Raw genomic sequence first — 110,995 nt, forward strand, 5'->3', positions numbered from 1 at the left:
GTGCACGTGAGTGCCTGTGTTTGAGCATGTGTGAGTGTCCGTGAGTGTGAGAGAGCATGTGTGCCCTCCCAGCAGTCCTGCAGGGAGGCTCTGTCCGGAACCCAGTGAGGGGACAGGGAAACAGGAAGGGCTGTGACCGGGCAGCAGGCTGCAGCCCCAGACCTCTGGAGCAGGGCTGGGACTTGCGTGTGACGCCCAGCTCTGCCACCCACTGGGAAAGGCACCCCAGTGCATGGTGGGTCCGAGTGGTCCAGGCCAGTCCAGTGCGCCACCACCCCCCGCATCCACCCCGGGTCAGGTCAGATGTGTGCGCACCAGGGCCGGCCCAGGGGAGGTCTGTTGGTTTGTGATGCAGAAGCTTCTGGAAGGGCCTGGCAGCCTCCCCTGGACTGTGGCCCCGCTGGAGCAGGGCCAGCCTGAGCTGGGAGGACAGAGCAGGGCAGCCTGCGAGACTGCGGGGTTCCCCTGTTGGCCCGCGGCTCTCGGGACTCCTGTTCCTGCAATAGGGGCCAAATAAGATAGGGAGTGTGGTCCCCTGAGTCAGCCTTGCCTGGGCCCTCTTCAAAGTCGGGGCACACCCAAACCTGGTGCCTCAGACTGGGGAGGGTTGGCTTGGGACACTCGGGTTGGAATCGCTGGGCGTTTGTTGCGGAGTTATGGGGAGGGTGCTGAAGTTGCGGGAGATACCAGTAGGGCACAGTGACAGAGACAGTGCTTGCCTCCCACGGAGGGCAGATGGGCCTCGAACAGCTGGGAGTGGCCAGGCCAGGATCCAGGGCAACGCTTAGCAACCTGTGCTGGTCCCTGGGGTGTTGGGTGCAAAAGAGGCCCGGGCCCTGGGGCTGAGCCCCACATGCCACCCCCTCCCACTGCCTGGCTGCCGGCCCTCACTGCCCCGTGCCAAGGGGGAAGTAACCCTCGATCGTGCTGAGTCACTGAGATGGGCTGGGGGTCTGGGTGGCCCTGACCTGGCTGGCGCGCGAGGGGCCTGGTGCTGAGAGGAGCACGCGGGACGGGAAGGGGCAGGTGGGCCATCCTTAGACCCGATTTTTGGACAAGGAGAGGTGGGATAGAGGCTCAGGGTCGGCAGAGCACAGGCCCCAGCACGAGAACCCAGGTGGTTTTTAGAAGCCATACTTGCCACTTCCGAGGGAGACCTTATTCCTGCCCTCACGGACGTGCACATCCCCAACAGGGTGGCGGGAAACGGCACAGTTGTGGGGGTCAGAGGGCCTCCGTGTCGCTGGGCTCATGTCAAGGAGTGGGTGGGGCTGGATCCTTCTGCAGCCTGGGGGAGTGGGGGGGGTACGCTTCTTGGCCTCTCCCAGAGGCCACCACAGCCCCTGCTCCCAGCCCATCCCCCATCCTGGCAGCGGGACAGCATCTTGGAGTCTCCTGCCCGGAGAGGCCAGCACCCACCTCTATCCCCATGACGAAGACCCTGACACACACACGCGGTGCCCACCAGGACGTCTCCTCTCAAGGCCTTGAGCTTGGCCACGAGTCCCTTCAGCCACATCAGATCACATTCTCAGTTCAGGGCTGGGAGCCCAGGCATCTTTAGGGTCCTTCACCCAGCCCACCCCTCACGAGACTACGTGTCAGAGGAAAACTGATCAGAGGAGGGGCACCCTGGGCCAAGATGGGCACACTTGGGGCAGGGGTGTCTCGCCTTTGGGCGAAGTACGGAGCAGGTGTTCCTGGACATGAGGCTGTCAGGATGTCCCTCGGCCCCTTGGGGAGGATCAGGGCTCCTCACGTGCCCCTGCACTGTGTGTGACCTCAGCAGCTGCTGTCTGCTCTCTGCCCTGCTCCCCTTAGTCTCCCTTACCTTGGGTCCCAGCCTCTCTGCCCGCTGGCCACTCTGTGCTGGGCTCCCTCTGCTGGCCGACTCAGCTCCCGTGACCCTGCACCTCCCTCCTGGTCTCTCTTCCCCTGTGTCTCCAGCCTGTCTCACACACTGGCTGTATTGGTCGCTTGCCCCCTGCATTTCTCTGTCTCAGAGCCCAGGGGTACAGTATCCACCTGCCCATTCTCCTTGCAGCTGCCAGTGTCCTTGTGTCTTCTGTGGGCAGATCCATGGGACACAGCACAGAGTCTGCCAGGGACTTCTGGGAAAACATCTTTCCTGATCGGAAACGAGACCTGGCATGGGAGTCCTTGCTGCCTGCCTGCCTTGACAATGGATGCCGTGGGCCCAGCTTCCAACACACACACAAACACGTGAGTCCTGTGTGGCACATATGTATCCCAGCTGTGGCACATATAAACATACATAGCCACATACATGCATGTGTGTAGGCGTCACTGGTCACACGGGTTCTCGAGAGCTGATTGTCCACATCTCTTCCCAACTTCGGGTTTGCCGACATCATGTCACGCCAGCCGTGGTGGGAAGGTGGACACTGTGACCGGTGCCACAAGTCCAAGCCCGTTGTCCAATATGCAGCAACACAGCGCACACAGGTGCTTGTTGGACTGCAGACATTGACTGGAAGGATACAAGAGAGCAGGGACAGGCTGCCACCACGAACAGAGAATGTGAGGAGGTGAGGAGGGATTTCACCACACATCCTTTGGGCCTGATTGATTTTTTCTTTATGATTGATTTAAAGTCAATGTTAGAGAGAGACACACACACAGATCTTCCAAACACTGATTCACTCCTTACATGGCTGCAACAGCCAGGGCTGGGCCAGGCCAAGCCAGGAGCTAGGAGCTTCATCCACGTCTCTAACATGGATAGCAGAGGCCCGAGCACTTGGGCCGCCTTCCACTGCTTTCCCAGGCGCATTAGCAGGGAGATGGATCAGAAACAGACTTGAACCAGTGCCCATATGATGTGCCGGCATCGTAGGTGGTGGCTTCACCCGCTGTGCCTGTTTGGTTCTGACCATTTGTGGTGATAGTAGCTGGTAGGGCTGACGTTGGGCCTGTGGTGCAAACACCTGCCTCTCCTGTCACTATCAGCGTGCCTGGGCTCAGCAGCCAGCTCTAGACTGCTGACCAACGTTCACTGATGCATGCATACCTTGGGAGGTGATGGCCCAAGGAATTGAACCCCTGCCACCCACTTGGGAGACCTGCATTAAGTTCTGGTTCCCTGCTTTGGCCCAAGCCAGGGACCATGATAGGCATCTGGAGGGGTGTGAACCAGCAGGTGCAAGCTCTATTTCTCTCTGTCAAATTCCAACATTAAAAACTAAAACAAAACCCCCCACCAGAGGAAGGTACCATTGTTTTCTTCACTTTGCAGGTGAGGACAAGGAGCTATTCTCTTAAGAGAGAAAGAGGAAGCAACATTTTGTCTGTAATTACAAAACACCGTAAGCCATCTCTTCAGGGTGCTGTTTTAACCGGAAGGAAGGAAGAAGAAACTCGGTGAAGGCAGAGGTAACAGATGTTTGCTGAAGGTTTTTCATTCTATGCTGCAAAGTTCCATGTGGTGCCATTTAAGCCTCATCATAGGAAATAGGAGCCATTAGGCCCATCCTCCAGGCGGCAAACTGAGGCTAGAGGAACAGACTCGTGTGTTCCATGGTCTGTGAGCCCCCAGGCTGAGCACGCTGTCCAGTCTGTGGCCCGAGTCCTCGGCTGCTGGTGCCCAGCTCCCCGCTCTGCACAGAACAGAAGGGGATGCCGGAGCAGGAGCTCAGCAGGTTTCCATAAGGAGAGGGAGAGAAAAGGTGTGCAGGGAGAGGTGACTGGGGAGGAAGTACAAGCAGGGCACTTCCCCCGCAGGCAGGGACTCCACAGCCTCTGGCGGCTTCTTGGGGCAGTAGTGACCAGCCATGTTGATAGAGAAACTTTAAACCAGTTGTGTCCATAATGGGCACTAGTGCAGGAATAGACCAATAGATAAACAGTTGGGAAAAAAAATTGATATAGATTTTAAAAAAAACTGTAGGTGTGAGGGTCTCCTGACACCCTGCTGGTAACTGACCACGGTGGCTCCCGTGGGTGCGTGCTCCCCAGTGAGTTAATGTTGCCACAGAACTCGGGCTTTTTCTCTCCTCCAGCTCCAGCTGCAGAGGGGGTGTTAGCTCACAGGGTGGCCCGAGGTGTCCCCTTGTCAGGGTCCCATCCCTTTCCGCCTGTCTCCTAGCAACCCCATGAGAACTTGAGATGCTGCCAGGCCCAGTTCCCTCCCTTCACACGCGAGGAATTCAAGGGTTTCAGCAGAGCAGGGATGGATCTCGGGCCACAGCCAGCCCTGGAAGCCACTTAAGTGTGCATGGCCACACCGGGCTGGCTTCCTGGTGCCCGCCAAGGAGCCCCAAGTCTCCCGTGCCTCTGGGCAGATGGGGTGCAGATCTGGTATGCAGAGGAGGGGAACAGGAGGTGCAGGCCAGGCTCCCGGTGGGCGATGGCTGCCGAGAGAGAGGTTTCAGCCTCAGCCTGGCAGTGTCCCTTTCACCACAGACAGCTTGAGGGAGCACTGTGCTGGGGACTACAAAGCGCACTTGGCCCCAGTCCACCAAGCCAAGTGACTGACTGCTTCTCCTAAGAAGTCTTTGACAAACTTGCCAGACTTACCCCTGCCCCTACCCAGTTTGTTTTCTGGGTACTTGAGTCTGATCCCTGATGTTTGTAAGGCCGTCCATCACATAGGCTGAAGGTAAATGATCTCATCCATTTTAGGGACTTCTCATCTTGAACCATCAACAGCAGAATCCCAACCAGAGACCTCCTTGAACCTGCTGCAGAACGAGGACAGGCACACGGCCCACACAGCTGAGGAAGTCGGGCGAGATGGACTGTGACAGGTGAGCCACACGTGTGACTCTGCATGTAATAGCCACGTTTTTATCTAGGTAGTCTTTATGTGGAAGGCAGAGAAGAAGACAGAGAGAGAGAGAGAGAGAGAGAGATCCCATCTGTACGTTCATACCCACAGAGGCCTGCACAGCCAGGGCTGGGCCAGGCCAAAGCCAGGAGCCTGGAACTCAGTCCAGGAGTCCCGTGCAGGTGGCTGCATTAGCAGGAAGCTGGACTCCAGCCCTAAACCCTAGCACTCCCATGTGGGAAGCGTCCTAACCACTGTGCCAAGTACTCACCCCTGTAGGCAGCCTTTGGACAAGTCAAGGCTAATCTAGGCCTCTGGTTTTCCTGGGAAAAGAAAGTCACATACTCCCATTCTGAAGAAGGATGTCAATCAAGAACAAGTCCTGTACAGGTGGCTGCATTAGCAGGAAGCTGGACTCCAGCCCAGAACCCTAGCACTCCCGTGTGAGAAGTGTCTTAATCGCTGTGCCAAGTACTCACCCCTGTAGGCAGCCGTTGGACAAGTCTAGGCTAATCTAGGCCTGTGGTTTTCCTGGGAAAAGAAAGTCACATACTCCCATTCTGAAGAAGGATGTCAATCAAGAACAAGTCCTGTACAGGTGGCTGCATTAGCAGGAAGCTGGACTCCAGCCCAGAACCCTAGCACTCCCGTGTGAGAAGTGTCTTAATCGCTGTGCCAAGTACTCACCCCTGTAGGCAGCCGTTGGACAAGTCTAGGCTAATCTAGGCCTGTGGTTTTCCTGGGAAAAAAAAGTCACATACTCCCATTCTGAAGAAGGATATCAATCAAGAACGCTCTGTTAAAATTATCTGTGCTACCGGAGGCCCCATAAGTTGCTTATGTACATTGTTATCTTTTGTGCTTCTTTGTTCTGCAGCTGGTTATGTGTAAATACACCTGGGACTTTAGAATAAATGAGCATATATCAGCCTTGTTGTCTTGGCTCCATTCTCTGCACCTTTGTCCCTCTTTTCATTCCCACTCCCTCCTTCAAGTTCCGTTCCACTGTGCGGCTGGCCCGCACACCCCTAGCTCTGTCTTAAAGTAAAAAGAGGGGTTGGCATTGTGGTGGTACAGGCAAGGCTGCTGCCTGCACAGCTGGCATCCCATTTGGGGCTGGTTTGAGTCCTGGCTGCTCCACTTCCAGTCCAGCTCCCTGCTAATGCACCTGGGAAATTAGAGGGCGATGGCCCAAGTGCTTAGGCCCCTGCCACCGACGTGCGAGACCAGGAACAAGCTTCTGGCTCCTGGCTTCAGTCTAGCCCAGCTGTGGCTATTACAGCCATTTGGGGAGTGAACCAGTAGATGGAAAATCTCTCTCTCTAACTGCCTTTCAAACAAACAAAAAAAGCAAAAAGAAACAGGTGCCATTGATTCTCCTTTCAGCTACTTTTTTTGTTGTGATAAAATACATACAACATCAAGTTTACCATTTTAGCCATTTTAAAGGGAATGACCCAGTCAAGTCACATTTAGCCCATTCATGATCTGGTGCAACCACCACCTGTCTGGTTCCAGGACATCCCATCACACCCAAAGGGAGCCCGAGACCTACTGAGCATCACCCCAGCCCCTGACAGCCACTACTCTGCCTTCTGCCCCTGTGGATTTTTTCATTCTAGACAATCCACATGAAGGGAGCTGTAGAACACCTGGCCCCTGGGCCTGGCTCTGGCCTCCGCCTGTCCTGCCCCCATGGCCGGTCTGTGCTGTGGCACGCGTCAGGTGTCAGTGCTGTCTGTGGCCAGCGATGTTCCATGGCCTGGATGTGCCTGTCCTGTGGATCTGACCACCACCGGGGGGCACTTGCCTCTTTCTTTTCCCACCTTGTAGCCATTATGGATAGCACTGCTGTGAACATCCAGTATTTGCTTGAACACCAGTTTTCAATTCTTTTGCGTAGACGCCTAGGAATGTAATTGCTGAGTGATAAAGTAATTCTGTTTTAACTGCCAAACTGTTTTCCACCACGGCCACACCCTACCGTTAATGTTAATAGCATATGGTCCAGCCACACTCTCAGTGTCCACGGGAGATGGTTCCAGGACCCCTCACGGATACCAAAATCCTTGAATGCTCAAGTCCCTTACATAAGATGGCACAGTATTTGCCCAGACCTACAAACATCCTACTCTATACTTTATTTTTAAATGTACTTACTTAGGGGCCAGCAGTGTGGCATAGTGGGTTAAGCCACTACCTGCAATGACAGTATCCTTTGGGCACCAGTTTGAGTGCCGGCTGCTCCGCTTCTGATCCAGCTCCCAGTTAATGCACCTGGAAAAGCAGCAAAAGATGGCCCAAGTGCCTGGGCCCCTGAACCCATGGGGAGACCCAGATGGAGTTCCTGGTTCCTGGCTGCGGCCTGGCCCAGCCCTGGCCATTGCAGCCATTTCGGGAGTGAACCAGCAGATGGAAGATCTGTTCTTCCTCTTTCTCTGTCACTCTGCCTTTCAAATAAATAAAGTAAATGTTTTTAAAAAATCAAATAAATTCATTTTTGTTTTATCATGAGCAAGCCAGACAGGGCAAATAAGATTACAGATCAGGTCTTTTGATGGGTTTTGTTCCTGCTTTGTTATTGATTGTCAAGTTGATAGTCAGGATTTTTTTTTCTTTCTTCCCCAAAATTGTGCTTAAAAACCCGAGAATCACCTGCCCCTTCCGGTTTTGCCTCTGTTGGAGCTCCCCTCCTGGCCACTGCACCAGGAGGTCTCTGACTTAAATAAATCTTGCTTGGCCGGTGCCGCGGCTCACTAGGCTAATCCTCCGCCTTGCGGCACCAGCACGCCAGGTTCTAGTCCCGGTCAGGGCACCGAATTCTGTCCCGGTTGCCCCTCTTCCAGGCCAGCTCTCTCCTGTGCCTGGGAGTGCAGTGGAGGATGGCCCAAGTGCTTGCCCATGGGAGACCAGGATAAGTACCTGGCTCCTGCCAGGATATCAGCGTGGTGCGCCGGCCGCAGCGCGCCGGCCGCGGCGGCCATTGGAGGGTGAACCAACGGCAAAGGAAGACCTTTTTCTCTCTCTCTCTCTCTCACTGTCCACTCTGCCTGTCCAAAAAAATAAATAAATAAATAAATAAATAAATAAATAAATCTTGCTTTTAGATAAAATAAACAAATAGAATGAATTGATGCCTAATAATTGTACACACTTACGGGGCTCCGTGTGATCATTTAATGCGCGTGTAGGAATGCATGTAATGTAATGTGTAGGAAGGATGATGACTGGATCGAGGCACTCACGTCTCCAGCTCCTTAGACATTTCTTCTTTGTGCTGAGAACCTTCAAATTCCTGATGTAGGATCGTTACAAATGTGTGATAAACCAGGTGCCGTGCTACAGAACGCTGGAACCTGCCTCGCATCCCACTGCAGCTTGATGTCTGTTAGCCGACCTCTCCATCCCCACAGCTCCTTCGCCTTCCTAATCTCTGGAGACCGACTGTACTCTCTACTTCTACCACATTCAGCTTTTTAGCTTCCACTGGGAGTGAGAACGTGTGGTGTTTGTCTTTCTGAGCCTGGCACGTTCGCTCACTCACCCTCTCTCACTCTCTCTCGCTCTCGCTCTCCTTCTCTTTCTTAAGATTTATTTATTTATTTGAAAGGCAGAGGGACAGAGAGAGAGAGGGAGGGTGGGAGAGAGCTCTTCCATCCATTGGTTCATTCCCCAAATGGGCCAGGCTGCAGCCAGGAGCCGGGAACTCTGTCTGAGTCTCCCATGTAAAGGGCAGGGGCCCCAGCACTTGGGCCGTCTGCTGCTGCTCTCCCGGGCACATTAGCAGGGAGCTGGATCGGAAGCAGAGCAGCCAAGGCTTGAACTGGTGCTGCCGCATAGGCTCTAGTATCACGGGCAGCTGCTTGAGACCCTGCGCCACAGCGCGGTCTCTGGTTTATTCCACTTAGTTCCCCCGCCCCCCACCATTCCCGGTTCCATCCACGTTGCTGCAGACGACAGATTTCGTTCTTTTTGCAGTCGAATAGTGCTCCATTGTGTTCCTAGGCCACGTCTCCCTTGCCCGTTCACCCGCCGATGGACACACAGGTCGAGGCTGTGTTTTTGCCATTGTGAGCGGTGCTGCAATAAACAGGGCAGCGCAGTGAAGGCTTTGATGTGCTGGTTTCTTTCCCTGGGCTACATGCACAGTGGTGGACCAGCTACCAAACTGTTCTCACTCTTCCCGTCCTGCTGTGAATCGTCCGTCATTTGTGGGTTTTGTTTCTGTTTGTCCTGGGAAGCGCTGAGGTTTCCGTAATTCCTGGGATCCAGAAAGAAGAGAAGGCGGCCGTGGAGAAACGCAGCCAACAGGTGCTGGCGGCTCTGAAAAAGCTGAACATCGAGGCCGATGAGGTAGGGAGGAGTCAGGGCCTGGGAGTTCTGGGGGCTCTGGGGTTGTCCCTGGGTGCCTGGGGTCCCAGCCCGACTCAGCCGGGGTGAGCAGAGGTAAGAGGAGGAAACAACAGCAACACAGAACAACGCCCTGTGCCAGAAGGAGCCCAGACTCCCTCTCATCCCCAACTCTTCCCAAGGATCGAACCCCTAACCAATCCTCCCCACAACGCCCAGGCCCCGGTCATTGCCGTGCTGTGCTCCGGTGGGGGGCTGCGGGCCCACATCGCCTGCCTGGGGGTCCTGAGTGAGCTCCAAGAACTCGGCCTGTTGGACGCTGTCACATACCTGGCAGGGGTCTCGGGGTCCACCTGGTAAGTGTCCCCTTTGGGGATGGGAGGCAGCAGGCTGACTTCTGAAACAATGCAAGAGCGTCGTCTTCCTGACGCCAAGTGCCTGCTCGTTTTTGTTTTAAAAAAAGATTTTATTTATGTTAAGAGGCTGTGTGTGTGTGTGTGTGTGAGAGAGAGAGAGAGATCTTCCTTCCACTGATCCACTCCCCAAGTGGCCACAGCAGCCAGGGCTGGGCCAGGCTGAGGCCAGGAGCCTGGAACTGGCGGTGGGTGGAACACAGCCCCTTTTAGCTTCTCTGCCTCTGTGATGCAGTATTGAGTTCAGTCTGTGTAAGACTTTCCACTCAAGAGGCCCAGACAGCAGGAATGAAGCACTCACACCTGTGCACCTGCTCCAAGCCCAGGGTAGACATTACTAATTGATTGTGGCACATTTTCTGTGCAAGAGCCAAGAACAAACCAGGGAGCAGGGGCCAGAGTGAGATGGGGCAGGCTGAGGCAGGAATGTTGGACCTAGCTGGATAGATTGAATTTCTTTCTAAGCTCAAGCTTTGACGCACAGCTGAGTTTTGAGCTGGGCACGGAGGATGAGGTTACTGGTTAATGGAGACAGTTGCATGAAGAGCAGAGAAGCAGAGCGTGGGAGTGAGGCAGGTCCTGCAGGGTCTCACCCAGGACCCCAGGATGCCCTGAAAGCCTGTCTTACGTGCTGAGCGGTATGGCACAGTGTTTAAGAGAACTGCCTCGCTGCAGAACCCCGGGGTGCTGCCGGCACAGGAATCTCATGGTTTGTTACTTAGCGGCGTTCCTTGGAGGTACATGACACTGTGGTCTGCACCTCAGCCCTCCTATTCTCGGCTGAAGTCCTTGCAGGCTGTGCGTTCTCTTTCCACGGTGTTTGTTTTTAGTAAATTACTCTCCACTTCCTGAAGGACAGCGGCACCAAGGGGGCTCTGCATCCCCGCCCAGCCCTCTCCTCCCACTTGCCTCTCCTGGAGCCTGGAAGCCCTTTCCTCACACGGCCTCTTAGCAATGCATCTTCGTCCTCAGAGTCCCTGTGAGGAGGCCTGGCCCGGGGCCCTGTAGCCACAGCACTGAGGTCTGTGCCCAGCACCCCCACCGCTCTTTCCTTCCCTCCCCGCAGCTGAAGAAGGACTACCTGGACGGCGTGGGCGACACCCTGGACCTCATGGTGATTGGCGCCTACCTGGGCCGGGGGAAGCGTGCCGGCCGCTACGGGGGCTTTCTGCTGGCCTGCTATGATGAAGACACCGAGGGACTGCAGGCCATCTGCAAGGTCTGGGCGCCGGGCCGACCCTAGGGGGCTTCCTGTGGGCGCCTCAGGAGGGCCCAGGTCCACAGACAGACAGCCCTCCCAGTGAGGAAGGATCCGACTGCAGCAGGGCTACTGTGGACGTCGGGAACCGCGTCCGGCTGCCTGGTGCTCGCTTAGCCTAGAGAGGACTGTCCCTTCTCTGTGACAGGAAGTCTGGCGGCAGCGGCCCCTGCAGGGCCTCTTCTCTCCCCACAGTTGTCTTTCTGATGGGCTCTGGTCTCGTCGTCGCAGTGTAGCTGCAAGTGTGCCGGCCATCAGGGCCTTGCATGCTGCAGACACCAGAAGAGAGGACCCAGGCAGCAGCACTGCGGGGCAGGGGTGGAGCTGCCATTTGGGAGGCCTGGGCTTGAGCCTCGGCACTACTTCTGCCACAGCTCCCTGCTAGTGGGCACCCTGGCAAGCAGCAGGTGATGGCCCAAGTTTGGGGTCCCTGTCACCGACATGGGAGACCTCGAGAAAGCTCCTGACTTCAACCTGACCCAGCCCCAGCGATGGCAGGCATTTAGGGGTGAACTAGTGGGTGGGAGAATGAGTCTCTCTCTCTCTCTCTCTCTCTCTCTCTCTCTCTCTCTCTCTTTCACACACACACACACACACACACACTGCACTTCAGATGAGTAAATAATAAAGAACAATGCACAGGGCCAAGGCCTGTGCCTCCTGGAATTTCCCTCCATGGCTGGTCCCTGTCTGCAGGGGCCACTGAGAAAGTCAGGCCTTTATGGCTGTGCAGTGTGACCGGGTCTCCCTCACCCAGCAGACTGAGTGAGAAACAGCACCAGTAACTCCACAGAGGCAGTTTGCTTTCTTTCTTTTTATTTATTTTTGTAAAGATTTATTTATTTGAAAGGCAGAGTTACAGAGAGGCAGAGGCAAAGAGAGAGGTCTTCCATCCGCTGGTTCACTCCCCAGATGGCCACAATGGCCAGAGCTGCGCCTATCTGAAGCCAGGAGCCAAGAGTTTCCTTTGGGTCTCCCACATGGGTGCAGGGGCCCAAGGACCTGGGCCGTCTTCTGCTTCTTTCCCAGGCCACAGCAGAGAGCTGGATCGGAAATGGAGCAGCCTGGACTTGAACAATGCCCATATTGGATGCGGGCACTGCAGGCGGCGGCTGTACCCACTGCGCCACAGCGCCGGCCCCTGGCAGTTTTCTTGATGCATCTTTGAAGTTGTGACCTTTGTCTCTGAGTCATTCTCTTTTTTTGTTTTTTCCTCCTTAAATAGTTTATTTAAAAAACACATTTTAAAAATCTATTTATGTTGCAAGACAGTGACATCTCCCATCCCCTGGTTCACGCCCCGCAAAGGTCAGCAACAGCCAGGACTGGGCCAGGCCAAAGCTGGGAGCCCGGGACTCCAGCTGGGTCTCCCACGTGGGTGGCAGGGACCCAAGCAAATGAGCCGCCCCTGCTGCCTCCCAGGGCACACACTAGCAGGAGACTGGACTCGGAGTGGAGTCGGGACTGAAGCCCAGGCTCCCCAGCGTGCCCTCCCCAGTACTTTATTCTGTGAAGCTTGGGGTGTGACGTGGAGCCTACGACAGCGCTCTGAGGTGCAGCCGCGCCGAGTTCCTGAACCAGTTCTCTGCACTTGATTTCAGCCACTTGTCCTTAAGAACGACGTCCTCACTGCACTGGGTTAGCCTGTGTGGTCTGTGACACAGGTGCCTTTGCAGTCCAGCAGTGTCAGTCTGTCGCCACCCAGCAGTGCTGGGATAGAGCTCCATTTGTCCGACGGGCAGAGATGCCGTTTGCTGGCCCACTCCCCAAACACTTGGCGACGGCCAGGACTGGACCGGGCAGGGCCAGGAGCCAGGAGCCAGGAGCTCGGAGCTCGGTCATGGCCTCCCATGGCAGGGATCCAGTTGCCTCAGCCATCACCTGCCTCACAGGGTGTGTGTTGGTAGGAAGCTGGATCCATAGCAGAATGAGGATTTGAACCCAGGCCCTGCGGTGTGGGTGCACGTGTCCCCCGCAGGGCCTTGACTGCTGCACCAAAAGGCCTCCGCTAGTAGTATCATCGGCACAAAAGGCGAAAAGGTGGCTGAGGTTCTCAGTACCAGAGACCCAGTACCAGTACCACTGTGCACAGTGGGTGAGCAGCGCCTCGCTGTGATGCCTCACGCCTGCTGCTCGGGCGGGGCGGGAAACCTCGGGGTTAGGATTGGAGATGATGGTGAGCTCAGGGGGTGACCTCCCAGACAGGACCAGAGCCAGAGGATGGGGTCCCCACACCGCACCCCCATTCTGTGGGTGTCCTCTGACCCGCGTCTTCCCTGCAGCTGGGGACCGGCTTCAGCGACGAGGAGCTGGAGGAGCAGCACCAGAGCCTCCAGGTGAGCTGCGTGGCCTCTCAGCCTCCGCCGTCGGAGGGTTCAGGGTGCGGGCAGGAGGGCGGCGGGGTCAGGCCCCAGCTCTGCCGGCTGCTGGTCACAGGACCGTCTCCGGCCCGGAGCCTCGGTCACACCGGGGCTGCAGGGCATCTCCCTGCTCAGGGCCTTGTCACACTGGAGCCACAGGGCCGTCACCCCACCCAGAGCCTCGGTCACACTGGGGCTTGCCGAGCGCCATTCAGGTGTTCCCGGGTTGTGCCCGTGGAACACTTAGAGAGCCCCGGGTGAGAGGGGCGCTGGGGAATGCGAGCCCTGGGTGTGGTGTCTGGATCGCGGTTCTGCCTCCGTCCGTGCTATCCTCCCTTTCTGTTCCCTCCTCTCTCTGGGCCTTGGCTCCCTCCCTACCCCTCCAGCTCTGGGTCCCTCTTCTTCTGGGTCTCCGTTCCCATCCCTTTGCCTCTGTAGTGTCCCGTCTCCGCTGCATTCCATTTCTTTCCTTTTCCTGCTTCCCTTACTACCCCTCTCAGCCTGCCTGCTCCCTGCCCCCTCTCTCTGCCTGCCCCCTCCCTGCCCCTCTCTCAGCCTGCCTCCTCCCTGCCCCCTCTCTCAGCCTGCTTCCTCCCTGCCCCCCTCTCTGCCTGCCCCCTCCCTGCCCCCTCTCTCAGCCTGCCTCTTCCCTGCCACCTCTCTCTGCCTGCCCCTCCCTGCCCCTCTCTCAGCCTGCCTCCTCCCTGCCCCCTCTCAGCCTGCCCACTCCCCGCTCCCTCTCTCTGCCTGCCCCCTCCCTGCCCCTCTCTCAGCCTGCCTCCTCCCTGCACCCTCTCAGCCTGCCTCCTCCCCACCCCCTCTCTCTGCCTGCCCTCTCTCTCAGCCTGCCTCCTCCCTGCACCCTCTCTCTGCCTGCCCACTCTCTCAGCCTGCCTCCTCCCCGCACCCTCTCTCTACCTGCCTCCTCCCTGCCCCCTCTTTCTGCTGTCTCCTCTGTCCCCATCCCTCATTTTTCCACCTTGTTCCCCACCCTTGGCCTTGGCGAGGATCTGAGACCCTCTCTTCCTCTTTCCCACTGCAGGCCCTGGTGCTGCCCGCGCCCCGCCCCTATGTGCAGGCCGGTGGTGCCGTGGCCCCTGACCACTGGCTGGACCCCACCACCGTGTGGGAGGTGAAGTGTGCGGATCTCTCCCTCTCTCCCATCTACCCTGCTGCCCGTGGCCTGGTGAGTGCTGGGCTGGGTGTGGCCTGTAATGGATCCCAGTAAGGCAAGCAGGGAGCAGAAGTTTCCTGGCGGCTCTGCCCTCGGGGCCAGTGCTGGGGACGCACCTGCCGTCTTCAGCAGGGCGGGTGTCCGGGGAGGAGCAGGCGCTGTCCTGGAGATTCCTCTGATCCTTCAGAGCCCAGCTGGCACCTCTTTTCCTGGTTGGAAGTGGGGGAACGTGTACTTCTGATCTGACTTGTCTCATTTCCGACTCGCACGGCACGTTAGAGCCAGGGCGCCTGGGCAGTGCTCACGGGCAGCCATGCCCGTCTCCTGTCTGCCCGGGACGGGGACAGAGGTGTGTCGCTCCCCCATTCGCGGAGGAACGACACAGGACCCTGCGCTGTTCTTTTATCTGCTTGGCCCTTCCCGGGTTTGCTGCTGGTTCTTCCCGGGTTGGCTACCGTCCCTTCCACCTCCGTGGAGGGGCGGCTCCCCCTGCCACTTTCCCCACTTCCGCGGGGGAGCGGCACACCGCCGGCCGGCTCTCTCGGGGGCTGCTCAGATGTTATCCGCTGGTTCCTGGTGCATGTTTTCTCTCTCCTCCTTTATAGTCCTCTTCCACCAATCCCAACTCTGCTACCCACATGCCGAGCACGCTGCTCTCCTCCAATCAGGAGCAAGATCAGCTCCTGCAGCTCATCAGTCAAATTGGCGAGAGGCAGCTGTGTAGAAGTTGTTTACTCCTCTCCCAGCGCCATATTGTGGGAGAGCAGATGCATAGAATAAGTCTTAATTCCAGTAAGGTAGTTAGTCCGAGTTGCTCCCCACAGGGGTGGGGACGTGAGCGTCTCCACCATAAACGTGCAGGTGCCTGTGAGGCTGGAAGGTGGGATTTGAACCCATGATCTGGCTCTGGATCCAGGCCTGTGCCTGTCGTAGCGGCTGCTGTGGCGGCCAGTATTGCTCAAGCGCTTACACAGCAGGCACCAGGCGTCCACACGTTTCTCAGCTTCCTGAGCCCTTACCACAGCCTGGTGCTCAGCCCCTCTGTGTGGATCGGGCGCCGAGGCCAGAGGGAAGGGGGAGGGAGACGACCGGAGGTGGCTGTGGCCGCACGGAGGTCGCAGCATCACCCCTGCTGCAGGTGGACAAGGAGAAGGGGATCTCCCTTCGCTTCCCTCGCTTTGTTCGCGTCCGGAAAGACAAGATGCCGGAAGAGGCCACCACCGGTGCTGAGGTGAGGCTCTCGGGAAGGGGGTGTCGGGCCGGGCCTGCTTCCGGGAGAGGGCCCGCCTGACCACCGCCTCCCTCGCAGGTGGCCGATCTGTACTGGAGGCAGAGTCAGATTCAGAACCAACAGTACGAGGACTCGGACACCGACTTGGAAGATTTCTTCTGAGCCCCGCCCGGCTGGAGGACCGCAGGGCAGCGCCCGAGCTTGAGTTCCGTGTCTGGGACTCATTCACTGACTTCCCTCAATAAACAGTCGTCAGACACCCACGCTCTGGGGCACGGCCCTCAGCATTGATTTAATACGTGCTTCGAGCGCCTGAACCAGTGCCGTGCCATGGATCCCTGTGCGCGACTGCAGGCCACCTGCCCAGAGCCCAGTGCCACTGGGGACTCTGATGTCTCACTCACTCGTAATTTAGACACTCTTGTGGCTGACAGTCTGAAGTGCGCATTTGTGAGAGAGCACGTGTGAGCACGTGTGTGTCAGCACATGAGTGTGCATAAGTGTGTGCGTGCACATGAGTGCCTGTGTTTGAGCATGTGTGAGTGTCCGTGAGTGTGAGAGAGCGTGTGTGCCCTCCCAGCAGTCCTGCAGGGAGGCTCTGTCCGGAACCCAGTGAGGGGACAGGGAAACAGGAAGGGCTGTGACCGGGCAGCAGGCTGCAGCCCCAGACCTCTGGAGCAGGGCTCCCAGCTCTGCCACCCACTGGGGAAGGCACCCCAGTGCATGGTGGGTCCGGGTGGTCAAGGCCAGTCCAGTGCCCCCACCACACCCGCATCCACCCCGGGTCAGGTCAGATGTGTGCGCACCAGGGCCGGCCCAGGGGAGGTCTGTTGGTTTGTGATGCAGAAGCTTCCGGAAGGGCCTGGCAGCCTCCCCTGGACTGTGGCCCCGCTGGAGCAGGGCCAGCCTGAGCTGGGAGGACAGAGCAGGGCAGCCTGCGAGACTGCGGGGTTCCCCTGTTGGCCCGCGGCTCTCGGGACTCCTGTTCCTGCAATAGGGGCCAAATAAGATAGGGAGTGTGGTCCCCTGAGTCAGCCTTGCCTGGGCCCTCTTCAAAGTCGGGGCACACCCAAACCTGGTGCCTCAGACTGGGGAGGGTTGGCTTGGGACACTCGGGTTGGAATCGCTGGGCGTTTGTTGCGGAGTTATGGGGAGGGTGCTGAAGTTGCGGGAGATACCAGTAGGGCACAGTGACAGACAGTGCTTGCCTCCCACGGAGGGCAGATGGGCTCGAACAGCTGGGAATGGCCAGGCCAGGATCCAGGGCAACGCTTAGCAACCTGTGCTGGTCCCTGGAGTGTTGGGTGCAAAAGAGGCCTGGGCCCTGGGACTGAGCCCCACATGCCACCCCCTCCCACTGCCTGGCTGCCGGCCCTCACTGCCCCGTGCCAAGGGGGAAGTAACCCTCGATCGTGCTGAGTCACTGAGATGGGCTGGGAGTCTGGGTGGCCCTGACCTGGCTGGCGCGCGAGGGGCCTGGTGCTGAGAGGAGCACGCGGGACGGGAAGGGGCAGGTGGGCCATCCTTAGACCCGATTTTTGGACAAGGAGAGGTGGGATAGAGGCTCAGGGTCGGCAGAGCACAGGCCCCAGCACGAGAACCCAGGTGGTTTTTAGAAGCCATACTTGCCACTTCCGAGGGGGACCTCCTTATTCCTGCCCTCACGGACGTGCACATCCCCAACAGGGTGGCGGGAAGCGGCACAGTTGTGGGGGTCAGAGGGCCTCCGTGTCGCTGGGCTCATGTCAAGGAGTGGGTGGGGCTGGATCCTTCTGCAGCCTGGGGGAGTGGGGGGGTGCGCTTCTTGGCCTCTCCCAGAGGCCACCACAGCGCCTGCTCCCGGCCCTTCCCCCATCCTGGCAGCGGGACAGCATCTTGGAGTCTCCTGCCCCGAGAGGCCGGCACCCACCTCTATCCCCGTGACGAAGACCCTGACACACACATGTGGCGCGCACCAGGACGTCTCAAGGCATTGAGCCTGGTCACGAGTCCCTTCAGCCACATCAGATCACATTCTCAGTTCAGGGCTGGGAGCCCAGGCATCTTTAGGGCCTTTCACCCAGCCCACCCCTCACGGGACTACGTGTCAGAGGAAAACTGATCAGACGAGGGGCACTCTGGGCCGAGATGGGCGCACTCGGGGCAGGGGTGTCTCGCCTTTGGGCGAAGTACGGAGCAGGTGTTCCTGGACATGAGGCTGTCAGGATGTCCCTCGGCCCCTTGGGGAGGAGCGGGGCTCCCCACGTGCCCCCTGCACTGTGTGTGACCTCAGCAGCTGCTGTCTGCTCTCTGCCCTGCTCCCCTTAGTCTCCCTTACCGTGGGTCCCAGCCTCTCTGCCCGCTGGCCACTCTGTGCTGGGCTCCCTCTGCTGGCCAACTCAGCTCCCGTGACCCTGCACCTCCCTCCTGGTCTCTCTTCCCCTGTGTCTCCAGCCTGTCTCACACACTGGCTGTATTGGTCGCTTGCCCCCTGCATTTCTCTGTCTCAGAGCCCAGGGGTACAGTATCCACCTGCCCATTCTCCTTGCAGCTGCCAGTGTCCTTGTGTCTCCTGTGGGCAGATCCATGGGACACAGCACAGAGTCTTCCAGGGACTTCTGGGAAAACATCTTTCCTGATCGGAAACGAGACCTGGCATGGGAGTCCTTGCTGCCTGCCTGCCTTGACAATGGATGCCGTGGGCCCAGCTTCCAACACACACACAAACACGTGAGTCCTGTGTGGCACATATGTATCCCAGCTGTGGCACATATAAACATACATAGCCACATACATGCATGTGTGTAGGCGTCACTGGTCACACGGGCTCTCGAGAGCTGATTGTCCACATCTCTTCCCAACTCCGGGTTTGCCGACATCATGTCACGCCAGCCGTGGTGGGAAGGTGGACACTGTGACCGGTGCCACAAGTCCAAGCCCGTTGTTCAATATGCAGCAACACAGCTCACACAGGTACTTGTTGGACTGCAGACATTGACTGGAAGGATACGAGAGAGCAGGGACAGGCTGCCACCACGAACAGAGAATGTGAGGAGGTGAGGAGGGATTTCACCACACATCCTTTGGGCCTGATTGATTTTTTCTTTATGATTGATTTGAAAGTCAATGTTAGAGAGACACACACACACAGATCTTCCAAACACTGATTCACTCCTTACATGGCTGCAACAGCCATGGTTGGGCCAGGCCAAGCCAAAGCCAGGAGCTAGGAGCTTCATCCACCTCTCTAACATGGATAGCAGAGGCCCGAGCACTTGGGCCGTCTTCCACTGCTTTCCCAGGCGCATTAGCAGGGAGTTGGATCAGAAACGGACTTGAACCAGTGCCCATATGATGTGCCGGCATCGTAGGTGGTGGCTTCACCCGCTGTGCCTGTTTGGTTCTGACCATTTGTGGTGATAGTAGCTGGTAGGGCTGACGTTGGGCCTGTGGTGCAAACACCTGCCTCTCCTGTCACTATCAGCGTGCCTGGGCTCAGCAGCCAGCTCTAGACTGCTGATGCATGCATACCTTGGGAGGTGATGGCCCAAGGAATTGAACCCCTGCCACCCACATGGGAGACCTGCATTAAGTTCTGGTTCCCTGCTTTGGCCCAAGCCAGGGACCATGATAGGCATCTGGAGGGGTGTGAACCAGCAGGTGCAAGCTCTATTTCTCTCTGTCAAATTCCAACATTAAAAACTAAAACAAAACCCCCCACCAGAGGAAGGTACCATTGTTTTCCTCACTTTGCAGGTGAGGACAAGGAGCTATTCTCTTAAGAGAGAAAGAGGAAGCAACATTTTGTCTGTAATTACAAAACACCGTAAGCCATCTCTTCAGGGTGCTGTTTTAACCGGAAGGAAGGAAGAAGAAACTCGGTGAAGGCAGAGGTAACAGATGTTTGCTGAAGGTTTTTCGTTCTATGCTGGAAAGTTCCATGTGGTGCCATTTAAGCCTCATCATAGGAAATAGGAGCCATTAGGCCCATCCTCCAGGCGGCAGACTGAGGCTCAGAGGAACAGACTCGTGTGTTCCACGGTCTGTGAGCCCCCAGGCTGAGCACGCTGTCCAGTCAGTGGCCCAAGTCCTCGGCCGCTGGTGCCCAGCTCCCCACTCTGCACAGAACAGACGGGGATGCCGGAGCAGGAGCTCAGCAGGTTTCCATAAGGAGAGGGAGAGAAAAGGTGTGCAGGGAGAGAACAGTGGGAGGGAGAGGTGACCGGGGAGGAAGTGCAAGCTCAGCTAGTCCTGTGCTGCCCACACACCAGGCTGCTGGGTTAAACATTGCTGGCAGCAAAAGGGAAAGGATGTCCGTGGAGAAGAGAATCGGGGGTGGCCGGGAGACAGGGAGCTTGCCCTCTGAGGTAGTTTGAAGTGCCCAACAGCAGTCACGTTGAAAACAGGGCAGCAGCTCCGTGTTGCCCTGGGTCGGCTTCGAAGCAGACGTTGGGACTTTCTCACCCCATAAGCAGGGCCCGGTCACCCTTGGTGCAATTAGCAGTCACACCCAGTCACACCCGGATGGCCCAAGCAAGAGGCCGAGATAAAAACTCAGAGGACCCCTCTCCTTCCGCTTGCTTCAAATGCACCATTCAGGCATTTGCTCGTTATCTCCTGTTGACCCACACCCTGGTGCCCAATATATACGGCTGGCCTCTGCCCTATCCCCCACCTCTCTGTGCTGGCACCCAGGACTGCTGTGGACCCCCCGGGACCTGTAAGTACTGGAGCTCTCACTTGAGTCTGGTGTGTGGCCTTGAAGCTGCACCTGCAGTGGGACCCCCAACTGGAGGCTTCCCTAAGGGGGCTCTGCAGGCAGGGACTCCACAGCCTCTGGCGGCTTCTTGGGGCAGTAGTGACCAGCCACCTTGATAGAGAAACTTTAAACCAGTTGTGTCCATAATGGGCACTAGTGCAGGAATAGACCAATAGATAAACAGTTGGGAAAAAAAATTGATATAGGTTTTAAAAAAACTGTAGGTGTGAGGGTCTCCTGACACCCTGCTGGTAACACCACGGTGGCTCCCGTGGGTGCGTGCTCCCCAGTGAGTTAATGTTGCCACAGAACTCGGGCTTTTTCTCTCCTCCAGCTCCAGCTGCAGAGGGGGTGTTAGCTCACAGGGTGGCCCGAGGTGTCCCCTTGTCAGGGTGCCATCCCTTTCCGCCTGTCTCCTAGCAACCCCATGAGAACTTGAGATGCTGCCAGGCCCAGTTCCCTCCCTTCTCACGCGAGGAATTCATGGGTTTCAGCAGAGCAGGGATGGATCTCGGGCCACAGCCAGCCCTGGAAGCCACGTAAGTGTGCATGGCCACGCCGGGCTGGCTTCCTGGTGCCCGCCAAGGAGCCCCAAGTCTCCCGTGCCTCTGGGCAGATGGGGTGCAGATCTGGTATGCAGAGGAGGGGAACAGGAGGTGCAGGCCAGGCTCCCGGTGGGCGATGGCTGCCGAGAGAGGTTTCAGCCTCAGCCTGGCAGTGTCCCTTTCACCACAGACAGCTTGAGGGAGCACTGTGCTGGGGACTACAAAGCGCACTTGGCCCCAGTCCACCAAGCCAAGCGACTGCTTCTCCTAAGAAGTCTTTGACAAACTTGCCAGACTTACCCCTGCCCCTACCCAGTTTGTTTTCTGGGTACTTGAGTCTGATCCCTGATGTTTGTAAGGCCGTCCATCACATAGGCTGAAGGTAAATGATCTCATTCATTTTAGGGACTTCTCATCTTGAACCATCACCAGCAGAATCCTGACCAGAGACCTCCTTGAACCTGCTGCAGAACGAGGACAGGCACACGGCCCACACAGCTGAGGAAGTCGGGCAAGATGGACTGTGACAGGTGAGCCACACGTGTGACTCTGCATGTAATAGCCACGTTTTTATCTAGGTAGTCTTTATGTGGAAGGCAGAGAAGAAGACAGAGAGAGAGAGAGAGAGAGAGAGAGAGAGAGATCCCATCTGTACGTTCACACCCACAGAGGCCTGCACAGCCAGGGCTGGGCCAGGCCAAAGCCAGGAGCCTGGAACTCAGTCCAGGAGTCCCGTGCAGGTGGCTGCATTAGCAGGAAGCTGGACTCCAGCCCAGAACCCTAGCACTCCCGTGTGAGAAGTGTCTTAATCGCTGTGCCAAGCGCTCACCCCTATAGGCAGCCTTTGGACAAGTCAAGGCTAATCTAGGCCTGTGGTTTTCCTGGGAAAAAAAAGTCACATACTCCCATTCTGAAGAAGGATGTCAATCAAGAACGCTCTGTTAAAATTATCTGTGCTACCGGAGGCCCCATAAGTTGCTTATGTACATTGTTATCTTTTGTGCTTCTTTGTTCTGCAGCTGGTTATGTGTAAATACTGCTGGGACTTTAGAATAAATGAGCCTTGATCAGCCTTGTTGTCTTGGCTCCATTCTCTGCACCTTTGTCCCTCTTTTCATTCCCACTCCCTCCTTCAGGTTCCGTTCCACTGGTGCGGCTGGCCCGCACACCCCTAGCTCTGTCTTAAAGTAAAAAGAGGGGTTGGCATTGTGGTGGTACAGGCAAGGCTGCTGCCTGCACAGCTGGCATCCCATTTGGGGCTGGTTTGAGTCCTGGCTGCTCCACTTCCAGTCCAGCTCCCTGCTAATGCACCTGGGAAATTAGAGGGAGATGGCCCAAGTGCTTAGGCCCCTGCCACCGACGTGCGAGACCAGGAACAAGCTTCTGGCTCCTGGCTTCAGTCTAGCCCAGCTGTGGCTATTACAGCCATTTGGGGAGTGAACCAGTAGATGGAAAATCTCTCTCTCTAACTGCCTTTCAAACAAACAAAAAAAGCAAAAAGAAACAGGTGCCATTGATTCTCCTTTCAGCTACTTTTTTTGTTGTGATAAAATACATACAACATCAAGTTTACCATTTTAACCATTTTAAAGGGAATGACCCAGTCAAGTCACATTTAGCCCATTCATGATCTGGTGCAACCACCACCTGTCTGGTTCCAGGACATCCCATCACACCCAAAGGGAGCCCGAGACCTACTGAGCATCACCCCAGCCCCTGACAGCCACTGCTCTGCCTTCTGCCCCTGTGGATTTTTTCATTCTAGACAATCCACATGAAGGGAGCTGTAGAACACCTGGCCCCTGGGCCTGGCTCTGGTCTCGGCCTGTCCTGCCCCCACGGCCGGTCTGTGCTGTGGCACGCGTCAGGTGTCAGTGCTGTCTGTGGCCAGCGATGTTCCATGGCCTGGATGTGCCTGTCCTGTGGATCTGACCACCACCGGGGGGCACTTGCCTCTTTCCTTTCTCACCTTGTAGCCATTATGGATAGCACTGCTGTGAACATCCAGTATTTGCTTGAACACCAGTCTTCAATTCTTTTGCGTAGACGCCTAGGAATGTAATTGCTGAGTGATAAAGTAATTCTGTTTTAACTGCCAAACTGTTTTCCACCACGGCCACACCCTACCGTTAGTGTTAATAGCATATGGTCCAGCCACACTCTCAGTGTCCACGGGGGATGGTTCTGGGACCCCTCACGGATACCAAAATCCTTGAATGCTCAAGTCCCTAACATAAGATGGCACAGTATTTGCCCAGACCTACAAACATCCTACTCTATACTTTATTTTTAAATGTACTTACTTAGGGGCCAGCATTGTGCATAGTGGGTTAAGCCACTACCTGCAATGACAGTATCCTTTGGGCACCAGTTTGAGTGCCGGCTGCTCCGCTTCTGATCCAGCTCCCAGTTAATGCACCTGGAAAAGCAGCAAAAGATGGCCCAAGTGCCTGGGCCCCTGACACCCGTGTGGGAGACCCAGATGGAGTTCCTGGTTCCTGGCTGCGGCCTGGCCCAGCCCTGGCCATTGCAGCCATTTCGGGAGTGAACCAGCAGATGGAAGATCTGTTCTTCCTCTTTCTCTGTCACTCTGCCTTTCAAATAAATAAAGTAAATGTTTTTAAAAAATCAAATAAATTCATTTTTGTTTTATCATGAGCAAGCCAGACAGGGCAAATAAGATTACAGATCAGGTCTTTTGATGGGTTTTGTTCCTGCTTTGTTATTGATTGTCAAGTTGATAGTCAGGATTTTTTTTTCTTTCTTCCCCAAAATTGTGCTTAAAAACCCGAGAATCACCTGCCCCTTCCGGTTTTGCCTCTGTTGGAGCTCCCCTCCTGGCCACTGCACCAGGAGGTCTCTGACTTAAATAAATCTTGCTTGGCCGGTGCCGCGGCTCACTAGGCTAATCCTCCGCCTTGCGGCACCAGCACGCCAGGTTCTAGTCCCGGTCAGGGCACCGAATTCTGTCCCGGTTGCCCCTCTTCCAGGCCAGCTCTCTCCTGTGCCTGGGAGTGCAGTGGAGGATGGCCCAAGTGCTTGGCCCTGCACCCCATGGGAGACCAGGAGAAGTAGCTGGCTCCTGCCATGATATCAGCGCGGTGCGCCGGCCGCAGCACGCCAGCCGTGGCGGCCATTGGAGGGTGAACCAACGGCAAAGGAAGACCTTTTTCTCTCTCTCTCTCTCTCACTGTCCACTCTGCCTGTCCAAAAAAATAAATAAATAAATAAATAAATAAATCTTGCTTTTAGATAAAATAAACAAATAGAATGAATTGATGCCTAATAATTGTACACACTTACGGGGCTCCGTGTGATCATTTAATGCGCGTGTAGGAATGCATGTAATGTAATGTGTAGGAAGGATGATGACTGGATCGAGGCACTCACGTCTCCAGCTCCTTAGACATTTCTTCTTTGTGCTGAGAACCTTCAAATTCCTGATGTAGGATCGTTACAAATGTGTGATAAACCAGGTGCCGTGCTACAGAACGCTGGAACCTGCCTCGCATCCCACTGCAGCTTGATGTCTGTTAGCCGACCTCTCCATCCCCACAGCTCCTTCGCCTTCCTAATCTCTGGAGACCGACTGTACTCTCTACTTCTACCACATTCAGCTTTTTAGCTTCCACTGGGAGTGAGAACGTGTGGTGTTTGTCTTTCTGAGCCTGGCACGCTCGCTCCCTCACTCTCTCTCTCTCACTCTCTCTCACTCTCGCTCTCCTTCTCTTTCTTAAGATTTATTTATTTATTTGAAAGGCAGAGGGACAGAGAGAGAGAGGGAGGGTGGGAGAGAGCTCTTCCATCCATTGGTTCATTCCCCAAATGGGCCAGGCTGCAGCCAGGAGCCGGGAACTCTGTCTGAGTCTCCCATGTAAAGGGCAGGGGCCCCAGCACTTGGGCCGTCTGCTGCTGCTCTCCCGGGCACATTAGCAGGGAGCTGGATCGGAAGCAGAGCAGCCAAGGCTTGAACTGGTGCTGCCGCATAGGCTCTAGTATCACGGGCAGCTGCTTGAGACCCTGCGCCACAGCGCGGTCTCTGGTTTATTCCACTTAGTTCCCCCGCCCCCCACCATTCCCGGTTCCATCCACGTCGCTGCAGACGACAGATTTCGTTCTTTTTGCAGTCGAATAGTGCTCCATTGTGTTCCTAGGCCACGTCTCCTTTGCCCGTTCACCCGCCGATGGACACACAGGTCGAGGCTGTGTTTTTGCCATTGTGAGCGGTGCTGCAATAAACAGGGCAGCGCAGTGAAGGCTTTGATGTGCTGGTTTCTTTCCCTGGGCTACATGCACAGTGGTGGACCAGCTACCAAACTGTTCTCACTCTTCCCGTCCTGCTGTGAATCGTCCGTCATTTGTGGGTTTTGTTTCTGTTTGTCCTGGGAAGCGCTGAGGTTTCCATAATTCCTGGGATCCAGAAAGAAGAGAAGGCGGCCGTGGAGAAACGCAGCCAACAGGTGCTGGCGGCTCTGAAAAAGCTGAACATCGAGGCCGATGAGGTAGGGAGGAGTCAGGGCCTGGGAGTTCTGGGGGCTCTGGGGTCGTCCCTGGGTGCCTGGGGTCCCAGCCCGACTCAGCCGGGGTGAGCAGAGGTAAGAGGAGGAAACAACAGCAACACAGAACAACGCCCTGTGCCGGAAAGAGCCCAGACTCCCTCTCATCCCCAACTCTTCCCAAGGATCGAACCCCTAACCAATCCTCCCCACAACGCCCAGGCCCCGGTCATTGCCGTGCTGTGCTCCGGTGGGGGGCTGCGGGCCCACATCGCCTGCCTGGGGGTCCTGAGTGAGCTCCAAGAACTCGGCCTGTTGGACGCTGTCACATACCTGGCAGGGGTCTCGGGGTCCACCTGGTAAGTGTCCCCTTTGGGGATGGGAGGCAGCAGGCTGACTTCTGAAACAATGCAAGAGCGTCGTCTTCCTGACGCCAAGTGCCTGCTCGTTTTTGTTTTAAAAAAAGATTTTATTTATGTTAAGAGGCTGTGTGTGTGTGTGTGAGAGAGAGAGAGAGAGAGAGAGATCTTCCTTCCACTGATCCACTCCCCAAGTGGCCACAGCAGCCAGGGCTGGGCCAGGCTGAGGCCAGGAGCCTGGAACTGGCGGTGGGTGGAACACAGCCCCTTTTAGCTTCTCTGCCTCTGTGATGCAGTATTGAGTTCAGTCTGTGTAAGACTTTCCACTCAAGAGGCCCAGACAGCAGGAATGAAGCACTCACTCCTGTGCACCTGCTCCAAGCCCAGGGTAGACATTACTAATTGATTGTGGCACATTTTCTGTGCAAGAGCCAAGAACAAACCAGGGAGCAGGGGCCAGAGTGAGATGGGGCAGGCTGAGGCAGGAATGTTGGACCTAGCTGGATAGATTGAATTTCTTTCTAAGCTCAAGCTTTGACGCACAGCTGAGTTTTGAGCTGGGCACGGAGGATAAGGTTACTGGTTAATGGAGACAGTTGCATGAAGAGCGGAGAAGCAGAGTGTGGGAGTGAGGCAGGTCCTGCAGGGTCTCACCCAGGACCCCAGGACGCCCTGAAGCCTGTCTTACATGCTGAGCGGTATGGCACAGTGTTTAAGAGAACTGCCTCGCTACACAACCCCGGGGTGCTGCCGGCACAGGGATCTCATGGTCTGTTACTCTGCGGCACACGACACTGCACCTCAGCCCTCCTATTCTCGGCTGAAGTCCTTGCAGGCTGTGCATTCTCATTCCATGGTGTTCTTTGTGTTTTTTTGTGAATTGCTCACCACTTCCTCTGATCACCACCCTACCTATGAGGAAGATATGCAGAGCCAATGCCCTCCTGCCCGCACCCTCCCCGCTTTCCTGGTCCACACTTCTGGCTCCCAACCCGCTCCCCTGCCCCTGTCCGCCAGGGCGATGTCCTCGTTCTACAATAACGAGGGTAACACGAAAGACACAGAGGATGACCTGAAACGTCGATTCGACCAGAAGGACTGGGACCTGACCCAGAGCATGTACAGAACCATCCAGGCGGCAAAGGAGGACACTTACTCTCTGACCGACTTTTGGGCCTACATGGTGGTCACCAAACATACCCGAGAAGTAAGTGGTTCCCGCCCAGGACCCCTGAGGAGGGTGGCCAGAGAGCCCAGACCTCTTCCAAATCTGGTCACTTGGATGTGGCCTTGAAACTGAAGTATGTTGGGGTTTGCTTGCAAGTAGCAGAACTGGACTCTGATTCGCTGATGCAAAGTGATCCAGTGATAGCACTTATTGGGAAGATCCAGGGGCCCCCAAGAGCAGGAAGGGTCCAAAGCAAAAGCTCTCTCCATCCCTTCATCTCTCCTTGGCTGCTCAGTATCTTGTATTCACGTCTGTCTGCGCTTGTGTCTGGCTCTCGTATGTCAGGAGGACTTCGTATTTCTGCTTCTCTGTGCACAGAACAGCAAGTGTTTCCCGCACCCCCGGATGCCAGCTGGGTTCACCCTGGGAGCCTCCCACCGGCTGTCCTGGGATGCCGCCCACACTGCTTGAAGACGTGGCTTGCCAGCTCAGTGTGGGGTCCGAATGGGTGTGGCTCCCAGGGTGACCTCAACACGGGGTGCTGTTCTCACAGAAGAGGGTTTAGGATGATCGTGTATCTAACCGCTGGGTTGGGTTGAGCAGTGGTCCCACTCTTAGAAATGGGAGCAGCAGGACATAGAAAGCCTGACCTGTGGGATGGAGACAAGGAGAGGGGAGGAGACTGAAGTTACTGTGGTTGGGAGTAGGGTTTCCACAGGGCTGTGTCACCTGGGTGAACAGGTGTGGTTCAGCAATGACAGAGGGGACCAGGTACGCGTGGCCACTGGGAGCATAGAGCTGGGGTTTTCTCCCTCTCCCTCTCTCTCTGACCCCCACCCTCCAGTGGTAACTTGATATTCTCTCAAGCTTCATCGAGGTATAGTGGGCACACACAGAATTGAACATGCATCCAGATTTAACGTCTGCATGTTGATGAGCTGAGACATATGCACACACCTGTGATACCATCACCACAATCAAGATTCCAGACATACCCATCACCTCCAGAATTTACCTCGTGTTCTTCTGTGCTCTGTGTGGACATGGGAAGGGGAGGGGATAAGGACACTTAACATGAGATCTGCCCTCTTAAATGACACTAGGTGGAAGGAGCCAGTCGCAGACGGACTAACGCGGGCGATTGCACCTCCAACCTCGCAGAAGTGGAGAATGTAGCAGTGGCTCCCAGGGCCAGGGTGGGGAAGAGGGAAATGGAAGGCGTTGCTCAGTGGGTGTAATGTTTAAGTTAGGCAGCACGAGTCGGCTCCAGAGCTTTGCTGTCCAACGTAGGGCCTGCAGCGGATGGCACTGCGCCCCCTAAGGCGCATTGAGGGGGAGGCTGTCCTGAGCGCAACGCACGCATCTTACCTGTGGACGCCAGCCCTGCCAGTCTTGCTCGTGGAGAACATATGGAGGCCCCCTTGAGAATCCTCCACTGGGTAACTCCCACCCAGTCACACCCTCTTTGGCTGCACTAATTTTCCAAAAGTATTCAAAATAGAAGTTCCCCAGCCCAGTGAATGCTTTCAGTTCCTAGATACAAATTCTGCTTGAGCCCCATGACATACGGAGGTAGCCCTAAGACAACATGGTCTGGGGTCAGGCTTGTCACCAAGACCAGTTAACTCAGTTAAAACTCCAGGCTTTGCAGATAGAAACCCTGCGTTTATACACAGCGCAGGGACTGGTGTTGTGGCACTGCAGGTTAAACCGCTGCCTGCGACGCCAGCATCCCCTGTGCGTACCAGCTCAAGTCCCGGCTGTTCCACTTCCAGACCAGCTCCCTGCTAATGCATCTGGGAAGGCAGCAGAGGATGGGTCCCAGCCACCCATGAGGGAGACCTGGATGGAGTTCTTGGCTCCTGGTTGCAGCCTGACCCATCCCCAACCACTGCAGCCATTTGGGGAATGAACCAGTGGATAGAAAGTTGCTTTCTCTATCTCTCCCTCTCTCTCTCTCTGTAACTCTGCCTTTCAAATAAATGAGTGACTATTTAAGAAAATAAAGAGAGTCCCTATTATAGAGAGGAGAAGGAAGCCGAGGAAGGAGATGAGGGACAGTGCCCAGGTTGACCCAGTGAGTAGATGGTGAACATGAGGGACCAAGCAGAGCAGTCTGCCTCCAGAGCCTGCACTCAAATAAATAAATAAATAAAGTAAATAAAGTTTTGTTTATTTGAAAGGCAGAGTGGGGAGTAGGGAGGATACAGAGACAGAGAGAGAGAGAAAGATCTTCCTTCCACTGGTTCACTCCCCAAATGGCTGCAACAGCTGGGGCGGGGCTGGGCTGAAGCCAGGAGCCTGGAACTCCATCCGGGTCTTCCATGCGGGTGCAGAGACCCAAGCACTTGGGCCATCTCCCGCTGCTTTCCCAGGTGCATTAGCAGGGAGCTGGATCAGAAGGGACTTGAACCCGTGCCTGTATGGGATGCCAGCATCACAGGAGGCGGCTTAGCCTCCTACACCACAGCTCTGGCTCCAAGAGAGCCTGAACTCTTAACCAACCCCAAAGTCACCTCCCCAGGCACAGGAGGAGGTGCACAGGCAAGGCTGGAGTTGGCACTTCCCAGGGGGACCAAGGAGCGGGATGTACAAAAAAGCGGTCATTTTAAAGCCGTTCATTGACCACCTACTGTGGCTGCTGAGCCCGTCGTTGAAAGGAGTCTTCAAAGATGAACAGGAAGGAGAAGGCAGGACACTGCAGCCGAGGGAGCACCCCGTGCGTCATCTCGGCACTCTCTACCCAAAGCTGCAGGAATCCTGCTTGTCCAGCATGAAGCAGCCTGTGGACGAAGGAAGGCTGCCCTACCCGCTCTTTGCAGCCATCGATGTTGACTTCCAAACCGCCTGGAAGGAGAAGAAATCCCAGAGTAAGAGAATACCTGGAGGGAGGGGCAGGGGAGGGGTTGCAAGGCACGGAGGGAGTGAGTGTGGGGGTGTCTTCCTGCCGCTGCCCGTGGTGAGCCCAGGAGAGCGCGGGGAAGGCCCAGAGTCACCGCAGGGCACACGCTTGCTCTGCGTGCACGGGGACAGTGAGAGCCAGCGCGGGGCCTCTTTCCTCTTCACAGGTCAGCTTCACCCAGATGCTCTTGACTTTGCAGCCTGGCTGGTTCCTCTCTGGGCCCCAGGCTCTCTCAGAGATCCAGCCCTCCTGAGCCAGGTCCCCAAGCATACACTGTGTGTGCTCACCTGATGGCTCCCCATCCGTCAGGCAATGCTCCCGGTGCCTGGACGTCATCTCCTGAATGCTTCACCCCTTGCCCCCCAGGAGGGACCCCTGTGCCGTTTCCCCACCAGCATAGGCACAGCTAACTCTCCTTCCCATAACATCCCAAAATCCAGTCCTTTCCAAAACCTGTAAGTCACCTCTCCTCATTGAAACCCCTAGTCCTCGCTCCACCACCCCTAAGCCACCCGGGCTCACGGTCTGGAGGACTTGTACTTACTTCCTCACTGACCGCCCTGTCCCGGGAGGTCACCTCCTTCCGTGGCGGTCTGATGGACAGCCCCAGACTGAAAAAATCTGACCCTGTGCTTTCCCTCCTTGAAATGCCCCGCTGACCTCCCAAGTGCCCACAGATCGGTCTTATAGCCATGAGGCCTGACCCCTCCCCACACTCCCAGGCCTGGGAGGCTGTACGATGGAGGAGGAGAAAGATGGAGATGAGGGCTCAGGCTCTGGGGAATATGGGGAACAGGAAGCCACAGAGATTGTGAACCACCACCAGCTTGACAGCGGCTCTCAACAGCCATGGGACGAGATGCCCACGTGGCCTCTGAGCCCACACACAGGCAGAGATGTTCCAGCGTCTGGGTTGCCAGTCCTCCTCCAACAGATTTGCTCTCTCCGAGCACCTGCTGCATTCTGGGCTCCGTGGGTGCCGGGGACTCACTCTTGTTTGTCCTGCCCAGAGACCTGGTTTGAGTTCACGCCTCACCACGCCGGCTACCCTGCGCTCGGGGCCTACGTCTCCACCACCCACTTTGGAAGCAGATTTGAGAACGGGAAACTGATCGAAGCTAAGCCTGAGCGAGATCTGGCCTTCCTGAAAGGTGGGTCCTGGCATCGTGGGGAGGGGACGGGAAGTCGGGGGAGGCGGTTTTGCCCCTGGCTCTGCCCAGCTCCTGTTTACAAGTATTTCTGGGAGGAAAGAAAAGGCCCTGGGGGCTTCCTAAGGAAGGGGCTTTGTTCTTCCTGCTGAGGAACCAGTTTGTCCAGGGGCTCCTTAATAGCACAAATCGCAGAGTCTTAGCAGACAACCTAGGAGAGGCAGCAGGATGGCAAGGGCTCAGATCCAGGGCTGCAGCTGCCAAGAGCGAGATCCAGGATGTGTTCAGGGCATCAGCAAAACAAAGGGCCTACAATTTTCTTTAACAAAAAGAGTGATGGAACAAGCAAGTGTGTGGGCTAACAGTTAAGACACCTGCCTCCCATGTGGGAGTGTCTGGCTCCTGACTCCAGATTCCCACTAATGCAGGCCCTGGGAGGCAGCGCTGAGGGCTCACGTAGCTGGGTCCCTGCCACCCACGTGGGAGACCTGGATTGAGTTCCAAACCCCTGGCTTCAGCGCCAAGCATTGTGGGCACTTGAGGAGTGAACTAGTAGAGGGGAACTCTGTGTGTGTGTGTGAGCATGTGAGTGTGCGTGTGTCTCCCTCTCAAAACACATCAACAACAAAAACAACCAGGTATTTACACAAAGAAAAATAAAAAACCATTAAAGAAGTGGTGGTGCAATCGGAACTTGCCGAGGTTTTCTTGATTGTCGCTTTGACAGTCATCCTACTTTCAGGATGGCACCGTGAACCTCGCAGCATGCAGGGGCTGGAAGGTGTCCCCCGTGGGATCAGATGGCGTCACTGCATGGGACCAGTCCAGCTGAGTTGTCACATTCGGGGAGGGGCATGTACCCGAGGGTGTGGCTGTGGCAGCTGTGGCGGGTCTCACAAACAGAAACAGCTAGTGGCGGGGACAACTCAAGGATGGTTGAATTTCCACTTATTCAGCAAATAATTCAGATACACACTTGAGCCATTATCCAGGCTTCCCAGTGTCTCCATCAGCAGGAAGCAGGAGCCAGAGTTCGGGGTCGGACCCAGGGTCCCCTGTAGGACAGGGGCATCCTAACCACTAGGCCACACAACCATCCTAGGTCTAATTTTGTCACAAAACAAAGAGACAGGAGCAAGCAGCCGCCAACACAGGCTTTGCTCAGCAGGGTTGAGCTTGGGTTTCTGCTCCTCCACCCATGTTGCATTTACACTCACCCTCTGCGTCTGCCACGGTGGCCATGTCCACTGAGTTGGCCCCTTTTCAGGAAGAGGGCAACACCTCCCAGGAGCCCCCCCCCCCCGCCGTGCCATCTGCCCAGACCAGGGCTTGACCTCCCCCTAGCTGCGAGGCAGGCCGAGAGATCTTTGCCCTGTCCACTTCTGTCCCGAGAAGTGCAGATGCAGATGCAGAGCTTGGGGTGGCCTTGGGGCGGTCAACAGTGGCTGGCTGGCTGGCTCCATCCACAGCGTGGTCCCCAGAACAGGCACCCCATCTGTCTTGTTTACTGCTGCCTTCTAGAAAAGTGCCCGGTGCTCTTGCCGCTTCCTGAGTGCAGGAACAGTCGTCCCTCCCAGCGCAGAGTCGCACGGTGACTTACACCCACTGCCGGGTGTCAGAGCTGTGGGGGGAGGCGTTCTGACTGCATTTCTGTTTCTTCTGCAGGTTTATGGGGAAGCGCTCTAGCTAGCATGGAAGCCATTAAGGAGTGCATTATGGGTGAGTGGAGAACAGAGTGGTCAGTGCCTAGAGGTTATTTTCCACGAGGGAATCGGCAGTGCTTTCCTGGTCCATGGCAGAAGGGAGAGCCGCACTTCTTTGTTCAGACAACTGCACGTTCTAGCAAATCGCTGCCGCTTTTCACACACTCACTGTGGGCAGCTGGAAAGACTGCCTGGGACGGAGTGGCGCCCTGGGACACAGGAGCCCTGTGGCCGCTGGGAGGTTACTTAACCCCTCTGGCCTCAGTGTGTGCATCTGTAACCGGAGAGTCACTGTGGTTATGTGGGCAGGCCCACTGCTTAAACTCTGTGACCCAATGCCCCCGGCCAGAACGTGGAGAAGAGAGCAGTCCCCAGCCTCACGTATTGGATGGGAGGTTTCAGTGACCAGATGTGTATAAGGTACTTAGGGCAGCGCCTCGCTGGGTCTTGTTACTGACAGTTCACAGCTGTAACTACTCATCATTCATTTAACACCTAAGCTAAGAGATGTCCCCAGGTAGCCAAGCACAGTGGTGGGTCGTACGCGCAAGTATTGTCCTTTGACCATGGTGTTCGCCGTACGTTGTTTCAAGGTCAGTCTGATAGAAGCGTGAGCTTGTGGGATACATCGGAATTTCACTTCCACAGTGGGCCTTGCTAAGCTGGCTCTTAGCCGGGGTCTCCTAACGTGTTTGCTTGTTTGCCATTTCCATGGTATAAATGTCCCCTCCCTGGCCAGTTTGAGTTCACTGAACACAAAGGTGGAAGGCAGGTGTACAAACCAGCTCCTGGGGCCTTCCGCGGGCTCCGGCCCGGCACTGCCATTTCTAGCTCAGAGATGCCTCCCGCCCCAGGTCATCTATATTTGCTTTAAAAACGGCCAACACCATCGCTGGTGGCTTTGGTGCACCGTCAGTGTTCTCACCTCTGTTGTCTTGCAGAAAAGTTACAGAAATGGAAAGAAAGCTTGCATCCGAAGTGTGAGTACAGAGAAGGTAAGCACCCTGCCTCGCTGTGCATCAGTAGTGAGAACACGGAGGGGGCAGTGGCTCAGAGCCAGCCGTCGGCAACCCATCCCCCCTGAGGTGGATACTGCTGGTGTCGGCCCTGCTCCACTGGCCATCACTCGGGCTTGAACGTACTCCCCAGAGTTCACAGTGACAGTGCTGGGAGTGTGGGGGGTGTCTCATGACCTAGTGAGAGGGGACTGGCTCAGGTGAATGGGCGATGGTGTCATCTCGGGAGGGGTTAATTATCACGAGAGGGGGTCCTGAGGAACGGGGGTGCTCTCTTCACCGCGCTCCATCTACCACGGTTGCAGGAGAAGGCACTGGCAAGCTGTAAGACCTTCCCCAAGACTGTGTGGGCAGGCGTCATGAGAGAGAGACAGGGAGAGGTGGGACATAGGAGACAGAGAGGAAAGGGTTATATTTCGCTCACCCAGAAGAAGGGTGGCCCACCCCGACCTGTCCTGCAGGCGGGGTCTCAGGAATCCAACCTCTTTGCATCTGGTTGCTCCTCCTCTCCACCCAAGATCTCCTTGTTTGTCCCACAGTAACCTTGAAAGGCATGGCCATCAACAAGTCCGGTCACGTCGGTCTCACAGGTCAGTCACACGGCCCCCAGAGGAGACTGCAGTACAGCATGCCCAGTCACGTCGGTCTCACAGGTCAGTCACACAGCCCCCGGAACTGCAGGGGAGGCAGGCAGCGTGGTCCTGTGTGCCAGGGTGCAAGTTCCTGGTGCCAGCCAGTGGGGCTGCTGTCGAGCTGGTTTTCTGTGACTGTAATGAGATACCTGAGGCTGGGCAGTGTTGCAGAGAAAGGAGGTTTATTTGGGTCACAGCTGTGGCAGCAGCTGCTTTGCTGGCAGAGCCATGGGCCATGCAGGCATAGCATGGCAAGAGACAGGCTGGGCACCTGGGTCTCTGCAGGTCTCTCTGTGTCTTCTTACAGAGCCAGGGCTCCAGCACGGGGGCTTCCCCCGTGGCCGCCCCTGACCCTCATCGCCTCCCAGCAGCCCTGCCTCTCAACAGATCTGGTTTCCACCTCTTACTCTCTCACAGTGGGGGTGACATTTCTTTAGTTACTTTTAACTGCTTTTTTTAATTAATATAAAGAGAAAAGATTTCATGTCATTCATCGATACAATTCTGAGAATATAATGATGCTTCCCCTCGCATCCTCGCTCTTGCTCCCTTTCTTTTTTAATTTTTGCAATACCATATTTTTGCTTTTCTTTATAGTCAAAGGTTTGATGCCCCACTAAATGGTTCAACAAGTAAAAAGTAGAAAGACCACTGTCCCACAGCAATATAGACAGGGGCTGTGAACAGTAATCAAATCCCAAGATGTCCATTTCACTCGTACACATTAAATTTTTTATATTCCATGTACTAGCTACAACCCAGAGAAGAATGTGCTATTGTCCTTTGGGGTCTGGCTTATCCCAGGAAGCATCACCATCTCCAGTTGCCTCCGTTTTGTGGCAAAAGTCAGGATCTTACTTTTTTTTTTTTTTTATGGCTGAGTAGACCATTTTCTTTATGTAGCCATCAGCGGATGGCCATCTGGGTCCATCCCAGAACTTAGCTCTTGTGAGCTGCTGTAAACGTGGGGGCTCAGGTGGCTCGCTCATATGCTGATTTCAGCTCCTTTGGATAAATCCCCTGGAGTGGGATGGCTGGGTCATTTTTAGTTTTCTGAGGAATCTCCGTTCTGTCTGCTATAATGGTTGCACAGTTCACGTTCCGTAGGGATTCTGGTTCAACACACAAGCCTTGCGGGCCTTGGCCACGCCCAAACCACAGCAGTGGGGTTGGGGGGAGGCCCTCCTCTAGGTGCAGAACAGGGACTCCCCATATCCCCACGTGGCAGAAGGAAGGCCCGGGAGGCCCGGGAGGCCCCCTCGAAGGGCACTGACCCCACTCAGGAGGGCTCCACGCTCACATCATCATCACCTGTCAGAGGCCGGGCCTCCTAAGTCCACCCTAACCATTGCAGGTTGGGACCCCAGCCTGGGACTTGGGGGCCACCAAGCACTCTGGTCATCCCCGTCTCACTCTCTCTGCTCTGGACACAAACACCCCCTTCTCAGTCCCACCTCAGGGTCTCTGCACCCACTATTTTCCCTCAGAAACCCACAGGCCTCCCTCCCATCCTCCACCCAGGGGCTTTGCTCAAAATGCCACGTCCTCAGAGAAGCCTTCCCTGACCACCCTCCTCATGCCCCCGCCCCCAGCAAGCCGGTTTTCCTCCTGGTTCTGGCTGCCCAGAGCACACCACATGTGGCTTCCCTGTTTTTGGTCGCTTCCACTCTCCGGAGCCCTGGGGCCCGCATAGGGGGTGCCCGAGATTGGAAAGTCCTCGTTTGGAACCTGAGGCGACGTCAGCCTGCCTCACACTCGGCCTTGGATGTGCGCCCGGGCCTTGTCCCTTCCTCAGTGCCTAGGGACGGAACCCGAGCTGATGCGCTCGGAGCTGCTAGGGGTGCGGAGGCGGGGAACGCGTGTGCCATCCCCGGCTCCCGGGAGCCTGGGACGCGGGAAGCTGAGGCCTGAGGGTGACGTCAGGGTGTGAGGGGGAAGGAGAGGCCCCGCCGGAACCCGAGATGCGTGCGGGAAGCCTTTGACGGAGCCGGAAACTGAGGCCTGAGAGCCGGAAGTTGAGGCCGGAGACTGACGTCAGGGTGTGAAGGGGAATGAGAGGCCCCTGTGGTCCTGGGAGGAACCCCATCTCTCGCATCCTGGGCCGACGGGCACGCCGCTCGAGCTCAGCTGTCCCCATCTTACGGTGGCTCCAGTTTGGGGGTGGCGGAGGTTGCCCCCATCTCCTGTTGGGTCCCCTGAAGCGAACGAAGTCTAGGCGGCAGTGAGGTCTCCTCCTCTGGGGCCAGGGAGTTTCCGTCCCTCAGCTGTATCCACGTCCATCATGGGCTAAGGGTGGGCCTGGGAGGGACGTCCACTCTCAGGTACCTTCCCCGTGGCAAAGCCTTCACGAGCAAAGCTCACAGCGGCCGGGGCGTGGACCCCCGCATCGGTAGAGACCCGAGGGGACTGGGGGAGGCAGCAAGGCACCAGGGACCTTGAGGGTGAGCGCTTGCTGTCTCAGCAGGGTCGGAGGTGGACGAGGCTCTGCTGGATCTGCTGCTGGCCTACGTCCAGGATCCCAGCTCCAGCAGCGTCATCGACAGGCTCCAGGCCCTGCAGCTGCAGCTCGCAAGGGAAGGTTTGTGCACCAGGGGGTGCCCGCAACCCCTGCGCGGTGGGGACCACGGGGCTGGGAGGCCGTGATGCAGGGGTGGCTGCTTCCCCTTGACCCTCACCGGCTCCTCTGGCGAGAGGGAGGAGGCGGGGGTCAGGGGAGGCGCCGAGCCAACAGGAATGTAATCAGCCTTGGGGACTCATTCGAAGCACTGCGTCATCGGGCATCCACGATGACGTCACTGGGCCACGGCCTCTCAGGGACCAGCGCCCCACGCATGTGTGGTCTGTCTTGGACCATGAACTAAGCAGAGCGGCTGGGGCTGGGGAACGCAGGGTCCTGAGAAGGGCGTTCAGCTCCTGCCGATGGTCAGCATTCCGGGAGGAGGGACCCCTGCTTCCAGGCAGCGTGGACTCAGCCCTGCGCTCTGTCCAAACGCCTCAATGTCCAGTCCTCACCACCATCCCATGGCAGAAGCGCCAAGAGATTGAGTGGTCCAGCCCAGGGGACACAGCTCATAAACAGCAGTGCTGGGTTCAGATCCGCCTCCTCTGGCCCCAGGATGCACCAGGGCGATCCGTAACAGTTACCAGCCAGAACACCTGGGGTCTGTGGGAAATCTTCCTCCTTTTCAGTGCTGCTGACTAATTCCTGGTTGCTTTAGCACATGGGTGAACGTGTTTGGGGACAGGATCTGGTTGCCACAGAATTCCCGTGAGAGACAGAGCAGGGGAAGAACCTGGGCATGTGCCTCAGTGCCTCCTTCTCTGTGCAGTGGGGTACCCTAGGGCCTTCCTCACAGGGATGGGGGAAGGTGGGAGGAGGGAGTGCACGCTGCAGCCGCAGGTGGGCCTGGCACAGGTGGGAGCAGTCACATCAACAATGACTCACTCCTGATTCGTGGGTGTGGCTGAGAGCAGATGAGGAGAGGGCTTGGAAGTGAGCCCTGGAGTAGAGTCAAGAGAGACTGGACAGTAAGAGCCACTGAGGCCACAGCGGGGAGAGAGAAGGTGACATGGAGAAGGCACAGCCCGCATAGGAGGAGATGCTGGGCATCGTGAAAGGTGAGATGGAACCGGGGACACAGATGGTCCGAGGGGGTGACCACCTGGGTTTCTCGAGACAGGTCGAGAGGTTGAGCCCGAACACACCTGGCTGGCTGAGATGATCCAGCATTGGAGCAGCATCCCCCCGGAAGAGCAGGGCCAGTTCCTGGAATACCTGGTGTATAGCTTCACGAGAGAAGAGGAGACCCCTGTAGGCAGTGAGAGGAGTGGCCCGATGATGCAGTGCAGAATGTACAGTCCGATGAGCACCGTGAAGAACATCTTCCGTGAGTGCTGATCCGTGAGCCCCCGCCCCCTCCTACTCGCCCATGGTCCCGCAAGGTGGCAGCTGCAGGAAGCAGCCAGATTCCCACGGTCCATGCACGCACTGGGGTGTCCTGAGTTGTTGGTGCAGGTTGGAGGGGATGGACCAGGTTCTCACAGTCGCGAAGAGATGGAGAGTAGACAGGTGAGCCAGCCACAAACAGGACCACCTAGACGGAGCGAAACTCCATGGAGACGGAAGGAGGGGAGAGTGCAGGCGGCTGGTGAGGAGGTGTGGCAGGAAACTGGGACAGAGAGGCGGGACACACCAAGGCTCTTAGCAGGGAAAACAGCTTGATTCTTCTGCCAGCTGGTCCAGGGGAGGGTTCAGTCTCCAAATTCCGGGTCTCAAGCAAAGCAAGGCATGGTCTGATGTCCCCAGCTCAGACAACTGTTAAGCTTCCTTATGCATACTGTTATACCGGCTTTGGGCTACAGCGATTGCACTGCCCACACAGCCGCCACACAAAGTCACCCCCCGTGTGCACCTGTGGCTGACCTCGCTGGATTTGTGGTGTTTCTCAGGAAACCCCTCCACCCCCCATTCCAGGTTTCTTTGTTCTTTTCTATCTGGAGGGGAGGGGCCCCTAGGGGTCCCTGCCACAGAGGAGGGGCTGCAAGAACCACTTACTAAGCCCGCTGCCTGGGAGCACCAGAGACAGCCCCGGGCCCTGCACAGCCGGCCTCTAGGGCTTCCGCTGTGAGCCACCAAAAGTCTGTTCCCTTTGAAGACTCCAGCTACCTAGCAGCTGTCAAGGAGAGGAGAGCCTCGTTCTCTATCTTCAGGCTTTACCTCTCCCTCTCTCCTCTCTTTTGAAAAATGGCTGTCACATTCAAAATGGTGCGTGTTTTACAGTGGGGGCCACCGATGTCCTGAGCCGTGGACATTGTGTACTATCCGGATTGAAGTAAACATGTCTATTTCCGCGAGCGCTCATCCTTTCTTTGGGGTGACAGCATTCGAGACCCTCCCTCCTAGCCTTGTGAAGTAGGCAATGCAGTGGCATTGTCTGCAGTCACCCTATGGGCAATACAAGAACGCATTTCTCCTAACTACAGTGTAGAGCCCGTCAGCCAGCCAATCTTTCTGCCAGCCCCCCAACTCTCCTCAGCCTCTGATGGCCACCATTCCACTCTCCACTTCCATAACGTCAGCTTGTTTAGATCCCACATGCGCGTGGGGTCATGCGGTGCTTGTCTTTCGGTGCCTGGCTTATTTTCCCTTAATGCAGTGACCTCTGGTTCCAACCACGTCCATTGCAACTGACAGGGTTGCATCCTTTTGCTGGCTGAACACTATTTCATTGTGTGGACAGACCGCATTACCTTAACCATTCGTCAGTGGATGGTCACTTAGGTTCATCTCTTTTTTAATCTTACATAAATTCCTGGTTTTAGTCTCTTTAGGGTGAACTCTGTCCACTCCTTGGTTTCCCTTGTATATAATTTAAATAGCAAGCCAGCCACTAACTTGGTGCCTTTGAGATATTCTTGGTCAGGCTCCCTTTATTAATATCGTTTTTTATTTGAGAGACAGAGACGGAACCCCCAGCCACTGGTTTGCCCCCTAAGTGCCTTCAATGGCCAAGGTTAAAGCCAGAAACTCGGTTGAGGTCTGCCACGTGCGTGTAGGAAGCAAATTCCTTGAGTCATCGTGGCCACCTCCCAGGGTGTGCATTACCAGGAAGCTGGAGTCAGGAGCCAGGGCTGGGAACGGTGCCATTCACTCCAGGGTGGGATGCAGCTGTCCTAACTGCTGAGCCAAGTGCCCCGCTCCCTGTAGCCAGGGTTGAGGAAGAAGGAAGGCGTCTTTAAGGCGATAGCTGAAAAGCCGAGGATGGGGAAAGTCAGATGAGATGCTCAGGTCACCCCCCTGTGGGTCATGGGGAGAGATGAGGTTTGTGGCAGAAGCCTCCGGTACACTCTTCCGAAAAGATCTGACTCAAATAAGAACCCTGGAGGCTTGTGGGAAATAAGACGAAAAGATAACATTTATTTTGTGTGCAACGTATGAAACGCACACACAGAAAGCGTGTACTAGAAGATGTTACGTGTGGGTGTCTAGAAGTTTCTGCGAGACTTCTGAAGTACCCTCCTCTATCCTAACTTACCAGACAACATAAGGGTGATGCGGCGATTCCGCCTTGGTGGCTGAACCCAGACCAAAGGCGACTGCCTCCTGGCCATGCCCCCTGGGGCCTTTCCTCTGCCTGCACTGTCCCTGTGTCTTCCTCAGACTTAACGACTTGCGTCCTGTTAGGGTCGTGACATCATGCAGCCTCACTGTCCCGCTTTCAGGCTCTGTCCCCAGTAGTCACATGGGGGGCTCGGGTTCACCATGAGTTCAGCCCTTCCCACTCACTCTGGCCCTCTCCGTTCTCCCTCTAGAGTCTTTGACGAAGTCTTACTATTTTATGACTAAAACTGCATTGTGCTGTTACAAGTGGGAATGGGGGACCATCCACAACTTCCTGTACAGACATGGTGAGAAGCCTGGATCCTCCCTCCAGTGGGGACTGGATGGGTGGGGGTGGGGGGGGTGGGGAGGGACAAGAAAGATCTCAGGCCTGTCCCTCACCCAGAGCTGTGAGGGCCTTCCTGTGAGTGCTGGTTCCCCTGGCAAGATGTGTGACCTTGTTGGTGTGAGTTCAAGGCACTGTGAAAAGCCCAGTCCCTGAAAAGTCGGAACCCAAGCTCAATGTGGGCCTGTTGTAAGATCTGATCTGAAACACACCTGATGTGTTTTCCTCCCGCGGGGCTGACCCCATCCATCGTGTAGAACTGACACCAGTCGGCTTCCGTGGCTGGTGGGCACCCTCTCCCATGGCCATACCCACCCTTCACCTTTGAACTGCCCCCATGCTGTTGTGGGGAGACAGTGCTGAACATCTTTGTGTGCTGGGCCCTGCTGGCTCCGTGCAGGTCATGACAGGTGCATCAGCCAGGGAGGTGAGTCCCAACCCACACCCTCTTGTTCAGGGCTGGGCAAGGCTTGAGGAGTCACGTGACCACTGGCCCACCTTGTGCAGCTGTAGCGAGAAACCCGCAGCTGAGGACTCGTGAAACAAAGGGGTTTATTCGTAAAGCTCATGGCTTCAGAGTCTGAAAGTCTGAGCTCAGGCAGCCCCATGTGGTCAGCCTCTGAGGAGGGCCCCATGGCTGCTTGGCAGGAGAACACAAAGGGAGACAGCGATGTGCAGAAGACACCAAGCCTGTGGGGCGGCCTTGCTCTGTAACAACCCTCGCTCTGGAGAACTCACTGCGCGAGGCCAAGCTTCATCCCTTCCAGGGGTGGTGACCCAGTTACCTTCCTCTAGGTCCCACCTCTTAAAAGTTCCCATGTCCTCAACCCCACTGCACCGAGAGCCAAGCTTCCAGCCCACACGCCCTGGGGGCTGCACTCAGCTGATGTCCCAGCCAGAGCAGGAGTAAACCCTGGCTGAACATTGCGCAGGGCACAGGGGCTGCAGCTGTCTGCACAAAGCTGGCCTCGGAAGAGACTGTCCAGTGTGCACGCCCCGGGCCACGGGATAGGTGTTTTAGCAACAAATTCCTCCCGAAGGAGCTGGAGGAGATCATTCCGCAGCCGCAACAGAAGGCACTGGCAGAGGCACTGGACTTGTGGTCAGGGAAGCCACAACACAACACCACACATGGGGCCTCCAACCACTTATTTATTTGAAAGGCAGAATCACAGAGAGGGAGAGACAGAAAGAGGCCTTCCAGCTGCTGATTCACTCCCCAGATGGCCACAATGGGTGGGGCTGGGAGAGGTGGAAGCCAGAAGCCAGGAACTCCATCTGGGTCTCCCACAGGGGTAGCAGGGACACAAACACCTGGGCCATCTTGAGCTGCTGTCCCAGGTGCATTAGCAGGGAGCTGGACTGGAAGTGGAGCAGCTAGGACTGGAACCGGGTGCCCACATGGGATGCCAGTGTGGCAGGCAGTGGCTTCACCACTGCACCACAACCCTGGCCCCAGCCACGCATGCTTTCTTACAGTTCTGGGTGCCAGGTGCCTGAGCTGCCTCAGCAGGGTTGACTGTGTCCGCAGCCCCCTCGTCGGCCTGCAGCTGGCTGTCTTCTGCATCCTCACCTGGTCGCCCCCTGTGTGTGTTTGTGTCCTGGTGTCTTCTTAGAAGGATACCTGTCCTGTGGGACTGGGGCCCACCAAAAAATAAAACCCATCTCTGTCAGACCCTGCCTCCAAGCACGGGCACAGTCTGAGATCCTGGGGTTACGACTGCACCCTGGAATGGAGGGTGGGTCTGCGGCCTGGTGATGAAGTCACCGCCCGGGACGTCCACATTCCATATTGGACAGCCTGAGTTTTAGTTTGAGTCCCGGCTCCACTCCCAATTCCAGCTTCCTGCTTTATGGGCACCCTGGGAGGCGGCAGGTGACGGCTCAAGTACTTGGGTCCCTGCCATTCACATAGGAGATCTGGATTGAGTTCCCTGCTCCGAGCTGCAGCACTGGGGAGTGAACCAGTGGACAGAAGATTCTCCGTGTGTGTCTGTCTCTCAAATAAGTAAAATGTCTGAAACCTCAGCACACGCACAGGGAGGTCACAGTTCAGCCCACTGCCAGCTCCCTCACCACTCCAGCAATGGTCATTTTTCCCATTCTCCTGCTGTGTGTGCCAGCCTCGCTTCCGGTCCCAGCAAATCCCTGCTCCTCTCTTCCCGGCCGCTGCAGGTGCCATCGCCGACAAGACCATGCGCAGCCGGGAGCTCCTGCACCTGGTGGACGCGGGCTTTGCCATCAACACCCCCTACCCACTCGTGCTGCCCCCCTCGCGCAAGGCTCAGCTCATCCTCTCCTTTGACTTCAGCGCCGGCGATCCTTTTGAGGTATCGAGAGGGCGTGGGAAGGAGCTGAGGCAGGCTGGGAGGTGGGCACAGGGAAGAGCTGGCTGCAGGCCCTGGAGGCCAAGTCCACTCATCTGGGCACACAGTGGCCCTCGGGACGAAGCTGCTGAGCGGGAGAAAATGCAAGCACAGAGTGTGCCTTCAGGGAACGCTCATCCCCACCCGGCCGCACCCTGCTCTGCCGGGCGTGGGGGTCTTCACCGAGGCTCCCGGGCGTCTCCTGGCCGGTCCTGAGACAGGTGCCACTGCCTCCCTCCCAGACCATCAGGGCTACGGCTGACTACTGCCACCGCCACAAGATCGCCTTCCCTGCTGTGGAGGAGGCCATGCTGAAGAAGTGGGCCAAAGCCCCCGACAGCTGCTATGTCCTGAGAGGGGACGCCGGGCCTGTCGTGATGCACTTTCCCCTGTTCAACAAGGACACCTGTGGAGGTGGGTGCATGGGGGGCGGGGTGGGGGCCCCTGCCAGGGCATCTTGGCCATCCTGCCCGCCCTGGGGCCTGTGGAGGGGTCATGGGTGTCTCTACATGTTGCCTCCATAGGCGGTATTCTTGCCCTGCCTGAATCTCCCATGTCTTCCACATCAGGGAATCCCATGGTGCTCACTCATGCTTAGGTGGGCAGCAGCTTGGACGACCCAGCCCCTGGGGTGGGCAGGGGAGTCCACCAGGCCCTGATGGTGACACTCCCCACACCAGCCTGGAAAGGCCTCTTGGCTTGGCTCCTGGCAGGAGACAAACGGGAGAGTAGGGGACAAAGCCCAAGTACCTTCCTCTTCTCAAGTGGGCCTCCCTGCAGGCAGGGGCTATCAGTAACAGAAATACAGAGAAACCCATGATCCAGGGCTGGACAAAGCCAAGTTGTGGGCCCTCTGCGTTTGGTCCTCATCTGTCACGTGCCAGCTCCTGGTGGCAAGCAGACAGGATTCTTTGTCAAAGCCCACGCCAAGCTTCCTTTCTTGGTCTGATCACTTCTCAGATGGAATTCAGGAATTGGTCAGCAAGTACGGCACCATCAAGCTGGCCAACACCTACACCTTGGAGAAGGTGACACAGCTGCTGGAGTTGTCCAAGAAGAACGTGAGACTGAACACAGAGCGTATCCTCCAAGAGATGCAAAAGGCGGCCAGGTAGGGGGCACCTTCTGCCGCACTGACCTGGGCTCCCCAAGGGCCACCACGGTCAGGGAAGCAAAGCCAGGTTTTCCCCACATGAGTTCGCTCCTCGGGGGACACAGGCCACAGGCAGCAAGTGGCTTTCTGAAGAAGAATAAAGCAGAGGGGAGCCATTTGCTGGGACTGCCATTAGCACCATGGGGGCAAGAGGTGCGGAGCCACCAGATAGTCCCCGGCAGTTGGGTGAAAGCAGGCCAGAGGTGAGCAGCCCGCGGACTCGTTTATTTCAGTTGGTGCAGCAGCTTATATAGACAAGGCAGCCAATCCTGTCAAGGGACAGTTTATGCCCTAACCAATCACAGCCTGTTGCCAGGCAGGCTCTGTTGCCAGGTGGGTTTGGAAGCCATTCCTGAGTAACTGACGCTCGCTTGCGAAAGGCCATCTTGATGTGGCCTTCTCATTCCACCACAGTGTGTGGCCACGCTGTGTCAGTGTAGACCATGTAGCTGGGGTGTCTAGAGGGCAAGCTCGCCTAGGATTTCTTTTTTTTAAGATTTTATTTTATTTATTAGAAAGACAAAATGACAGAGACTATGCGAGAGAGAGAGAGAGAGGAGAGAGATCGAGATCTTCCATCTGCTGGTTCACTCCCCAAATGGCCACAACTGCCAGAGCTGGGCCAAGCTAAAAGCCAGGAGCCAAGAGCTTCATCCAGGTCTTCATGCAGGGGCTCAAGGACTTGGGCCATCTTCTACTTATTTCCCAGTCCATAGCAGGGAGCTGGATCGGAAGTGGAGCAGCCAGGACTCCAACCAGTGCCCATATGGGATGCCGGTGTTGCAAGCAGTGGCTTCACCCACTATGCCAGGGTGCCGGCCTCAGCAGTCACCTTTTCAAATGAGCATCTGGATGCCATGTCCCACGCAGTTGTCACATCACCCAGGCAGCAGAGAGTGGAGGTCCAGACTGCAGGGGGAGCTTCAGGCAGGTCGGCACCTCCCCGGCCTCAGATTTGCCATCTGTAAGTGGGCAGGATTTGGGCAGCGCGTCTTCCTGGGCTGGAGATAATGCCCAATGGACACACGAAGCAATAGTCAGTGTTAGCGTTTTCAAGCCTCCTTCCTCAGAGTGCCATGACAGTCACTTGTCTGAGCTGGCCACAGATATTTTGCAGAAGGCCTCACCCAGTTGTGTGGTTGTGAGTGTCCCAAGCCGGCTCCAGGTGAGCTGAACAAAGAATGGAGCTCACTAGAAGGTGATGGACATCGAGGGTGTCAGGGCCACAGAGCAGCAGGAAGCAGCCCTCATCCCTGTGTCCCTCCCATCTCTCCCCATAGCTGCGTTCTGTCCCTGGCTGGTGCGTGCTTGAAGGCCACTGTCCCCAAGTGTAGTCGTAGCCCACCCCCGGGCGATCAGGCTGGTGTCACTGCAGAGGTCCGGTTGTCCCCCCAGGGTCATGAGACACCTCTGGCCCTGTCTTGAAGGAGCCAGGGCTCCCCAGGGCATCTCTCCCTCTGCACTGTTGGCATTTGGAGCAGTGGGGGGAGAAGAGAGAGAGAGAGAGGTCTTCCATCTGCTGGTTCACTCCCCAAATAGCTGCAAAGGCCAGGGCCGGGCCAGGCTGAAGCCAGGAACCAGGAGCTTCCTCCGGGTCTCCCACATGGGAGCAGCCTCAGCTGCTCTCCCAGGCATATTAGCAGCGAGCTGGGTTGGAAGTGGAGCAACCGGGACATGAATCAGTGCCCATATGGGCTGCTGGCATCGCAGGCAACAGCTTTACCCGCTACGCTCAGCGCCAGCCCCAGTGCTGTGCCCGGGTGTTTATCAGCACCCCCAGCCTCCACGCGTCCGGTGACAGCAGTTCAGCAAGGCTCCAGACGCAGCCAGACCAGGCTGTAGGGACCAGGGCTTTGCTGCAGGACTTGTCAGAGCCTTCAACGAGCTAACATGCTTTTTGAAAGAGAGGCGGGGTAAGCAGTGTTTCCCGCTTCTGTCTGACCTCAGCACACTGAGCCTTTCCAAGCAGCTGTGTTGCGTGGAGCCTGGTCCTGGGCTCTGCAGGAGAAGAAGCTAAGGAACTGGGAAAGTGCACGTGGAAAGTTCCAGAAGGGTTGGGCAAAAGAAGCAACCAGGTTGGGTCCGTTGAGAATGTCTTCCCTGGATTTGAATAATCCCCGTTCTGTGACGCTGGGCGCTGAGACTTGAGACAGCGTGCCAGATCCCCTGGCCCCAGTGGCAGTAATGATGGCACGAATGACGAGAGGCAGTCGTGTTGAAGGAAAGCACGTAGGGAAGTGGGTGCCGAGCTCGGGGGTGCTCCCTGCGGGTGCCCTGGGACAGACCTGGCTGATCCTCAACCCTTGGTGCTGTCACAGCAGAGGCCTTGCTGCAGGAATGGGAGGATGGACAGGGTGGGGGTGCGGTGGGGGTATAAGCTGTCGGCACCTGGACAGATGTGAGGCAGGACGCGCTGAGTGGCCGTCCCCGCTGGACCCTTTGCCGACCTGAGTGCGGGCTCCAGAGTAGCTTTTGGGTGAGATTCACGGCCTCCTCTCCCTCCAGTGCCAAGGAGCCCCCGGCAAGGCTCCGGTCTTACTGCATGGAGGGCGTGATGAGGTACCCTTTGGTGAAAGTGGCGGGGGTCATGGTGGAGGACAAGACGGAGGACGTGGTGGAGGACGTGGTAGAGGACGTGGCGGAGGGTGTCACGGGCTCCCGGGCCGTGAGCATCGAGATCACCAACAACACAGACGAGACGTTCACAGACCCCGTGTGAGTACCGTCCCTGTCCCCTTCTCCCCGTGGCGGGAACCCCCACGCTGGGATGAGCAAGGGCCTCAGCCGGTGTCCAGGCTTCCGGTTACCCAGGATGACGGCCTGGCCCCCCACCCAGGGGCCTGCAAGTGGGACACACTCCCTGTGCGACTCCGTCCAGACGCAGGCAAGGCAGAATCACAGCAAGTTCCTGAAAGCCCCCCCTCGCCGGGGACCCAGCCTGCGCTCATCCTCGCCGGTCCCCTCCCTGCAGGGAGTGGCTGCTGCCCGAGGGCTGGGCAGGTCACGTGGCCGGTGTGGGAAGCCTAGGGGTGCCTTCCACAGCCTCCACATGAGCCCTTGCTCCCAGGCACCACACCTGCTCCGCTCGCTGTCTGGCTTCTCAGTGAGCAGGCTGGGTAGATGCCCTGCAGCCTATCGGGTTGTCAAGTGGAGGAGAGAGAAAGCCACTCTGGGCCCTGCAGCTGGCCGTGTCCCCAAGCCCATATCTCCAGAGCCGTCCCCGGGACGGGGGTGGGGAGGTCATCTGCCGGCCACCAGTCTGCTACTTAGGGACCCACATTCCTTGCTAGGGATGCCGTAAGACACCGTGGTCTGGGGTCGAGACCAGACCCAGGTGTCCCCGAGGCCCTGCTCCTCGGCCTCTGCGTCCTCACGAGGTCTCCCTGTGCGCATGTCTGGGTCCCGGTCTCCTCCCCTCCACACTGGCTCAGGGCCCAGCCTGGAGACCGCATTGTAGCTGAGTGGCCTCTCAAAGCCTCAGTGTAAACCGGACGCTGGGTGTTGGAGCTTCTGCGCGGAAGCTGCAGGAAGGGGACTCGTGTTCCTTGCACACGCAGCCCTCTGGGCCACGGCTCCGAGAGCAGCAGGGCAGCGGGCGACTGGGTGCGGCCCGAACCCGGAACTCGTCCTGTACCCGAGCCCTGCCGACACATGGCACGTGACATGTGCCCCCTTCCTGTGCACGCGTTTTTGCCCGGTTAAGGAAGACAAACCCAGGGCTCCCTGGGGCTCTGCCGTGGACTCCACCCTCCCGGGTGCTGTCCGTGCACCTGCACGCCTGGCGTCTCCCGGGGTGCTGCAGGTGCAGCAGGCCAGTCGGGCGAGGCACGGGTTCTCGTGCCGCTTGCATCTTCCTGGCCGGAAATGTGACGCCAACAGCTGAGCCAAGGAGTCAGCCACAGAGTCAGGCAAAGGGCAGAGTGCCTTAGAGATGACGAAGTGCATGCTGGGGGCACCATAGGAACGGGGGGTCTGGGGAGGCATCAGGAGGAAGGGCTCTGCCAGGACTGGATGATGGGGGCAGGGGAGAACTGAGAAAGCAAGTGCAAAGGCCCTGGGGTAGAAATGACCTGGGTCTACACTAGGAACAGGAAAAAGGCGGTTATTGCTGGGTCGGTGTCAGGGTGGGCAGGCAGGGAGTGAGTGGGTTGGAGGAGGGGCTGAATTCTCGATCTCATGATACTTGATGCAGGCGGAAGAGTTGGTTCCTAGCCTGGTTCCTAGGGGCGGAGAAACACGTGCACGCTGCCCAGGAAGTGGAGGAGCTGGGGTGGGCGCCCGGTACTCTCCACAGAGGACAGACCATCTCTCCCCCGAGCCGCAGGCGCTCTGGAGAGGCGTCTGACTCCTCTGGGCTTGTCCAGTGTGCGGCCAGAGTGACTTCCACCTCCCGCTGTCCTCCCAGGTTCTACTGCCAGAGCGGCCACGCCCGGGAGGCCCCACCCCCCGTGCTGGCTCCCAAGCACACCATCAGCTGCTCCTTCACGAAGGCGAGCGCCAGCTTCCAGGGCAGCGTGGGCCTGCTGGTCTACCAGGGCAGGGCTGCCCACCTGGCCCTCCTGTTCTCCGTTCCCTTCAGCTACGCCCTGCACAGCATTGAGTTTGCCGTGGCCGTCCTGGCCGGGCCGGTCTCCACCGCCTCTCTGGAGCACATGTTCCACAGCATCATGCAGGGAACGTCCCCGGAGCTGAAGGTGGCCAGATGCGCCCTGAAGACCCCCCAGAACACCCTGCAGCTGGAGCACGACTCCCTGACCCTCAGGGCCGTCGTCTCCAACGTCCGCACAGCCAGAATGAAAGTGGTGGTGGAGCGCAAGGCTTGCCCTGCACACCCACTCACACCACAGTCCTAGCCACATAAGCAGCATGGCAGGAGCACGCTGTGTTGGTCTCTCGGAAGCCAAGGGAGGCTCTGAGAACACGATGGGTGCTCAGTTAGCGCTTGCTGACCAGCTCAGTGATGGACTGGGCGAGTTTGTCTCAGTCTGCCCGCCCTGCCAGCCGCCGCCCATGTCCCCCTGCGCTCTGCGGGCACCTCTGGCCCTTCGCTTCCCACCGCTCTCCCGCCCTTTGCTCCCTGCCTCCATGCGTCCTCCCCGCCACCTTTCCCAGCCCCGGCCTCTGCTGCCCTCCCCCGCTCTGCTCTTCCATCCGCCTTTCCTTCCGTCCTCTTCGGCGTGGAGCTTGGGACTGAGCTGAGGGCACCAGCTTCCCGCAAGCTCCCCAGGCCCATCATGTGGAGGACAGGTCATCGCACCATGGTGCCTGTGTCCCTGGGACGCCTGCCCGAGTGTCAAGGCCTTAGAGCCGTGCCTGGCGCGATCCGTACAGCAGCTATTCAAAACTTAAAGTGGCCTGGCGCTGTGGCGTAGTGGGTAAAGCCACCCCCTGCAGCACCGGCATCCCATATGGGTGCCGGTTCTAGTCCTGGCTGCTCCACTTCCGACCCAGCTCTCTGCTATGGCCTGGGAAAGCAGTAGAAGATGGCCCAAGTCCTTGGGGCCCTGCACCCACATGGGAGACCTGGAAGAAGCTCCTGGCTCCTGGCTTTGGATGGGCCCAGCTCCGGCCATTGGTGGGGTGAACCAGCGGATGGAAGATCCCCCTCCCTCTCTCTCTCTGCATCTGCTTCTCTGTAACTCTGCCTTTCAAATAAATGAATTTTTAAAACAAAATAAAGTGGTTGGATGGTGTCCTCCAACACACGTTGACGTGGGAACCCCAATGCGTGTGAGTGTGGCCGTCCACACGTGAGCAGTTATGGTGAAATCATCAGAGTGGTCCCAGTCCGCTGTGGGGGGCATCCTTACAGAAACGGAGGTGTGGACACAGAGACGGACACGCACACAGGAGGAGCGCCGCGTGACTGCCCCGTCACTACTGCGATGCTGCATCCCCAAGCCATGGAGCCCCCACGGTTGCCAGCAGACCACCAGCCGTCCCACTCTGCCCCGCGGGAACTCAGAAGTCCCTGTCGCCTTTGGCCGCGTCTCCCCAGTCTCTTCCAGCTCGAATAGTTCCTCAACCTTTCCTTGACTTTTGTGACCTTGATATCTGCGGAGCTAACCGGCCAGCTACTTTGCAGATCCTGCTTCCAATCCGGCCTCTCCGAAGTCGTCTTAGTATCACAAAAGCAGTGCCATGTTCTTGTCATGCTCTATGGGGCAGGGCCAAATTTTGACTTGCCACATAACTGACAAAGTTTATTTTAATCATTTGAGATGATATCTACCAGATTTTCCCACCATAAAACGATTCTTTCCTTTGATAGGGAGATACTTTGAGGCATGCAATATAGGAGCTTCTTGTGCCCCTCGCTATCATCCGTAATTTGTTATTCTCATTATTCATTTTCATTCTCCAATTCCCCAATGTGGCCAGTGGAGCTTCTCCAAGCCCCTCTGGATCCCCTGTAACTCTGAGCAATGCCTGTCCACTTCCTGGTCTACACGGAGAATCGGCCGTTCTGGTAGGAACCCTGGCTCGTTTCAGTGGAAGACAGTGTTTAGAAGTCCGGATCTGGCCAGTGGCACTCTCGATGGGGGATGTCACTGCTTGCCCGTCTTCCTAGTGAGAAAACTAGAAAATAACAGGGACGCCCTCCCCGCAGCTCTGAGGCTCCTGTTATGTCACTGCACTCTGAGGTCTCAGTACAAACCAGCGCCTGCCACGCCAGTATTCCACGAACTTCCCTTCCTGTATTAATAGCTCCCCTTTCTGATGCTGGGAGACCCACTTCCTGTTTCCCTTGGTAGATTCTCCGTGTATAACCAAGTCTCCCTCCCCATTGTCACCTCACGCCTGTGGGCTTCTCAGTCTCCTCGGGCTTCCGCGGCCAGCACCACGCAGCCTCGGTGAGCGGACACCCTGCTCCCTCTGCCTGGGTTGTGACATCGCGCGCCAGGTCCCCCATGTGTGGGCTCCTTCCTGGCCCACTTGCAGAACAAACCCCGACTTGGGATGATGTCTGTGTTTAGCTGCCCTCATGCTCACGCTCCAGTGTGCCACACCAAGATGCCCCTGCGTGGGTTCATCCCTGCTTCTGAGCCCCCTCCATGGGGACTCCCCTGTACCCCACTGGAATTCTTTCTCCCTTGGCCCCTCCACAAGTGGGCGTCCCCATCACCCCTTTGGGTCCTGACATGACCATCCCTTCACACCCTTCCCCTCCCCCGCCCCGATAATTCAGGAAGAATGGAAGGCTTGGGGTGACCATACTCTTCCCCCTCCCCGTGCACACCCACTTCCTGAAGCTCTGCTGGCCCCTCTTGCACCCTGCTGCTTTGTACCCATCCCTGACCTACTCAGAAATGCACCTTGAGACCAGGGACCACGTCCCCGCCGTCCTTCACTGCCCCAAAGCCAGGCTTAGAGCTAGCTAGAAATGCGAGCTGGAGTGCTGAGGGCACGGCTGCCCTCTGCTCTAATCCCCACTTTCAAACCACGCTTTCCAATTCCATTCTGGGGATAAAAGTGTCTCAGAGCCTGAGACTGGCTTTCCCCGCCCTTCCCCAGCCAGATGGGGAGGCAGGAGCTGCTCCGATCCCTCCCCGGTTCAAGCAGAGGTTTCTGCTCCAGCTGTCACAAGTCCGAGACACAGGACCGCGGTGGAGGCCAAGAGAGGCAAGCAACACTGGCACAGCAGTGATTGAGAAGATAAGGAGGCTGATCCACCGAGGGCGAGCCGGAAGGCGGGGGCCCAACTTGAGATCAGTGCTGGGTGAGCTCTGTCCTGCCCCCTCCATGCAGTTCCCCATGGGCCCCGCCTGCATCTTCTTGAGGAAGGGCATCGCTGAGAAACAGCGGGTGAGGCGCGGGACGACGGGGAAGGGTGGCGGGCCGGCCAAGGGAGCCGGGACGTGGCCCCAAGGAGCCAGGATGGAAAGAAGGGACAGACGGAGACAGCGTGACCTGAGGAGGTGGAAGAATTCAAGGGGACAGGGTGGGATATGAGGACTGATGAGATAAAGGGCTGAGGGCAGGGGGAAAGGGGAGAGAACAGAAGTCAAAGGGGGAAGCGGGATGATGTCATCATTGAGATCATTAGCATTCTGTTCTGTGGACACTCGTAGTGGTGATGGTGGTCATGGTGATGGTGGTCATGGTGATGCTGGTGGTGGTGATGCTGATGGTGGTCATGGTGATGGTGGTGGCCATGGTGATGGTGGTCGTGGTGATGGTGGTCATGGTGATGCTGATGGTGATGGTGGTCATGGTGATGAGGGTGGTGATGAGAGTGATGGTGATGAGGGTGGTGATGGTGATGGTGGTCATGGTGATGGTGATGGTGGTCTGGGTGGCCATGGTGATAGTGGTGATGGTGATGAGGGGTGATGGTGGTCATGGTGATGGCGATGATGGTGGTCATGGTGATGGTGGTCATGGTGATGATGACGGTGATGTTAATGGTGATAATGATGTGATGGTGATGGTGATGATGGTGGTCGTGGTGATGGTGGCCATGGTGATGGTGGTCATGGTGATGATGACGGTGATGTTAATGGTGATTATGATGGTGATGGTGGTGATGATGACAGTAGCTGCCACTCATTATTAAGGGGCTGCTGTTTGCCCAGCCTTATGCATATGGATTTAAACGCCCTGGTGGCATTTACCCCTGAGAACTCATGAGGTCAGTGGTTCTTGCATTCCGTTTTACAGGTAAGGAAAATGAAGCTTTGAGTCAGGAAGTCCTTGACACAGTTAGCAAGCAGCAGGGTCAAGTTGATTTGATTCCTATGGGCATGCTTCAGTTGTTGGACTTCAAGACTGAGGGGAGAGAGAGGAGAAAGGAACACAGGAAGGAGGAAGGAGGGAGGGAGAAGGATTGCACGGAGGGCATGGTCAGAGAGAAGCTGGAGGAAGGGCACTGAGGATAAAGGGCGTTGAGGCACCAGAAGAGGCCAGTGGTCCTAGACTTTCCAGGTGGGTGCCATGGGTCCACGCCCGACCCTTCAGGCAAGTCCAGGACGGGGCAGGGCAGCAAGGATTGGACATTCTCAGAGGTTTAGGAGTTGGCTGTGCTGGTGCTGATGACCCTGCCTAATGCCGGTGAACACCGGTCCCATGGGAAGGGATTGTAGCCCTCGGGAGGAAGGATGGATGCGGCCGGGAGAAGAGGCCGTGGGCTGTAGTGGAAAGAACTCTGACTTACAAGTCCAGAGCTCTCACGTCCTGGGGCCACAGCTGAGTTTCCACAAAACCAGGGAGCAGTTTCTCTCTCCCGTGAGAGGGGACCCATTACTTAGGAGCTGTGTGGCCTTGGGCGACTTCCTTCACCTCCCTGTCCTCCGGCATCCTCACGGCTAAGATGGGAGTGGTATCTGGACCTACCTCACCAAGCAGTCCTGAGATGCTAAGACGTGGCTGGGGAGCAGAGCCTGGCAGAGCCTAGCACTCTGAAAGTGCTAGAGGGGACAGAACACTTCCCTCTCTTTGTAGAACAAGTGATTTGGTCTCCAAGCTGTCCACAGAGCAAGGAACGTCGGGGCGAGGCTGGAGGGAGGAGGATACCAGAAGTGGAAGATGGGAAAGAGGAAATTGGGGGAAAGGCGGGGAGCGAAGGGCGGTGGCGGCGGGAGCTGGGAGATCGGAGGAGGCAGACGAGGGACGGGGAGGAGGGAAAGCAGGAAGAGGCAGAAGGAGGCGTGGCTTGGGGGACAGGGGATATGTCTGGAGAGATGGATGCTGGGTTCGTGACCCTCTCTCCCAATTCCCTCCACCCCATCCCTTCCTTTCCAGGAGAGACCACTGGGACAGGATGAGATCGAAGGTAACACTCCCCCCGCCCAGCCCCATTGCCTCCCACTGCCTCTGCTCCCTGAGCCACTCTGGGTCCCTTTGTGCACTTCCGTGTTAATCCCTTCTCTTTTACACCTCTCTCGTCCAACACAGCCCTAATAAAAAAAAAAAAAACTGTTTCTCGTGGAAGTGTATCCCCCAAAGTATTTGGAAGACGAATCCATCCCCAAGTGTCTCAGAGACTCAGGAGTTTTAGCATGAACTGGAAACGGTTGGGTTTTTTCTTGTGGTTTCAAGGCTCCCCATAACCTGTCTCAGGAGCCTGAAGGGCCTTCAGGCTGCCATTTAGCATCAGAGGGATTATCCCCCTTGCAAACATGTTTCACTCATCACTGCTTGCTAGACTCTTCAGCTTTTTAAAATGTATTCTCCCTCAAAGAGCCGCTAATCAGTGCTTCATTGGTAGTTTCAATGGCTGCCTCTCTTCCTCATTGACTGTTTCAAGTTCCCCCAGAGGCCCTCTCCTCTCTTAACTTTCAGAGCTCCGGGAAGCATTTCTCGAGTTTGACAAGGACCGAGACGGGTTCATCTCTTACAAGGACCTGGGGAATCTCATGAGGACAATGGGTTACATGCCCACAGAGATGGAGCTGACGGAGCTGGGCCAGCAGATCCGCATGAACTGTAAGGGGGTGGGGTGGGAGGCATGGCTGGCAGAGAGGCTGGGGAGGCTGGGGGAGGGTATGGAGGCTGACGCAGAGTTGGAGATACAAGGGGAGAAAGACCCCAAGGCTGGAAGAGACAGTTCTTGTACACTTGGGGAAACAGCAGGCAGCATAGGAAGTAGCTCAAGGGGTGACTTTCAGAGGTAAGTCTGGGTTCAAGTCCGCCTTCTGTTAGTTACTCCGCGTGGCCATGGCGAGTCACGTGGAGGCAGCAGGGTGAACATGCTCCCTCCCTGGCTCGTGGGAAAGTGGAGAGGAAGGGCCAACGTCGCTAACGCAGGCGAAGGCTCAGCCGCCAGTAGGTTCTGATCAAATGCCGGTTATCCTAGCACTGCAAGGGTTCGTCCGGGGAGCACAAGACTGGAGCTGTAGTGGGCGTTAGAAGGAAGCTTGGCACTGGACTTGCTGCTGGTGAACAGCGTTGCAGAAAGGGTGGTTTGTAGATGGAGAGCAGAGCGAGGACAAAGCTGGCATACGACTGGGGTTGGACTCCTCGTAACTGAGGGACCAAGGTTGAGTTCAAGGCGACCGCGTCTGCGGGTCTCGCACCCGTGGAGTCAGCCAGCCGCGGGTGGGAAACGTTCGGAAGCAAAGTGGCTTTTGATGTGCAGGATCTGTTTTCCTACTGTTCTCTAAACAACACAACACAGCAACACTGCTCAGCTAAGGGGCTGTGAGAGGTCTGGGGGTGACCTAAGGCTTGGGAGGGCACACGTGGGTTCCGCAGATACCACAGCACGGCACACCAGGGACCTCAGCAGGTGCGGATTTGGGTATCTGCGGAGAAGTCTTGGAACCACCACACCCCAAGACAGACACCGAGGGACGACTGTGCCCGTGTCTGGGAGAGCCTCCAGTGCTCCTTTTTTTTTATTTTATTTGTTTTATTTTTGACAGGCAGAGTGGACAGTGAGAGAGACAGAGAGAAAGGTCTTACTTTTTGCCGTTGGTTCACCCTCCAATGGCCGCTGCAGCCGGCACACCGTGCTGATCTGAAGGCAGGAGCCAGGTGCTTATCCTGGTCTCCCATGGGGTGCAGGACCCAAGTACTTGGGCCATCCTCCACTGCACTCCCGGGCCATAGCAGAGAGCTGGCCTGGAAGAGGGGCAACCAGGACAGAATCCGGCGCCCCAACAGGGACTAGAACCCGGGGTGCCAGCACCGCAAGGCAGAAGATTAGCCTAGTGAGCCGCAGCGCTGGCCTTCCAGTGCTCCTTTAACTGAGTGTGACTCTCAGCCAGTGAGAGCTTGGTTGGATAGGGGCTTTGTGTGGCGGCTGAGACGTGGCTTGCGGTGTCCGCATTCCATACTGGAGCGCCGGGGCTCAAGCCCCACCTCTGCTCCCGCCTGCAGCCTCCAGTCAATGCCCGGGGAGGTGGCGATGAAAGCCCAGGAAGCCGGGTCTCTGTCTCCCACGTGGGACACCGCTTTGCGTTCCCACCTCCCATTTCTGGCCTGGCCCAACCCCAGCTGGTGTGGGCCTTTGGGGAGAAAACCAGTGTACGGATGGGTAGTAGGTCAGTCGCTGGCTCGCTCACTTGTTCTCACTCTGTTCCATGCTGTCTCCCTTTCCCGTTCAAATAAAAATACTTCTTTAAAGAGAGCCAGCTACTTCCTGCATAGCACATCAGGTCCCCACTGGCTCAGATTAAAGGCACAGGAGGGCATGAGTTGGCTAAGTAGAAGGGGGTCAAAGGTTAAAAGCAGGGCAATGGAGACCAATAGATTTCTGGAACTGAGGCATTGGAGGGAGGGGGCATGTGTCACTGACCCCACCTCCTCCGTTCCCAGTGGGCGGGGATGGGAAGGGTCACTGACCCCATCTCCTCTCTCCCCCACAGTGGGCGGGGCGTGGGAAGCGTCACTGACTCCACCTGCTCCATCCACAGTGGGCGGGGCGTATTAAGCACCACTGACCCCACCTCCTCTGTCCCCAGTGGGCGGCCGTGTAGACTTTGAGGACTTCGTGGAGCTGATGACCCCCAAATTGCTTGCAGAGACCGCCGGGATGATTGGCGTCCAGGAGATGCGAGACGCCTTCAAGGAGGTGAGCAGAGATCCCGCCGTCGGCCATTCCCATGGACAGGACTTGCTTTCCAGCTGTGGCGGGATCGGTGGGGAAGGCAGTAACATCCTCCAGACACTCCAACAGCTGCGTGTTCTGTCTGACTGAACCCTCACCAGTAACGGTAGGAGTTCACGGTCACGTCTCCCTGCCATGCCAGTGAGGGAAACTGAGGCCTCAGGGGTTCCAGGGCTTCCCCGAGTCCCTGCGTCCTCCAAAGCGGGTGGCCGGGTGTCTAATGTGAGTGCTCCTGATAGGAGGGCAAGTCCAAGCATATGAGGGTCCCTGGAGGGAACTCGAAGGAGACCGCCTCGTTGGAGCCTCTTGCCATAGGGATGCTGACAGCAGGAGCTGGGTAGGGAGGGGGGTTGCCTCGATCCCTGACCAAGTCCTGCCCCCGGCCAGAGCCAAAATACAGAACAGAACCCAGCTTGGGCGCGAGGTCTCTGGAGCCGGGCACACGTAGGCTGAGACCCTGGGAGAGGTCCGCCCTGGGCGTGCAGATCCACAGCCGCGCCACCCTGCAGCACTTTCTGTGACCTGGGAAATGCTGGGTCCACGACAGCAGCCACGGCCGGCCGCGCGTGGCCACTGAGCCCCGCAGACGCGGCTGTAACTCGTTTCAGTGGATTTCAGTTACTTGTTTAATTTCCATGAATATCCCGCTGACCACACTCCTCTGTCCAAGTGTTCAAATGCAAATGAATGGTTGATTCGATTTGTAGGAAACTTTCATTTGAGACAACTCGGGTATTCGAATCCACCCTTTCAACTGGGAATTTCAGTTGAAATTCAGATCAAGCATTTCTTTTATAAAAATTATTCATTTGTTTATTTGAAAGGCAGAGTTACAGAGGCAGAGGGAGAGACAGAGATCTTCCATCCGCTGGTCCACTTGCCAAAGAGCCACAATAACCAGGACTGGGCCAGGCCAAAAGCAGGAGCCTGGAACTCCATCCGGGTCTCCCACGTGGGTGCAGGGGCCCGAGCACTTGGGCCATCCTCGGCTGCTTTCCCAGGTCATAGCAGGGAGCTGGATCGGAAGTGGAGCAGCCAGGACTCGAACTGATGCTCCTATGGAATGCTGGCATCACAGGCAGCGGGTTTAACCCTTTGTTCCTTGGTGCTGGCTCATCGGATCAAGCATTTCTGATCAAAATTTAGTGTCCACATTGACAAGTGCTGGACTAAGATTTAGTCCACTTAGCATAAGTGTATTTGTCAACTTAAGTGTGTTTCCTTGCTACGTGTGAGAGCTAAGTAGGCTAAGTACATGGGAACTGCTTACTGTGCTAAGGGTTATGAAATCCAGTGTGCATAATAAATAAATAAGTCATTAATTATTTTTAAATTCATTGCATTCTGAAATGATACATTTGGCTACATTGGGTAAAATAAAATCAATTATGAGAAGCTAATCTGAGAGCGGGCCTTTGGCCTACGCTAACACACAAGTTGGGACAATCACATCCCATAGTAGAGTGCCTGGGGTTCGAGTCCCAGCTCCGCTCCTGCTTCCAGCTTCCTGTGAACTCAGACCCTGACAGGCACTGGGCCCCTGCCACCCACATGGCACACTCGAACTGAGTGCCACCTTCTGGCTTTGGCCTGGCCTAGCCCCGAGTGTAGTAGTAGGCGTTGCACACGAGAGACTTCTCAGCTTGTCTGTCTGTCTGTCTCCCTCCCTCTACTTGCCTTTGAGTAGCAGAGGGCAGGACCCCTTCCCGAAGGCACTGGTGTTGGGGAACAGGGTTGGGATTTTGGCCCGAGCAGGATAGGGATTCTTTTTTAAATATTTATTTATTTATTTGAAAGAGTTACACAGAGAGGAGAGAGAGAGAGAGAGAGGTCTTCCATCTGCTGCTTCACTCCCCAATTGGCCACAACAGCCGGAGCTGCACCGATCCGAAGCCAGGAGCCAGCAGCTTCCTCTAGGTCTCCCACATGGGTGCAGGGCCCCAGGGACTTGGGCCATCTTCTACTGCTTTCCCAGGCCACAGCAGAGAGCTGGATCAGAAGTGGAGCAGCCGGGCCTCGAACTGGTGCCCACATGGGATGCTGGCGCCTTAGGCAGTGTCTTTACCCCCTATACCACAGTGTCAGCCCCAAGAATTCCTTCTCTTAAAGCTGCATAATATACCGTTGTATGTATACACTACACAGAAGGAGACATGTTGCGTGATCCCACTTAAGTAAAATTTCTAAAGTTATCCAAACTCACAGAAGCAGAGCAAAGGGAGAAGGCTAAGTAGGAAGTTATCATCCAAAGAGAATGCAGTTATGCAAAATGTCTCAGTTCCAGAGATCCACTGTACAGCACTGTGCCTTTAAAATTTTGTTAAAGGGGCTGGCCTTGCAACACCAGCATCCCATATTGAAATGCCAGTTTGAGGCCTGGCTGCTCTGCTTCTGATCCAGCTCCCTGCTAAAGCACCTGGGAAGGCAGCCGGGGAAGACCGGAGTGCTAGGGCCCCTGCACCCATGTGGGAGACCGGATGGAGCTCCAAGCTTCAGCCTGACCCAGCCCTGGCTGTTGTTGCCATTTGCAGAGTAAACCAGCAGATAGAAGATTCTCTCTCTCTCTCTCTCTCTCTCTCTCTCTCTCTCTCTCTCTCTCTCTCTGTCAAATACACACATCTTAAAACACATGAGACCTAGAAACGTGGTTCAGAAGGCAGATCTCCCGTTACTGTTCCAACCCCACTCACACACAAACTCCTAAGGGGCTCAGGGGACCCGTGGGGGCGGTGGCTGTAGTTATTCCGCTTGTGCTTCTCAGTATACAAATGTCCAAATTCGCCAAACCATTCAGTTCAGATACGAGGGGACCCCAAAAGGCTCATGCAACATAGCATTCGAAAATAAGTTGATTTGGGTGCAAAACATACCTGAAACCCACTCATCGTGTTTTCCATAATACATATTTTCCATGTACTTCTCCAAGATCCCCCCGGTCTACCTGCAGCTTTTAGCCTATCAATTATACCTCGGTAAAGCTGTTTAAAACAAAATGCAGACATGAAAATTACACACAAAAGACCCATCCCCGCAGAGCCTTCGTGCAGGTGGGCAACGTCCCCAGGGCTTGGGGTGCTCACCGGCACTGGGGACCCAGGACGCTGGCTGTCGTCTCCAGTGCCACCAGCAGGGCCCCTTCTGCTCCTGTCCAGTTCGATGCCAACGGGGACGGGGAGATCACGCTGGGGGAGCTGCAGCAGGCCATGCAGCGGCTGCTGGGCGAGAAGCTCACGCCCCACGAGATCGCCGAGGTCGTCCGGGAGGCCGACGTGAACGGGGACGGCACCGTGGACTTTGAAGGTGATGGGGGGAGGGAAGGCCACACTCATCTCCAAGTTCAAATGTGAGCAAAAGGCTGGGGGAGGGGGGGAGTGGAGGGGTCTTGACCTCAAAACCCGGGTGAGGTCAGCAAGTTCACCCGGCACAGACTGTGTCCTGATGAGGTCAGGGGCAGGACCCGCCACTGACCGGCCCCGGCACTCAGGTGCACCTGTTCCCTCGCTGTCATCAGCTGCTTCATCTGACCCCTCCGGGATGGCGGAAAAGATGAGATACTTGCAATGCCCGTTTGTGGGGGACACTTGGGGTGTCTTCACGTGCACTGTCATTGAACCCTCTGAAAACCCGCCCGCGAGTAACAGTCCTGTGGTTCCCATTTTACAGACAAGGAAACTGAGGCTTGGAGGGACCGGGTGATTTCCCAAAGATCTCAGTGGCGCCTGAGCACAGGAAAGGCTTGGGAAACTAGAGCCCGCTGGCCGGTGCTACGGCTCACTAGGCTAATCCTCTGCCTTGCGGCGCCGGCACACCGGGTTCTAGTCCCGGTCGGGACGCTGGATTCTGTCCCGGTTGCCCCTCTTCCAGGCCAGCCCTCTGCTGTGGCCAGGGAGTGCAGTGGAGGATGGCCCAGGTGCTTGGGCCCTGCACCCCATGGGAGACCAGGAGAAGCACCTGGCTCCTGCCATCGGATCAGCGCAGCGCGCCGGCCACGGCGGCCATTGGAGGGTGAACCAATGGCAAAGGAAGACCTTTCTCTCTGTCTCTCTCTCTCACTGTCCACTCTGCCTGTCAAAAAAAAAAAAGAAAGAAAGAAACTAGAGCCCGCTGTTGTCACCAAGAGCTGACTCACGGGGGGCCTTTCCTTTGCAGAGTTTGTGAAGATGATGTCTCGTTGAGACGCTCCTGGAACTTTCCAGACACGTTCCACCCGGTCAGTGTGGAGCAAGCCCTGGCGGAGGATGGACTCTCACAGGAGGGAGGTGGGGGGAGGGGAGCAGCATGGACGGGGCTGGGGCTGGAATCAGAGCCCTGCCTGGTGCAGGCGGGGAGCGTCTATAAAGAAGGGAGAGGCCCAGGGACCCCAGAAAAAACTCATCAAAAGTCAATGGAGAGCAAGCTTTCTTTTGGTGCAATTGAGAATAATTAAAAAAAAAAATTTGAAACGCAGGCTATGTGTGAAGCGCCCACGAGTGTGCAGGTGAGTGGGCTCCCGGCCCTCTGAGCCCTGGAGAAGAATCTGTGAGAGGCAGCACCGGCCGCCGGCTTCCCCTCATTTGCTGACTCCCGGGCGCGGCCTGCGTCTTTGCTCCCCGGCCTCCCCGTGTCCCTCTCCCGGGGAACGACCTCGGGGCACTGAGGCAGATCGCAAATCTGGATTATGAAGGTTTAGAGCATGCTGATCCCCGGAAGATTAATCCTCCTCCCCCCAAAATATATATGATGCAGAGAGAGAGAGAGTGACCAGGACCCCCCCCATACACACCCCGCCCCCAGTCCCCAGCTCAGCCAGGCGACCACAAAGCCACCCCTGGAAGCCCCCCCACGGGCCTCGCCCACACCTGGAAGTCCCTGGCCCCGCCCACCCCCTGGAAGCCCCCCGGCCTCGCCCACCCCTGGAAGCCCGTGTCGCCCGGAAGTCCATGAAGCGGATGCCCAGGTGCGTGGTCTGATTCAGCAGCCTCGGCGGACGCGGTTAACCCCGAGAGACGGGCAAGGTCCCCCCCTGCCTCCTGCACCTGCTCCTGGCTCACATCCTCACCTGCAGCCTATGATGTGCAAAGCCTGCTTCCAAGCATGGAGCTACAGTGCCGCGTAAAACAGACAAAAACGGGACCCGCATAGTAAGTTAGGCCTCCACCTGTGGTGTCGGCATCCCCTATGGGTGCCAGTTCGAGTCCCAGCTGCTCCACTTCTGATCCAGCTCTCTGCTGTGGCCTGGGAAAGTAGTGGAAGATGGCCCAGGTCCTTGGGCCCCTGCACCCGCATGGGAGACCCAGAAGAAGCTCCTGGCTTCAATCTGGCCATTGTGGCCACTGGAGGAGTGAACCAGCGCGTGGAAGGAAGATCTCTCTCTCTCTCTCTCCCTGTCTGTAGCTCTGCCTCTCAAATGAATAAATAATATCTTAAAAAAAAAAAAAAAAAGAGGCCGGCGCCACGGCTCACTAGGCTAATCCTCCGCCTTGCAGCGCCAGGTTCTAGTCCCCGTCGGGGTGCCGGATTCTGTCCCGGTTGCCCCTCTTCCAGGCCAGCTCTCTGCTGTGGCCCGGGAGTGCAGTGGAGGATGGCCCAAGTGCTTGGGCCCTGCACCCGCATGGGAGACCAGGAGAAGCACCTGGCTCCTGGCTCCTGCCATCGGATCAGCATGGTGTGCCGGCCACAGCGCGCCAGCTGCGGCGGCCATTGGAGAGTGAACCAACGGCAAAGGAAGACCTTTCTCTCTGTCTCTCTCTCTCACTATCCACTCTGCCTGTCAAAAAAAAAAAAAAAGACAAAAACTCTAGACTTAACCAGCTCCGTAGCAAGAGAAGGAACTCTGATAGGGTGTTAGATGGCGGTGCTAGCTGTGGAGAAAAGTGGTTCAGAGATGGCGTGGAGTGAACCAGTGGATGGAAGTTTTGCTCGCTCTCTCGCTAGCTCGCTCTCAGTTTTCTGCCTCTCGAATAAGTAACCAAATTTAAAATATAAATAAATAAAGTAACATATATTCAATTACTTAATTTGTCCAAAACAAGCCTGTGGTAGAACTGCCCCCCTTCCCCCGTGGGCTGGGACCCTATCCGGGCGCACACGCTGTTGGCGTGGTCTCGGGGGCTGATGTGTTCCCAGGGCAGGGGGAGGTGTCCGCAGTCACGTTTAGCTCTCGGACCAAAGGCAGGGGCTGGGAGCACCTGCCTCCGCGGCTTCTCAGCGGCTGTTGGTTGGTAGCTGCGACACCCCCACTCCTCACCTCCTTATGACATTGCATTTCCATCCTACACTTCGGTTAGGCAGTGGAGTGGAAACAGGTGATATCATTTGTGACTTGCATCTGGGGGATGGCCAAAGGGATGTCATCGGACATCTATGAGAAGCCGGGGAGTGTATCTGATCTACAATACCCAAGGAAAGCAAGCCCCAGACAGTCACAAGCTGGGTGTCAACAGTGTCCCACACTGGGAAACTGGTTAAAACAAATTAAATGGGGGCTGGCGCTGTGGCATAGTGGGTCAAAGCCCAGTCTGCAGTGCAGGCATCCCATATAGGTGCCTGTTCGAGTCCCGGCTGCTCCACTTCCAGTCCAGCTCTCTGCTATGGCCTGGGAAAGCAGTGGAAGATGGCCCAAGTGCTTGGGCTCCTGCACCTGCATGAAAGACCTGAAGGAGGCTCCAGGCTCCTGGCTTCAAACCAGCTCAGCTCTGGCCATTGCGATCATTTGGGGAGTGAACCAGGGGATGGAAGACTTCTGTCTCTCTGGCTCTACCTCTTTCTCTGTAACTCTTTCAAATAAATAAAAGAAATCTTAAAAAAAAATTAAATGGTATTTTGCCTCTGTGCATGGAAAAAAGAAAACCACAAAATCATATAATTGTCAAAAATGCTTTGGGCTTTGAAAAAATGAATAGAATCTCTCAAATTCCTTTCCTTTTTTAAAGGTTTATTTATTTGAAAGAGTTACAGAGGGAGGAGGAAACAGAGAGAAAAATCTTCCATCCACTGGTTCACTCCCCAAATGGCCTCAATGGCCAGAGCTGGACCAGGTAGAAGCTCGGAGCCAGAAGCTGCATCCGGGTCTCCCAGGTGGGTGCAGGGACCTAAGCACTTGGGCCAACTGCTGCTTCTTTCCCAGGTACATTAGTAGGGAGCTGGATCAGATGTGGAGCAGCCAGGCAAGCGCCGCAGCTCACTAGGCTAATCCTCCCCCTGCAGCGCTGGCACACCGGGTTCTAGTCCCGGTTGGGGCGCTAGATTCTGTCCCGGTTGCCCCTCTTCCAGGCCAGCTCTCTGCTGTGGCCAGGGAGTGCAGTGGAGGATGGTCCAAGTGCTTGGGCCCTGCACCCCATGGGAGACCAGGAAAAGCACCTGGCTCCTGGCTTCAATCAGCACGATGCTGATCCGAATGGCGCGCCGACCACGGCAGCCATTGGAGGGTGAACCAATGACAAAAAAGGAAGACCTTTCTCTCTGTCTCTCTCTCTCTCTCTCTCTCACTGTCCACTCTGCCTGTCAAAAAAAAAAAAAAAAAAAAAAAAAAAAGAAGAAGAAGTGGAGCAGCCAGGACTCGAACGGGTGTCCATATGGGATGTCGGCATCACAGGCGGTGGCTTCACCTGCTGCACACGATGCCAGCCCCAAGTCCATTTTCATCTATACTTTGTGGTTTTTTCCTCCTTTTTTTTTTTTTTTTTTTTTTTTTTTTTTACAGGCAGAGTGGTCAGTGAGAGAGAGACAGAGAGAAAGGTCTTCCTTTGCCGTTGGTTCACCCTCCAATGGCTGCTGCAACTGGCACGCTGCAGCCAGCGCACCGCGCTGATCCAAAGCCAGGAGCCAGGTGCTTCTCCTGGTCTCCCATGGGGTGCAGGGCCCAAGCACTTGGGCCATCCTCCACTGCACTCCCAGGCCACAGCAGAGAGCTGGCCTGGAAGAGGGGCAACTGGGACAGAATCCAGCGCCCCGACTGGGACTAGAACCCAGTGTGCCAGCGCCACAGGTGGAGGATTAGCCTATTGAGCCGCGGTGCCGGCCTCCTCCTTATTAATCTGCAAGAACAGCACTGGGCCATGCACATGGACGCTGTCCCTTCCATAACCCACAGGGGCCAGGGGGCGTAACCCAGACTCTGGTTCCCGCCCCTCACCTTGGGTCTACACTGAGCATTTCCTCCTGCTGTCATGGACCACATGGTTGCAGCACCCGGGGAAGAAGCTGTTGGTCCCATGCAAGCGAAGCGAGTGGACCCCTGAGGTGCCTCTTCCTCCCCTGACACAGGGCTGCGAGGCACAGGGGAGGGCTCCAGCGACTGGGTCCCCGCCATCTGTCACCTGTGCTGGGGCCCTGGACTGAGCTTCCAGGTCCCCACCCCATGCCAGCTAGTGCAGGCATTTGGGGAGTGAACCAGAAGATGGGATCTATCTCCTTCTCTCTCTCTCTCTCTTAACTCAGTCTTTCAAGTAAATAAAATGATTTTTTTTTGACAGGCAGAGTTGGTGAGAGAGAGACAGAGAGAAAGGTCTTCCTTTTCTGTTGATTCACCCCCCAAATGGCTGCTACGGCCGGAGCGCTACACCAATCCGAAGCCAGGAGCCAGGTGCTTCCTCCTGGTCTCCCACGCGGGTGCAGGGCCCAAGGACCTGGGCCATCCTCCACTGCCCTCCCAGGCCACAGCAGAGAGCTGGACTGGAAGAGGAGCAACTGGGACAGAACTAGCGCCCCGACCGGGACTAAAACCCGGAGTACTGGCGCCACAGGCGGAGGATTAGCCTAGTGAGCCGCGGCGCCAGCCCAAAATGATCTTTTTTAAAAGAAGAAATGACAGGAAGTCATGTTAAACATGTTTCTCTAGTGAAGCTTTCATCATTTAAAAATAAACAGATAAGGAATAATTTAAAGTCAATTCATCAGAAGTATTAATATGCAAATGAGAATTAGAGCCTACCGAATGTCTTTTTTTTTTTTTCCCACCACTCAACAGCACCATGGTGGGCACGTGGCTGCCTGGCTGCCAGCACTCCATATCAGACTGCTGAGTTCAAGTTCCAGCTCCACTCTGTAACTCCAGCTTCCTGCTAATGTGCAGCCTGACACTGATATGTCCCTGCCACTCACGAGGGAGACCTGGCCCTAGCACTGGCCACTGTGGGCACTGGAGGAGTGAGTCAGCAGGTGGCTGGCTCGCTCGCTCTCGCTCTCTCTCTCTCCCCTCTCTTTCACAAATAGCAGCTGTTGGCATCGCCGCCATCACCATCCGTGCTTCTCAGCTGCAGGAGGCGGGGGAGGGCGGATGCCCTGTTTATGGTCAAGGTCATCCTTGGGAGGGGAGGGGGCTGTAGCTAAGAATCCACACATAATGAAGGCTATTAGCCAGCTGCAGAGTCTCCCGGCAGATGGCCTGATCCTCTTAGCTGGGTCTCAATCCTCCATAATCCAGACCCTGCTGCCCTCCTGTTCTCACCACCACGCGCTCTCCCGGGCTGGGGGGCGTGGCTCAAGCCCTCCCTCTCTTCTCAGCCTTCCCTCTTGGGACTCCCCCCTGGCACCTCGGGCCGTCCAGGCCAAGGCTCTGGCTTACACAGTCATCTCCACCAACGCACTGGCCGGTCTGAAGCTCGCGTCCCTGCACCTGTCACTCCTAGGAGACAGCCTGCGGTTGATTTATAGCTTCGGTCTTGGTCCGTGTGTGGACCCTGTGCCTGGAATGTCCAGGTGGCTGGATAAATGCAGGCTGCACGCATTTCCCTGCAAGTATGAACAGAAGGGGAATAATCCAGCCAACTATGACTTCACAAAATCAGAGCATGCAGGAGCCCGAGGGGTGAGCTGGCTGGACCACAGTCGCACAGCAGAGCCGGGGCCCAGACCCCAGGCCTGTCCCGAGACCCCTGCCGTGCCACCTCCTCCCTCTGCTGCGGCCCCATCCGTTGGCTCTCGGCTTCTGAATCTTCTCCATCACTTCGCAGCACACTCACCTCCGGTGTGATGGAGACGAGGCCAGAGGCCTTGGTGGAGTCAGCAGTTTCCAGCCTCCGGGCTCAAGACCCTCCGTGCCACTTGTGCCACTTGGGGTCACGTGCAGGCAGAGCTAGGCCGGGCACACAGCAAGCAGACTGCAGGGCCTGAATTCCAACCCACACAGACAGCCCCCAGGGCCCTCCGCGTGGATCCCGGCTGCGCAGTAGGCCCTGCCTCCTCCAGGTGCTGGGTCTGACCTGGTGGCCACATGCCCGCTGCAGCCAGATGTCCTAAGCCAACTTCTTCTCCTTCCCGCAACCCAAGCAGCGGGCGCACGAGATCTGCTTCCCTTAGGAGAGGAACTGAGGCTTGGGAGGTTGTGTGACACAAGGGCCGCGGCGTGGATGAAGGCTCTCAGAGCAGGTGCAGGCCGGGTCCGAGTCCTCCAACCACGGCCGCTTCATTTGCTCCCGGGCAGAGCGCGGCACGGTAATTCCCGCCTCTGAGGAAGACCTCGCGACCAGAACACCTACGGGGGCCGACGCTGTGGCACAGCGGGTCCTGGGCTCTGCGTCTGACCCGGCTTCCTGCGGCTGTGCTGGGAACGAAGACGAAGATGGGCCCCTGACCCAGATGGAGCTCCTGGCTCTGGCCTGGCCCAGCTGTTGCAGCCATTTGGGGAGTGAACGAGCAGATGGAAGACCTCTGTCTGTCTGTCTGTCTCTTTCTCTCTCTCTCTGTCTGTCTGTTGTACTGCCTTTCAAATTGAAAAATATATAAATAACTAAATCTTTGAGGAAAAAAGAACATCTATTTATATTACATGTACTTTTTATTTTTAATCAATTTTTTCTTTACAAAGATTTGTTTGTTTATTTGAAAGGCAGAGTTAGAGAGAGAGAGAGAGAGAGAGAGAGAGAGGTCTTCTATCCACTGGTTCACTCCCCAGATGCTCAAAATGGCTGCAGCTGGGATGGGCCAAAGCCAGGAGCCAGGAGCTTCTTCCAGGTCTCCCACATGGGTGCAGGGGCCCAAGCACTTGGGCCATCTTCTACTGCTTTCCCAGGCCGTAGCAGAGAGCTGGATCGGAAGAGGAGCAGCTGAGACTCGAACGGGTGCCTATATGGGATGCCGGCACTGCAGGCAGTGGCTTTACTGTAACACCACAGCACCGGCCCCTTTAATCAGTTTTTAACAGATTCACAGATATAATTCTAAGAATATATTGTATTTCCTTCCTCTATCCCCCCCCACCTTTTAAAAATTGTGTAACAGTATAACTCTATATATAAATGTACAAATATATTATTTAAAAAATCCCTGCCTCTCAGAATAGGTATGAGATCTGGCTCAGCCCAGTTGTGAAAATGTTGTTCGGTGGCAGCGCTGTGGCATAGCAGGGTTGGGCTACCACCTGCAGTACCGGCATCCCATATGGGCACCAGTTCGAGTCCCAGCTGCTCCACTTCCGATCCAGCTCTCTGCTATGGCCTGGGAAAGCAGTAGAAGACAGCCCAAGTGCTTGGGCCCCTGAACCCAGGTGGGAGACCCAGATGAAGCTCCTGGCTCCTGGCTTCAGCCTGACCCAGCCCTAGCTGTTGCGGCCATCTGGAAAGTGAACCAATGGATGAAAAAAATCTCTTTGCCTCTCTGGGTAACTCTTTCAAATAAATAAATAAATCTTAAAAAAAAAAAAAAAAGAGGTGGGATCCGGTGGTAGGCACCTAGGTGGTGAGGGCTTGCTACTCGTGAGTGGATGGAGGTGTGGGTGGGTGGGGCCAAGACACAGCCGCAGGAGCGGACTGAAGTGTGGGAGGGGCTTATTAATCCACATCCTCCACCCGGTCCTACCACGACCCCCACCTCCAAACTCTGCCCCGCTGCTGTCACCAGCCGCTGTCCTGACACCCCAGGATTGTGCACCGCCCCACCCCCACCGCAGGTGCCGCCTCCCACCCCGGGACCTGCAGGAACCCGAGCTCTGGGTCTCCCCGGGGGGCCTTCCGGGAAGAAGCCTTGCAGAGCCTCTGCGGGTGGGTGGTTCCAGACGGTGACTCGGCGACAAAGCGACAAAACGAGCCAAACGCCCACGTCGGGAACACGCAGGCAAGGACCCGGCTGTTCCCGGAGCACCGGCCGCGGCGTTTGGCCTGGACCCCGCGTTCCCTGCCGGGGCGTGCTCGGCTCTGGCATCCTGCCCGGGGGCCAGCAAGGGGCGGGGCCGCAGGCAGGTGGGCGTGGTTTCCCGATGCTCAGCCGAGCGGGCGGAACCCATCTGGAGATCTTGCAGGGGGGTTGGCGGGCCCTGGTGTGTGTGTGTGTGTGTGGTGTGTGTATGTGTGTGTGTGTGTGCAGGTCCTGCAGCGCAGCAGGGTAGCTGCAGTGGACAACAATTAATTGGCTGTTTCAGAATTCCTAACAGAGGGGATCTTGAGCGTTCCCAGTGCGAATAAATTAAGTGTCTCACCCTATGATGATGTACAAGTACAAGAAGCAGGTGACAGGGTGAGGGCACCTGACAGGTGCCTCCTGCAGGTGGACAGGAGAGGCTTCTCCGAGCAGGTGCAATTGGGACCAAAACCTAGAGTCAGCCACACACAGCCTGGGGAAGGAGCGGTCCAGGCCGGGGCAGCGGGGAGGTGAGGTCTCCGCGGAGGGCGACGGGGGCAGAACCTGAGGACAGAGGGAAGTCCCCACGCGGGACCATGGCGAGTGCCGCGGAAGCGCCTGCTGCCGGTGCCCGCTCAGGAAACCCTCTGGCGCGCACCCGCGGAGGGCAGCCACGTGGCCCCGAGCACTGGAACACAGTGGGTCCTGACCCTCCTGCGTCGTCCATAGAACCGCCCCCCTCCCTCCCTCCCTGCTGCCGCCGCCTGCCGGGATCCTGTTGGAATGATGATCACTTAGACACCATGGGGTTTGCAGACTATAATTAAAATAAATTGCACCTGTCATGAAAGGTACGCCATTGCATGTGGCTGGCATTGTGTTTCTAGTGGGCCTTCCTGCCCTTTCGGTGGGGGCCCCTGTACCCCACTTTTCACACCCTCCCAGGTTTCTGTGACTTTCGAAGAGCTCTTCTGGGTTCTCTTTTTTAATGCATTTTTAAAAGATTTTATTTATTTATTCAAGAGGTAGAGTTACAGACAGTGAGAAGGAGAGACAAAGAGAGAGGTCTTCCTTCCATTGGTTCACTCCCCAGATGGCCGCAATGGCCAGAGCTGCGCCGATCTGAAGCCAGGAGCCAGGAGCTTCTTCCAGGTCTCCCACTTGGGTGCAGGTGCCCAAGGACTTGAGCCATCTTCTACTGCTTTCCCAGGCCACAGCAGAGAGCTGGATTGGAAGAGGGCAGCCAGGACTCAAACCGGTGCCCTTATGGGATGCCGGTGCCACAGGCAGAGGATTAACCTACTGCACCACAGCGCCGGCCCCTGGGTTCTCTTGATGAATAGCAGATTGACGATAGATAAATCGACAGGTAGATGATAGGTAGGTAGATAATAGATGGATAGGCCGGCGCCGCGGCTCACTAGGCTAATCCTCCGCCTAGCGGCGCCGTCACACCGGGTTCTAGTCCCGGTCGGGGCGCCGGATTCTGTCCCGGTTGCCCCTCTTCCAGGCCAGCCCTCTGCTGTGGCCCGGGAGTGCAGTGGAGGATGGCCCAAGTGCTTGGGCCCTGCACCCCATGGGAGACCAGGATAAGTACCTGGCTCCTGCCATCGGATCAGCGCGGTGCGCCGGCCGCAGCGCGCCGGCCGCGGCGGCCATTGGAGGGTGAACCAACGGCAAAGGAAGACCTTTCTCTCTGTCTCTCTCTCTCACTGTCCACTCTGCCTGTCAAAAAAAAATAAATAAAAAAAATAAAAAAAAATAGATGGATAGATAGATCATAGATGGATGGATAGATAGATAGATAGATAGATAGATAGATAGATTAAGGTAGGTAGGTAGGTAGGTGACCAGCTGAGTGGGTGGCTACATGGCTGAGTGGATGGATGGCTATGAAGGTAGGTAGAGATAGATAGAAGATAGATAAGGAGGTGGGTATGTACGTAGGTGGGTGGATGGATGGATGGATGATAGATTATAGATACAACAGGTATATAGATGATAGATACAGATAGATGATGGATATGATGTAGATAGATGATATTTGTGGTATCTATGGATCGATAGATGATAGATGGAAAGACAATTTAGATAGAGGAGTGATAGGTGATATAGATAGATGACAGGTGAAAGATAGACAGATATGCTGTAGATAGATAGACATAGATAGATCCAGGAGTCCTGTTTAAGGTTCTGCTCCAGGGCCAGTGCTGTGGCGCAACAGGTAAAGCCACCACCTGCAGCACCAGCATCCCATATGGAGAGCGGTTTGAGCCCCAGCTGCTTCACTTCTGATCCAACTCCCTGCTAATGCACCTGGGAAAAGCAGCAGAAGATGGCCCAGGTTCTTGGGCCCCTGCCACCCATGTAGAAGACCCAGAGGAAGCTCCTGGCTCCTGGCTTTGACCTAGCCCAGCCCTGGCTATTGCAGCCATTTGGGGAGTGAACCAGCAGATGGAAGACCTCTCTCTCTCCCTCTCTCTCTATAACTCTGCCTTTCAAATAAATAAAATAAATCTGAAAAATAAAAAAGAAAAATACTTTTGAAGGGCCAGCACTGTGGCATACAGGGTAAAGCCGCCACCTGCAGTGCTGACATCCTATATGGGCACCGGTTCAAGTCCCAGCTGCTCCACTTCTTCTTCTTCTTCTTTTTTTTTTTTTTATTTCACAGGTAGAGTTACAGACAGTGTGAGAGAGAGACAGAGAGAAACGTCTTCCTTCCATTGGTTCACTCCCCAAATGGCCGCCACGGCCAGCACTGTGCTGATCCGAAGCCAGGAGCCAGGTGCTTCTTCCTGGTCTCCCATGCAGGTGCAGGGCCCAAGCACCTGGGCCATCCTCCACTGCACTCCCGGGCCACAGCAGAGAGCTGGACCAGAAGAGGAGCAGCCAAGACCAGAAGCCGGCACCCATATGGGATGCCAGCACTGCAGGCGGAGGATTAACCAAGTGAGCCACAGCGCCGGCCCCTGCTCCACTTCTGATCCAGTTCTCTGCTGTGGCCTGGGAAAGCAGCAGAAGATGGCCCAAGTGCTTGGACCCCTGCATCCATGTGAGAGACCCAGAAGAAGCTTCTGGCTCCTGGCTTCAGATTGGCATAGCTCCAACAGATGAAGCCATCTGGGGAGTGAACCAGAGGATGGAAGGCCTCCCTCTCTCCCTCTCACTCTCTCTTACTCTCTCTCTCCTTCTGCCTCTCTGTAACTCTGCCTTTCAAATAAGTAAATAAATCTTAAAAAAAATTTTTTTTGAAAAATCCTCGCACTGTTTTTTGGTTTGGCATGGTACCCATTTCCATGAACACGTGTGTGTGTGTGTGTGTGTGTGTGCACGCGCGCGCACATGCTTGGTGCCAGCACCACAAGCCACACAGCTGAGAACTGATCTGACAGATTTCTGAGTTTTGACAGCTGTAACTTGGAAGCAGGACTTTCTCCCACCATTTTTTCCAAAGGAGCTCCTCATTTAAGGGAAAAAAAACAATGGAGCCAAAATGATAGCCATTTTTAACTTTTAAGAATGCCGGCGCCGCGGCTCACTAGGCTAATCCTCCGCCTAGCGGCGCCGGCACACCAGGTTCTAGCCCCGGTCGGGGCGCCGGATTCTGTCCCGGTTGCCCCTCTTCCAGGCCAGCCCTCTGCTGTGGCCAGGGAGTGCAGTGGAGGATGGCCTAAGTACTTGGGCCCTGCACCCCATGGGAGACCAGGAAAAGCACCTGGCTCCTGGCTCCTGCCATCGGATCAGCGCGGTGCGCCGGCCGCGGCGGCCATTGGAGGGTGAACCAACGGCAAAAGGAAGACCTTTCTCTCTGTCTCTCTCTCTCTCTCTCTCTCACTGTCCACTCTGCCTGTCAAAAAATAAAAATTAAAAAAAAAAAAACTTTTAAGAGTTCATTCTATTTCACTTTAATTCATTCTCATGAAGAACACAGCAGACTGTTTCAGAACTCAGAGCTGGAAACAGAGGGGACCATTGAGGCTGCATTGCTCATCCGCAGGGTGTCCAGGCTGCCTACCAGGTGAGCCAGAGAGCCACAGAAAGCCACGGAGAGCCACGGAGAGCCGCCCAGCTTGGTGGCCCAGGCTGGCAGATCCCCGAGCACACACAGAGCTACTGGTGCTCCTCCAGGAAGCCTCCCCGACCTCCCCAGAGGATTCCTCAACCCTGACTCACAAAGAAGCCAAGGTGCCAGACACAGACGGATGGACAGACGGATCCACAAAGGGCCTCCCAGGGGCTTGTGAATACGCACACATTGGGAAAATACTGCTCATGGGTTTCAAAGAGTGCACGCACACAAGCTGATCTCATTCTGTTCCCCCCCAGCTGTGCGAGGCCCCTCGCATGGCTGCCCCCGTGCTCCCCGAGGGTTCTCTCCCTGGAGCAACTTGAACTTCCTCCCCAGGACTCGTCCTGTCCTGGTCCCCACCGCATGCCAGATGCCTCAGGCTCTCTCTTTATGTCTCTCTCCCTCTGCAAGGCAGGTGGCTCAGCTCTTTGTTGGGGTGGGGTGGGGGGAGGATGACTGGTGAGGAAGGGAAGGAAGGAAGGAGAGGGGAGAGGAGGAGGGAGGGCTCCAGGAGAGGAGGGGGAGGAGGAGGAGGCTGGGCACCAAAGAGGGGCGGGGTGGCGAGGGCACAGGAGGAGAAGGTGGGACCCCGTGTTCAGGTCCCAGGGAGATAAAATCCCAAGGCCAAGCCACTGGGCCAGCAGTCCTGGGAGCGGGGAGCATGGCCCGGCCCTTGGAGGTGCTGCTCGTCTGGGCCTCCCTACTCCACGGTGCGGCAAGCACTCCCTACGAAGGTGAGGAGTGAGGTGAGGGCGGCAGGGGCTGGGGGTTTTAAACACGAGCCTCGCACAGCCTCTGCCCCGTGTGAAGTGTGAGACCCCGAGGAGGGGACGCCCCTACCCCCGCCACCAGCCTCATGTGCCCTACGAAAGGAAAAGTCTGTGGCTCCCAGGAGCTTAGTGCATGGACATGCACACAGAGAGAAGGGTTTGAGCCGTGTAGATGGAAAAATGAGGCTGTCGATCAGGAAATTCCACGGGCAGAAGCTGTGTGATTTCGTCACCAAGCAGCTCCCTCCCTTCACTCTGGGGTGCTCGAGTGCCTGGATGGGTGGGTGGATGGGTGGATGGGTGGATGGATAGATGGATGGATAGATAGATAAATGGATGGGTGGAAGGAAGGGAGGGAGGGAGGAAAGATAGCTAGCTAGATAGATAGATAATAGGTGTATGGATTTGTGGATGATGGGTGGGTGGATGGATGGATCGGTGGATGGGTGGATGGATGACATAGGTAATAGATCAATGGATAGGTAGATGATTGATGATAACCAATGGATGATAAATAGCTGGATTGGTGGATGATAGATCTATAGATAAATAGATGAGACATAGGTGGGCAGATGGACAGGTGATTCATAGAGATTTAGATGACAGATAACTAGAGATGGAGATAGGTGATGGTAGGTGATAGAAATGGAGAGAGAGAGAGAGGATGGATATGAAAAAAGGTGGTGAAACTATCCTACAAGGTCTGCGCTGTCGGGGTGCGGCCTGAGAGCTGTTTTCCCGCAGAACTTGACCTCCTGGGGACAAAGTGTTTCTCAGAGTGACACACAAAAGGAGAACGCCCCGGGCCCTGGGCTCCCGGGGCCTTGCTTGAGGATGCGGAGGCGCCGCTCTGCCTGTCTGCCCTGCAGCCTGCCCCTGCTCTGTGCCCTCGTACCGGTTCCCAGGGGTGGCTGCCAGTTCTTCCAGACGACCTGGCTGGGGGGCGGGGCTTCTGATGGTGGAGCCCCCAAAGCACATGTGGCGGGTTTGGGATGTACAAGGCTCCGACACACGAGTGTCGAAGATAGAGGGAGACACAGGGGCGGGCGCGCCGCCCGCGGAACTGTCCCCACCGCCCCGCCTAGGAGACGCGCGGGTCACTCCGCCTTGGTTCTCAGAGTGGGGTGTTGGGGGCACCTCATTCCAGAGCTGAGACTTTTGCCTCATGCAAAATTCTGGTTCTGCACAATTCTCCAGGGGGGCCGGGTCCTCGGAGGGCTCCCTGGCCCCTAGGACTGTCCCCGTGGACAGACTCCACCACGCCCCGAGAACCGCAGGTCCTGGGGCAGGCGGTGTGGTCAGGGCACATCCACCGCGGGGCAGGGGTGCACCAGCAATGGTTCAAGGTCGGCAGAGCCCTGGGCTCCAATGTGAACGTTGGAAGAGGGACAGCAGCTCAGAGTCCCCAGGCATTGCCCGGGGTCACCCCAGCCTCCTCAGTCCCACCCCGAGCTGCCCCAGGGCGTGCTCTCAGAAGTCCAGCTCCCCCTCAGGCGGTTCCCAAGTGCCCCTGAGCTCTGGCTGTGGCTTCAGGCAGAGCTTCTGAGCTTGCGAGCCCACGCCGGGGGCCGGGAGCAGAGTTCCTGCCGCCTCCCGATGGCCTGGCCGCAGGGCAGCCAGGTGTCCCACGTCTGGCGTGATGTCACTCCTCCCAGCGCTGCTGACCTCGGTTAGAGACAGGTGTGGGCTGTGGGCTCAGGACCCTGCAAGGGCCGCTTTATTCCAAACGCGTTAGAACCAGGTCAAATTCGGGGTTCTTATGCGTTCTGCCATCTTTGCACACATTCTGAGTCATCTGGGGATGGGGGCCCAAGGCGAAACACAAAACACACCTCATCCATGCCATTTCCAGATAGCCGGAAATAAAGTGTTCTACAGTGCCACCTTCCACTGTGGCATCCTGTCAGCCAGAGTTTGAAGCACTTGGGTTCAGATGTGGGGGGACTGTGGCTGCCGCCCACAGAGTGAGCCTGACTGCTCAGACGCCTGGTCTACCTGGACGCCCACAGCCTCAGCCCCTCAGTTGGTTTACTGAGCATAGTGCCCCCCAGGTCACCTGTGCTACTGCAAATGGAAGGACTTGGGTTTATAAAAAAAAAAAATAGGTTTGTTTATTTATTTATTTGAAAGGCAGAGAGAGAGAGAGAGAGAGAGAGAGAGAGAAATCTTCCATCTGCTGGCTCACTCCCCAAATAGTCATAGCAGCCAGGGCTGGGCCAGGCCAAAGCCCAGAGCCTCTTCCAGGTCTCCCACATGGGTGCAGGGGCCCAAGCACGTGGGCCATCTTACGATGCTTTCCCGGGTGCATCAGCAGGGAGCTGGATTGGAAGTGCAGCAGCCTGGACTTAAACTGGTGCCCATTTGGGATGCCAGCACTGCAGGTGGCGGTTTTACCTACTATGCCACAGCACTGGCCCCTGGGGTTGGTTACTATAAGGGCTCCAGGCATAAGTGGGAGGAGGGGTCTTGGTGGGAGCCCTGAGTTGAAAGGAAGATGCCATACAGTTGTTCCAAACCCCCCAATCCTTACTCACCACCCAGAGCTGAGTGGGGACCCTCCACTGCTACCCACGTGGGACACCTGGAAGAAGCTCCTGGCTCCTGGCTCCCACCTAGCCCAGCCCTCCTGGCCATGGCAGCCATCTGGGGAGTGAACCAGCAGATGGAAGGGGGTGTGTGTGTGCATGTGTGTGTGACTCCCTCTCTCCGTAGCTCTGCTTTTCAAATAAATCTTTTAAAAAATACTCACATCTTCACTAACGTAATCAGATAAACCGTGATATAAAGGGCAAGGACTGGCCCAAACCGATGGCTCTCTCTTTGTAAGCGAGGCAGAGACATACCCAGGGAGCAGGTCGTGTGGGGTGGAGGTCACGTAGGGTGGAGGTCCTGTGGACGGAGGCCCGTGAGGTTGGTGGTCATGGGCGTGCCGACACCTGTCTAAGTCCCTTCCTGTGATTATGTTGTGGCTGCGCCCACGTGGCAGGCCCGGGATGTATCCAAGCTGGACTGGATACATCCACACTCAGCAATGTGCGGGGGCCTTGCCCCAGGCCCCCAAGTCTCTTCACTGGGCAGTGTGTGTCGGAGGGAAAGGCTGCAAGTCCAGGCTCCTGTGGCTCCCAAGTGGAAGCCACAAATGAATAGAGTGAGCAAGCGGCACGCCCGCCACCCGCATGACGGACACACAGCCGAACGCACTGCTCTTCCACGTGATGCACGCAAGACGGCCGGGGCTGTGGCGCAGCAGGCTAAGCCACTGCTCGCAACACCGGCACCCCCTATCAGAGCACCGGCTCAAATCCCAGCTGCACTGCTTCCAATCCAGCCTGGGAAGGCAGCAGGTGACGGCTCGAGTGCTTGGGCCCCCGCACCCACATGGGAGACCCGGATGGAGCTCCTGGCTCCTGGCTTTGGCCTGGCCCAGTCCCAGCTGTTTGTAGCCATTTGGGGAGTGAACCAGTGGATGGAAGACCTCTTTCTTTCTTTCTCGTTCTCCCTCTTTCTCCACCCCACTTTCAAATACTTAGATAGTTTTTAAACCTAATTTTAATTGTTACTGTTTATTAGCAGTATTTGGAAAATGAAGTTAAAACTAAAGTAGGCCGGCGCCACGGCTCACTAGGCTAATCCTCCGCCTTGCAGCGCCGGCACACCGGGTTCTAGTCCTGGTCAGGGCGCCAGATTCTGTCCCCGGTTGCCCCTCTTCCAGGCCAGCTCTCTGCTGTGGCCCAGGAGTGCAGTGGAGGATGGCCCAAGTCCTTGGGTCCTGCACCCCATGGGAGACCAGGATAAGTACCTGGCTCCTGCCATCGGATTAGCATGGTGCGCCGGCCGCAGTGCGCCCACCACATTGCGCCGGCCGCAGCGGCCATTGGAGGATGAACCAACAGCAAAGGAAGACCTTTCTCTCTGTCTCTCTCTCTATCCACTCTGCCTGTCAAAAAATAAAACAAAAGTAAAAATCAAATGCCCCCCCATAATCACATGACCAAAAACTAAGCACTATTGAATTTTGATGCTTGGCTCTTAAAATGTTGCTGTTTTTCCTAGAATAGAACTTGAAGAAGTATTTACATTTCATTCATCTTAAGTGGTAAAGCTAATGGAAAACTTGTTTCAAAATTCCAATTTCAAAACTTTCCAACAACTTTCAAATATTTCAAACTTCTATCTTTCAGGTCAGCACCCACCAACCGCAGGTGAGTTAATTTTAAAAATGTTTATTAGTGTGTATTTTTATTTGTTTTTAAAAACATTTATTTATTTATTTGAAAGAATTACACAGAGAGAGGAGAGGCAGAGAGAGAGAGAGAGAGAGAGAGAGGTCTTCCATCCACTGGTTCACTCCCCAATTGGCAGCAACAGCCAGAGCTGCACCGATCCAAAGCCAGGAGCCAGGAGCTTTTTCTGAATCTCCCACATGGGTGCAGGGGCCCAAGGACTTGGGCCATCTTCTACTGCCTTCCCAGGCCATAGCAGAGAGCTGGATCAGAAGTGGAGCAGCCGGGTCTCGAACTGGCGCCCATATGGGAATCCAGCACTGCAAGCTAGGGCATTAACCCGCTGCGCCACAGCACCGGCCCCAGTGTGTATTTTTAGATTTGGAGAAGTCATTTGATATTTCTTTTCCTGGTAAGAGACCATTTTTTTTTCCCACGGAAAATACTTTTGTGCTTATATATAAGGTTAAATAAGGCCTGTGTTTAAAAGAGTTAAGGAAAGAGAATATAGAAATCAGACTTTTACAACCAGTTTACTGCTAGTACTTTTGAGTGATTAAATACTTCTCCATACTGTGATTTTCTTCCTGCAAACATTGAGTCTTCCAGAGCATAATGAAATAAAGTGCTTTTGTCACCGACAGATGGCGTACAAATGTTCTGTATCTGAACACTTGTACTTGTTAATACCTGCGTGGTATTATAAAGCTTATTTTACTTTAAAAGTCCTTTCATGATTCATATTTTTAATGATTTATATTTTTGGTTAAGAGTGTTTGAATTCTCTTTTTTTAAAGTGTGGGGAGCAGCCCGGACTGGACTGAGTTACTGGAATTAAGACTTATTCTATGCATCTGCTCTCCCACAATATGGCGCTGGGAGAGAAGTAAACAGCTTCTGCACAGCTGCCTCCAGTTCAACCAATAAACTGTAGGACTTGCTACTGATTGGAGGAGAGCAGCGTACTCGGCGTGTGGGCAGCCGAGTTAGGATTGGAGGAGGAGGACTATAAAGGAGGAGAGAGACGGCATGCACCAGGAACATCTAAGGGGAGCATCTGAGGGAACACCTGTGCAGCCCCCGAGAGAGCCGGCCAGCAGAGTGCCGCTCCCCTGCGGAAGTGGGGAATGTGGCAGGGGGAACTGCCCTTCCACGGAGGTGGAAGGGATAGTAGCCAACCCGGGAAGAACCAGCAGCAAACCCGGGGAGGGCCGAGCAGACGAAAGAACAGCGCAGGGTCCTGTGTCGTTCCTCCACGAAGAGGGGGAGCAACATAATGGTGCCGTGACTCGGATATGAAGCCTAGGCAGGGTTTAGTGTCGTTCCTCCACGAAGAGGGGGAGCGACATTAAAGATTTTATTTATTTATTTGAGAGGTAGAGTTACAGAGAGAAGGAGAGGCAGAGAGAGAGAGGTCTTCCATCTGCTGGTTCACTCCCCAAATGGCCATGATGGCCAGAGCTGAGCTGATCTGAAGCCAGGAGCCAGGAGCTTCTTCTGGGTCTCCCACATGGGTTCAGGGGCCCAAGGACTTGGGCCATCTTCTACTGCTTTCCCAGGCCATAGCAGAGAGCTGGACCATAAGTGGAGCAGCCGGGACTCAAACAGGCACCCATATGGGAAGCTGGCACTGCAGTTGGCAGTTTTACCTGCTATGCCAAGCGCCGGCTCCCTTGAGTGAATTCTTAATCTGGAAGTCATTCCAACTAAAGCCAGGAAGGCGTGGGACTGTCTGTTGCCACCAATAGTAGGTAACACTGTTTGGAAGGATTCTAACATATGTGATATTATAAAAAGAAAGGTTATATAAGCTGCTAAGATGACAAGCGACGTTATGTTACCATTTCAGACTTTAAATCCTTAGGAAGCAGGTGGAAATGTCTCGCTTTGCCCAGAGGACCTGGCTGCGAGGGGGGACAAGATAAACATGGAGTGGTCAGCACTCCTTTCGTGCACTCAGAGGGCCAGCTGGCCTTGGTGGCGAATGCGACGTCCTATTTTACACCGATGACTCTTTAAAAACCTTTGGAATTAAGTCATCAAGAAATGTGTCAGATTTGATTAATGCAAACGATGAAATCGTGTTGAAGAACGCAGAAGGCCCTGCCGTGTTCTGGGGTGGAAGACGTAGCCAACGCCTGTGCATTTCTGCCTTAACAGGCTCATTTAATGCCGTTTTATCTTATGTCTGAAGGTCTAAGAGAAATGAGGTGAATTTCAGCTTCCACTTTTATTTTTCAGATTCTATAATTCACTTTCCAGAGGTGGAAGGTAAGTTGATAAAAAAAACTCATTAACATATGTCCTAATTTTGTAAAATGAGGGAATCGGTTATTTTTCTGGTTAACTTCGTTCTTTTATAAAATGTAAGATAAACAGCTTGTGCACAGCTAAAACAGAGAAACAGAACTCGCCACATAGACGTTTCTACTCCCTGATTGTGCCAACCTAATAAGGAACGCCATTTTCCCAGTTCATGGAGAAAACCGAAAATAGGAATATTGCAGACAGAGACAGTGCTTGGTTAGAGAATCACTTTATCAGGTGTTGTTTTTCTTAAAAAAAAGAAACATTTATTTATTTGAGAGGCAGAGTCACAGCAAGAGAGAGAGAGAGAGAGAGAGAGAGGTCTTCCATCCGCTGGTTCACTCCCCAAATGGCCACAACGACCGCCCCAGAGGAGAACTTTGAGAACAAATAGGAATCATCTGCCACCTAGACAAACATTTTCACAGGGTGCAGGTTCTTCCTGAGGTTGAAAATCCCTGGCAGTGGGGCCGGCACTGTGGTGTAGAAGGTTAAGCCTCTGTCTGTGATGCCAGCATCATATGGAGGCCAATGGTTCCCTGCTGCTCCACTTCCAATCCAGCTCCCTGCTAACGCTGGGAAAACAGAGGAAGATGGCCCAAGTGCTTGGGCCTCTGCACCCATATGGGAGACCCGGATGAAGCTCCTGGCTCCTGGCTTCGGCCTGGCCCAGTCTCCGCCATGGCAGCCATTTGGGGAGTGAACCAGAGGATGGAAGATCTCTCTCTCTCTCTCTCTTTCTCTCTGTCTCCGTGTGTCTCCTCTCTCTGTAACATTCAAATAAATAAATCAACGCTCCATGCCCAAGAGCTGACATATACAGGACAAGGGACACGCCCACTGCAGCCGTGGACACGAGGGAAGGGGAGACCTGACCCCAGCCTGGCTGCCTACGGTGCACCTGCAGCCCAGAGCATGTCCGCTGCCACAGCGCATGCGCTGCTTTACAAGGCGCTCCGGAACCAGAGAAGTTAGAGACTGAGAGAGGTTCCTGGCGCCAAGAGTGATTGACAGAAGCCCCTGCCCGGGTGCGGAGGTGCGGATCACTGGCTGCGAGGTGTTGCACGTATGCCACGTGGCTCTGCCTGCCTTGCGTGCGGAGGTCTAGGGTTCTGCATGCGTGGACACAGCCACCCCTGGGGACCCACGGGGGACACCGGCAACCCCTGCACACTGCAGTCACTCCGGGGCAGCTAAGGGCGCCCCACACCACGTCCCGCCGCTGGGGACTAAGCACCCTGGAGTCGGCGGTATGCCCGGTGCTGTGCGTCCTTCTCCCCAGGGTTTTCCATCAGGCGCCCTGGGCTGAGCCCGGGGAGCCGTGCGCGTGGCCGCTGGGGTCGGGGACACCGGAAGGGGAGAGGGACCAGGCCCCAAAGGGCGGCCTGGGACAGGAACGACCATGACTAAGCTTCTGAGATCCAGGCGGTCGCTGGAGATGGTGGAGGGGGCCGCGGCGGAGAGCAGCCCCTGGCCGCGCTCTGCAGACGGGTGACGGCTCGCTCTCCCCTAGACGGCCGCTGCGTCTTCCCGTTCCAGTACCGGAAAGAGACGTTCCACGACTGTATCAGCTTCAACGCGAGGCACAAGTGGTGCTCTCTCAACGAGACCTACATGGGCTACTGGAAGTACTGCACCAAGGCGGGTGCGCGCAGCCAGGGCACGGGGGTCGAGGGAGGCGCAGCCGGGGGCCGGGACACGAGGACGCCCAGGGCCGAAAGCCTCCCGTAGAGCAGCGGGCAACCCGGGAGCTCCACCCACCCCTCCGGGTTCCCACGAGCGGGGGCCGACCGGGGACCAGCAGGAGTGAGTGAGGGGCTTGTAGGAGGGTCCTACGGTGGCAGGTGTGGGGCAGAGGGGAGGCGCGTGGTCAAAGCTCACTCGCTCGCCCGCTCCCTCTTTCCCCAGACTTCGCCAAGTGCGTGTTCCCATTCTGGTTCAGGCGCATGATCTACTGGAACTGCACCCAGGACGGGAACGACTTCGGGAAGAAGTGGTGCTCCCTGACCCAGAACTTCAACAAGGACCAGCTCTGGAAGTACTGCTGAGCGCGCGGGGGGCGGGACCGGCCTGGGGCTGAGAGCCGCTTCCCGAAAGTGCAGGGCGCGGGGCTTCTATCTGCAGCCGGCTGTGTGCTCAGACCCTGAACACGGCAGGCTTTGGGTGGGCATCACCCCTACGCGGGGGTGGGGCACCCTCATATGTGCCACTCCATGCTGCTGTGAATTGCAAACTGCAGTAAAAATAATAATAAAGTCTATCAAAAACGCTTTCATAACCAGCACGGGTGTGGGAGCTGAGGAGTGGCCCAGGGCCAGGCTGGAGCCAGGAGCTTCATCCAGGTCTCCCCCCATGACTGCAGGGGCCTAAAGGCTTGGTCCATCCTCCGCTGCTTTCCCTAGTGCATTAATAGGGAGCCAGATCGGAAGTAGAGCCGCTGGAACTGGAACCAGCACTCCAGTATGGGATGTCGGTGCTGCAGGCTGTGCCTCACCCGGCCGCATGTCAACCGTCCCCAGCACACACGGCTCTGGAAGCTGAGAAGCCGTGCAGTTTGCCACCCGTGAGCTGGAGGCCAGGAAAGGCCAGGGCATGGTGCCGGCCACACTGGAGGCCTGGGAACAAGATGTGGGTCCCTACAGGAGTCACGAAGCCTGGGCAGCAAGAGCCCTGGCAACTGAGACAGGAGACAGCGCCCCGGCCAAGCAGGGACCGTGAACTCGTGCCTCTCCCCTTGGCGTTCTGCTTGCACCCTCAGAGCACCGGGGCAGACGAGGGGCCTCTGCTCCTCTCCTTAAACCAATGCAAACGCTGGTCTCCTTAGGGAACATGGAAGGCCGGCCCAGGAATACCTCCCTGCCAGCCACCCAGGCAGCCTCTGGCCCAGTCACGTTGGCACCAGCACGCAAACCCCCAGCCCTCACTCCCAATCCCGGCAAGAGAAGCCTGATCTAAAAGTGAGGAGACCAAAAGGACTTAAGGGCAGGGTCTGCGTAGGGTGTGGCCGGGAGGGTGTGGCCATCCCTGAGGGTGAGGGACAACAGTGGTAAGGAGGGGCGCCTGCGAGTGGGGGCCAGTGTCTCAGACGGGGAGGGGGTCGGGCTCACCGCAAGAATGAGAAGGCAGCTGAGCATCACCAGCGTCAGAGGCTCACAGGTTTGTGTCTGGTTGAGCCGATTACCTGGTGGGGGCGACAAGGGGTAAAGACAAGGCCGTAGCCATTGTTCACTTGGAGCTTCGAATGCCAGTGATGGGTTCGCCGATTTCCACACCTGTGCTAGGAGCTACTGATCCCCAGTATACAGCATCACATGGCGTTAGGTGTTAAGGTTGATTTCTTTTCTGAGAGGGTTCATTCTGAGTGGAGGAGCGTGGTGGGGGCAAGAGGCACGGACCGAGTCACCACACAGACCCCGGGAGTCGGGTGAAAGCAGGCTTGAGGCGAGCAGCCCGCAGACTCATTTATTTCAGTTGCTACAGCTGCTTATATAGCCAACGCAGCCAATCCAGTCAAGGGGCGGTCTATGCCCTAACCAATCACAGCCTGTTGCCAGTCAGGCTCTTGTTGCCAGGCAGTTTCTGAAACCATCCAATCACGGCCTGCTGTAAGTCAGGCTCTGTTGTCATGTGGTTTCCTCTGTTGTCATGTGGTTTCCGAAGCCATCCAATCACGGCCTGTTGCCAGGCAGTTTCTATTGTCAGCGGCCATCTTGGCATGACCTTTTCACCTTCTCACCTTCTCATTCCACCACAGTTAGGTGTTCTGAGTGATGTAGAAAGCTGGCTGAAAGCATCAGGAGGCATTCGTAGGCAAAGCACTTGCACCAAGTTATAAAGGGACTTAGATATCCGGGGCGTTGGCACCTGCAGGGGGTCCTGGAGCAAAGCCGCCACAGAGACCAGAAGATGAGCTGATGGCACAGTGATGATGATGCCGGCCAGGTAGGGATGAAGGCCAGTGCATGACATCTTGGGGATCGGGCGCAAAACCAGGAGAGAGAGGGCGGGCAGCTTGGCGTGGCATAAGTCATTCCCCAAGCCCTTCCCACCCTGGGAAGAGGTACCCCAGGCTGATGGACAGACAGCAGGGTCCTGCCAGAGCAGGCATCCCACTTCTCCTAGGGAACAAGGTTTGATGGCCCTTGGAGGGCATGGGGGCAGGTGGGTGTCCGCCGCTCCCAGGGGCACCAAGCCTTGGGCTCCACATGCACCCTTTTGCACAGGGTGGGTGGGAGGGCAGCCTCTCCTCTCAATCCATCTCTGCCCCTGCCAGTGTTAGGCCTGCCTCCTCCTGGAAGCGGAAATCAGTTGGGATGTCAAGAGCACATCTCACATGGGTTGACAATGTTGAGGGAAGGAGTTGGTAAAGAAGAGACCAGAGCTGGAGCCCAGCCAGGCAACTGGCCGCACCCCGCTGGAAGGCTGGGGCTGGAGACCATCAGCTTACTTCTGCAGAGGCCGTATGGAACCACAGATGGTGTGGCAGCTATACAGCTTTGTAAATTAACAGTTCCACTGAGTGTACACTTAAAAAGTGTTAATGTCACTGTTCCATACACATAGATAACTTCAGGTTTTTTTGTTTGTTTGTTTTTTGTTTTTTTTTGTTTTTTTTTTGTTTTTTTTTTTTGACAGGCAGAGTGGACAGTGAGAGAGAGAGACAGAGAGAAAGGTCTTCCTTTTGCCGTTGGTTCACCCTCCAATGGCCGCCGCGGCCGGCGCGCTGTGGCCGGCGCACCGCGCTGATCCGATGGCAGGAGCCAGGAGGCAGGTGCTTTTCCTGGTCTCCCATGGGGTGCAGGGCCCAAGCACCTGGGCCATCCTCCACTGCACTCCCTGGCCACAGCAGAGAGCTGGCCTGGAAGAGGGGCAACCGGGACAGAATCCGGTGCCCCAACCGGGACTAGAACCCGGTGTGCCGGCGCCGCTAGGCAGAGGATTAGCCTAGTGAGCCGTGGCGCCGGCCAATAACTTCAGTTTTTAAAGAAACTAACAGTATTTGTAAGAGGTACAGAATTCTACCCTGGAAATGAAGAAAATACACCAATCAGACGATTGCGTGTCTCTGTCACAGCCTGCGTTTGTTAATGAGCCTCCAGCAGGACAAAACCGTGATTAGATCTGTGTGACTGTGATGCTGATACCCTGATCTCGGGCCTGAAGGAGGAAACAGCCCACTTGCAAGAGTTGTTCTATTTAGTCCAACACTGAACTCCCTTTTGGAAGTAAAGAGATAGAATTGAGTAATGATTAATTAAACATGTTGGCTCAAATCCCAGCTCTGATGCTTCTGAGCCCTATAGGTTGCTTTCCCTTTGGAGTGTTAGAAGATGCCATAGGAGCATTGACCTGAGTGGGTTAGCCACTGCCTGTGACACTGGGCTGATGCTCAGGTGTTCCACTTCCAACCCAGCTCCCTGCTAATACACCTGGAAAAGCAGAGGAAGATGGCCCAAGAGCTTGGGCCTCTGCCACCCACATGGGAGACTCACACGGAGCTCCTGGCTCCTGGCTTCAGCCTGGCCTGGCCCTGGCTGTTGGGACCATTTGGAGAGTGAACCAGTTGATGGGAGATCGGGAGATCTGTCTCTCTCTCTTTTTCCAATAAATAAATTTTAAAAAAACAAAAAGAGCATTGACTCGAATCCCTGCTGAAACACTTCCTTAGCTGTGGAGCTTGGCCTCGTCACCTAAGTTCTGTGTGACTGTGTCTCCCGTCTGCACATGGAGATAACGGTGTTGTGTGGGGCGGTGTGATGACTATATGCATGGCTGCACACAGCATGTTTAGAAGGGCGTCTCCTACACAGACATGCAGCTTCTGGCCCACTGCTACAAAGCAACGTGTTGTGTTCTGTGTCAAGGCTCAGCCATCAGCTTCCCCTCTCGCCCACGCCATGGGAATGCCTTAACTCACCTGGACCCCCCTCATAGGCAGCCAGAGCACAGCAGCCCAGTCAAAGGCGGTTGATCTCTGGACTGAATGGCAGGCGGGCCCGGGCCTTTATCAGAGCTACCCCGAAGACGAGGTGCTCCTCCCACATTTGTGAAACCAGCCCCCGACCCCCACTCAGGCTGTCCACACTCCAGGGGATGGAAGTTCTTGAGACTGATGATCTCTCTTGTCTTTGTCGAAGATTAAACTTTCTTTACCCTCAAACCTTGCCCATGTTGCTTCAGCACCACGAACAGGGACCAAGCTTCGGGCAGCAGCATCTGCGCCCGGAATGGTGGCTGAGCCGTGCTTGGTTCTGGTCAGGACTCCGTGAGGAGGCAAAGCTCAAACTTGGGACTGGGCAGTGGGGAGAATGGCCTCAAGTTGTGTCACAGAAGCCGGCAAGACTAATGGGACAGCCAGGGCAGGACGGGTGTGCCCGGTCCCTAGCACAGACTTCTCCCAGCTTGGAGAACCAGAGCGAGCTGGAGGCCACCCGGGACGCCTTCTCTGCTTGCCGACACAAACCCACGGTCGCTGCAGAGCGCTGGTTCCGAGCGCATTTCGGTTTTCACGGATTGCATTCCCCCACTCGTGGCTCACGGGCGCCCTCTGCTGTCTTCATGGAGAACACAGCCAGCTTCTGGTTGGGAGGAGGGGAGCGCCGTGCCTCCAAGGTTTGCGTTTTCTTCCATTTTGGGGGGGTCCTATTTATTTAGGGGCATCCTAAAGCGCCCCTCCCTTCTCCTCCTCGTCACCAGCTAGTCTCCAAAGGAGACTGCATTCGTCTCCACACCCAGATGCTCCTGCAGTGTCTCCCCACTCAAGGTGGCATGGGGGGGGGGGGGTAGTGTCGCTCGTTCTCAGGATGGCTTCCCGCCACCCCACCACCCCAGGCTTTCAAGTGATTCTCTCCCGCCCAGCGTAGACTGATGCTGACTTTTCCACCCGCAGAACCTTGCTAACGTTCTTGGCCCTCGCTCACGCCCAAGGTGTGGGGTTTGCATGGTTTGGCGCAGCGCGGAGCTGCCCTGTCCAGGCCGTGTGCGAGCTCCTGGCTTCAGCGTCTGCCCCGGTCGCAGGCTCCGCTTCCCACATCCAGGATCCCAGGATCGAGAAGGGGGATCCCGGATGCCCGGTTGCGTCGTGATGTTCCCGGGGAGTCGCCGTGGCCTTTGCATCAAACGAGGAGACAGAAAACTCTTTTCTCAGAACTTGGACAGTACCGGGCCGGCGTCGTGGCTCAGGGGGTTCAGCCTCTGCCTGCAACACCAGTGGCTCATCTGAGCACCAGTTCAAGCCCCGGCTGCTCCACTTCCAATCCAGCTAGCTCGATCTCTCACTCGCTCTCTCTCCCTGAATAAGCTGCCAGCCCAGGGTCTGGTTGTCCACAGATGTCACTCTTCACCCAGACTCTAAGGACCTGGCGAACATCAGAACCCAGCCCACCCCGGCTCCCCCGGCTGCAGCGCCTTAGAGCAGCTGGAGGGGCGGAGCGAGCACTTCCGGAGCATCAAACGCCCTTGGAATCGGCGCAGGAGGGAATGGACCAACACCTGTAGCTTTCCTAAGCTTGGGAGCAGGCAGGCACAGCCGGGCAGCCGGGCTCCACTCCCAACTCCAGCCTCCTGCAGTGCGGACCCGGGAGGCGGCAGGGCCGGGTCCCCCTCACCCTCCTGGGAGACCTGGGCTGCCAGCCCAAGCTAGTCCCAGCTGTTGCAGGTGCCTGGGGCGTAAACCAGCGGCCGGACGCTCCCTCGCCCGTTCTCGTGTGTCTCCCTCCTCTCAAATTAAAACAGGAACGTGTGCGATGACCCGGGCCCAGCCGACCATAAAACACAGCTACTGCGAAAAGCCGGTCCGCTCCCTGCCAGGGTCCCTGCTAACGCCTCGCTCCCTGTGATCCTTGTGGCGGCCGCAGCCAGCTGGCCACCCCTGACCGCCTCGGCTAAGACTTCCGGCCACTCTCACCCCCAGCGCCGCTGGCCACAGACCAGCGCCGCCTCTGAAGACGTTTCCCCACAGCCGGCCAGGGCCGCGGCGTGGCGGGCCCTCAGCGGCACCACAGAGCGCCGACAGCCTGTCTCTCATGTCTGCATCCGTCCATTCGCCAGCCACCCGCTGCTCGAGTGCGCAGGACCGGAAGTGCGCGTGACCGGAAGCCGCCCGCGAGCCCGCCCTTCTGCACAGCTGTGGCCCGTGAGACCACCTGTACTCTCAGTGCCTCAGCTGAGGGGGCCGCGACGTCCACCGGGCCCCCCGCGCAGGAGACCCCGGCCTCTGTAGGGCTCCCATTCCCCCCTCTCTCTCTCTCACCTGTTGGACTCACGTGGAGGGGCCGCCCCAGGTGCCCCGAGGGCGGAGGAGGCGGGCCCGGCTGGAGGCTATAAAGCCCGAGGCCGGCGGGCAGGCGGGCGGCTGCAGGCGGCTGGACGGAGGCGATGGGCGAGCTGCTGGGCCTGGTGTGCCGTCTGTGGCTGGCCGTCTGCGTGATCCGGCTGAAGGCGGGTGAGGCGGCCCCGGGGCGCGCGGGGGGCGGCCGCGCGGTGGTGGTCCCAGAGGGTTCCAGGCCTGGGGCCTCCCACCGTGGGCCCGGCTTCTCATCCGTGTGAGAGGGGTTGTACTCTGTAGGAAGGGGGCGGGGGAGGAGCTGCTTATAAGGGATTTGACGTCTTTTGTGGAAAAATAGAATTAAAATATCAGTTTATTTGGGTGCAAAAAAATGAAATCTATCCATAGGGTTTTTTCAATAATGCACATTTTCTTTCTTTTTTTCTTTTTATAGATTTATTTGAAAGGCAGAATTAGGGATCTTCCATCCACTGGTTCTCTCCCCAGGTGGCTGCAATGGCTGGAGCTGCACCTCTCCGAAGCCAGGAGCCAGGAGCTTCCTCCAGGTCTCCCACGTGGGTGCAAGGGCCCAAGGACTTGGGCCATCCTCCACTGCTTTCCCAGGCCACAGCAGAGAGCTAGACCGGAAGTGGAGAAATGGGGACTCGAACCAGCCCTATATGGGATGCTGGCACTGCAGGCGGTGACTTTAGCTGCTACGCCACAGCAGTACACGTTTTCTAAGAACATTTGAAGACCCCTTATTTGTACTGTTTTGGAAATGTCTCCACAATCCATTGTTAAGGGAGCAAGGAACAAAATAGTAGACAGATGAAGCTATCCTATATATATATATATATATATATATGAAACAAGGAATGGTGATTAATACACACTTGACTGGATCCTCATACTGATTCTGTGCATTTCGTAAGAGTCACGGGGGGGGGGGGCAGCGCTGTGGCACAATGGGTTAAAGTCCCGTCTACAGTGCCAGCATCCAATATGGTCTGAGGTTCGAATCCCAGCTGCTGCACTTCCAATCTGGCTCCCTGCTAATGGCTGGGAAAGCATCCAGAGGATGGCCCAAGAGCTTGGGAGCTTGCACCGTGCACCCATGTGGAAGACCCAGAAGAAGCTCCTGGCTTCGCCCTGGTCCAGTTGTTGCAGCCATCTGGGGAGTGAACCAGCAGATGGAAGACCTCTCTGTCTCCACCTCTCTCTGTAATTCTTTTATTCAAATAAATAAAATAAATCGTACAGAGTGAGAGAAACTTTGTACAGAATGTACTCTGTACAGAAGAAAAAAGTCACTTGAGTAAACCTTTAGGACAGGTGACAGGGGCCAGAGATGGTTAGGGAGATTTTAACATTTTCCCCTTGAGAATGCCTTTGAAATCTGTAAACAGATCAATAGATGACAAATGATCAATCTCTCTCTCTCCCTCCCTCTCCACCCTCTCCTCCCCCCCCCCTCATTGTAATGATTAAAGTAAAAAAGAGAGAGAGAGAGAAAGAAAACCCTTCTTAGCACAGAATCCACCTGGCAAGTTGGCCGAGTTGGGTTTGTCACTGCAGTCGGAGGGGTAGCACAGGGTGTCGGAGGCAGAGAGCTAGAAAGAAGCCGGACTTTGGATGAGCAATTTGCAGGGGGGCCTAAGGGAGCGAGATGTGCTCCAGATTGGGTGCTGACGGGCGGGGGATGCTGCGGCAGGCTGTCCCGCTCAGCCTCAGCTGTAGAGAACACAGTGGACTCCGTACGCAGCAGCCATCATTCATCGCAGCCGAGAGAGGGACAGCACTGGGTAACTGCGAGTGGCCTGAACTCCCCCAAGATTTGAAGTGGCCCCAGAGGAACCCTGTGTGAGGTGCCGTGAGGCTGCCCATGCCCACGACAGGGGAGCTGTGAGGACGTGGTCATGTGTGAAACATCAGCAGACGGCATGGTCTGAAGGGAACAGCTGCTGGCCCTGTTGGTGGACGTGTGGACAAAACACACATGAAAGTATCTCTCTGTTCTTTACCTGTAAAACCCGGAGGTGGCCGCAGAGGTTCAAGACAGCAAGGAGGAAAAGACTGCCAAGACTCTCTCAATGGCTGTGTGACTGGACAAAGAGTTCACGGGAAATGCTGCCCCCCCCCCCCCGCTTCTCTGACCGGCAGTAACCTCCACTCACGCCTGCACCTGGAGGAGGTTGGCTTGGCAGTAGCGCCCCCAGGAGGCAGAATTGCCCCAACCTGGTGTCCAGGGCGGGGAGGACACCTGCACAGCTCCTTGGTTCTGGACTCCAGGGTGTGTGATTTCCCCAAGCCGCCACTTTTTTTTTTTTAATGTGTTTGAGAGGCAGAGAAAGAGATCTTCCATCTAGGGCTTCACTCCCCAAATGCCCACAACGGCCAGGGCTGGATCAAGCTGAAGCCGGCAGCCAGATACTCCATCTGTATCCCATGGCTGGCAGGGACCCAAGTGCTTGAACTGTGCGTGACCTGCTGTCTCCCAGGGCGCTTGAGCAGGAAGAAAGAATCAGGAGCACAGCCAGGACTTGAACCCAGGTGTTCCAGGATGGGGCAAGGGTGTCCAGATGCCCCCCCCCAAGCCTCCATCTCTATCCACAAAACAAAGAGCAAGATAACATATATAGCAGTAGTGGGGGCAAGCATTTAGCCCAGCATCTGAGATGCCTGTCTCACGTCCAAGCGCCTGGGTTCAAGTCCCAGCTCGAGCTGCTGACTCCCGCTTCCTGCTAATGTAAACCCTGGGAGGCAATGGAGATGGCTCAAATGATGGGGTCCCTGCCACCCATATGGGAGACCTGGATTGAGTTCCCAGCATCTGGCTTTGACAAGGCCCAAGCCTGGTCATTGCAGCCCTTTGGAGTGAACCAGAAGATGGGAACGGGTGTCCGTTCTCTCCCCCCACTCCTCCCTCCCCTTCTGCCTCTCAGATAATTATAAATAGAAGTATAACACATAAATGTGATATATAACCCAGCAACCTAAGATTTATCATCTTGAAATCAAAGTCCAGTGCACAAGGGTTGAGTTCCTTGCACAAGTGGTGCCGGGAAGCTGCTGCGGTTTGTTTGGCTGTAGCTTGCCCCACCCCCGCCCCAGGGCTCCCGTATTGACCTCTGCTTCTCATTGTGAGGGGTGCAGAGGCTGGAAACTTAACTGGAACATGATGTTTACACCTTGAGAGGTGATTGGGATTGAATAAGACCATCAGAGCAGAGCCCCTGTGATCGAATCCTGGTGACTCTGTAAGAGGGAGAAGGACCAGGACACACACGCACGCACACACCCCCACCTCTTGCACTTCCCCAGGACTCTGCCAGCAAGACTCTGTCACCAGTTGCAGTCCCTTGCCCTTGCCCTCCAGAACCGTGAGCCAAAACAAACCTATTTCTGTTAAAGTTTACCCAGCATTGGCATTTGGCTATTAGCAGTGGAAACACACTCTGCCCGAGATGATGCCAACACAGAGATCATGTGTGGACCAAGCCCCGGCTGCACGTGGTACAGACACATGGTTCTCGGGGTTGAGCAAGCCTGTGACAGTGTCACCTCCCTCTAACCCTTGATGACGGCCACACAACTCTGGACAGTTCAGTTCTTTGTGGCAGCTTTCCGTAAGGTTTGTATCTGTGAAACAGTCTGGGGAAGGGGGAGCAGAGAGAGAAGGAGCCTATGAGTTACAGCAGTCTCTCCCTCCTGCGGCTGCCATGGTGGTTGGAGGGAGGCAGTGAGCGGCTCACAGTGCTAGTGGAGGTTGCAACACAGTGGCTCTGTGTACAAGCCTGGCTATGGCTCAGAGACAATGACAAACCATCAGGAATGCTGAGGCCCTGGCAGCGTGAATGCAGTGTTGTCTCCTGAAATGCTGGCCTGTGGCCAAAGCCCACGGGTGCCCTCTGGTCTCCACTCATGAGGGCTGCCAGGATCGAAACAGTCTCTTGTCCACCCTAACCGAAAAGAGGATGAAAGAACTGGGGAGCTTCTGAAGAAAGGGTTCTCCCACAATGCCTGGGCACAAGACTCGGCCAGAGCCTTGCACAGAAAGTGCTTCTACAAAGACACCTGCCCAGCAACCATGCGGCCGACCTCAGACTCACCCCACCCCATTGATGAAGCCGCCTGGCCGAAGATGTTTGTTTTCAAAATGTTTCCGTACTCGTGTCATCCTTTGCGAACCGCCCCTCACTTCAACCCCCTTGGATGCTCCCACAGTGTGCCAGGGCCCACAGATTCCCACCGCCATGCTCTGTATTCCCAAGTAAACATTCTTTGGAGAATCTCGCTCTCTCTAGTTGTTAGTCAGATGGACTTTTGTGTGGCGTTCACGCAAGGTGGAGGATGGGTAGATTGATGACCTACAGAGAATGTTTGCAAGAATCGGAGTCACATCTCGTCAGCAGGCCTTGTGGTGTAGACCCATGCCCGCCCCTTACCTGCCCCCGCCCCAGTTGGAAGTATTCCTACACCATCCAAGATGTGGTGTTGTCTTCATTTCAACAAGAGAACAGCTGGTTGTGTGAATTTCCAGGTACTTTCTGGGCACAGCATATTGCAAAAGACAGTCTACATCTCCTCTATTTTATTTTTCTCTTTCAGATTTGATTACCCACTTAAATCTTCCAAAACCAGGTAAGGAGAGAATCTCTTTGCTTGGCAGCGTCTCCTATGTCTGCCTGCACCCCTTCCATGATAGTACATTCTGGAAAGTTCCTGGTGCTTTCCTGCACTTTGACCCTTCCCTTTGCTCTTCTTCTGGCATGACCGGCTCACCCAGGTACCAGTGGCCACTTCAGACACAAATTGCAACGTCCAGAGCAGTCAGGTACACCAGGTGTTCACTGGTGCCCCGCCAAACACCCTCTTCTGTGTTGCAGCTAACACCAGCATCGGGGGAGAAGGGCTTTCTGTAAATTGTTCATTTTCAATTGGCAAATAGTAATTGTCTGAGGGGATTCTGAAAAGTTCATGGAAAATGCAATTAAAAGATAAACTTACAGGGCATGCATTTGGCATAGCACTTAGGATGCCGCTTGGGACATCTGCATCATGACAGAGTACCTGGTTTGAGCCCCAGCTCCTCTGCTGTAACCCAGCTGCTGACCCTGGGAGGCAGCAGTGATGGCTCAAGTACTTGGAGACTGGGTTGAGTTTCCAGCTCCCAGCTGCAGCGTGGCCCATCCCCTGCTATTGCAGGCATTTAGGGAGTGAGCCAGTAGCTGGAAGATCTGTCTCCCTGCCTTTCAAGTAAATTTTTAAAACTAATAATAAAAGGATTTTTCAAAAAAACAAAATAAGCTTATTTTGGTGAGAAAAATCATACACAGTTTTTTCATAATAGCACTTTCCATCACCAGTTTGGAAACAGTGCATGGATTTCAAATTTGGGGGCACCAAAATAAACTCACCTTTTAATTCCATTTATGGACTTTTTCTAGTACCCCCATATACATTTACAGAGTACAGCGTGATGTTTTAGTACATGTTTACATTTCCAAATGCTCACTTGAAGCTAATTCACACAGCCGTTGCTTCACATGCATCCGCGTATTGTAAATCTACGCTTTCCACCATTTTGAAATATACATTATGACAAACTCGCCATACTGTGCACTAGGAAGCTTGTTCCTCCTGACTGGAACTTTGTACCCTGTGATCAGCATCGTCCCACACCCCAGCCCTGCTAAGCACTCTACTGCTGTGAGTTCAACTTCAAAAAAAAAAAAAGAAAGAAAAATTGTGTGTGTCATTGTTGGTGTGCTTGTTTGTTAATTTTAACAGCTAGATCATGGTATAATCTCTCTACCATAATATCCGCCGATTCCAAGTGCATTTTTAATGACTTTTAGCCAATTTACAGGGTTGTGCAAATGTCACCACAACCCAGTTTCAAAATGTTCCCATTGCCCCAAGAAAAGACCCCTTGTGCCCATCGGCATCCCCCTCCCCACCCTACCCTGGGCCCTAAGCGGCCACTCCTCTGCTTTCTACCCCTACAGATTGGTCTTTTCTGGAGATTGCATATAAGTGGAGTCATCCTCGTGAGCTTCTGTGTCCGTTTCTCAGTTTAAAAAGGTCACGATGAGGCTCGGACATCTCTGTCACAGTTCTTGGGAGAGCTGAACTGGAACTGCATGTAGATGTCTAAAGTTGATTTGCATCTGTAGCTCTTATGAGGTTGGGGGTTTCAAGGGAAATCTCTCTGGGGATCGTCATCCCTTCGTAACTCATCATGAAAATGTCCATCACTTCTTAAATATTTCAGTCGCCAGTTACTGTGAAGCAGTGTCCACGAGAGTGGACAGTGGGTTTCCCTGTGAATGGGGAGCACGTGCTGAGGACCCAGGATGACCTCAGGAGGGGGCAGGAGCAGTGGGAGCCATGGCTTCCCTAAGCCCAGAGAAAGATGGGCAAGTGCTGTCTGACCCCAGCACCCACACGGTGGTCCCTGGGCTGCTGGGCTGAGCCCGGCCATGAAGGGCCCCAGCTCTGAATCCTGCAGCCTGCCTTGGAATCCCAGCGTTGCCCTTTATTAGTGAGTTCCAGCCTTTCTGTGCTTCCATCTTCAAATCCATGAAATGGCCACATAACAGGGCCTGGTTTACGGGCCTGGGTCAGGACATCGTGGGAGGCAGCGGCATCTGTGCCTGTGCAGGGCACGCCCAGTGCGTGTGGGGCTGCGTGCAGCAGGGACAGCCCTTCCCAAGTTCACAGAAATGCAATCTAAGGGTAAGTTTATTTGGGCCCCCCAAAATCTTAAATCCACACATACGGTGGATCTGTACAGAATTCAAGGAGAATGTGTATGGTGAAAAAAATCATGAATGGATTTCAAAAAGTTTTTGGACTGCAATAAACTTATCTTTTAGTTCCATTCTCTGAGCTTTTTGAAGTGCCTTTATATAAACAAGTGAATAAAATAATGTGAAATAATAAAAATTGCTCAATTCTAATTTTAAAATTAATACTATCAGATACACAATATAGTTAACTAATAAATGTTCAGTTGTCAATATATAAACTATTGTTAAATACTAATGTGTCAATAATACTTTTTCATAATTCAAATAAGTGCATCTTGTGTCAACATTATTTCAGGCTCAGGGAGGCCAGCCATTATTAAGCTTCTGTCAGCTCTCAAGTTTCCATTTCTAGGAGTTGATCCTGTGAGTCTGGCTGGTCGCTTCTGATAAGAAATTAAGGGTTTTGAAAAGACAAGTGAAAGCAAAGGGAACTTGGAAGGAAATTCAGTGCAGGTGGACCCAGCTGTGTCTGGATGTTCAAGAAGGTTCTGCAGAGACTCCGGTTACGCAGAACTCAAGAGGTTGGTTGTGAGGCAAAGGGCAGGAAAGAGGGTGCCACCGTGGAGACCCCTCCGCAGGTCTGAGCCGAGAGGACGTGAGCAAAGAGGGTAGCCGCAGGGCTGGCATTGCCTTTGGGGACCTGACCGAGTCGGGTGACATCAGCTGCTACACTGCTGTCTCTGATCCTAGGGCAGTGGGCTCTAGGCAGGTCGGTGGCAGCATGAGTGACAGGCGGGAAAGAAGTCACCACTGTCCTCCAGGCGAGGCGAGGCGCCCGGGCAGAGGAAAGCGGGAGGCCCGGGAGACATCTTGGAACTACCTTCTGCCGGCTGAGGAGTTTCTCTTTCTAGGGGAGAGGGAGGAAAGGGACTGAAAGCAGGAGGAGTCCAGAGTTTGGGTTTAGGAAGATCCGGTGCTGCCTGCAGCCTGTGTCCAGCTCGGGGCTGCAAGAAGTCTTCCCGTGACAGTCGCTTTGATTTCCTGCCAGCCCAGGAGAGGCAGTCAGTGAACCCAGCCGCGCGTGGGCGTGGGGATGGGGAGGGGGCAGGATATTCAGCTGACGCCCCCTCTGTGCACCCGCCCTCTTTTCCAGACATTCCTTCCACCCCGTGCGTCTTTCCATTCACCTATGCCGACGTGATGCACTACAACTGCATCTCCGTCCACAGCGACTTTGACTGGTGTTCTCTGGACAGTCAGTTCCAGGGCAGATGGCGGTACTGCCTGTCCAATGGTGAGCATCCAGATGCCCAGGGCCCAAGAAGCAGGTGCTGGCAGGTGGACCAAGTTCAACTCCTGACTCCCACTCAATCTTAACCACTCTGAAATCAAAGTCCAGAAAAAAGAAGCACGATGTGGAGGGTGGGTGTTTAGCCCAGCAGCTAAGACGCCCGGGTCCCTTGTCCCACGTTGGAATCCCAACTCCAGCTCTGACTCCGACTTCCTGCCGCATGCAGACCCTGAGAGGCAGCAGTGACGGCTCAAGTGATGCCGCCCACGTAGGAGACCCGACTGAGTTCCTGGCTCTCGGGCTGGCGCAGGCATTTGGGGAATGAACCAGCAGATGGGAGTCTCTCTCTCTCTCTCTCTCTCTCTCTCTCTCTCTCTCTCTCTCTCTCTCTCTCTCTCTCTCTCCTTTAAATGCTTTAAAGGAAAAGCTTGTGGTGGAGTACTTAGGCAATGATTCTTCTCCATATCTCCCCTCCCACCCTTTCCCCTCTCTGCAGATCCCCCCCAGTGCACTTTTCCCTTCTTCTTCAAAAAGAAGGTCTTTTACCAGTGCACCAAGGAGGACTACATTCTGGACCGGAGCTGGTGTTCACTGACGAAAAACTACAACAAAGACAAGAAATGGAAGCAGTGTTCCCCTCGGAAGTAAGGCGGGGGGGGGGGGGGGAGGCGCAGGCGGGGGTCTTGAGGACCCCTTGCAATAACGGAGGGAGGAGCTTCCGGTTAGATGGTGCGGTGGTGGCTTGGGCCAAAGGTCAACGCAGCGCCCACAAAGGACGCACCAGCAAGCACTCCGGGCTTAGCGGGACCTGGGTCCCTGTCAGGACGCGAAACCGAATCAACAGCACGGTGTCACTCGTGGGCCCTGAAATTGGAATTGGAATCCTGTACGGTTTTCGGGTGTCACAAAGCATTAGACTGACTGGTTGGGTGGGTGGTTTTCTTTTGAAAGGCAGAGAGATGAAGGAGATCTCCCATCTGCCGGCCCACTCCCCAGATGTCACAATCCGGGTCTCCCACGGGGGTGGCCTGGGCCCAGGCACCTGAGTCACCACCTGCCACCTCCCAGGGCAGCACTGGCGGGAAGCTGGGTTGGGAGTGGAGCTGGCGCTGGAGCTCTTCGACCTCAAAAAGCACCACGGGAGTTCCATCTTTGCGCCGCCGGTGCGGCAGGAGTCACCGACGCCCTGAAGGCAACCAGTTCCGGCGGTTCTGACCCACGCGGGCGCGCCCTTAGCGGCCTCTGAGTCTGGGGCGGCGACTCCCAGAAGCTGATTGGCTAAGAGGCTCAGGCGTTGGGGCTGTCTCCCGGAGACTGATTGGCTAAGACACCCAGGAGCGTTGTCTTCTAGAGGTTGATTGGCCAAGACGCTCTGGGACTTCGTCTCCCGGAAGCTGATTGGTTAAGACGCTCGGGCGCGCAGGACAGGTTCGCGCCCATAAAATGGAGTCTGATGAGGGAGACGATGACTGAAAAGCTGAGGCCAGAGCCCACGAGAGGGGCCGCTGGTCGGTGGTCTCTCTGCGGTGCCTCATTAACGTGATGGGGCTGACCGCTGCGTGTGGGCACAGCCCAGGCCCCCTGGGCTTCCGGTTCCTGTAACCACTTCTGGGGTCATGGCGGAAGGTCAGTGAGAGGCCGTTCGCGGGGTGGCGAACAAGTCTCAGGACCTGCGGGCACTGCAGGAGGACCCCCGAAGTGGAGGGAGTGGTGAGTTTCTTAAGCTGCCAAAAAAAACCTCGTAATTGAAACCCGTGCTTGGTTTTCGTCCTGTGACCTCGTTGAGGACCCCTGGCGTCCGCCGACCCCGGGGAAGGGCATGCGTGTGTGCGTGCGCTTCCCGTCACGGGCACTTGGGACCCGGCGGCGGCCGTGCCGCTGGCCCTGTGCGCCACTGGCTGGCTGGCTGGCCGGCCGAGCCTTTCACCGGTTGTGCGGCGTGCTGCGTAGACGCGGGCCCGCAGCCGCCTGGGACTCAGCTGCGACCCCTCGGTGCCCTGAATGGGCAGGGGGCGACTGGCTGCGGGGCCTCCCGCGGGATCCCCTTGATTTCAGGGGGAGTCTGCACAGCCGGACCCCACCCTGCGGTGGCTATCTGCTGGCCACCTGTCCCTGTGAAGGCGTCACCCCCACCCCTGCTGTTGTCACCACCCCGGGCTGGGAGGGGTCCGGGGTCCAGCCCCACCTCCATCTTCCACCTGCTCTCCTGTCTCAGATCAGGTTCTCAGACACACCTCTGTCTATCTGCTTCCTCTCTTGTGGATTGCCTTGGCCTAAAACATTTAAGATAAGAATAATTCACTTTACAACCATAAAGTTATTGGGTTTAAGAACCAAGGAAGGGGTAGGTGTTTGGCTTGGCACTTAAGAGATCATTTAGGGCACCCACATCAGAGTGCCTGGATTCGGGCCAGCATTAGACTCCAGCCAATGCAGGCCCTGGGAGGCAGCAGGTGAGGGCTCAAGTGATCGGGTTCCTGCCACCCATGTGGGAGACCTGGACTGAGTTCCTGGCTCTCAGCTTTGACTCCAGCACAATCCCAGCCTGTGGAAAGAGCCAGCAGACATTGTAAAGGGGAATCAGTGTTTGGCTCCATTAATTACAGCGCCTATAATGTTGAAAGCCTTATTGCAAGAGAAGATTGTCGGAGGGGCTCACCGCTCCCTTTCACAAGGGATGTTCAACTTCCTGTGTGAAATTATCTCTTCCTCCCACCCCGGCGACCTTTCTTCTCTGAAAGACCATTCACACAGCAGCTCGAAAAGAAACCCTCGGAGCAAGTGCTGACATAATTTTCCAATTTCTCCACCTCCTTGCGCCTGTATTCTTTGTAAAATGGGCATTTAACACATAACCACTCCCAACCACTTCATAACCATTTATGGCGGCCACAGAGCTGGGCATAATTCATTGGCCACTCCTCAGGGAGTGGCTCTGATGAGCAAGGCAGTTTGATTCTGTAAAACATTCAGAGTGATGCTGATAAGGAGTCCCCGTGATGTCACATGTGTCACATGTATGCATTTTTCTTGTTCTTCGCTTTCCTCCCTTCTTCTTGTTTCCCCTCCCTGTCTTAATATTTCCAATCTTCTAAAGAATAATTTCAAAAGCAAGGACAACATTATGTAAAATGAAAAATGATGTGAATGAGAAGTAGGTGAAAAAATAAGACAGGATGAATGAGGTATAGAAAGGAGCCTGTCTTGAGGGTGGAGGTTGAAGGAAAGATGTACTTCCTTTGCACCTGCTACAAACAGGTGATATCTGGACCCTCCCTGAGCCAGCCGCCATGCCCTTTGACCAGGGGATTTCCAGTCTGTAGAACTTTTTTTTGAAGATTTATTTATTTATTTATTTGAAAGTCAGAATTACACAGAGAGAGAAGGAGAGGCAGAGAGAGAGGTCTTCCCTTCGCTGGTCCACTCCCCAATTGGCTACAATGGCTAGAGCTGCCCCAATCCAAAGCCAGGAGCTCCTTCTGGGTCTCCCACGCTGGTGCAGGGGCCCAAGGACTTGGGCCATCTTCTACTGCTTTCCCAGGCCATAGCAGAGAGCTGGATCGGAAGTGGAGCAGCCAGGACTAGAACTGGCATGCATATATGGGATGCCGGCACTGCATATGGTGGCTTTATCTGCTACGCCAAAGCGCCGGCCCGCTAGAATTTCCATTGTACAGATGCATCCTAAAGGGAAAGTTGGACACGTGTACAGATACAAAGACGAAGGAATGATTCTGACAGTGACAAAAGACAGCCAAGGTCAAATCAGGTAATAGGCACTGTGAAATAGAGTACTGAAATCAGGTTCCAAGGTTGACAGCAATGTGTGAAAGTGCTCAAGAGATAACGTAATGGTCAAAGGTAAGCAACTTCAAGAAACACAGAAAGTTCAAAGCACAGATATTTATATGAGGGGTCTTCAAAAATCTCAGAGACACCTATGATGCAAAAATGGTGCATGGTTTTCAAAAGTTTTATCCACCAAAATAAACTCACCTTTTAATTTTGTTTTCCCATGAGCTTTTTGAAGTACGCTCATATCACGAAGGTAGGAAGAGAATGTTCTGGACAGAGACAGTGAGGAAGTGTTAATACTGGTCACCTTTGCGGGTTGTTGGCACCATTCACATTCTTTGTATATCTTTACGTACCATCTAATATTTGTAGTCATAGGTATGCATTTTTATTTTAACATTTAGTTTGATGTTTGCACAATTAATACCTGAGTAAGTTCTCATTTAAACGTCAAAATGGCACATGACTGTGGGGACTCACATTAATCTTCCTCTCACTTTTCTCTCTTCCCTTTCTATTCCCTTTTGAAGCAGAAATACAGTAAACAATTCAGTGTGCTCTTTTAGGTTTATTCTGTATTTTTTATTTTTTTTTTAAGATAGAGTTACAGAGAGAGGTCTTCCATTCCGCTGGTTCACTCTTGACCACAATGGCCAGAGCTGAGCTGATCTGAAGCCAGGAGCCAGGAGTTTCTTCTGGGTCTCCCACGTAGGTGCAGGGGCCCAAGGACTTGGGCCATCTTCGCTGCTTTCCCAGGCCATAGAAGAGAGCTGGACTAGAAGTGGAGCAGCCTAGACTCAAACCAGTGCCCATATGGGATGCTGGTGCTGCAGGCTGGGGCTTTAACCCACTGTGCCACAGTACCGGCCCCTGTACTTTTTCATATTTGCAGATGTCTTTAAGATATTTTTCAACATTAATGAATTCTACTCTCCCCCTTTGTCCTGTGAGTGTTAAGCAGGCAGAGCAGAGCAGTTAAGCTTGGGGCATCCGCATCCTATATCAGAGGGCCCAGCTACCTCAGTTCCGATCCAGTTTTCTGCTGATGCGCACCCTAGGAGGCAGAGGTGATGGCTCAAGTAATTGGGTCTCTGCCACCCACTTGGGAGGCCCTGATTGAGTTCCAGTAAATAAATAAATAAACATTATGAAGCTTTTCCATGAGAATGTATCAATCCACTTCTCCTTTCTCCATGATTTTACCAAACTTCATAATGTGGTTGTGTCATTCTGCTACTAAAGTATGGTTTGATTGTTTTAAATATTTTTAGATTCCCATGACCAAGTGGTTTTCTTTTCCACTGATCTTTGAGGAAGTTCTGTTTTGTTTTTCATTGGAATGGCTGAATAAAATCACTGGGTCAAAGGATATGTCCATTGTGTATGACAGTGGATGTGTGTGCAGCTTAAATTCTAACTTCCAATCATGTTCTATCAAAATTATAAGAAGCCCATTTTTAACAACTTTCTCAACACTGAAAAGGATCAGTGTGATAAATTTTGTCTCCAAAATGGGCCACAAAGCTAATATGATCATTAAAGTAATCCATCATGGTACTTCAGCCTCAGAGAGAAAGGAATGTTGCAGCCTTCCTAGGACTCTGGTCTCCCCAAGGCATGCCCGTCCTTTAGCTGTTCTGCTGAGTCACGGGTGTTTGTGAGTTCTGAGGTAGACCAGCTCTCCCGTCAGGGAGCAGAGCCAGCTATCTGTTGGGGGGGGGGGGGTGATATGTTATCATACAAGTCCTAACTTCTCTTTTTCCTCCCCAGTAATTAGATCAGTCTTGGTGGTTTTTGAAGAAGCAGAAGTCACAGATTCAACAGTTGCCTCTCAAAACAGAACCCTGCCCTTCCCAGCAATGACCATTCTGATGTAATAAATAAATTCATGACCTCCTTTTCGCAGGAAGGGCTCCTTTTCTTGGGAGAAAACAAACAGGACAATGCCCAGTGGTGCCCAATCCAGTGTGGACCAGTGTGGGTGGTAAAACCTGGAGAGAGTTTGTGGGGAAGAGTTGGCTTCCAAACCAAAACCCTGACTATTTGCTGATAGCCTGATCCTGGGCATGTTAACTCAAGTTTCAGAGAACTTTAGCCTTCCCCTTATGCAGTTGTAATACTTTTTATGTGAAAGGCAGAGTGACAGAAATGGGCCGGGGTGGGAGAGAGAACAAACTTCCATCCGTTTGTTCACTCCCCAAGTGACCACAGGAGCCAGGGCCGGGCCAGGTCGAAGCCAGGAACTCATCCAGGTCTCCTATGTGGGTGCAGAGGCCCAAGCACTTGTCATCTTCTGTTGCTTTTCCAGGCACATTAGCAGGGAGCTGGATTGGAAATAGAGCAGCTGAGACATGACCCAGGTGCTCAGATATGGGATACCTGCATTGCAAGCAGTGGCTTAAGCCCTGTGCCACAACACCAGCCCTGCAATTTAAAACATTTTAGGTTAAAGTAAAACTTTTATTTTTAATTTTGAAATGAAATTTACATGACATGCAGTTGACCATTTAAAAGTGAAAACCCCATGCATATTATGCAGTCACAAGGCAGCACAGCCATCCCCTTACCTAATTCACATTTCCATGGCTCCACATGGAAGCCCTGCACCCATGAAGCAGCCGCTCCCAACCTTTCCCCCCGCCCCCAGCCCTTGGTGACCATCAGCCTGCTCCCTGCCTCTGTACATTTGCCCATTCATGCATGACCTTCAGTGCTTGACTGCCTTCACTCAGCATAAGGTTTTCAAGATTCATGCCATCACACATCTGTCAGTATTTAGTTCCTTCTTGTGGCCAAGTGATGTTCTGCTGTGTGGACAGGCCATGTGCTCTTTATCTTTGAATATTCATTTTTAAAGTATACATGTTGGGCCAGCCCTGGGGCTCAGCAGATTAAGGTGCTGCTTGTGACACAGGCATCCTCTACCTGAGCTCCTGGTTCAAGTCCCAGCTGCTCACTTCCAGTCCAACTCTCTACTAATGTGCCTGGGAAAGCAGAAGATGGCCCAAGTACCTGGGCCCTTACCACCCACGTGGGAGACCTGGATGGAATTGTAGACTACTGGTTTCAACCTGGCCTAGCCCTGGCTGTTACAGCCATTTGGGGAGTGAATTTGGAAATATGAAAGATCTTTCTCTCTCTGTCTCTCTGTCTATCCTGGCCCCTGTTATTCTGGCTTTTGGAAAAATAAAAATAAATCTTCAAAACAAAACAAAACAAAAGTCTGCATATTTTTGTGCAGACCCGGGCGAATTTTCATAGGTTGAACCTTCCATGTCATTGACAATCGCGGCGCCCTCTGCAGGCCTGACTCACCAAGGGTAACCCCCAGCTTGGATTCATTTTACATCTTTTTGTGTTTTGTATAAACTGGACCACTCTCCCTCAGTGTTGTGCTGTGTGATTCACCCAGATTGCCCTGTGTAAACACAGAGCCTCCATCCTCACAGCTGTGTGAACGCTGTGTCCATTTGGCTCTTCAGCCATTGCTATCCACAGGAGACAGACTCTGGGACCCTAGTGGATACCAAAATCCACCGAGGTTCAAGTCCCCTTAGGAAAAACAGTGCCATATTTGCATAGAACCTGTCCACGTTCTCCCACTGTAGCTCATCTCTAGATGATTTACAGCACCTAAAGTCACAGCGTAAACTGTATTCATGCAATTTTTTGTCAAAATTTTCAGTGCACTTTTGAGTCCATGCATGCAGAAGCCAGGAAGGCAGAGGCTGACTGCTGCAGTGAGCATTGCGGGGAGAGAGAGAAAATGTACCTCCAGCCTCAGTAATTACCCAGGGATCTGGAAGGTGGCTCAGGATGCAGCTTCTTACCCTGTCTCCCTGCTTGGACTCATGACCCAGTCAGAGTCATGATTCTTCTGACTGATGGCCGGGGTGAAAGAAGACTTTTCTGTGAGCTACTTGAATGACTGGGACACCCAGTGGAGATGCTTTAACCTTGTTCCTTTTCATGAGGCAAACGGTCACAGGGGGCAGGGGAGAATGAAGAGGATGGTGCCAAATCCAGTTCTGTTCAATTCTTCTTCTGCCCTTCCCTTCATTTGGTTCTTCAAGTTGATCTTCTCCTTGCTGCTGAAGTTAATGCCATTCCCAGCCATCCTGGAGTCCCCCGTTTCACTGGCCTCACTCAGCTTCCACTCCCATCTATGGTGTACCCCTAAAGTCCGAGGCACATACAAAGTCTTACTGAATCCACCCCTCAGATTTAGCAACTTGATACCTAAAATATGCAAGTGCTTCCATCTGGATGTTTGCCTCACTCAAAAAAAAATTCCTCTGTTGAAACCTAACCTGTACGGTGGTAGCGTCAGGAGGCAGGGCATTTGAGAGGGGACTGGGTAATGAAGGTGCCACCTCCTTGGAGGAGGTGCCCTTGTGAGTGAGCCCCAGAGGGACTCTTCACCCCTTCCACAATGTGAGGACACAGCAAGAAGTTGTCACCTATGAACCAGACACGGGCCCTCACCAGACCCCCAGCCTGCCTTGAGCTTGGACCTCCCAAGAGCTACAAGACACAAGTTCCCATCATTTGTAAGCCCCCCAGCTTGTGGCGTTTGGTTTTAGCAGAAAAAAAAGTGAGGAAATTGAACCCAGACAGGGTGATTTCCCATGGCCAACCCAGTGCTACCTGGTAGACAGGGTGAACACAGATCTGGTTACTCACCATGTTTGTGCATCTCATTGCTGTGATTAAATGCTTGAGGCAGGTTAACTGTAGAGAAAGGAAGTTGATTTACTTCACTCAGGAAGATTCAAGGCCACGGCACCAACTCCAGCTCAATTCTTGTGAGGCAGGAGCCTGTGTGAGCAGCAGAGAGCCTGTCCCCAAACAGGAAACCAGAGAGAGACTCAGGCTCACACTTGCAGCTCCTAGACCGCTCCTCCAGGGTCAGGGCCTCAGTGACCCAAGGCCCTCACACTGGGGCTGCCTGTTAAAGGTCCGACCACCTCCCAACATCACCGCCAACACCTGAAGCCTAGAGTTGACATTCGAGCCACGTACTCGTCATGCTTCTGTTTTGACTTCTGCGTCTTCAGTGCCTTTCACAAGACCATTTCCCCTGCATGGGATCCAGGCATTGTCTCTCATCTCAACAGTGGCCGCCTTGCATCCTGCACTGGCAAGACAACATATGCACCCACAGACTTGCTGCTGGAGAGCCAAGTTAGTGCAAACCCAGTGCTCCCGTTCTCAGTCGCATGAAGGGATACACAGGTAGCTGTTGAAGCCTTGTTGTGGGGTCTGTGGGAGCATGAGTCTCTGCAGAAGACCTTGGTGTTTGAGTCAGTGGGCTGAAGAAGGAAGATCCACCCTTGGTGTGGTTGGCCATCATCTGGTCAGCTCAGAGCCCAGATGGAATAAAAAGGCAAAAGAAGGGTTAGCTTGCTGTCTGCCTCCCTCTGCTCCTGCCCTTGAACAACAGAAGTGTCGGTTCTCTGGCCTTTAAACCCCAGGACCTCCTATTCCAGCAGCTGCCCAGGGCCCTCGGGCATTTGGCCTCAGACTGAGTTAGACCATTGGCTGTCTTTTTTCTGAGGCCTTTGAACTCAGACTGGATCCCAGCACTGGCCTCCTGAGTTTCCAGAAAGGCTACAGCAGGCCTGTCATGGGACCTGTCACCCTGCACGATTAGGTGAGCCAATTTATACACACAAGAACAAGCAGAGGCACTTTAAAGTGTGGAAAATGGAATCAAACATGTTTATTTTGGTGCAAAACAATTTTTCTAAATCAATACAGTTTTTTCATGACATGCATTTCCATGAACTTCCTGAAGATCAGTGAGTGTATGCATGTCACTATACATAGGTAAATTGATTGTATTCGTCCTGTTCTCCCTGCCCCCACCTTTCCTAGCCTCAAGTTATCACTATGATCAACCTTTTTTAAGAACTCCCCATATGAGAGAGAATATGTAGTATTTGTCTTCAGTGGTTTGTTTGACTTAACATAATGACCTCCAGTTCCAGCCATTTTGCTGCAGATGTCAGGATTTCATTTCCTTTTTGTGATTAATACTCCACCCAATGTCATAACTTTTATCTAATAGCTTTCTTTTTTTTTTTTTTTTCAAAGATTTATTTCATGGGCCCAGTGTGTGTTAACACCCTGGCCTGAAGCGCTGGCATCCCATATGGGCACCGGTTCTAGTCCCAGCTGCTCCTCTTCTGATCCAGCTCTCTGCTATGGCCTGGGATAGCAGTGGAAGATAGCCCAATTTAAATAAATTTTAATTTAAATATTTTTAAAGATTTATTTGAAAGTCAGAGTTACAGAGAGAGGTCTTCCTTCTGCTGGTTCACTCCCCAGATGGCTGCAATGGCTGGAGCTGCGCCAATCCGAAGCCAGGAGCCAGGAGCTTCTTCCAGTCCTCCACCGTGGGTACAGAGGCCCAAGAACTTTGGCCATCTTCTGCTATCCCAGGCCATAGCAGAGAGCTGGATCAGAAGAGGAGCAGCTGGGACTAGAACCAGCACCCATATGGGATGCCAGCACTTCAGGCCAGGATGTTAACCCACCGAGGCACAGCGCCAGCCCCTCTAATAGGTTTCATTCCTTTCTAAGCTTTCTGATTAGGAGAGAAAGATGTTCTTGAATTTACAAGTTCAATCATTCTGGAAAGTTGGTTGAACTTCAGGAGTTCGTGGTTTTGTGAACTGAAAAATAGGCATAATGTCTACTTTTTGACCTTGATATAAATAACACAGCAAAACATCAGAAATTTGACTGACACCACACTGTACTAGAGACACATTTTTGGAGAATGATGTGAATTTCAAGAACTAAAGTTTGGAGCTGGCACCATAGGGCAGAGTGTTAAGCTACTGTCTGCAGTGCTAGCATCCTATATGGCACTAGTTCTAGTCCTGGCTGCTCTGCTTCCAATCCAACTCCCTAGTAATGCACCTGGGAAAGCAGCAGAGGATGGCCCAAGTGCTTAGGCCCCTGTCACCCATGTGGGAGGCCCGGATGAAGCTCCTGGCTCCTGATTTCGGCCTGGCCTAGCCCTGGCCATGATGGCCATCAGAGGAGTGAACTAGCACATGGAAGATCACTCTCTCAATCTCTCTATGTGTAACTCCGACTTTCAAATAAACCTTAAAAAAAACTTGTGTGGGGCAATAAAAGAAGGCAGAAGTAAATTCAACAAGCAGTGACTTAAGGATGGGTTTTCATTCCTCATAAGAGGCTCCTGATAACTTCAGCTCTCTCACTCTCTCAGCAGCACTGGAATCCATGCAGTACCAACACATTTTAAAAACTGGAGAAGGAGGCCGGCGCCGCGGCTCAATAGGCTAATCCTCCACCTGTGGCGCTGGCACACTGGGTTCTAGTCCCAGTCGGAGCGCCGGATTCTGTCCCAGTTGCCCCTCTTCCAGGCCAGCTCTCTGCTGTGGCCAGGGAGTGCAGTGGAGGATGGCCCAAGTACTTGCACCCTGCACCCCATGGGAGACCAGGAGAAGCACCTGGCTCCTGCCTTCGGATCAGCGCAGTGCACCGACCGTGGCGGCCATTGGAGGGTGAACCAACGGCAAAGGAAGACCTTTCTCTCTGTGTGTCTCTCTCACTGTCCACTTTGCCTGTCAAAGAAAAAAAAAATGGAGAAGGAACCAAGGACAATAATCTCAAACAGATAACAGGAAATTCGACACAAAAGAAATAAAGAGAAAACAAAGTTGAAAAATACTGTACAGCTACATGGACAAAGATAGTCCAAAATGTTCGTCTGTGTGCAGTTTTTTTTTTTTTAAGATTTATTTATTTGAAAGAGTTGCAGAGAGGCAGAGGCAGGAAGATCTTCCATCTGCTGGTTCACTCCAGCTGCAATGGCTGGAGCTGCACTGATCAGGAGCCAGGAGCACCTTCCTGGTCTCCCACACAGGTGCAGAGGCCCAAAGACTTGGGCCATCTTCCACTGCTTTCCCAGGCCATAGCAGAGAGCTGGATCAGAAGTGGAGCAGCCAGGACATGAACCGGTGCCCATATGGGATGCTGGCACTGCTGGTGGCAGCTTTACCCACTATGCCACAGCACTGGTCCCCACAGAGTTCTCTTAGGGTGTGAATTTTCCCAGAACTTTTTAAGCCCCCTCTTATCCTTAGGGACAGCAATAAAACTAGCAAAGACCTTAATTAAGACACAATGGAAAATGACTTCAAGGGGACAAAACTGCTCCCACTCTTGCAAGAGGCTAAAGCTGAGCAGAGGTCAGATGGGGGTGCAGGCTGTGCCTGTGGCCATGGCACTGGCCCTGTGAGGGAACCTTCATGTGAAAGAGGAGGAGGTCCTTTCTCCCTGGAAGACTGGCACAGCAGCTGCCCAATGCTTCAGGTGGGGTCCTTGTAAATTTGGCAACACAGTCCTGCAGGACATGTTGAGTCTACTCTGTGTATCACCTGAACATCGTTAAGGTTAATGAGGTGAGGAGCGGATGGTCAGTATCTGCTCTGCCTCTCTGATGCCTGAACATTCTGTTCAAAGCTGAGCTGGAACTGTACCTGCAAATGCCATTCCCTGGGGCACTGCTGGTTCCCTGGGGTGAAGCATGGTCCCAGGCCCCCCCTGTCTACCTCCCACACACTGCTGCCTGTGCGCTAGGAATGCCTGTAAATGCTGCAGATCCCAGGGCAAGCCTGGTGGCATGAAAATGATACCAGAGTCTCCAAATGTCTTTGGGGTGCTTGTAGGTGTGGTTCTAGAGAAGCTCTGAGTTCTGTGTTAGAACTTCCTGTTTCTGGAATCTGTGACCATTCTTGCCACCTGGACATCCCCCAGGTTAGTGTGTGGTTCCCCATGATGGATTTGATGGACATCAACTCATAGGAGACTCATGTAATCCTGGAGGAGGTGGTCTAACAGAATGAACTGACAATGTGTTAATTTCCTGTACAAACAGGGTAACTAAAAGCAACAGAAATTGATTCTCTCAGACTCCAGAGGTTCCAAGTCCAAAATCAAGGTGTCAGGAGGGCAGTGCTCCCTCTGGAGGATCCGCCTGGCCTCTTCCTGCTTCTGGTGGCCCCAGACATTCCTTGGCTTGTGGCCACATCACTTCCACTTGGCCTTCGTCATCACGTGGCTTCTGCTCTGAGCATCTTCCCCTCTTCTGTCCCTCTTTAGGAGATGTGGCCCAGCAGAACCACATGATAACCTCGTTCTGTTTTGCCTGATTACATTTGCAAAGACCCTTTTTACATAGAAGGTCACATTCACAGATTCCAGACGTTGGACACGGATGTATTTTGGGGGAGATTACAATTACACCGAGAGCATAGACTCCCGAATGCCACGACCTGGGTTTGAATCCCAGCTCTGCCACTTAGCAGTCACACAGCCCAGCAAAATGCTTAACTTTCTTGAATCTCCATGTTTCTAACTAGAATACAGATAATAACAGGTCTGCAGTATGTATGAAAGCATTTATAAAACAGTAAGCATTGGAATTTTGTCCCTCATTTTGTCCATTTGATTTTGGCTCAGCCTTGGATTTGTTTCTCAGACATGAATCTGTTGAAATTTCATAATTTTAAAAAACATTTATTTATTTGAAAGGCAGAGTTACAGAGGCAGAGAGAGAAAGAGGTCTTCTACCCACTGGGTTCACTCCCCACATAGCTGCAATGGCCAGAGCTGGGCCAATCTGAAGCCAGGAGCCAAAGCTTCTTCCAGGTCTTCCACACGGGTGCAGGATCCCAAGCACTTGGGCCATCTTCTGCTTTCCCAGGCCATAGCAGAGAGCTGGATCAGAAGTGAAGCAGCCGGGACTAGAACCAGCGTCCATATGGGATGCCAGCACTGCAAGTGGCAGCTTTACAATGCCAGCCCCTGTTTATTTTCATTTGAGAGGCAGAGCAACAGAAGGCACAAGCTCCCAACTACCAGTTCACTCCCCAGATATCCACAGTGGCAGGGAAGTGGAATCTGGGAGCCAGAAACTCCAGGTCTCCCACTTGGGTGGTGGGAACCCAAATAGTTCAGCCGTCACCACTGCCTCCAGAGGTCTGAATTGACAGGAGGTGGAGTCAGGAGCCAGAGCTAGGGATGAAACCCAGGTACTGCAGCGTGCTACCCAGGTGTCTTTTTTTTCTTTTTCTTTTTCTTTCTTTTTTTTTTTTTTTTTTTTTTTTTTTTTTTTTTTTTTTTTGACAGAGTGGACAGTGAGAGAGAGACAGACCGAGAGAGAAGTCTTCCTTTTGCCATTGGTTCACCCTCCAATGGCCGCCACCGGCGCCCCGACCGGGACTAGAACCCGGTGGACTGATGCTGCAGGCAGAGGATTAGCCTATTGAGCCGCAGCACCAGCCACGACCCAGGTGTCTTAACCAGCATCTTCACTGCTAAGCCAAATGCCTGCCCCAGACATTGGGATCTTTACAGGGCTGTATGGAATCTGTAGTTACTTGGGGGACTATTATCATCTTAACAATATGAGTTTTTCCAATTCCTGCAAACTCTTTCCACTTATGGAGGCCTTGTTTAACTTCCTACAATAAATGTTGTAGTTTTTGATTTGCAAGTTTTTTTTTTTGTTTGTTTGTTTGTTTTGACAGGCAGAGTGGATAGTGAGAGAGAGAGACAGAGAGAAAGGTCTTCCTTTTTGCCATTGGTTAATCCTCCAATGGCCGCCACGGCTGGCGCACCACGCTGATCCGAAGGCAGGAGTCAGGT

The 110,995-nt window shown here is 55.1% G+C and overlaps 5 protein-coding genes and 1 long non-coding RNA gene across 9 annotated transcripts; 5 read left to right on the top strand and 1 right to left on the bottom strand.

Moving 5' to 3' along the window:
* The first annotated feature begins 1,289 nt into the window (after nt 1-1,289).
* On the top strand, nt 1,290-15,835 carry LOC138846419 (DNA ligase 1-like). Its single transcript, XM_070062029.1, has 9 exons — nt 1,290-2,223; nt 3,257-3,393; nt 4,642-4,766; nt 9,028-9,139; nt 10,616-10,768; nt 13,090-13,143; nt 14,210-14,353; nt 15,480-15,572; nt 15,651-15,835. The coding sequence occupies exons 3-9, from the start codon at nt 4,753-4,755 to the stop codon at nt 15,732-15,734; spliced, it is 654 nt and encodes a 217-aa protein (XP_069918130.1). The 5' UTR covers nt 1,290-2,223; nt 3,257-3,393; nt 4,642-4,752; the 3' UTR covers nt 15,735-15,835.
* A 137-nt stretch (nt 15,836-15,972) lies between these two features.
* Nucleotides 15,973-49,923, top strand: PLA2G4C (phospholipase A2 group IVC). Of its 2 annotated transcripts, XM_008252598.4 has the most exons (19): nt 15,973-18,281; nt 19,308-19,444; nt 21,261-21,385; nt 25,246-25,357; nt 25,574-25,710; nt 26,728-26,917; nt 29,628-29,748; nt 30,791-30,931; nt 32,594-32,647; nt 33,573-33,626; nt 34,187-34,300; nt 36,744-36,857; nt 37,960-38,166; nt 40,592-40,687; nt 42,901-43,055; nt 43,334-43,505; nt 44,052-44,202; nt 46,750-46,959; nt 48,650-49,923. In XM_008252598.4, the coding sequence occupies exons 3-19, from the start codon at nt 21,372-21,374 to the stop codon at nt 49,095-49,097; spliced, it is 2,490 nt and encodes an 829-aa protein (XP_008250820.2). In that variant the 5' UTR covers nt 15,973-18,281; nt 19,308-19,444; nt 21,261-21,371; the 3' UTR covers nt 49,098-49,923. The 2 variants fall into 2 exon arrangements, with proteins under 2 accessions (XP_008250820.2, XP_051693400.1); XM_051837440.2 differs by lacking the exons at nt 15,973-18,281; nt 19,308-19,444 and adding an exon at nt 19,471-20,849.
* A 1,790-nt stretch (nt 49,924-51,713) lies between these two features.
* On the top strand, nt 51,714-62,568 carry CABP5 (calcium binding protein 5). The gene is made up of 7 exons (XM_002723818.3): nt 51,714-52,050; nt 53,986-54,016; nt 54,526-54,669; nt 56,649-56,758; nt 59,947-60,094; nt 60,944-61,004; nt 61,242-62,568. The coding sequence occupies exons 1-6, from the start codon at nt 51,988-51,990 to the stop codon at nt 60,967-60,969; spliced, it is 522 nt and encodes a 173-aa protein (XP_002723864.1). The 5' UTR covers nt 51,714-51,987; the 3' UTR covers nt 60,970-61,004; nt 61,242-62,568.
* Nucleotides 62,569-73,454: 10,886 nt separating this feature from the next.
* LOC100341494 (binder of sperm protein homolog 1) lies at nt 73,455-82,469 on the top strand. 2 transcript variants are annotated; one of them, XM_008252600.4, is made up of 5 exons: nt 73,457-73,633; nt 77,851-77,871; nt 80,134-80,163; nt 81,713-81,844; nt 82,108-82,469. In XM_008252600.4, exons 1-5 carry the CDS (start codon nt 73,561-73,563, stop codon nt 82,245-82,247), a joined length of 396 nt encoding a protein of 131 aa, XP_008250822.2. In that variant the 5' UTR covers nt 73,457-73,560; the 3' UTR covers nt 82,248-82,469. The 2 variants fall into 2 exon arrangements, with proteins under 2 accessions (XP_008250823.2, XP_008250822.2); XM_008252601.3 differs by lacking the exon at nt 77,851-77,871 and having other exon boundaries at nt 73,455-73,633.
* A 5,810-nt stretch (nt 82,470-88,279) lies between these two features.
* Nucleotides 88,280-102,211, top strand: LOC100341751 (binder of sperm protein homolog 2). Its single transcript, XM_051837338.2, has 5 exons — nt 88,280-88,642; nt 93,077-93,109; nt 96,374-96,514; nt 97,008-97,155; nt 102,077-102,211. Exons 1-5 carry the CDS (start codon nt 88,576-88,578, stop codon nt 102,081-102,083), a joined length of 396 nt encoding a protein of 131 aa, XP_051693298.1. The 5' UTR covers nt 88,280-88,575; the 3' UTR covers nt 102,084-102,211.
* On the bottom strand, nt 88,621-105,805 carry LOC108176096 (uncharacterized). 2 transcript variants are annotated; one of them, XR_011384111.1, is made up of 3 exons: nt 105,329-105,805; nt 104,990-105,144; nt 88,621-88,759 (listed from the first exon to the last, which is right to left on the bottom strand). It is a non-coding gene; the product is annotated as an uncharacterized lncRNA (long non-coding RNA). The 2 variants fall into 2 exon arrangements; XR_011384110.1 differs by lacking the exon at nt 88,621-88,759 and adding an exon at nt 103,456-104,482.
* Nucleotides 105,806-110,995: the final 5,190 nt, after the last annotated feature.

This window comes from Oryctolagus cuniculus, chromosome 18 (assembly GCF_964237555.1).
Source record: "Oryctolagus cuniculus chromosome 18, mOryCun1.1, whole genome shotgun sequence".
Classification (NCBI taxonomy): domain Eukaryota; kingdom Metazoa; phylum Chordata; class Mammalia; order Lagomorpha; family Leporidae; genus Oryctolagus; species Oryctolagus cuniculus.

What these genes read in the sequence shown, in the direction of transcription:
- LOC138846419 (XM_070062029.1), top strand. An exon ending in AGCAGCACCAGAGCCTCCAG is followed by an intron (nt 13,144 to 14,209) that starts GTGAGCTGCGTG and finishes TTCCCACTGCAG; the next exon opens with GCCCTGGTGCTGCCCGCGCC. An exon ending in ACCCTGCTGCCCGTGGCCTG is followed by an intron (nt 14,354 to 15,479) that starts GTGAGTGCTGGG and finishes CCCCTGCTGCAG; the next exon opens with GTGGACAAGGAGAAGGGGAT.
- PLA2G4C (XM_008252598.4), top strand. An exon ending in TCACCAAACATACCCGAGAA is followed by an intron (nt 26,918 to 29,627) that starts GTAAGTGGTTCC and finishes CTCTACCCAAAG; the next exon opens with CTGCAGGAATCCTGCTTGTC. An exon ending in GAAGGAGAAGAAATCCCAGA is followed by an intron (nt 29,749 to 30,790) that starts GTAAGAGAATAC and finishes TGTCCTGCCCAG; the next exon opens with AGACCTGGTTTGAGTTCACG.
- LOC100341751 (XM_051837338.2), top strand. Translation starts at nt 88,576, where the DNA reads ATGGGCGAGCTGCTGGGCCTGGTGTGCCGTCTGTGGCTGGCCGTCTGC. An exon ending in CGTGATCCGGCTGAAGGCGG is followed by an intron (nt 88,643 to 93,076) that starts GTGAGGCGGCCC and finishes TTTCTCTTTCAG; the next exon opens with ATTTGATTACCCACTTAAAT. An exon ending in CTTAAATCTTCCAAAACCAG is followed by an intron (nt 93,110 to 96,373) that starts GTAAGGAGAGAA and finishes CCTCTTTTCCAG; the next exon opens with ACATTCCTTCCACCCCGTGC.
- CABP5 (XM_002723818.3), top strand. Translation starts at nt 51,988, where the DNA reads ATGCAGTTCCCCATGGGCCCCGCCTGCATCTTCTTGAGGAAGGGCATC. An exon ending in GGGACAGGATGAGATCGAAG is followed by an intron (nt 54,017 to 54,525) that starts GTAACACTCCCC and finishes CTTAACTTTCAG; the next exon opens with AGCTCCGGGAAGCATTTCTC. An exon ending in TGCGAGACGCCTTCAAGGAG is followed by an intron (nt 56,759 to 59,946) that starts GTGAGCAGAGAT and finishes GCTCCTGTCCAG; the next exon opens with TTCGATGCCAACGGGGACGG.
- LOC100341494 (XM_008252600.4), top strand. Translation starts at nt 73,561, where the DNA reads ATGGCCCGGCCCTTGGAGGTGCTGCTCGTCTGGGCCTCCCTACTCCAC. An exon ending in GGCAAGCACTCCCTACGAAG is followed by an intron (nt 73,634 to 77,850) that starts GTGAGGAGTGAG and finishes TCTATCTTTCAG; the next exon opens with GTCAGCACCCACCAACCGCA. An exon ending in TCAGCACCCACCAACCGCAG is followed by an intron (nt 77,872 to 80,133) that starts GTGAGTTAATTT and finishes TTTATTTTTCAG; the next exon opens with ATTCTATAATTCACTTTCCA.